General features: G+C 42.5%; 6 protein-coding genes and 1 long non-coding RNA gene across 10 annotated transcripts in view; 4 read left to right on the forward strand and 3 right to left on the reverse strand.

Annotated features, from left to right (window-relative positions):
* Positions 1–3084, forward strand: part of nkain4 (sodium/potassium transporting ATPase interacting 4) — an 80144-nt gene extending 77060 nt beyond the window's left edge. The window contains exon 7 of the mRNA XM_076275909.1: positions 2805–3084. Within this exon, the coding sequence (XP_076132024.1) occupies positions 2805–2814 (10 nt within the window). The 3' untranslated portion in view covers positions 2815–3084. The remainder of the gene's footprint in view (positions 1–2804) is intronic.
* Positions 3085–5299: 2215 nt separating this feature from the next.
* birc7 (baculoviral IAP repeat containing 7) lies at positions 5300–10577 on the reverse strand. Of its 3 annotated transcripts, none has more exons than XM_076275929.1 (6): positions 9977–10577; positions 9146–9245; positions 8959–9040; positions 8613–8658; positions 7600–7809; positions 5300–6253 (listed from the first exon to the last, which is right to left on the reverse strand). In XM_076275929.1, exons 1-6 carry the CDS (start codon positions 10521–10523, stop codon positions 6051–6053), a joined length of 1188 nt encoding a protein of 395 aa, XP_076132044.1. In that variant the 5' UTR covers positions 10524–10577; the 3' UTR covers positions 5300–6050. The 3 variants fall into 3 exon arrangements, with proteins under 3 accessions (XP_076132044.1, XP_076132046.1, XP_076132045.1); XM_076275930.1 differs by lacking the exon at positions 5300–6253 and adding an exon at positions 6669–7239; XM_076275931.1 differs by lacking the exon at positions 7600–7809.
* Positions 10578–32873: 22296 nt separating this feature from the next.
* On the reverse strand, positions 32874–36897 carry LOC143114937 (G-protein coupled receptor family C group 6 member A-like). Its single transcript, XM_076276778.1, has 3 exons — positions 36713–36897; positions 33275–33560; positions 32874–33203 (listed from the first exon to the last, which is right to left on the reverse strand). The coding sequence occupies exons 1-3, from the start codon at positions 36895–36897 to the stop codon at positions 32874–32876; spliced, it is 801 nt and encodes a 266-aa protein (XP_076132893.1).
* Positions 36898–37245: 348 nt separating this feature from the next.
* Positions 37246–37996, forward strand: LOC143114983 (uncharacterized). Its single transcript, XR_012985020.1, has 2 exons — positions 37246–37426; positions 37911–37996. It is a non-coding gene; the product is annotated as an uncharacterized LOC143114983 (long non-coding RNA).
* Positions 37997–42341: 4345 nt separating this feature from the next.
* ddx23 (DEAD (Asp-Glu-Ala-Asp) box polypeptide 23) lies at positions 42342–52324 on the forward strand. The gene is made up of 17 exons (XM_076277208.1): positions 42342–42415; positions 42831–43012; positions 43229–43357; positions 43510–43603; positions 43751–43816; positions 44964–45102; positions 45404–45537; positions 45711–45823; positions 46137–46280; positions 46920–47145; positions 48242–48387; positions 49040–49217; positions 49510–49752; positions 49903–50054; positions 50373–50481; positions 50583–50757; positions 51444–52324. Exons 2-17 carry the CDS (start codon positions 42831–42833, stop codon positions 51665–51667), a joined length of 2454 nt encoding a protein of 817 aa, XP_076133323.1. The 5' UTR covers positions 42342–42415; the 3' UTR covers positions 51668–52324.
* A 4803-nt stretch (positions 52325–57127) lies between these two features.
* Positions 57128–95186, reverse strand: cacnb3a (calcium channel, voltage-dependent, beta 3a). Its single transcript, XM_076277209.1, has 14 exons — positions 94939–95186; positions 93974–94066; positions 70629–70748; positions 70044–70166; positions 67343–67461; positions 66775–66857; positions 66466–66485; positions 65958–66038; positions 65608–65666; positions 65305–65405; positions 64558–64709; positions 63832–63927; positions 62305–62475; positions 57128–59516 (listed from the first exon to the last, which is right to left on the reverse strand). Exons 1-14 carry the CDS (start codon positions 95017–95019, stop codon positions 59106–59108), a joined length of 1710 nt encoding a protein of 569 aa, XP_076133324.1. The 5' UTR covers positions 95020–95186; the 3' UTR covers positions 57128–59105.
* A 9315-nt stretch (positions 95187–104501) lies between these two features.
* The window catches only part of adcy6a (adenylate cyclase 6a), a 56194-nt gene continuing 50695 nt past the window's right edge, over positions 104502–110000 (forward strand). For both annotated transcript variants that reach the window (XM_076275490.1, XM_076275491.1), the window contains exons 1-2: positions 104502–104679; positions 109759–109981. The gene's annotated coding sequence lies outside the window, so the exon portion shown is untranslated. The remainder of the gene's footprint in view (positions 104680–109758; positions 109982–110000) is intronic.

The raw sequence follows: 110000 nt of genomic DNA on the forward strand, positions 1-110000 counted from the left end.
AAGGCAGACTCCCCGTGAGCTGATGCGGTGACCTCCCAGGATTGTGTGGAATGGAGGATGAGAGGTTGTTGCCCCCCGAGGCTGAGTGTTTTGGCTGCGAGTGTGGAATTTTCACGAGCGCCACAGGGAGCCTTTATCTCAGATCATCATAATCAAGTGCGGTTTGGGCTCTGCCACTCCTTTCCGTTGTCACATATTTCACATACAGCCTCCCACCCCCACTCCCTAACACACACACACACACACACACACACACACACACATACATATGTTTAAGGTAATGACTACTAGCAGTCAGTATACACAAGTATGCAGTGTTGCCTCTCTCCCACTACACAAACACACACACACACACACACACACACACACACACACACACACACACACACACACAGGTCCAGGATAATGACTGCTAGTTCACAGTTAGTATACTACTGTATACCTCTCAAACATTCTCTGTCCCCACCCAACCCCCTGTCCACACACACAAACACACACACACACACACACACACACACACAGGTCCAGGATAATGAGTACTAGTTGGGCTTTGTCGCGCTGCTCCTCTCTAACATGCTGTGTCCTGCGAGTCCCTGTGGTGGAGGGCTTTTTCTCTCTCTGGCCGTCTGTGGAACACAGCGGTGAATGGATCCCTCCCTGAGAGTGTGACTTCGGACTTCGTTTGAGTTAGGCCCCTAAATTATGCAGGAATGGTAATAAGAAGGAGCAGAAGTGGGCTTTTAATTTCTGCGTTCCTCTGTGTGTGTGTGTGTGTGTGTGTGTCTGCGAGTGAATATATTAGATGGGGACGCCCCGGGACATTCGACTTGACAGTTTAATCAGGCGGGCCCCAAATGAGATGTCCCTGTCTGTCTCTCACTCCCGTCTAGCCTCTCGTCTCGTAGTGCAGCAACGCCATGATGGAGGAGGGATTATAATAAATTACCCAGCAGGCGTTGCACACTGTTTGTGTGTGTGTGTAGGGGTCACTAATTCACAGTGATGCCAGTAACGCGTTACTTGGTCTATTTTGACCACTTTTTTGGTAACGAGTAATCTAACGCGCTACTATTTACAAACCAGTAATCAGATTAAAGTTACTTATCTAAGTCACTGCGTTACTATTTTTGTCATTTTCCTTAGTAAAAAGATATATTCTTTGCTTTCTTCTTGTCTCGGGGATTAACGTCATGTAGGCTATGCTCACGTTTTCAGCATGAGCACAACTCAGGTGTAAAACCATGCGGCGACACAAACGTAAACAACAATGGAGGGAGGAGAGAGATGCACATTTTATCTATAGTCATTATTCTGAGTTTGTGTCAGCTAAACATGACATTGTACATTCTGTGCTGGCGACAAAGTGCTGTCTAGCTAGACATCCCAAGTCTCCCGAAGTTTTGGGAGTCTCCCACATATTGATAGCGGCTTCCTGACGCCCGCAAATTACATAAAATCTCCCGGAACCTAGAGCGAACAAGAGCACGCAAGCCAGACCGGACCGGACGCCTGTGCATCTGAGTTTAACGCACACACAACGGAGAGGGAGAGAGAGAGGAGTGGTGCGTGTGTGCCTGAAGCGCATCAAAGACAGAGAGCATCCTGGTCTGTTTTGCTAAATCAACCAATCAGTTTTCCGTGTAGGTGGGCTTATATCTCTTTTCTCACGAACTTAATTAATCAGTTCAGTCAGTGTATCTAGGAACAGGAGCGTCATGGCAGAGTCAGTGCCCCTCAAAAAGGAACATTTAAGACCCATTTCACATCAGACTACACAAAAGTGTACCCAATTGTCTCATAAGAGTAAAACATAATGATAGTCTTGCACACTGCACTGTTTGTAACAGTGACTTTAGCATTGCTCACGGCGGGTTAAATGATTGCAAAAGACTTGTTGAGGTGAGTTTAACAAGTGTAATTTCATTTGCATATTACTCAGGCCTATACTAAATGGCTAGTTGCCAAGGCTACATGAAAAGGCCAAACTACCAAAATCTACATATTTTACTATCACAATTTCTATCAATAGGCCTTCCTTATTTGGTGTACTGACTAGACATTATTGAACAAACATCTGAATTTCAGTATAAGTAGGTTAGGTTGGGATGTCTGCTATACATTGTTGACATTACTGTTAAAATGCACTTCCAGTATAGTGAGTATTGGCAAAACCGGTTATCATTTTTATGTTGAGGCGTGAGGGTGTTGTCGGCAGCTGCCGAAAGTAACTAATAAAGTAACTTGTAATCTAACTTTTAAAATCAAGTAATCAGTAAAGTAACTAAGTTACTTTTTAAAGGAGTAATCAGTAATCAGTAATTTGATTACTTTTTCAAGGTAACTGTGGCAACACTGCTAATTCACCCCTACAGGGTTGGGATAATGACAGTATCCTGTTAGCTGCTGACTCTGGGACAGCATCCAGTTCTATTGGTTCTATTGGTTCTGTATACAGGTTCTACCTCAGGTCAGGTTCTGTCAGGACACCAGGTAGTAGTACCACAGGTAGCCCTGTTTAGTGTGCAAGACCAGGTGAACAAGGAGAGAGGCAGAGAGATAAGCAGGCCTATGGCTTTTCAGGGAACTACTAACACTTCAAAGGAAGCCGATACACCTCATCCAGTGTTTAACTTCAAAAAAGAAAAGCTAACAAGACCCTCCCTATGTGTGTGTGTGTGTGTGTGTGTGTGTGTGTGTGTGCATTTGTGTGTGTATCTAATATATACATGCACATGTTATCTGTCATTTACTGGTAGTCTACTTCATAACCCACTCTTGCATTGTCCTCTGTCTCTGTGTTGCAGGTCTACGTAAGTGAAGGTGTGCGCTGGGATGGACGGGTGGGCGATGGAGGCTCTGGAGTCCAGACTCTCCTCTCTCCCTCCCTGGGCCTCCGCCGCCCCGCATGCCAGGCCACCGACTCCGCCGCTTCCTCCCTCTGATCTTATCGGACCTGATCTGATGGGGTCGGATCTGATCGTCTCTCTGCTTCTTGCTATCTCAAACGCGCCGCTCTGCGGTGCGCTGTCCAGTAATGACCACGCTTCTCATGCTCTGCTGTCAGGGGGATTGGGGAATGATGAACACGGGTGGGGTGGGGTGGGGGGGTGGGGTTCTGTCAGGGCGAAACTATTTAACTAGGGACCAAACTCATTCCGTGGATCACACACAAAAGCAGCTGGAAAACTCCCCTCTCAATTGTTTGACACAATAGTGTTTTTGTACGTATGTGTGGTGTTTTTTTTTGTTTTTTTTTCTAACATGGTATTGAAATTGTAGCAGCCAATCTGCCGTAGTCGTCGTCTAAAGTGTTAGCGACTGATAGCTTGACCTGTGCAATGTATACACACATACATACGTACAATCATATCTACACTCACAAATTCTCTCTCACACGTACACGCACCCAAATACCAGTGCACAAACATAACCACACACACACACACACACACACACACAGTGAGGGTCTTATTTGCTTTTCTTTTCTGAAGTTAAACACTGGATGAGTTGTGTTGCGTTCCATTGAAGTGTGTTTACCTACGCACAGGATCTGCGCACGACACGCACACAAGCACACACACACACACACACACACACACACACACACACACACACACACACACACATAAGCCCAGCAGGAAAGGGGGGTGGAGGGTGGGGGCTCCAAAACAAAGCAAGCAACCCTCCCGTGGCTTCCCTCTAAGAATAGAACAAAATAAGGGAAAATTGGGATGGGGGGGGGGAGGGAGTGAGAGTTCCTCTTGGATTTTAAAAGAAAGACTTTTTTTAAAAGAAAGAAGAAGAAAAAAAACTGCAGCTGTTGACAAAAAAAGTATTTAAATGCTGTTCTATGCTGTAAATCACTAAGACCGTTCGTTTGTCCGATTTCAGTCTTAATTTTAATTTTTGTCAGTGTTGTATACTGTGAATATATCCATGAAGTTATCAGTATTTAATTTTTTACCCTCTCAATGAAACAGAGGATGCAATACATTTTTTAAAAATGATACATTGTAATGTTATCTTTAATCAATACATTTTAAAAAAGAGAGAGAGAAAGAGCCTCATCTTTAGCCTTTGTGCACTGTGGTAATTTGTAAAATCTCTAGTCTTTGTTTTGATTTTACCTTTTCATGTTATGCAGAGACAAACTGACAACATGTCACCAGTATCTCTCTATGAACAATGATCTCAAAAGTGTTCTGGAAAGATGTATCCTGTTTATGCATTCATGTTTATAGCAAGAAGGTTCACATTGAGAAGACTTGGGAAAAGTTGATACAGTGGCAAAGAATGAGTGACATGTTACAGTGGGTCGACATTAAGGAGTGTCTAGATGGTTTCCTTATGGAGCTTTTGTTTTTCTGTGTAACTCCAGTTGGCATAGCAATAGACTTCTGACACTATATCTAAGTGCAAGTGTTTTACTTGTTTTCAGTTCAGACTGGAAGAAGTTGATCAGGTGACTTGATCAGTATTCTGTATTTGCTCATGATGGCAGCCCTCTGCTGTTCAAATGTATCACTACTGCCCTCTAATGCTCAGTTAGCTTCAGTGCAGTCCAGACCGTCTTCTGTTGCTACAAATGCCACACACATTGCAAGCCTGTTTTTCATCCATTGCTTTTGTTTTGTTTTTAACCTTAGCCATGAATTACTGTGTACTGTGTGCTTTGACCTGCTGTAACTCCTTGTGCATCTTCAGTTAGCCTTTGCATGTATACGATAAGTCATACACACCAATACACTGTTTTATAAATCCGTGATGGATCAACCACTCATATACTTGTATGAAAGAAAAGCTCAAAAACAAATAGATTCATCCTGCCCCTCCACCTCATGTCTCCAATAACATGTCTTCCATTGTCCCTCTTGGCAGTGTGCCGGTGCTCGACGGCCGGTAACGTGATCGCCGTCTGTCAGTGGATGTGTTAGGTGTTCAGAGTGTAAATAGACGTTTGTTAATAAAAAGTGTACTTTCCATCAGCCGTCTCCGTTCGCCTGTATTTGTGCAAGGGATTAGGCTCTGTGTGTGTGTGTGTGTATGTGTGTGTGTATGTGTGTGCGCACTGTTTACCTTGTCTGAATTTACCCAGGAGGAGAAAAGCAAGCCAACCTGAGCTCCGGAGGAGGCTTTGCTGAATAGATTTTTTTTTTTTCAGTCAGAGAGGAGGCCTGGTAGCCCTGTGGCTGTTGATGTAGTAGCAGGTTTCACATGCAATCAGCTTTGCTGTACGACCTATGGACATGATCTCAGTGAAAGGCCTGCGACAAAAGAACGAGCCAGAGTTTTTTCTTGCAAATGCTCTCTTTATTATGACTTTAAATCCCATGAGTACAACAAAATAGTAAAGGATTGTCATTTCTACCATCATATAAGACACATCTGTTTGAGTGTGTGTGGGGAAGAAGGTCTTGGGCTTGTTTTGGTAAAAAAAAAAAATCCAGCTTTACAATATAAAACATCTTAAGAGATTTCTTACCAGGAAACTGAACCCATTAAATCCATCTTCAAGTGTGAAGATAAAGAACTTCCCTGTTATTCACCCAAGACCACCCCAGTACAGTCCCTGCAAGGCAATGTGGGACATGTATGCAGGCTTACATGTCTTCACTGTTTAATATTCTGCCCTCGGCGAGACCTGCTATTCAGATCACACACAGTGTTCTAGTAGCTCAGTATGGGTGTGGATGTGGCCAACATCAGACACATGTTTGTGTTATATGCACCAAATGAAATAAAACTAATACTGATTATCACCTCATCAAGGACGTGTGGAAGCTCTCTGTCGCCTCCTAACGCTTTTATTTTTAGCTTGTTATGCTGCAAACTCTGGGTTCGTTGGAACGTGTCGGCTCACACAAGCACACACACGTACGTGTGAGTGTGCTGCTATCAAAGCTTGCTGTCTCTCAAACACATACACACACACACACACACACACACACTGCTCTGTATGTACTGTATATGCATGTGTATGACCTGTGTATGTGTGTGAGAGAGAGACTGGTGTTGGTGTGTGTGTGTGTTTTTTTTTCTTTTCTGATCACTCATGACATGAAGGCGCGCACACTGCCACGGATGACCGCTCGGCAGATGGGGCAGTGTCTCAGGCTGGCGGCACAGTCTGTGCAGACCACCAGGTGACCGCACGGGATGAACACGATGGACACCGCTTTGTCCATGCACACCTTACAGGTGCGCTCCTCCTGGAGCTGACGCAGCTGCTCCTCCGCGCTCAGGTCTCCTAGAGCTGCAACACACACACACACACACACACACACACACACACACACACACACACACACAGGTGCAGAAGTAGAGAAACACAGGTGTGAATATATGCAGAAGATAATGCCAAGGAACACACATGTTTGCAGTCACACAGTACACACACCACACAGGAAGACACTCAGAGATGCATGACACGCACACACACACACACACACATCACAGAATCAAGACACAGAGGAACTCATATGAGCTCAGAAAGCATTGTGACTACTTAGAAAGCACACAAACCTACACGACAAGCAGAGTGAGAATGCAAACAGTTAAATCAAGCACACACAAACACTAATGCAAATCAAGCACACACAAACACTAATGCAAATCAAGCACACACAAACACTAATGCAAATCAAGCACACACAAACACTAATGCAAATCAAGCACACACAAACACTAATGCAAATCCATGGCCAGAGGGAAGAATTTCTGAAACTCTCACAAGTTCACAGGTACAAGCACAAGCACAGGAAGTCACACAGTCTTCTAACCATTACCTGACCCATTCTCCAAAACACCTACAGAATGACGTGTGTAGACTTGCCACATGTACATTTGTGTTATCTTAAACCCAAAAACACAGTTCACACAAAGTTCACACTCTTTTTGAGTATTTAGTTTACGAATACACAATCTTCACAAGCATGCACATACTCTGGACACATATTTTACACATGCATAGTTTATGAACACACACTACACACATGAAAACATGTCACACACACACACACTACTACACACATGAAAACATGTCACACACACACACACAAACACACATTTAACACACAGACAGGCCTCAATGGCAAAGTTGCATACCAAACCACACCACGGCCACTTGCGGGCCCAAAGCAGAAGCAGAAGCAGCATTAGCATGAGGTATGTGACCTTTGGCCCTGGCTGTGACCTGCGCTCTCCTCCCACCGCCACTGTTGCCCTGTCTCTCCACCGGCTCTACAAGGAACAAACCAGCAGCCCAGTTACCCACGGGGGGGTTGTTAGTTCAACGACGCACGCACCTCCGATACCCCTCTCTGGGGTAAGTACTGTATGTATGTATGTATGTAGGTAGGTAACTCAGTGTTAACTAATCAAAGGGTAAATCTACACCTTGCTGAGGTGCTGGCTTACTCATTGAAGACTTCAAATAAACAAAAAAGTGTTGTTGCACACTCAATCTCCTTCATCAGACCAACGTGTCTGCCTTGGCGCACAGAGAACCAAAAAGGAAATTATCGCATCGGTAGTTTGAGTGCGCAACTACACTTTTTCCTTGTAACTATGGTAACACAACCCCTCTCCCCCACCCCCCACCTGTGGTCTGCTCGCCCCGTAGCCGGTCTTCTTCCTCGGCCTGCAGGATGTCGGCGACCAGGTCAGACACGGAGGTGTAGTGGCGGCCGGTCAGCAGGTAGCGCGTCTGCACCAGGCTCTCCACCAACGACGCCTGGAAGCCCATTCCCAACACCGTCTGCACTACGGGGGACAGCAGGGCTGGAGACGACCCCTGACCCCCCACCACATCTGCCGCCAGGCCACAGGTGACACACAGAGAGGGACGGGGGTCAGGGAGGGAGCCATGTCCAGCATGGTGCTTCAATATGGCGCTAGGCCTGCCCCAGGGGCTGATTTCTTGAGAAGTGCATTTGCTATCTCTGTGATGTAAGTGGCTTGGAGCAAATGTGTACATGGTAAGACTGCTCAAGGAAGTGACCAGGTGTACATTTCACTGCTAGTTGTATGCTACTATAAGTGTATGGGACAAATAAATCTCTCTTGAATCTTGAATCTTGAAAGTGTCTACTCAGTGTAACATGGTAACTGTGTAATATCAGTGATCTCTGCTGTTTTCAAAGAGGCATTGCGCTTTTAGATGCGAGGCAAGATGTTTTCAGATATAAAGAATAATTGTATGCTATTTGATGTGCTAACTTCATAAAACAGGTAGGTAAGCTGCTGTTGCGACACAGAGGGACGCCACACAAAAGTTGCGTGAATTCTAACTCAACTGCCCAGGAGAGAGAGGCACTTGGGTGGGAGGCAAATACCTACTTTGCAATGCTAGTATTGTTCATAAACTCTCCCTAACTGCTGATCTGATGTGCGGCACAGGAGACAATAGTCTGCAAGGGGTTTCACTAACGAATATCAAAAACTTGACAATATATTTACAGAACAAATGTGACTAAATGTATATGCAGTTTTGTCAACACATGCATAGCAGCTTACAGTAGCAACCATGCTTTCTAGTTCTGTTTTTTTGCACCATCACCAACAACAGATTATTATTTTGACCCTCTGGTATATTAATTAGTCTGTTCACTTACCAGTCCCAGGGGTTATGTCCCTGCTAGTAGGAGGCTGGGAACCACCCTGGAAGAAAGGTTTGGATAGGACGCGTTGTTAAAGTCACATACACATACCGGTGCATAACACTGTGTGCCATTTTTGTGTACATGGATTATGTCTAGCCCAAAACTAGAAGCTGTTTTCAGAAATCCCCATTAAAAATATATTTTAGTCTACTGGCCCTAAAATTAGAATCATAAACCCTTCATTATTTGAAAATAACCATCAGGTGTCCATGAACTCAGGGATTATTAAGAGATTTGTGGCTGAAAACAGTATAGACAATTTAAGCATTAACAGACTCAGCCAGACCATAATGCTCACCACTGTTTCGCCCATGTGGAAATAGGACTCCTGGATGTTGCTGACATATTCACGCCCTCTTGTTTGAACCAGAAACTCACACCTGGAGTAATTTGTGGATAAAATTCAGAGCATTAGACAGAGCTCTGTATTAATTAAGGTATTATTTAAATACATCACTGTTTATATAGGCATTCACATTTCTTACCGTGGAAACCATTTGGCATGCTCTTGCCATGGGTCATCTCCAGGCTCCCAGTTTCTGAGGCCACCATCACAAAAGAAGCACTTGACATTGTCACCATGGCCTGAAACACAAGGAATACATTTCTTGTTTACCACTTTTTCATCCTCTCCCTCTCTTTCTCGTCCACAGTGTGAATTTCACACAAATAGGAACATGCAGAGGAGTAAAGTCAACTGAGTAGGGTCAAATAAGACAAAACTAATCATGTTGCTGACCCAACACTGACACTAAACAGAGGGCAAGAGTGCAGGGTGTCCACTGTTCTTACCGCATGATCAGATATACATCTTCTCACGCAGTCTCTCTTTCTGACATGTCTGACAAACAAACTGGTCAGTCCAAAGAGAAGTAAATCTCTGATGTTCATTCTTTGAAAATAACATTCCGCCTTAATGGAAAACAGCTAGTTCAGAGAGAGAGCTTCAATAGCACCGCAACGGTCTCGCCCTGTCTAGTTTTTTCTCTGCGCGCATCTGTGTCAGCGTGACTATAGTCGCGTGATCCTTCACACAAAGAGGAACATCCTTTAGCGATCCGTTCCATTGCGTGTTTTTGTGAAAAGGACATTTTCACTCAAATGTTTATTGACAGGGATACTTATAACAGTTTGGTTGTGTCAATTATTTAAATCGTTTACTTTTTTGTGACCATATCACAGGTAGCATATATCACCGCGGGGCGGATTCAGTTGCAAAACGTTGGTAGCCTAAATAGGCTATGATTAAACAATTAAAGAGAGATCTTTCATTTCAAACAAAATGGAAGGACAAAAAACAATTATTGATAACGTACCGGTATAGAAAAAACCTGCCCTGGCAAGAGCATCAGGTTGGACAGATGCTCCCGTGGGCCAGTTGTGATACGTGGTCAGTCGAGAATCCTCCGACTCCATCTCCGGGTAAACTGACTGTCCACCAACTCCTTGATCATCCACCGTCATCCTCTGAAGTTGACTCAAGAGTTGTCCATCCACGTCGTCAGGAGACCCCGGTACGGGATATCGCCGTATATTGCCAACATTTCTGCCTAGCACGAAATCACAAGTCGGAAAGTGCCTCTTATGTTCTTCCAACGCACTGTCTCCGTGAACCCAGTATCTCAGTATTCCCTCACAACAAAAACATTGCACCTGGTCCCCGACCCCAAGAAAGTAAAAGCCGGCTCTTGCCAGGTCAGCCGGGTTTACCGGTGCATTGCTTGGCCAGTTTTGGAAAGTTCGAAAACGCTCCTCCTCGCTGCGCATCCCGGGTTCCACCCCAGGGTCCGCGGTGTCCGTGCTTTGGTCATCCGTCATGTTGGGGCTCGCGTAAAGGCTTCCATCCGATCTTGTTACCGTCATTCCATTTACGTTCCATAGTGGACCGTCCAGATGTGGAACAGAGTGGCCAGTAGCCATATAGACTATTATGGACGGACACTTGCGCAGTAGGCTTTACCATAAAGCGTTCCAGAATGCACCCATTGGTCAAATGGCTCATGTGGTCTTGTCATGAAAGCATAAACACAACAATAACAACAACTCGGAATGTAGGTCGGGGACCATAAGATGATATTTATTTTTGTTTATTTTTCTTTATTTGATTTTGGTCTAATCCTGGGCAATCCAGGAGTTAGGCCTTTTGAAGGCTATGTACACCCCCATTTCACAAAAAAGTTGGGATGCAAAATGTAATTAAAACAGACTGCTATGATTAGCAGGTCATGTAAAGCCATATTTAATTGAGAGTAGTGCAAAGACAACGCATCAATTGTTGAAACAGACATTATAGGCTATATATATATATGTGTGTGTGTGTGTGTGTGTGTGTGTGTGTGTGTGTGTGTGTGTGTGTTCATTTTTAATTTAACCCTTTTTAACCCTTGTGTTCGGGTCTGTGGGACCCGTTTTCAATGCTTGCTTAAAGAAAAAATATGATATTTATTATTTCCTAACTCAAACTCATTGGCCTTGGCTCATTTCCTGTGAAGAACACAAAAATAAACTTATTTTCAATTACTGCACATGTGTGTGTGTGCACACACACATAACTATTACATAGGAGGAGTTTGGGTCTGGACCTGAGTGTAATAATTGTGCTTTGTACTGTACCTTAACTGTGTCTTCCTGTATGTGGGTGTCTGTGTCAGTGTGTGTGTCTGTGCGTCTGTAGCCTATGTCTGTCTGAGTGTAGGTGTCTGTGTGCGGGAATGTTGTCTTTCTGCACATGCTATTCCCACACAAAGTTACAACGTTATACATTTCAAGCACTTACACCTGTTCTGATTAAGTTCTTAGAAATAAGCATCAATAATCATAAAAAAATCTTGTTTCTATTTTTTTACCTTTTTTATAATGGAATTAGCTCATTTTCTCACAAAAAACAATAACGATCATCATAAATCTGATCTTACACGGGTAAATGGCCAATATGAACCATAAAATCATGTCTATATCATTGGGAATTGAGCTAAGTAAACATCTGTTTAAGTATGTTTACAGAAATAAGTATTTTTACAGAAATTGTTATGGCTGTATTGATTTACAGTTTTTTACAACTGTTTACACACATTTTCAAAATTCTATGTCTATCTTCACACACAAAACCCACAATTGCTGCAAAATGTCTCAAATCTCCAGCAAAATGACACACAACATTCAAAATGTCATAAACACATATTTAAAGCAAACATTCGCCTCACATTATAAACACTTTTGTCATAATATGACATTTTAGATACATCATGTACACTGTTGCTCAAAACCTAAACCTCTTCTGTCTTTCATGGGCTTTATATGTGTATTTCCATACAAGAGTGAAAGTTATCTACAGAGAGAAGTTGAACACAGTAAAAATGCAAGCAATATTGAAACCAAAAATAGTGATTTTTCCCAAATTTGATGTTGCGAATACAGTATTTTACAGCCAACAAGAAAAAAACAAAGCAAAATACAATGACCACCAGATGTACTGTACATGGAGTTTTGAAAATGCTGATTTTGCCTTAGACGGCAATGACTGACTACTATCAAATTACTTTGCTTTTTCCAAAGAAAAGTGTGTGTGTGTGTGTGTGTGTGTGTGTGTGTGTGGGGGGGGTGGTCGTGTATGTATTCATAGGCCTATAGACCCTTTCAACTGCAAAGCGTTCCTAAGGCATTTCTGGAGGCACAGAAACATTTATTGAGCTAATGGTAACTTGGGGACAAACAAAAATAGAGTAAAAAAGACAAGTTTTACATAAAGTCAACTTATTGTAGAACATTAAGCTAAAGTCCGATTACAGTAATTTTCCTTTCAAAGTATCTGCATTGGTTCTGAACATTTCAACTGGAAACCCTTTAGGAACAGATTGAAAGGGTCTATACCTATATCTATTCATAGACCTATTAAGGCAATGATTGGATGGTGTTCAGTAAAGTAATGAGTGTGAAGAGAGAGTGTGAAGCACTTCTGATTTAGGGTGGCATTTTGATGGGTTGTGTTTGAAAAACGAAATCAAGTTACTTCCTGTTAGATTTTTGTGTGTTAGGTAGAAAATTGTGTGTAGTGTTTAGCGTGAGTTTTTCTGGTGAGTCAAACACTGAGAATTAGTGTATGGTTTTGCGGATTTGGTGCGGGGTTATGGTGACATGACACAAAGTGTGTGACAAGCAAAGATTTAATGTTTAAGCAGTTGAAAAAAACTGTAAAAGAAGTGAAGCAACAATAATAAACATACCCCAAGGTTTTTAGAGACCTGTTGCTGGCATTAACCCTTGTAAGGTGTTCATATTTTTGTTACACAGCCAATGTTCCCAGGTCTGGTGGACCCATCACATTATTATACTTTTACGTAATCAGATTTTCGGTTGAAATGTTCAGAACCAATGCAGATACTTGAATGAATCTGACTTTAGCGTAATGTTCTAGACCTGACCTGACGTCATAATACTCAATTCTAGTCAGAATTTGAGTCTGATACTGCTCCATTTGGACGTGATTATGGGGTGTGTTTCAACCTATACAGGAGGGAAAATGCCACTGCCCTCAATTGGATAGACCTAACCAATCAGAGCAACAAAATGCTTACCGTGAACCATCCTTCTTCTCCATCAATGCCTTAAAATTGTTTTCTGGTTGCTATTTTAAAGTTATTGTGCTGTCAAAATCTTGTACAACAGGGAACTTTTTTGGAAATTGGGTTTTAAACCTGTCAGCTTAGTCTAAAGTACTGATACACTTGAACAAATTGTCTTTTGTGATATTGTATCAATTGTCAAGTATAAATAGTTTACATGTAAAGACTTGTGACAGACAGGGAATCAGTTTGTCTTGTGTTGAGTGGTATGATGCTGGATGTACAGTAAGTAAAATCCCATTGCATAAAATAGGGCCTAGTAATATTCTTAGTGAGATTTTATATATGGTGGTGAACCTCAAAAGTAGACAAAAAAACATACTGCCTTGCTTAGTTACTGCAATCTATTGCACCATAACCCCTCATGATGTGTGTGTGTGTGTGTGTATATATGTGTATATATATATATATATATATATATATATATATATATATATATATATATATATATATATATATATATATATATATATATATATATATAGCCTACAGTATGCATATAATATTGCTAAGTGGTGTGCGCATTTCACTTAAAGGCAAAGCATGATTAGAAAAATGACACAAGTACAGATATACGTACATAAGGTGCAGATAGCTGTGAGCAATTTCGGGGTCCAAGTGAAGACCTTGTTAATTAGATGATTTGAAACGAGAGTTTGTCCTAGAGGCAACAGCAGGTCTCAGCCTCAGACATTTACTTCAATTACACACCCTGGTCAAAAGGGGGTTTGAGCCAGGGGGTCATTATTTGGAGGGTTAGCTTCAGTCTGTTAGCATCCAAGTCCAGTCTTTGAAAATGTTGTCCAATTGGTGCTCTCTTCCGGCCACATTTTCGCATGTTGTTAATGTGGATTGGTGGATGTTCTCATGAGCTGACAGTTTCCAAGCTGAGAGGATTAGTCAATCCACATGGACGACATCATTTGTGGCCATTTGTAATGTGCCCCCATCATTGACTTGTTCTGTGAAATACCTTGGCTTTATTAACGAATGAGCTGTGTATTTTTTGTGCAAAAAATGCATACCAAAATACAAGATAACGGCCTCAGACTAAGAGGTTTAGTTACTTTTTTTCAAGAAAGTGGGGAAATTGTATATTTTTAGAGCAGAGGACCAATGAGCCAAATATCTAAAGAGATTAACATGGTGAAATACAGTAATTTTGAGGCTGCTCCTTAACATTATGAGATATGAGCCAAAACAAATATTTTATTACACTCCCACTTATGGGCGTGTGGGGGTAATGGGGAAGTTTTATGTTTCTGGGCTTTGCAGTTTTTGCTGCACTAAGACTGTTCGGGGAGAAAACAAAAACAATAGGGTTCCTGCAGCTTTTCCACTTGAAAAAGACACGCCTCCATGTGTGTGCTCACCAGGACTGTCTTCTCTGTCTTTGTCTTAGTGCCATGCCAAGTCTTTCTACAGCAGTGAGTCCCTCAGGAACAGAAACAAAGTTAGTGTGGCTAGTGCAGTTCAGGTTGAGAGAAGGATCTTCTGTTGATGGTCTGGATGACTGGGAAGAACATCTGGGGTGTCAAAGATCACCCAGAAGAAACAGATGAGGCCTTGAGCAGATATCGCCAGGGCCATAATCAGGAGCTTGTAGAGCCCATTCAGTTGATTGGGACTCAGAGTATTATGGTCCATGCATATCAGGAGAACATGGAAGGCTTTGATTAAGATGCAGGAGACACAGAGGGTGAAGCCTAAGGCATAAGTGGTTTGCTGGGCTCTGCAAAAGTTAATGCTTGGTTTATCCAGGAATAAAACAACACTTCCGAAACTTAATGCCAAACCAAGCATCATGAAACAAGACAGGAGAAAATCAAAAGACTGGATAATTAAATTGTACCAATGGATAGTGAAACAGAAAAAGGCTATTAGGAGAAGAAGGAGTCCGATTCCTACTCCCACCAGACTACTCCCAAAAAATTTGTCATCTACTTCCTGAATTTTTGGTCAACGATTCCCGGAACACCGAAACACTAGGGGAGATGAGACTTGGTGGGCATGATGCCTCACTAGACTTTTACGGAAAATGTTTGTTTGGTCCCCCGGGGCCACTACCCCCCTGCGCTGGGCCCCCCGAAACCCAAAAAATGCATTTTTTTTTAATAACTACCTGAACAGTGTCACCGAGGATGACAACATTTTTATGGTATGTTGTTCTCAAGGGCCCGAATCAACCTAGCCCATGACCACTCAGTTGTGATTTGCCACCCCACTCCCCCGTTAAAAAATGAAAATGCAATATTATACTGCATTAATCACCCCTATCTTCAGTTGAGATGTTCTGAACTGCACCAAATGTCATGTGTATGATTAACCTGACATCCACTGGGGGTATGCCAAATTTCGTGGAATTTCATCGATGGGGGGGCATAAAAAAACTTCTCGACTGCAGGCCCTGGAAGGCTTGTAAAGGTACAAGTAAAATTAATTCAGCAAAATATAATCCTGGAGGACAATCTGATTCAGTCTGCAAGAGAACTATGACTTGGAAGATTTACTTTCCAGCAAGACAATGAAAACTACACAGAAATGGTTTAAAGACAACAGGGTGAATGTTCTGGAGAGGCCGAGTCAAAGTCCGGACCTCAATCCTATAGAAAATCTGTGTTGAGCAGTGTTTAACAATAGCAAATTGTAGTATCAAGATGTTCAAGCCTGAGACCTATCCACGCCAGTGTTGTATAAAGTACTAGAGAGCAATACTTGAGTAAAAGTACAAGTATCGTACTAGAAAAAGTATTTGAAGTAAAAGTGGTTTTATTTTGAACTTTTATTGTGAATGTTATTTTGGCTTTCTGATAGTAAAGCATAAAGCATATTCAGGGTTCCCATATCTTCTTAATCTCACTCATCAAATCAAAATCACATTCTTTTCTAGGACTTTTCAGGCACAATTCTCTTAAGTTCAAAGAACAAACAGCATATTTTTATTTAGAGCTGACATCAAAGAAAAAAACTGAAACAGAAATTTCACTTTTGTATGAACTTCAGGTAAAAATGAAAAATAAATAACTTATTTCTTTCAACAAAAAGAACGTAAGTTATGTCCATAACTATGGATCTATGAGACCGACCGATGACAGTCACCACGGTCTACACCTTAAATGATGCCATCCTTCTACCTTTTCTCGAGACCATTATATCAACAATGTCATGTGACTGACCTGGAGGCTGTCCCGCCGTAATATAATGCATTCAGGGACATGCCTCTTCCTCTTGCCTGGAACGCCTCAGCTCGTTCCGAGCGACAAGAGATGGTGACGGTCATCGGTCGGTCTCATAGATCCATAGTTATGGACATAACTTACAATCTATTTCGACCTCCCTCAGACCGTCACCACGGTCTACACCTTGGATGACTAGTCCCAACAGTGTCGCGAGGACAGAAGACTACTCATCACCAGTCAGGTCGGCCACCAACATAACAGTGGAGCCGATAGTGGCGGATGTCACATTGACTCGTTAAAGTCTGGCAGGGATCCATGGAGTAGTCCAGGATGCCGCTGCACATGCCACCAAGAGCAACCCCTTTCAATGGTACCCATGAGACGGCCGTACTCCGTGTGGAATGAGCCGCCAGGCTTTAAGAGATTAGAAAACACTGCCCAGAGAAGGCCTGAAAAATTGTCCCCATCAATTGGTGGGTCAAACGGTGTGTAGACACTGGGTGAACCAGCAACTTACACCCATAGCACCGAAAGCTGTGTGTGCGCCTGTCAACGCAGCCACGTGTGATCAACACAAGCTCCCAATGCCTTGACTGGGCATAGAGCATTAAGAGCCCCCTCAGCTTGGCAAGCTGGCTCAGGGCAAAATAGCTCCAGTTCAATGACATGGTTAACTGACTGAGCCATCCCCTTAAGGGAAGAATAATGGTTTCCACCTCAAGCATGTAGTACTCATGGAGGGTGCACATAGCTCACTTGCCATCTTGGCAGAGCATGTGGCCAAAGATGCAGTTTTATTTTTGCAGGTGGCCAAACATGCAGTTTTATGCAACACAAACTTGATGCCCCAGGGGTCCACCTGGGGTTGCACTCAAAGGCCTCACCACCCAGGGGAGGTTGCAGGATTGAGCTCTCAAAAATCTGCCTGGATGCAGGTAGTCAGCTTTTTCGGGAACTGCGACCCCATAGGGTCTTCTCCAACAGACAAACCTTCTACAGTGCCATGGGACCCCAAGGCATAGACTTACAGGATACTGGATCAGCTGCCCTTCCCACATCCCAAAGGGAGTGAAGAAAGTGTAGCACCAAGCATTGGATGTCACTGGATCTAACTCCAGGTCCTGCCACCATGAGGAGAACAATTCCCATCTCTGCTGGAAATGCTTGGCAATACTCATGGGCTCAGTTACAGTCAGTTTTAACCCTGAGAAGGGCTGAGGATAGCGGGACCAGATGACAGCTTGACAGGAATTCGAGATTCCGAGCTTCTGGCACTGCTTTGAGTGAGGCCAGGCATGGAAATGTCCACAGCCGAGGTTTCTGAGTAACTTAGCAGCCACGCTGAGCCCTTAAGCCCGCTTTGTGGTTGATATGGTACATAGCAGCAGAGCTGTCTGTCCGCACAAAGACATGCTTGCCCTGTATACAAGAGAAGAGAGCCCTCAGGGTGAAATGCACTGCCCCCAGCTCCAGAAGACTGATGTGCCCCATGTTCCATGGGGGCTAGCAGAGACGACTCACGGTTCTGCCCTCCCAAACTGCTCCCCAGCCTGTCTGGGAGGTATCTATTGACACAAATGTACTAGACTGCCCAAGTTCTTGTACACACATCCTGCTGCCCAGTCATGGGGGCAGAGCTTGCAGACATGACCATCCCATGTGGAATCTTAACATGCCTGTTTTTCCCATGAACGCCGGTTTGAGGCAGTCAGCCAGTGCTGCAGAGATCTGGCTCTGAAGAGACTGTGTGGGAACACCATCACTGCTGCAGAGATCATCCCCTGGATTCTCTAAAAGCCAATCGAATCTAATGTTTGCTGAGGCAAATGTCATGTAGGACTGCCAGAACTCTTGCTATCCTTTAAGGGGTAAGAGTGGCCCTCATTGTGAGTGGGTTCAGGTGGAGCCCTAAAAGACTGCCTCCTGAATTGGTTGAAGGTTTCTTTCCTTCAGTTGAGTTTTAGCTGAGGGACTGAACATGGTACAGCACAGTGTCTGTGTACTACATGACCTGTACCCAACAAAGTGTATCGCAAGTTGGTAGTGGTGAACCACTTCCTTAGTATTTTGACGGTTAAGATTTGATGTACATGTTGAAGCGCCGGAGGACTAAGAAGGGTCTGAGCCCGCCCCTCCCGTTTTGGAAACAAGGAAATATGCTGAGTAAAAGGCAGCCTGCTGTTCGCTTAGACTTTACTGTGACAATGGCGCTCCCTCTGAAATGGCGTTGCTATTTCCTCTGCCAAAGCATTTGCCTGGACTGAGGCCCCTTACTGTCCGAAATTGGAAACTCCAATGGGTGGGGGAGTGGCAACGTAGTGGCCAAAGAGCTGGGCCAGCCAGCAGCAGCCCCCAGCCCGACAAGCCTCCTAGCCAATATGAGGACATGGCCCTTCCAATATCACGGGTGAGTTAGGAATGGGTAGACAGCAGCCTCCAACAAGTTCTTGGTGTCTGGACCACTAGCGCTACCAGACTTTCTGATAGCTGCTAACAAAACAGCCAAAGCAGTCTCATCCCAGGCTTCACTATACACTAGGGATGTAACGGTATGAAAATTTAACCTCACGGTTATAGTGACCAAAATTATCACGGTTTTCGGTATTATCACGGTATTTTTAAAAGTGTGTTCAATATGTTCAGAAAGCACTGATAGGCCTACACAAGCTAGTAGTTTCATAAAGTGTCCCGTTCAGTTTTTCATGTTTAATTGGCTATGTGCTTATATCTTAACTTACCCTAACATTACTTGGAGGTTGCTATTACTGTTATTTGGATCCAATGAGTGAGACCAGGCTTGGAATTTCACCATTCTGGGGGCAAGGCCACTTGGCCTTCAGTTGGGCATATTTGGTGGAGGGCACAAAGGCCACATGTTAGGGCACCAAGGCCAAAGTTAACTATACAGTATTAGGCTATAAAAATGATCAAAGCCTATTCACTGCAGTAGACCTGCATCACTGTATGAAACATTACAAAAACATGAAACATGACATATTACATAGAACTGCAAATCATCTGATCATCTAATATTTACAGATATCTAGGCTATATTTAACATTTATTTTATATTTGGCCTGTTATGAAATCATGTATTCAATTTAAGCACAGTTCAGCTTTAAGAAACTCAAATAGCCTAGATGCATGCTTAGCATTTTGTGATCTACTTTCACAAACTCTTAGTCAGCTGTCCTCTGATTTACCGATATCTAGGCGATATTTGTAACATTTATTTTGTATTTGGCCCGTTATGAAATCATGTGGAACTATTTAAACACATTGTAAAACTTAAAGCCCAAATTTGGAGACAGCCATGCATGTCGAAATTTACTGCAAATTCAAAACTGGATTACTCTGGAACGGCTAACTGTACAGGGGACTGCTTTACACCTTTGTGTTCGGTAAGGTCTGCTGTTTATTCTGATATATGGTTTGTCATGTGTTAAACGAATGGTTCGTGAAGTATTGCACCGAGAGGAATGGGTAGGGAGATGGACGCAAAACCTTCAGTAGAATTTATGATTAAATTGAATTATATTATTTACTTTTCTCGCGAACCGTTCACCACAGCAATTCGCGGCTAACATCGTTTAAAAGCTGAGAAAAAGCTCTTTCATGTGATAGTTGTGATGTCTGTGTGATGAGTAGGCTACTTCGCGAGTAGTTCAACTGAGAAATATGGGTGAATTTAGACGCACTTTCTTTCTTGCGCTGTCACTTTCTCCACTGCGTAAAAGACTAAATTAATTTGCGCTGTAAATATTTTGACAGGCCATAGGCTAAATAAAAATCGCATTAGTAGGACGCAAATCAGAATATTGAAAGAAGGGCACCAAGGCCACCGTGGCCTGTAAACCTCTGATTTTCAAAGGGCCAACGCAAGGGGCAACAACGTGGCCGCCGTGAAATTCCTACCCTGAGTGAGACCAAATTAAGTGTTCGAAATAAAACTTTAGGCTACTGTGTTCTTCTGATAACGTGAGTGGAATGGATATAATGTGGACGCGAACATAAAAAGACGCAGAGTGGCTAAATGATACAGTGCAAGTTTTGCGGTGAAAATGTTCCGCCTTTTAAAATCAGTTGTAGCCTAATCCAAATAGCAGTTAAAACCATCAATTAGACAACAGAATCAGTAGGGTACCAATTTTGCTTCATTGTACCAGGCCTACTGTATGTCAAAAGCAGGCTCGGATGAAGCTGGGAAGGATTAAACACACGGTTTCAACACCGTGGTAATCAACCGTGATAATTATGATATTTCAAAAGAAAACGGTAATTTTTATCGTCAACATTTTTATCACGGTTTATCATTATACCGGTAATCGTTACATCCCTACTATACACATTGTCACTAGCAGACCCAGAGCTCTGAAGCTGGAAGGAACCAAAGTTAAGTACATCCGGCCTCTCTTCTCAATAGGAGAGCCAGTGTACAGAGGAATATGGACTCTGTATCAGCCATATGTGGTTCCTGGAAAGGTGGCAGGTGGACAGGGAAAGTTCCTGCTGCCTAACCTGCCATGGATGGAGCTGGCCCTTGGGAGTGAGCGTCCCCTGGCCACTCAGTCAATCAGGCCCCAATTAGAGGCCGGAATCTTTAACTGCATGTCCTCTTCCCCTACTAATTGCCTAGAGGGGGGGAATTAAGCTACGGCCCTCTATGGCTCTTTTCCTCCTATACCTATAGGAGTGCACACAATGCTGTCTGCGTGAGTGACTATCATGGATACTGTCCGGCTCTCCATCACAGGTGGGAGGAGGAACAGTCACTGCATGGGGATGTTCAACCAGGCCAGACCACACTCCTCAAATGGTCGATACCAGCCGGACATGGGCATTCCACATCTTCTGTGAGATGCACTTTGCCCAAACATGGTTAACACTTCCTGTCTGTCCATGATTGTGCCGCAAATGGGGCAAGTATTTGGTGCCATAGTATTGTCAGATGGTAACAGAACCCTTTTACCACTGCACCATTGCTGTGAATGGTTTCAAACATAACCTAGCCCAGCTGCACACAGTAATTTGACACTGAGTCACTGGCCCACAAGAACAGAGGTTACGGGAGATGTTAGAGACGGGAGATGTTAGAGTATTAATGTTAGAATATTAAGTGTAACATTAAAATATTGTAAACTTAATCCCACATGGATTACATCCCAGCAGCCACGTGACTGTCATTGTGTGACTTCTTTCCGGCGGTCATGTGACTTTATGTCATCGTGCGACTTCTTTTCAGCGGTCATGTGACTTTATGTCATTGTGCGACTTCTTTTCAGCGGTCATGTGACTGCCATTGTGTTTTGTCACGCAGTCATGCGACTTCATGTCATCATGAGACCACACATCTCGTGTGTTTAAATTAGTTATTTCCTGTTGCATTGATTACAGCTAACAATGGCGTTTGGATGAACACCAGAACTTCTTGCACCTCGTCATCCCGGCTAATCCCATGTTAAAATTAACTATTTTAAAAGATTGTAAACTCAAAGTTAAATAAACTCACCACTCATGTATGTGTACATACACGGGAGAAATACAACCTCCACTCACAAAAACGTATGAGGGGAACATAGCAACCAATTTAACAGCTGCGCACAGTGTAAAGGGGGTATAGACCCTGACGGAAAAATATGAACAGTTACAATTACAATTACATCACACACACCTTCACTCTTGTATGTGACCATACAAAGGGGCAATAGACGTCCACTCCTGCACACGGATGTGCGAGGGGAATATAGCAACAATCTCACCAGTTGCGCACAACAGTTAAGGGAGATAGTAATTTAACCAAACAAAAGGGCTTTGCACCTCCGGTGCTTGGGCCCAAACGCTGGAAAACGAAGTAAAGTGAATCTTCTCCCACCACATGTGAACACACCGTCTAGGATGGGAGAACAGAAAGACTCTCAGTACGCGGACGTACTGCTAGACAGGAGAACAAAGACTTCCCACTACATGTGAACATTTGGCCTGCACGCCATTTAGGCTGAGAAAACAGAAACTCACCATGCGTGAACACACTGCCTAGGCAGACAAACATCCCCACTGCGTCTAAACGCCCTGTTTAGGCTAATAAACAGAGAGACTTACTATGCGAGAACACACAGCTCTAGCTACTCCTGCTGCATTTGAAAAGGCTGTTTAGGCCGCAGGACCAAAAAGGCTTACCGTGCGCGAACGCACTGCTTACACTGGGAAATGTTAAGGTTAGCAGACTAGAACCGAAGACAAGCTGCAACCCAACGCGCGCTACCACGTCGTATAGGCCGGTAAGCTGAGAGACTTACTGTGCGCGAACACACTGCTCAGACAGTGATACATACTGCCCAGTAAACAAAAAAGACTTACTGTGCGCGAACACACTGCTTTCTTGACTCCTGCTGTATTTGAGCCGACGGTTCAGGCCGCCGGACCAAAAAGGCTTACCGTGCGCGAACGCACTGCTTAAACTGGGAAATGTTAAGGTTAGCAGACTAGAAACGAAAGACAAGCGCCGTATAGGCCAGTAAACTGAGAGACTTACTGTGCGCGAACACACTGCTTCCTTTTTATTACTGCTGTATGTCATGTATCCTGAGTTATTTTAGGCTGCAGGACCGAAAAGGGTTACTGTGCGCGAACGCACTGCTTAGGCAGGGGGACAGCTCTCCTCCTACTGCCTGTGAACACCGCCGTTTAGGCTGGATGAGCAGAAAGCCTCACTGTGCACAATGCACCGCTTTTTTTTTTTAATTTAAGGCCATTTCAGCAACTAAGGCTATTTAATGGCCAGATCATTGTGTGTTATAGAAGCTTAAATATTTTTAAAACTATGCTAGTCAGAAATTCTTAAACCTTCAAAGGTGGGACAATGCACCGCTTAGATTGGATAAACTTTTCTCCCACTGCATCCTTACTATGCGCGAACACATTACTCAGACAGAAAAACAAGCTGTATACCCACTGCCCACAAATGCGCGGTTTAGGCCAGCAAACCGAAAGACTCACTGTGCACGAATGCACTGCTTAGACAAAACAACTTTTCTCATACTGCATGTGAACACGCCGTTTAGGCTGGAGGAACAGAAAGACTAACTGTGCGCGAACGCACTGCTTAGACAGGAGAACATCTTTTCCCATATACTGTTGATTTAGGTCGGAAGACCAGAAGTGCATGCACGACCATAGATTGTGCGCGAACGCACCGCTTGGAGAACAAGCCTTTTCTCCTAACCTACTGCATGAACACACGGTAAGCTAGTAAATTAAAAGACTCACTGTGCGCGAACACACTGCTTTAGCTATACAACTCCAAAAGCCCTTACGTTTCGTAATGAATTTAGGCTGATTACCATCCCTGCACACCTGCGTGTAAATCCTTAACAGGGCGAAAGTTAGTCTTGACCACCCTGCCAATTATCAGCCTTTGTTTTCTAAACAAAGCATCATTCACGCGGCTTGTAAGATCAAAAAGCGCGGAGAGAAACACAACAGGTGTCAACAATTAAACCGGCTACACTAGCTTGCATTCAACAAGCCGCCGGTAACGTTCTACCGTGAAGGCGAAAGTAAACGCCTCGCTAGAACGAATATCAAAGGGAAAACCAGTTTGAATCCTCAGGGACCAAAGGCACCTGCACGATAACGTGGCGGATTACTGGCTTCTAATGAAATCATACTCACCGGTCTCAGAATTGAGGCGAGAAAGGCAAAGAGGAAGAGGCATGTCCCTGAATGCATTATATTACGGCGCGACAGCCTCCAGGTCAGTCACATGACATTGTTGATATAATGGTCTCGAGAAAAGGTAGAAGGATGGCATCATTCAAGGTGTAGACCGTGGTGACGGTCTGAGGGAGGTCGAAATAGATCATTTTGGTATGAGCATTTCTAGGGCTTACTCCCCAGGTCACCATCTCACTTTCTCTCACACACACACACACACAGGCCACCTATGTCCAGCAGCTACTAATATGCCAGTCATTAGTTGAAACTGAAAAGGTGTCTGTTCATCTTCAAAAGAAGCTGGTTTTCAAAGTTGCCAGAATTCAGTGCCCGGGAGTTTCAGGCCCAAGACCGGCCCAATGTTTTCCATAGTGGTGGAAATTGGATAAATGAAGCAACATTTCACCTCTTGCTATCCTGTAGTTTTTATTAGTACCATGGTTCAACAAATGTGTAAAGGTTATATAACTAGATGTACCGCGTAGCGGTACAAAATATGACCGCCGCTCAGTCCTGCACATCCATTCCGCGAAAATAAATCATATTAATGAATTTGTCTCCATCTTCTACTCCATTCCTCACTCTTGAAACTTTTGTGTATGCTTGTTTGAAATGTGTGTTTGCACACATTCCGCACACAAAGTAGCCTACTGGCGCTGCAAAGGTGAATAGATTTGTTTCTGGGCCAAAAAATCTGTAACATTGTTATAAAACCTTTAAAATCTCTAAACAATCACAAGTAGGGCAGTTCATCACAGTCCATCCATTGCAACTGGACTGATGAAAGGTACACCTGTAGGCTACATTGTATTTGGGAAAAGCAGAAGGTAGCAGCATAATGTATTTATTTATTTATTATTAAACAAAACAATCCCTGTCAGTTCCATGCAGTTTTCAACAGCTATCAAGAAGAGAGGTCATGTCATGGATTTTTGTGAATGTTTCTTCTTCTACATATGCATAAGTTTAGTCATCTAGTTCAAATGATATTCAGCTTTATTGTCAATGCACAAATGAAATACCAGTAGTCTAAAACAAAATGCCGTTTTTCCCAGTGGTGCAAATAACTGACATGTCCAAAGGGCCTTCATGAAATGCGTTGCGAGACTGTTCATACACATTTTAACGGGCAAAGTTGAAGAGCTACTCTCCGTTATTGTTTGTGCAAATAATATGCTGATTCATGTTCCCTTGCATTTTGCAACCATGAGGTCAATGGTTAAGCTCAATCTTTTGACGCAATCTTTTGATTTTCACCCAGCCTAGTCCATGGTAGGCGCCCGATAGAAATATTGTTTAATTTTGCGATTGAGATATCCACGCACTGGCGCCCCCCCTGCGACGTGTTCGCCCCCCGGTTTTAGAGCTATTCTAAATGCAAAAATGCATAGAGGGAGTTATGACAAAACCGTGACTGTTAACAAACTATAAGCTATATAAGGTAGGCCCTATGCTAGGCCTATTACACAACACAAATTGTCGCTAGGCTATGCTGGCGACCCAAATAAAATCTCCGTTGGAACCAATGGCTTACACCTTACAGTATCAAGCTGCCACCTCTTGGCGAAAAAGTTAATAGTTTTGCATATCAGTAGTAATACATTTCACGTAGCTGTGAATCACGGAAAGGGCGAATGAAGTGGACACTTCTAAACGGAACCCAACCCACTGTACAGTAGCTCAAGGTCTGTGGCTAAAGCAGCCATAATGAAAGCGTTATCATTGTTTGGATACTTCACACACACGTGTTTTTTAATCGCATAGACTACAACTACCAAGCTGGAATCAAAGCACATCGACTCCCCTCTCACACCCTAAACACGCACTTCGAACAAACAAAAAGCGCCTCAGTCTCACGGAATAGCCATAGGCAAAACTGTATCTGACCCTTGTAACGTTGGTACTAAATCATTCATCGCAAAGAATGATTTTTGTAGCACGTGCAACAAATATGTGTAGGTACAGCCCTGCCCTGAATACATCTCAACGTGCGCTCTAAAACATCTGGTTTAAATGGAGATTGTAGATCATCACGGGATCATAGACAGGTTATCTTTCAGGTAGCCTATATATTTTCCATTAAAAAACCATCACGTAGCGAACGTGTTGTGGCTAACTCACTTAGCTCCTGTTAGTAGCCTAGGTTATGGTCATAAGCAAATGAGATGACAGTCGAAAGATACAATTAGTGCTGTTATCGATTTGCTTGGTAGATAATAAACGCATTTATGGTTTTCTACAAATACATCAATAATCAAATTGGCCTCCATCACTCAACCATGCTAACGGTAACATTATTTTACCTACGTTCTGCTATTGATAGGATTAACGTAGCCTACCTGCAGTAAAAAACAAGCATGTCCGATAAACATTCTCAGATTTATTTCGGCTTCAAGAGGAAATGGGAATTACATGTCATGCAGAAATCATCCTACCCTTAGACGTTCTCTGCGGTAAACTACTGTAGCCTACAGTCTTGTCCTTGTAGTCTTAGTGTGTCTTTCCAACCCATTTAAGATTAACTTCCAACAAAATTACGTCTCACTGCAACGATGCGCCATCTAGTGGACAAACGACTACTTATCGCCAATACTGGAAATGCAGCCATGATGATGATGATGAATATTTATTTTGGCTTTCTTTTAATCCTACTGAATTTGTAATTATGTATCGGCCGTTCTAATACCGATAGTATGTGGGTGCCTGTGTGTGTGTGTGCATGTGTATATGTGTGCACCACCATCTACAGGCCAATGAGTGTAGAGTCACTAAATGTACACATAACTTAATTTTTTAGACCCCCCCATGGATGAAATTCTACGAAACTTGGCATACCCCCAGAGAATGTCAGGTTAATCATACACATATTTGTGTATTTTGGTGCAGTTCTGAACGTCTTTACTGAAGAGAGGGGCGATTAAAGCAGAATGATATTGCATTTTCATTTTTTACCGGGGGGGTGCAAATCACAAATGAGTGATTATGGGCTAAGTTGATGTGGGCCCTTGAGACCAACATACCATAAAAATTTCTTCATCCTCGGTGCCACGGTTCAGGTAGTTATTGAGGAAAAACTGCATTTTTTGGGTTTCGGGGGGCCCAGCGCGGAGGGGGAGTGGCCCCCGGGGACCAAACGAAATTTTTCCGTAAAAGTCTAGTGGGGCTACATACCCACCAAATTTCATGTGCCCTGGTGTTTCGGTGCCCCGGGTATCGTTGACCAAAATTTCAGGAAGTAGATGACGGAAAAAAAAAAAAAAAAAAAAAAAAAAAACTTTGACAATCCCTATATGACCGCTTCGCTAGCTTCGCTAGCGGCGGTCATAATAATTCACTTCAACTGAAAAGTTAACAAAAAATATTCCACTATTCCACATGTTAACAAAAACAGAAAGAAAGAAAGCCTTTGAAATGTAGCCTATCCCACGCTTCCACAAAGAGGCATATTGAACTAATGTTTAGGCTACATGTTTTTTTACATGGGTAGGCTATATTGTTGTTTGGTGATTTTTAGCCTACTCTTTTTCTACACCCTCTTCTGAGCAAACAAGGCATATAGGTTTATCATGCAGGGTAATTGCTCTTTCTTACATTAAATAACTTTAATCCTCTCTACTTGTCCCTGTAGTCATGCTCAGTCTCTCCTAGCCTCTTTCTACCATCCATCCTTCCTGACGCTTGTGTCTATTAGGGCCGGATCTGCTATCCGTATCTGAGAAAACTTTTTGGAAAAGACGGGCTATATGGACCCAACCAACTCTTTTTTGGGGAGGGGAGAACTCCCTCACTACAACCCATGCAGAGGCATTGCATTGGTGTCATGCACAGAATGCGGAACCTGTCCTACTTTAACGTATCTTACTCTTCTTGGACTGAAGACAAGTCCTGCGATGCTAAATAGCCTTTCACAGGCCGCTGAGGCAGGTAGCGGAGTGTTCAGCTTCACAGAAGCTGCCAATGTACAGAAACATTTCTTGCAAATACGGCCACGGGTGTATGACCAGTACCCTGTTCACCGAGTTCACCACTATCGTCGGGGTGGTCGTCTATGATAACGGGAGGTCCTCCAGTAGGCTAGATGCTCATGGCGGTTTCACTTGTGCGTTCTCCTCCTTTAGCAACAAACAAGCGCTGAATATTGAAATAGAGCGCGCAGCGTGCGTAATGCAATCTAGGGGCAGTGATTCGCCAAACCTCCCTTATTGCAGTCGCACATTTCTTCTAATTTTATGTTTTAGTAACGAACGACGCTTAGTGGAAATATAACGGAGTAAAAGTATACATTTTATCTAGGAAATGTAGTGAAGTAAAAGTGAAAGACATGAATTTAAATAGCGAAGTAAAGTACTAGATACGTGAAATTTCTACTTAAGTACAGTAACGAAGTACACTGATCCACGCAGACTCCATACTCCATGCTTTAATTGCGGCCAAAGGTATATATATTAAATGCTTGGAGGGGGTGAATATTTATGTAATCGCTTATTTTGCATTATATTTTTTTAATTAAGTAAATCTGCTTTTACTTTGACATTAAAGACGGGTTTTCTGTAAATTATTGTAAAAAAAAAAAAGTCAAATTAAATTGATCAAGATTCCATTTATAAAAGCAGTAGAAGTGAATATCCAAGGGGGGTGAATACTTTTTATTGGCACTGTAGCGTTTAGTTCCAATCCTATAAATTCTTGTTGCAATGTGCTTGTGGAAACACACCATCATGCATAATATCCATTATACAAACAGCTGGAAAGATCTGAGAATGCTTCAGTTTTCAGTCTGAACTTACCGTAAACACTATATTTCATAAACAAATGTTCTGAGCCATAAACCACTAAGGCACAAAAGGGAGGGGTTGAGCCCAAATATCAACAATTTAGTCGAACTGAAACTAAATTTGGTAACATTTTACTTGTAACTATTGACATAAGAGTGACATGACACTGTCATGAACATATGACGCTGTCATGGCACATGAACATGAAACATAACCCTAACCCTAACCCTGATCCTAACCTCTAACCCTACCCCTAACTCTAACCCTAACCCTAACCCTAACCTTAACCTTAACCCTAAACCTAACCCTAATCCCAACCCTAACTTGTTAGAATATGAATGTCATGTCTATTCACAACAGTCATTGAGTGACCTACCATGTTTTTCAGAGAAAGTCCCTTCGTCACAGGGGATACAGCTGTAGCAGCAGGATCTATTAGACGACTTTGATTCACCTGGTTTACATGATGATGAGCACCGAGAAACAGGCATCTGTTGGATTGTAAGTGATTCACACTATAATTGCAGTACATACAAAAAGTCAGACAGTTTGCTTGGTTGAAGTTTGCACTTACTGTGTTGTTGTGGGTCGAAGTCCATATATCTCGATAAGTGATGGTCACCTTTCCTTGTGGTAAGGTGTATCTCCCTACTACTTCAACTTGTCTAATGTCACCATTTGGTACCAATGCGATGACATCATAGCCATCTTCAAAGTCACCATCTTTGTTGAAAAACTTTCTCTGATTATCAAGGGTGAAATCAACTTTACGGAGCTTTTCACCAAGCTGAGAAATATGAGAACAGTTCATTTGAAGAACACATATTCATACACATAGAAGTGATAAAATAAAGATAATAATAAAAATAATATCCTTTAAATTCTTGACACTTGACAGTATACTTAATGTATACTTGAACATAAAGTAATATAAACTGAATATTACCTTATATGGAGGAAAATTTGTGTCTCCTTGGCAGAAGTTGTCATTGCATTCAAGAAGATCTCTCAGAGCATGAGCAATAAACCAAATAGCCACCCTCTCACCATAGACTATAGGGGGGTCTACATTCTTTCCCAAATGGTCAGCGTTTGGTTTACTGCAGTCTTCTGGTGAATCGGAAGTGCAGTCTAACGTCAGCTGCTGGTGCTCTTCAAGTAAATGATTTATCTCCTCTGGTCTGTTTGGTAGGTTCTGCAAGTAGCGCTCAAACCCATCGATATCCCCTGTGATGAAATCTAACACCATGATATCTCCAACCTGTTTTGAAATAATATAGTTATAATATAGTTATAGTATAGTTATACGTTTGCAGAAATTCTTCTAATCGCATAAGGAAGAGGTATTTTCTGTCATTGAAGTGTCCATCAGAACACTGTACACTGCGAACCCACCACCCACCTTGTTGATGTTCTGCATGGTAACCACAATTTCAGACCTGGACCAAGCATTACAGGCGATCCAAACCCGAGAGGTATTGATGCGGATCATCTTCTCAAACAGCATCTTCACCAGCTCTGCTTTCTCACTGCAACCCAAAGATTCTAGAATCTTTGCTGCAAACGAACCGCTCAAGAGTTCGATTGGAAACGATTGATTTGTTTTGTTCTGAAACAGATAGTCCTTTTTCGTTTGGTTCCAGGGGGCCAAGTTTCGTGGAATTTCATCTATGGGGGGGCATAAAATAAATTAATTTATGTACACAGTGACTGTACACCCATTGGCCTGTAGATGGTGGTGTTGAGCGAAGGGTTGCTGGTAGAGGAAGATAAGGAGAGGAGCTACAAGGCAGGACTGTCTCACACACACTCTCTCTCAAACACACACACACACACACATATAAACACACATGTACGCATACACACACATGCATGCTCACACAGACACAGACACACACACACACACACACACACACACACACACTCACACGCACACATACACACAGGCACACACAAGCACGCACATACAAACATACACAAAAGTTGCAAGAGTAGGGGATGGAGTAGTAGATGGTGACAAATTGACAAGCGTGATTTGTTTTCGCGGAGAGGATGTACAGGACTGAGCGGCAGTCATATTTTGTACACTATGCGGTACATCTAGTCCAAATTCACATCACCAGAGGTCTCGCCCATTTCAGAGTCCCCGTCTTGACATAACCTTTTCTGAGCTTCCCATATCACCGGACACATTTGGTACACCTGAGCGGGAGAAAAGCCTTTATGACATGGAGACATCGCCGCCAATCTCGGGGCCATAAAGTTATATTTAAGTGTTCTGATGTCATTTCCGTTTAGTGTTCGATTTGAGACTACGCTATTCTGTTAAATTTCAGGCACTGTGCAAGTAAGCACACAGTGCACAGCACACTGCATTATATTAGAGTGTACTGATGGAAGTATATGGTATATCTGAGACAGACTGTTACTAAATAGCTGCAAGCATTTTGTAAAGGATTTGTGAGGAGATGAATAAATCAGGGATTTTAGAATGGGTCTGGAGCCTCTCAGTTTACTTTATATTTTGTAGAGAAACCTAATTCACTGATTCAGATTCAGAGAAACTGGCAGCCTAATTGGATTTTAATTTTGAAAAAAAAAATTAAAGATTGTGTAAGAGATATATTTGAAAGCCAAGCATTGTGACATGTGTGGGACATTAGTATATTATACATTTTAAAAAAAACATTGTCAGTGACCTCAAGCTCGAACTGTACCTGTGCTTTAGGTGAGTGTTGTATCTTCCTGGCTGCTTCCTGGATTCTTAACTCACTCTCCTCATGGTTTAGGTCAGGAGTCGGGAACCTATGGCTCGCGAGCCACATGTGGCTCTTTTGGGAACTGCATCTGGCTCTCGGACAAACCTGCCATTTGTTTACTCAATAAGTCATGAATAATTTTGGTACTGTATTAAATTAAAAATGGACCTACTGAAATCAAAATGTTAAAATAGTGTTCGAAATATAATATATGTTCACATAGTTTAATCCATCCCATGTCTGTTTTCTACCGCTGAAATTCACGGTTACGTCGATGTAGCCTACTGTACAGATATGAAAAACGCGTTTTTTTATTGGACAATGCTGTGCCGAGATAACATTCCACCCGCTGATGCTTTACTTAAAAATTCAGCTAGCTAACGGTTGTATCCAAAACAAAGAAAATGGCGAAGAGAAAAAAAGATGAACGAGAACACTTTAATTGTTATTGTTGATGTGTGCGCTTGCTGTAGGTTAGATAAGGAAAATGTGAAAAAGGAAACGTCAGTGAGCACAGCTTGCGAGCGCGAACACAAGCGGGCTGAAATGGGAAAGTTTCCATCCGAAGACTGATTCTGAAAACGCGAAATGAACTGCCCGTTATATATGCACACTGCAACGAGTTAGTATTGCTGTGTTAACCCTGTTCGGTTCCACTTATGTGAAATCTTTCTCACATATGAAAAATATAAAGACAAACCTGCGCTCACGTTTAAGGGCAATTCCGCGCAAAACTGTCACATCCATAACGCCAACACAATGCCATGTTGGCGTTATGGATATATGACAGTTTTGCGTGGAGTTGCCCTTAAATGATGACAGCCTCAATTCTTGCATGAAACTTCACCTCACTGAATATGAGCCAGCCAGACTCCAAGGCCATCACCAAATCTAATCTCTGGTACAGTAGGCCTAATGTTCAATTTCGCCAATGACATGTCATGTCATGAAAATTGAGTGTTGTGTTGTTAACTATGAGGTTACTTTGCATACCAAAAGAACACTGGGAAAATAGGGGGTGGTGTTTAGTCTACATGGGAAGCCTAAGGCCTATACTTCTGTCATTCCACTTTACATTTCAAGTTACTTGCACATTACTTTTAAAACTAGTAGAACATGTATTTAAAAATCCTCTGTTGAATGAAAGTAAATGTACATTAAATATCTAAACTTTTTCTTGTAACCGTCTTTTTGGTAAATTGGTAAAAGTGGCTCTCCAGGCAAAAAAGGTTCCCGACCCCTGGTTTAGGTAGTGCGGAATGACCTCCTCAAAGGCCACACACACGCCAGCCTCCTCTGCACTCTTCAGGAAACTTTGGTGGACTCCCCTGCCATATTCATCATCCATAGAGATGAGCCCAACCCAGTTCCAACCGAAAGATCTTATGAGCGCTGCCAAGGCATTTGTCTGGTGCGCATCACTGGGGCTCACTCGGAAAAAGCCAGGGAATTGCAGCTTATCGCTCAAAACAGCTGCAGAGGCCGTGGTGCTTATCTGAAGGAAGTTTATTAAAAAGAAAACAAAACAAATGTTCCATTCATGCACACACATACATATAAAATAACAGGTACAGTATATAGCTGAAGCTTGGCCACAGGGATGGATGTCAGCGAGTATCGCTCCCCTAAGATAACTTTAACTTTTGGACGGAACTCAGAGTAGTCATCCATGACAGGCAAACAGCCCTTTTCTGAAAGCATGTGTTCTCCACAGTGGATAGCTTTGGTAGAGTCTGCACATGGGTCACATAGTACATATCCAATACAAACACCAGGAAGAAATTCTGAGTCATTGACACGTTCAATGGTGTAGATGGCAGCTAGCCTTTTGATGAAGGATGTCAGATCAATACTCCAGGTCAAAGAGGAGAATTGGTAATGTCATTACAATATCGATAATGCTGCCCTACAAGGTAACACATAACATTTTCAATGTCAAAATAAAATGCTTTAGTCACGAAAGCATGCATAGCAAAGTAATGTGTGTGTGTGTGTGTGCATATACCGTATGGGCATAGGCACAGGGCTACCAGCTCTCACGGAATTGACACATTTGGACTTCATTTAAATGATGGACAAAGTCTTACTAAAGCTAATTTAGTAACTGGACACAATTGATTTAACACCATGGGAAGACCTTAAGCAGAAATATTGGTGAGTCCACTCAGTGTTCCCACATAGTTCTATAGTTAGTCCATTCCTGAAGGAGTTTGCACTTTGCCTGCCTTTTGAAATAGGGCCCGTTATCTCACTATCTCACTTTAATCAACTAGGACAGTGTTTCTCAAAGTGTGGTCCGGGGACCACTGGTGGTCCGCAAGCTATCCCAAGTGGTCCGCGAGCAGTTCTGCAACACTGTCTATGTAAGATATGCTAGTTTAAATCATATGAATCCTCTGACACAATAAGCAAAGTGAAAATACAATAAGCAAGGTGGTTCAGTGAGTGTGCTGATATACTGTTGAAGTAGGTCTAATCTATTTTTTTTTTTAGCTAGGTGGTCCATGCATTTTTTATTGGTTAAGTGGTCCTCCATCTGAAAAAGTTTGAGAAACACTGAACAAGGAAGACATGAGCAAGAATCCTGAAGAAAGAGTTATGAGAGGAGAGAGAGAATTCAGGGCCTTCCTACTGTAAATGAAAGATAGCTAAGAGACCAAGACAGAAGGTCCTGATAAAGGGTCTGCCACCAACCATACTTTAACTTTATTATGACCACCGCTAGCGTAGCGGTCATGTAGGTTTAGTCAGAGTTTTTTTTTTCTTCTTTTTATTATTATTTTTTTCCTTCAGTAATATTGTGTCAACAATTTCTAGGAAACTTAAAGAACAGGCTGCACGAAACTTGGGCATGTAGACCCACAAGGATGACACGGAACCATTGATTTTCGTTTTGAACTGTTGCCACTTTTTTTCTATTCTGTTAGTCACTTTCTTTTCTATGTTGGTCTCAAGGTCTCAAGGGGCCATGTCAACCCATCCCATAACCACTAGTTAAAAATGAAAAAGCAAAAATGAGGTGTTATAATCGCAGGTATCTCTAGCTGACATGGTCAAAACTGCACAAAATCTGAGGTGTAGGATCATTATGACACCCTCTGACTGCATGCCAAGTTTCATGGAATTCCTTTATGGGGGACCATAATAAACGAATATATGTGTACATTTAGTGACACTACGCACACACGCACACACACACACACACACACACACACACACACACTCATAAACACACACAAACACACACATAAAGATACATGCACATACATACACATGCTGGTACACACACACACATAAGCACACACATACACACACACAAACACCAAACACACACACACACACACACTGTAACTCCCTCTCAAGCACGGGCAGACACAAGTGGTTTCCTTTTACTGGTTTTAATGAAGTCTTCTCCATAGTCAAACCGTGAAAACTAATAATACACAGTATTAAACACATAAACCCATGTTAGCTTATTAGCACACACAGCAGTAAAATAACACGTATAGAAAATAAAATACAGACAGACAAATTACCTCGTTGGCTGCATGCTACGAAAGGAAATCATCTTGAAGCCTTCCTATCTTCAACATTAAACTGTTCTTCTTAACTTCAGTTAATTTAAAGCATGTACTGTAATACTTTCAACTGCGTGACCTTAAACTCAACAGCAACGCATACGGTGCCTGCATACTTCTCTCTCATTCACTCACGTTATAGCAGCTCAGTAGAGGTTTCAAAATAAAAGTCTCTTCTGTCTTACCAGATAAATCAATGTAAAATTACAAAATAAACCTAAACAAATTATCTTATAAACTCAACATAATGGCAACAGTTACACACACACACACACACACACACACACACACACACACACACACACACACACACACACACACACACACACACACACACACACACACACACACAAGCTCAGACACAAGCTCAGACACACACATGCACACACACACACAGGCACGTAGACAAGCATAGGCACGCAGACACACATAAACATTACATTACATTACATTACATTTACATTACATTACATTACATTTAGCAGACACTTCTTGACCAAAGTGACTTACATATGTTAGCTATATTACAAGGGATCACATTGTCCCTAGAGCAACTTGGGGTTAAGTGCCTTGCTCAAGGGCACAATGGTGGAAGGTGGGAATTGAACCGACAACTTTCAGGCTACTGCACGCTAGCCCAGCTCCTTAACCACTACACTACCACACAAACACATACACGCACGCACGCACAAACACACCCACACCACATACACACACACACATAAACACACGCGCGCACACACACACACACATGCAGGCAAGAGGCACAAACACACACACACATAAACACACACACTCACACCCCATTACCCGAACACACACACTTACAAGCAAACACACACACATAAAACACATACACATGCAGGCAAACAGACACACACACAAACACATACACACACACCCCATACACATTACCCCCACACACACACTCACAAGCGAAAAAGCAAACGCACACATGCACACACTGTTTTACATACACAAAAGTTGCAAGTGTAGGGGATGGAGTAGGAGATAGAGATACATTGACAAGTGTGTTTGACTTATTTTTGCTGAGAGAATGTGCAGGACTGAGCGGCAAGCATATTTTGTACCGCTTTGCAGTACATCTAGTTCCCTTTATGTTATCTATCCTCTCTGCTAGTCTACTTCATTAGTTATACCCCACATCTCTCTCCTTCTCTCTCTCTCTCTCTCACTCTCTCACTCACACACACACACACACACACACACACACACACACACACACACACACATGGATGGATGCTCCAATATGTATGCAAAATAATGCAAATAATACAAAATTAGGAAGATCATTTTAGTGCACACAATTTGATCAATTTGGCCTTTTGCTCTTAATTTCGCATTGCATCTCATTCCCTGGGTTAAAATGCTCAAACAGGCAATTCTCCTCCATGACTCTACTCACTTGCTGCAGATGAACTCCCCTGGTCTATCACGGCCCTGGAGATTATCAACTGTGGAATGAACAGAGTTGAGGATCCCTATGATCACTTCCTTATCCGTATCCTTGCACTGTGAGCCCTTCCCTTCCGTCTGGGAGATCTGGACAAGCGCTGCACATAGCACCAAACCGAGGAGATGGAGCCACATGGTGTGCTGCGTGGCATGAGCTGAGGCACTGAGATAGTGATTATCCTATGAGAGACCCAGACAGTGATAATCCAATGACAGGCAGAAAAACAGGCGAAAACTAAATCAAAATGAAATCCATATGTATAGATGAACAACAAGGTCCAGTTACTCCTAAAAGCCCACTTACAGTGAGGTGATGAAAGCTCAAGAGAATCACAGGCTGGGAGGGAGTCTTTTCATACAGAATATGCACACTCTAAACCCAGATTTAGTTGTAATAAATATGTTAGGTGGTCACTACTAATGTTTGTGTGTTTTGTGAAAAATCTATGTCATAACTAAAAGAAATGAGTTGATTTTACTATTTAAGTGAAATATACAGTGCACTGATCATGTTAAGCAGAGACAACGATAAATGTTATGTTTTTGCAAGGCAGAGGAGGGGTCTAAAAAAATTCTGCCCATCAACCATTCCTCCTGCTTCTCAGTCCAGATGAATGACTCCATGCCTCGTGCTGCTGTGACAAATAGGCTACTACATCAAATGGTGGGTGAACTTTCTGATGAACTTGTTGAAAAATTTAAATTATGATGAAATAACCGAAAACTATGTTCAGTTTGACCAATAGTTAGCTAAATGTTTGTTTACTATTTTTACATTAACCTGAGAAAAGTAAGGTAACATTAGCTCCGTTGTTAGCATGCTAGTAGTCTTTCGGACAGTTAGCTCATGGTAGCTACCTTCCAATGGGTGTGTATGCCAGATTATAACAATATCACATATGTTTTCGTGTAAATATACTTGTCTTGGTGCTACTAAGTTTAATTCAGACTTTATCATTGAAATAGGTGTTTCTGTCTGTAGACAGTTTTAGCTAACCATAGCAGCACATGTTGGTTAGCTTTTGGCTAATGTTAGCCGATGTCCATTCACTTATTTGTTGCATTCATAGGTGATATAACAAACTTTTATTTCAACTGTGTAAATGAACATGGACTAAAAAATTGTTTTCTTATGTTCTTTTTTATAGGTTCTTCATCTACAGTGGATGTGGAATATTTATGAGTTTAAATGTTGTTTGTTCATGTTTTATCAATAATAAAAGGCATTCCTATACATTGTGATGAATTTCTTTTCAATTTTTAATAAAACAATTAAATTAATACAGTACCCTAATCTTAAAATAAAAAAAACAATAGGCCTATCTACAGAACTTAGTTCATATTTTAATGAATTTGTTAACATGCATTTTAACCTAGTTATTTTATACAACTGCAAGGCAATCGGTTTCCACGCAATTTTCTAGTAATGACAACTAGTTCGGGTTTAGAGTGCAGGTATTAAGGAAGCGTTCCAGTAACAGTATCTTGATACAGAATTGGGAAATTTCCAACATTAAAAGCGACAGTAAACAAGGTCATATCAACATAGCTAAAGACATAGGGGCAAAATACATTGAGGCAGTTGACGCAAGACACAGCAGTTTCCACGGTACATTGGTATTGCTGTACTACTTCAAGCTCTGTTAGATTTGGGAGGCTCTCATGGAATAACCTTCATGCATACATGGCATTTAGTCATCGAATATCATTGATCTGGGTTGTATCATTTATTATGCCCCATACTGAAACAATAGGAACTTGTGAAAAATGGGACTGCAGTCATTTTTAGTGTGATGTTTTGTTTATAAAAATACTCCTAGGAGTGTGATATGACAGTTAGACAACTCCTAAACCTAAACAATGTTCACCCACTCCCACACACACACACACACACACACACACACACATTCAGTTCTTGTTGTCAGTTCATATTGTCATGTAGCCACTTGTGCGTGTGAACCACCAATGTTCGCACGCACATACAGAAACACACCCACCCACACACACACAAACAGACACACACCCATGTACACCCACTCACACACACAAACACACACACACACACACACACACACACACACACACAGTTCATGTTGTCAGTTCATGTTGTCATGTTGGCACTTGTGCATGTGAACCACCAATGTTCGCACACACAGAACCCCCCCCCCCCCCCCCCCCCACACACACACACATTTTAATGCTTTTATTTGGACCCAACACAGGGGAAGATCACAGATCCAAACATTGAAGGAAGTATGTTACACACTTAGACAGGTCTGATCAAACACAGAATGCATTGTGCTATTTTTATTTTGAACTGCATGATTATGGGTATATCGTCGCTTCCAGATGGATAAACTACCTATTATTGCAGAAATGGAGCAGTACTCCAAAGTTTTTTTGCAGTTGGCTTGCTTAGTCCACACAGTTGCAGTCCGCGTAAGACAAGTTTGTGCACATGCCCAAGACTCCCAAAAACAAGAATGATAATTTTGCATTACCATATTTGTGATGTTGTCGGCAAGTGGCTGATATTTCAGCAGCTTGGAGTTAAAACAAGTGTCCATGTACAAATCAAAAGAACATCCTATTTCAAACAACAGTCTCATTCTTAGTATTGTCATCTATAATGGTGATATCTGGGGTATTTGGAATATTACAGAAAGTGATATTGTTGGTGTTTTCGTCATTGAACCAGTCCATTTGTACAGTGTGGTGCTTGTATATTTTTATCGTTCCCTCCTGTACTTTTTTGATGCTTTGTGATACTAAGTCCACCAGTCTTTCATGCCTTGCTATGTAAAGTCATCAGGACATGTGCAGTGGTCTCATTAGCATAGTTAGTGGAGTGAAGAATGCAGTCTGGTTTGTAGTTGGATGGGTACCACGTAGCCAGGTTTGATCTTGTTGGGAGGACTTGAAGGCGTGATTTGATGTGCTCAATTGTGTTTTATGCCCCCAACGTCATCTTCCAGGCAGCGCTGCCACCGCTGACTTAAAGGCACCTAATCCTAAACCTAACCCCAACCCTAACCCTAACCTTAACCCATGGCTAACCTTACCCTAGTGCCTTCCAGGCAGTGCTGCCTTGAAGACAACATTGGGGGCATAAAACACCAAGAAACATTTGATGGCAAACGTGAGAATATCCTCGCCAAGAGTGGGGTTTGAAAATATGGTGTGGGACAGGGAGTGATTTGCAAATGGTAGAAGCGTCAGTTTTCCCTGTAGCCTGAGGCTTGTCCAGGGGGGTAGCAACGAACAGTGTTTAAAGGTTAAACAAGCAGGCAATTCTCCTCCATGACTACTCACTTGTTGCAGTTAAACTTCCCAGGTCTACCGTTGAGATTCCCTGTGATCACAACTTCCTTACATGTAAGCCCTTCCCTTCCGTCTGGGAGATCTGGACAAGTGCTGCCCATGGCACCAAACAGAGGAGATGGAGCCACATTGAGTGCTACATGTGCTGAGGCACTGAGATAGTGATGGTGCTTTGACATAATGAGAAAGTGATTATCCTGGAAGAGCAAAAACATGGTGAAAACCATAATAAAAATATGATTCCTATGTATGAATGAATGAGGTCCAGTTACGCTACCGTCCACTTACCGTGTGAGACGATGAAAGCCCAAAAGAATACAGGCTGGGCCTCATGATGTACATATACAGGTATTTTGGAGGCCTCCCAGGAACAGTATCAGTATCTTGACAGAGAAGTGTAAGGATATTTGGGAAAGAGTTTCCGCAAAATAAACAGTAAAAATGGCAAATGCATTTATATTCCTCCAAGTACTCAAAGCAATTTACAGAGTAATACCTCACATTCACCCATTCACAAACACACTCATACACCGATGGTGGAGGCCGCCATGCCCACCAGGAGCAGTTAAAGGTTCAGTGTCTTGCTCAAGGACACTGTTACTGAACTGCTCCTCTACCTCCTTAGCCACCGCTGCCCAGTCAACAGTAAACAAGGTCATCAAACCATACGGGCAAAGTACCGTGAGGCAGCTGATACAGGACAGAAGTGGTCACAGTACATTAGCATTGTTGTAGGCTACTTTAAGCTTTAGGAGGTTTTCATACAATGACCCCCATATATTTTATAACAAATCCAACAGTAAAGAATCAACACACTCAAATGCAGTATTAATCTATATTAGACATCTACATACATAGTATGGTTATTATAGCAGACACGTTGCACATAGCAACCTGCAACATTACAATATCAATACAATAAGACACTCAGAATTTACCAAGTGAGCTACTGTCAGCTGAGAGGAATGAGACAACAGGAAATGCTGTGGATTTTTGAGACAAAGCATAACTATACACAAAAAAAGAATGACAGTTCAGTGTTATTTTATTCATTATTTTAGTGTTATTTTGAGTGTGAGTTTTGTTTTGGTAAAAGACAGACATAGAGTGCTGAAAACTGTACAGGGGGTCCTAACCTAAATCCAAGAATGAGACCAGACACAATCTGGTAGAGGCAAGTGTCGAATCCTGGATCTCTGGATTGAGATGGAGATGGATGACATACATAAGCTTGCATAGCCTTGTAAAAAATGTTCCATGTGTCCAAAACATTTTGTAGTGAGTATACCTATGAAGTTTTGTTTGGAGCACTACATCATGTGATATTGGTCGCAAAGTCATAATGGTTAACTTTTTTGATGTGTAATTTAAAAATGATTTGACGTCAAAGATCAAACATATTTTTGTCAGCATAGATAGGCAACAATGTACATTATGAACTAGTTGGATGCGGTTCATGGCCAACCACATCACATCCGACTAGTTCATACTGCAGATTTCACATTTTTGAACATGTGGATATGGGAAAAGTGAAGGCTACATGTTTAGAGTAGAAGACCAGTCGAGCAAAGATAGATTAAAATGATAGAATGATTTTGACGATGGGCCAAACTGTTCTCTAAACAGGCTATGAGTTGAAAACATTATTATTGGGGGTGCTACAGCGCCCATACCACGTTTGGGTCTATGTGCCAATGGGGACAATGGGGGTTCAAGTCTGACCTGGGTCATGTCCCAATCCCACACCATCTCTCTCTTGTCACTCACTTCACTGTCCTGTCAAATTAAAGGCCTAAAAGCCCCCATTAAAAAAAAACCTTCATTATTACAGCACCACCTTGAGGTCAGTGTGTGTCAATTTATGCAAATATGTATGGACCTTTTTTCTTTATTTTTCTGTCCATTCTATCAGAATTATTAATAAATATACTATATTATATTATCTATATTAATAATAATCTTGACAAAGGTGAGAGTACCTACAGTTTCTCTCCTTGGACTCGTAAGTGCATACTGTGCAATATGGGTAAATAAAAGTAGCCTAACTCCATTATATTTCTCAACCACAGTTATGTTGTTTGTAAACTGATGAGTTAAGGTCACACTACAGAGAGACCTGACGAGAGTGAACAGGTCCTGCTGGGGAAACCTATATATGTTGTGGGAGAAGTAGTTTTAATACTAGGTATCTGTATGGGATTGATAGCAGATTCATTCAGGTGAAGGACTACAACTCCCACTAGGCACTTTCCATTGAGGTCACGTGTTTTCCAAGATGGCGGCTGTGTAAGACGGTGGTGAATCGTATGCGTCTTGTTTTCAATCAGCAAAGGTGAGTTTTGTGCCAGAATATACTTATCATTAAAGACCGAATGATAACTGTGTGCATCTACTCGCTCATAACGTATACTTCTAAACAAGGATTCCGAAATACTTGAATGCATATTGTTGTATTTAGCACAGTGTGACATCTTGCTAGCTCGCTAATCAATCAGCTAACTTCAGTGCGTGACCAATTCTTATGCAGACCATCTGAAAGAAATAGTCTATCAAAAAAAAACCTACTTTTCCTAAAGCAAATTCACTGTAGGATTAGTGTTTGTGTTTGTTTGTTCAAAACAGCATCTACACGCAATTAACTTCCATTTGAACAGTTCCTCTGTAGCTTAAGTTAAATCTGTAGGCTATAGGATGTTTTACTCTTTTTGTTTACGTCGGTCTGAGTAAACTCCGAACTGTTCGCACAGATGGGTGTAGAGCCTACAGACAAAAAGGAGGGGGAAGCTTCCACTTCCACGACCAAAGACAGAGAGCGCAAAAAGAGCCGATCCAGAGAGAGGGATCGGAAAGGATCCCCAAGCAAGGAACGCAAGCGTCAACGTTCCCGCGAGCGGAAACGCTCTCGAACCCGCTCCAAATCTCCAGACAGGTAAATCAGACATACACTATTAGGTTTGTGTTTTCCAATAACAAGGTCCCTTGATAATGCACATGCTTCTAGCTTGCCTAATTTTGTAGAATCACGCAAATATGTTTCCAGGCTTGGCATGTAAATGATAAACATAAATTAAGTTACATTTCTATTCTTAGTAATAACATTAGACACTAATGACTTATTTTCTGTTACCCTGACATGTCTCCATAGAGACCGGCGATTGAAAGATAAAGACAGAGACAAGGAACGTGACAGAGACAAAGACAGAGACCGTAGCCGGAAGGATCGGGAAAGAGACAAGGATGGCCACCGTAGAGACAGAGACCGCAAGAGATCCAGGTGAGTAGGGGTGTGAAGACTGTTGTTTGATCCTTGCTGTTGGGGATTAGAATAATAAATGTTTGTCATGTCCGCTAGATCTTAAATACTGTCTGTTTCTCTTTCTCTCTCTCTCTTTCTCTCTCTCTGTATTTTTTAATGTATGTTGAAAGGAGCCTCTCACCAAAGTCAAGGGCCCGGATGAAAAGAGAGAGAGACCTGAAAAAGGAGGAGGATGAAGATGATGACAAGAAGAAGAAAGATAAGGTATGTAACTCCTTATGGTGTGTAACAGTGAAATTTAAGGTTAGTATACCATGATGTTATAATTTTGTTCTTTTTCCATACCCTCTCTCACCCTCCCTCAATTTCTCTGTGTCCTTTTCCTCCTCTTCCCTTTATTTCCATTCCCAGGTGCAACCCCTCTCTCTGGAGGAGCTCCTGGCTAAGAAGAAGGCAGAGGAGGAGGCTGAGGCCAAGGTGGGAGTCCTCACTTTTTTGCTCTGCTTTTTGCTCTCCTCAGTTATTTTATCGTCATTTCTGTACACTTGCCTTAGGGCTACTCGATTATGGCAAAAATCATAATCACAATTATTTTGGTCAAAATTGTAATCTCGATTAATGATTATTCATGAGGGAGGCAGGAGCCCACACACATGCAACCCAGCTTGAGTGGCCTGTGCACAGAGGAGAGGGGCGTGTGGAGTGCGGGGCATAAAGAAGCAGCATGAATCAGTGTGCTGTAGGAGTTGAAATTGTATCTATTTCCAAAAACCCTATTTCTTAACTCATTGAATGCCAAGCTGTTTTCGGAAGCTTTGTCCTAGAGTGCCAGCAATCTAGACCATTGTTGATGATTTTTGTACAGCCACAGCATATTCTGTGTTATAGCTATGAACACATACAATGGCTCGTTTAAAAGGTGAGACTTTAAGCTCTCAGTGGGTGCAAACCGTGTATTTCTACACACCTCTGTTCCTGAGAAATCCCAAGCTAAACAGTGGCTAGTTTTCATCAAAATCGCTGTTTTTTTCTAGAAATCGAGATATAACGTCTTTCATGAAATATTAAGTGTTGCCTGTAAACTTTCCGGGAAGTGATCAGCGAGACCTGGCGAGACTGCCACCTAGTGATAGACCCACGAAATTGGCCTGGTTTTGAGATGACGTGCATGCGTCACTGATTCGACCCAAAGCGGCAACCGAGTTATGATAAAATGTCCAGATAAAATGTCCAGATTGTGTGTTTTCATGAGTTTTCGATCGTCATATATTTCATTTCCATTCATCACAGAGTTCCCAAAATCACATATAAGGTGTGTTAGAGTGTCTAGTTTCGTAATTTAAAAAAAAGAGCTAAAAACGTAATATTACGTTTTTGGCACTCAACGCATGGGAAGGAAAAACTTAATATTACATTTTTGGCACTCAATGAGTTAATGGAATGTGGCAAAATAATTGTTTTTTTGTCAATTATACTATTTTTGTGACTGTTTGGAACCAAAATTGAGATTGAAATTCAATTAATTGCACAGCCCTAACTTGCCTGTGATTTACTTACAATACGAGCTGTCATAATTTGTTCTGCTGTATCTCTCTATCTCTGTTACTCCCCCCCCCCCCCGCAGCCCAAGTTTTTGTCTAAAGCGGAGCGCGAGGCTGAGGCTCTCAAACGCAGAGAACAGGAGACGGAGGAGCGACGCCGGATGGTGGACGAGGAGAGGAAGAAGAGGAGAGTGTTCCAGGACATCGGGAGGAAGATGCTTGGTAAACTAAACTGATCATTACTGATTTATAGATTATTTTTTTCCCCAAAAAGCCCTTTGTCTCTTCCGTATACGTGATGTGCATTTTTTAGTTTTGAATACATAATGCTGTATTTAATTATTATGTTTTGCTGTATCAATTTCAATTGTGTAAACAATATTGTGGCGAATAATTTATGCGGCTTTTTCAGTTTTGACAGCATTGTCAACACTAATTCACGGATTAGCTCAGAACATTGTTATAATAAAACTGCAGGTGTCCCAGTTTCTCAACTTGCCATCCCTGCTTTGCCCTCATGTAGAGGACCCCATGGAGAGGGAGCGGAGAGAGAGGAGGGAGCGCATGGAGAGGGAGAGCAACGGAAACGATGAGGATGATGGCCGACAGAAGATCAGAGAGGAGAAGGACAAGGGCAAAGAGCTCCAGGCCATCAAGGCTAGTGAAAGACACACACACACACACACACACACACACACACACACACACACACACACACACACACAGCACAGCACAAACATGCACCTTAACTCAAAGCTATGTATTCCAAATGGTAAATGCTATATGAAGAATGCTATATTAAGAAGTTTCTCTTGCTTTGCCTCTCTCAGGAGCGCTACTTGGGTGGCATTAAGAAGCGCCGTCGCACGCGGCACCTGAACGACAGGAAGTTTGTGTTTGAGTGGGACGCCTCAGAAGACACCTCAGTCGACTACAACCCCATGTGTGTATACGTATAAGGACACAAATGAACCATCATTACTATAACCTTAAAATTATGATTTTACTATCCCACTGCAGCATTGTTTTCCATTGCACTTTTGCTTACTTAAGGAGTTGGCCCTTTAACAGCCTTTGCTTTATATGTACAGAGCTAACCACAAGTCCATTTGAAAGCTTATCTTAATTATCTTAAGCTTACATTCTGCCCAATTACAAACTACTCTACCCATTCTCATCAGGTACATTGATGATGCTGATAAACATTACTGACCTGAGAGTTTCTAAGTGTCTTTCCCCCCTATTCTGTTTCACAGATATAAAGACAAGCACCATGTCCAGCTGTATGGACGCGGCTTCATCGCTGGAATTGACCTCAAACAGCAGAAGAGGGATCAGTCCCATTTCTATGGAGACCTGATGGAGAAGAGGCGAACGCTGGAGGAGAAGGAGCAGGAAGAGTAAGTGCACACACGCACACACATATATACACACACACACACACATATACACGTACACATACACTTACATGGGTATATGATCACTTCTAAAACTGATAGTTCCGGTCCTTGATTGTGATTGGAGTCGCGTTCGATGCCGTTTTAAAATGCAGCATAAACATGACCGCATTTTGTTCTATATTACTGTGCTACCATAACTTGATACAAAAGTTAAAGTAGCTGTGTCTCGATGTTGCTTGGCAACCATTCAGATAGAGGAAATATATTTCTTGGCGGAAGAATGATTATGAATAAATCGTTACATTTCTAGTTGCTTTGCCTTTACTTTATGAAACTTTGCAAAGGTATTTATAGCAACAGTTTTAGAAAAGCAATAAGCCCGGAGAGGCCGTAGGTTACGCTGATTCTACAACAGCTAAGGGGTGGTGTTAGGCACGACGAGCTATGTAAGCATGTACAAACACACACAGTCATGTATACATAAAAATATACACACTGTAGACAAAGATACTGGTTCGGATTACTATACAAAATTGGAATATGTTCCAGCGTTTTTTTAAATTCACATGCGCATAATATGTGTTCCAGCATTCTGTAAGTTCACGTGCGCCTAATATCCATCACCCGTGTCTCTCGCAGGCGCTTTTTGAAGAAGATGCGCAAGAAGGAGGCCAAGCAGCGCTGGGACGACCGGCACTGGTCGCAGAAGAAGCTGGAAGAGATGACGGACAGGGACTGGCGAATCTTCCGCGAGGACTACAGCATCACCACCAAGGGAGGCAAGATCCCCAACCCTATCCGCAACTGGAAGGAGTACACGCTGCCACCCCACATCCTGGAGGTCATCGACAAGTGTGGCTACAAGGTGGGTATTTGTTTTTCGTCATTAGTAGTTACACCAATTTCATTTCAATTAAATTTCAATGTATTGTTATTTAGAGTGCTGCATCGCCAACAACGCAATTAAAAAAATAATAATCAGTTAATAAATAAATAATAAGATGAAAAGTGGAAAGTTAAGGTACTAACAATTAAGCAATAAACAATAAAACAATAGGCTAAAACAGGGATTCCCAAACTGTGGTACGCATACCCCCGGTGGTACGCGAGCTGAAAAGGGCTATGGCGGAATTTTTTAATTTTTGTCCATTTTAAATCTTTTGTAATTAATTCATGAATAAATACATAATTTCGAATCAGGTCATAATGATGGAAACATGAAATTAAAGGATATAATTTATAAACTCTGTATGTGTTTATCAAAAAAAGGGCAGCTTATTACACATGACACCTGGAATAGCTAATAGAATGCGTTACTTTTGAATGCGTTGGATGGTCCGTGGGGGGAAAGTTTCGCGGATATAACAGGTTTTTGAAAACAACAAAAACAGATAGGAGGGAAGGAGCAAAGCTAGGAGTTATTTCAGATGGGCAAGAAAGGTAACATTAAGCTAGGCTTTACATTTAACAAACTAAAGGTAGCCTAAGTTTAGCCTTTCTAGGCTGTATAGCCTAATGTCCAAACGAATACATCCTTGTCATGCGTTGTTTTAGGCCTATTATAAGATATTGTATGTGGATGTAGTTAGGCTACTATGCAGGCTAATTTTCATAACTTTTTAACTGACCAAATGCACGCACTTAAAACCGGGAAACGGAAAAATATTGTCAACGCTCGGGGGGTTATAGAATGGGGGGGTTATAGAATGGGGGGGTTATAGAATGCGTTACGTTTTTATGTGTTGGATGGTGGGGGTACGCGAGCCGAGTCGGAATGTAGGCGGTGGTACGCGGGGGGAAAAGTTTGGGAACCGCTGGGCTAAAACAACAACCATCAATCAGGATCCAGATTTACTTTTTTGTATTTCAGTCAGTCAGTTGTCAGTCAGGGTGTGTTGATGGAGTGGTGCTGTTGCAGCTGCAAATTGATACTTTAATGTCCGTTTCTCCTTTCAACTCAGGATCCTACGCCCATCCAGAGACAGGCCATTCCTATTGGCTTACAGAACAGAGACATCATCGGTGTGGCTGAGACTGGTAGCGGTAAAACGGCTGCCTTCCTCATCCCGCTATTGGTCTGGATTACCACACTGCCCAAGATTGACAGGTGAGGGTCTGGTAAAAAAAAAAATCTTAACCACAAGGCACCACAGGAGGGTGAAGAGGTGCCATCTTTAATCACAATCAGAGATGAAAATCACCACTGGGGACATGTTACCATCAACAAAGTTGCAGCAGCAATTCCAAAGTTCTCTGGGGCGAGGCCCAGCCTTATACAGGTTAAATTACATTGTTTCCAGACAAAAGCATTACATACAGACATATGACAAAACCCATGACTGTCATGCTGTAGCTTCGGCAGAGACAATGGACAACTCAAGCAAAATACCACATATACACCTTTCCTGCTGTTAGAGGCCACATCACATGATTTCTCTGCAGAAGCATAGGCGATGCATATCACATAGTCACTTGTCTGCCTCAGGGGATTCCTGCACTATTCTAGTGGCTGTCGCATGATCTTTATTAGAGAGCTATTCATGGAGAGAGCAAGTTAACCTCCGGTTACAAGTCCGAAGCGCTAACCAGTAGGCCACAGCTGCCCCAATCTTGGATGATTCCTTGGTTGCTCCCAGATTAAGGCAGCAGTGAGAATAATGAAACCTAATGGTGTAGCCAGACCTGGTCACAGTTTTCAGAGGAGGAGGAGTCCAGCTGTTGGTCAGATCTTAAACTCGTACTGCTTGTGTTCTCTGTAGAATTGAGGATTCTGACCAGGGCCCGTACGCTGTGATTCTGGCTCCGACTCGTGAGTTGGCCCAGCAGATTGAAGAAGAGACCCTTAAGTTTGGCAAGCCCCTCGGCATCCGCACGGTGGCCGTGATTGGTGGTATCTCCCGAGAGGACCAGGGCTTCCGCCTCAGGATGGGTTGCGAGGTCAGACATCAGGACTCACACACACACACACACACACAAACAAACAGACCCCAAGATCTTCAACCCATATCAATGAATTCTATTTGAAAATAATTAAGAATTATTGACTGGGAGGTTTAAACTTGATTTGGGTAATGTGACACAAGAATTAAATTTTACTGTAATTAATTATTGCAGTAGCTTCTATATTATATTATTTCGTACACATTCATTAACAATCGTTAAATGACAACTTCATAATCACAATCTCATTGTCCTGTCTTCTCATCTGATCCTCCTAATCCGTTCATAGATTGTGATCGCCACTCCCGGTCGTCTGATCGACGTGCTGGAGAACCGCTACCTTGTGCTCGGACGCTGCACGTACGTCGTCCTGGATGAGGCCGACAGGATGATTGACATGGGTTTCGAGCCCGACGTGCAGAAGATTCTGGAATACATCCCAGTGACCAATCAAAAGCCAGATACAGACGAGGCAGAGGACCCCGAGAAAATGATGATGAACTTCGAGTCTGGCAAACACAAATACAGACAGGTGGGACAGACACTCTGAAACAAAACTTAAGGTTGCGCTAAACAAGATTTTTGATCGATTTTTGATCTATTTTATTTATTTTTATAAATAACCTTTTGTGTTTATGTTTGTAAATAACCCTCCCTACCCCTCCCTGCTCGGTGTTCCCAGACGGTCATGTTCACAGCCACTATGCCCGCGGCTGTGGAGCGCTTGGCCAGGAGCTACCTGCGGCGCCCCGCGGTGGTCTACATCGGTTCTGCAGGCAAACCGCACGAGAGAGTGGAGCAGAAGGTCCTGCTCATGTCCGAGCCCGAAAAGAGGTCAGGGAGTCACACACACACACACACACACACACACACACACACACACCAGTGAGTAACTTAATGGAACAGATGAAGCCTTAGGGGCCGTTTTCCAGAAACATTTCTTGTAGCTGGTATGGATCTTGGTGCACAACAGTGCCACAGAAGCTCTTTTGTGCTTTGCTCCTGATTTAGCTTGACCTGCTCCTATAAACTGTTACAGTATTTGGTGAACTGTGCCTACTGACTACAGCGCCCGCTCTCTCAAACACATCAAAATGACACAGGAGTCTGTGACTAACTCCCTTTCAACTCTTCCTTCCTCTCGGTTTATAGGAAGAAGCTTCTGGAAGTTCTTTCTCGCGGTTTCGAGCCTCCCATCATCATCTTCGTCAACCAGAAGAAGGGTTGCGACGTGCTGGCCAAGTCTCTGGAGAAGATGGGGGTAGGATGCGACCCAAAGCACTTCAGACACATCGGTCATTTTCTCCTTGACAGACAGGGGGCAGTAGCTGACCAGTGTTTCTCTCTCCTCTCTCCCCGCAGTACAATGCTTGCACGCTCCATGGTGGCAAGGGCCAGGAACAGAGAGAGTTTGCCCTCTCCAACCTCAAAGCCGGCGCCAAGGACATCCTGGTGGCCACAGACGTGGCCGGCAGAGGTATCGACATCCAGGACGTCTCCATGGTGCTCAACTACGACATGGCCAAGAACATCGAGGGTAAGAGCCGACTCGGACACGCCTCTGACTTCACTTCCGTTTCCATAGCGTCTCTGGGGCCCGGGGCCCCATCGCTTCCTGTTTTTCCCTCGATCACGCCTCTAATGGCGAGGTATAGATTCAATAGAACAATGGGACCATTAGCACTATCTAAACACGGCATCCTATATGGTAAAGTATTTAGCAAATGCAAAAGGATGTTGTGCCCAGCACGCTACAGGGCCTCTATAGACTTTTATTGTGGGAATATTACTGGCTTGTATTGTGTATTGGGTGGCCAGGAGATGTGTTGATTGTGAAATATTGTTGGAAATCATCTGGATATGTGCGTTAGTGGCTGTATTCAATCTCAGCTTGTGTTATTATTATAAGACATGCAGTCCTTCATTATTACCTATATTATTTTTTTGTCATATTCAGCTAATTTCTCCTCACCTATAGCCGTTTGGATACACTCCTGGTTCAGTAAATTAAATCAAAGAAAATAGCTTTGAGAGTAATGCACTATTCTAGCCAGGAGGCCTTGAAGGGTTGTACTTAAATAGCTGAGTCCACATATAAATATTTTGCCAGGATTGAAGACTGACCATTGACTTAAAGTAACTAAAATTTACAGAATTGGACACATGAATTGGACCTCTCTCTTCACACACACACTTACGTATGCTTTGATCTCCCCATCACAGACTACATCCATCGTATTGGCCGAACGGGTCGTGCCGGCAAGAGCGGAGTAGCCATGACCTTCCTGACCAAGGAGGACGCGTCGGTGTTCTACGACCTGAAGCAGGCCATCCTGGAGAGCCCAGTGTCCACCTGCCCTCCAGAGCTGACCAACCACCCGGAGGCGCAGCACAAGCCTGGCACCATCCTCACCAAGAAGAGGCGCGAGGAGACCATCTTTGCCTGAGGGGGGCGGACTCGCCAGCCACACCCCCCGCTGGGGAGGGTCTGCGACAGAGGGAGGCCATGGGTGTCGGCCATTTTGTTCTGGGATTTACTCTGTGTCACTTTGTATTGCGTTATCGGTCATTTCTTACCTGGTCCATCTCTCGTCTGTCATTTCTTGTACGTCACTCTCTCTGTCTCTCTATATCCCTATTTCTGGTTGTTATCATCCATTCACGGCTGTTTTCTCTATCTGACTGTAAACCCCAGATCCCTCCCTGTGTTGGTGAAGCTGGCCACCTGCCCTTTGCTGGGTCAACAGTAAAGGGACCATGAAGTTGTATAGCCATGTGTGTGTGTGTGTGTAAGAGAGAAACTGCACAACCTGCGGTGCTTGGATTAGTGACACGTACATTTTGAGCTCGAAGGTGACTCAAGGGTCAGCCCTCCTTCACCAGATCATTTTTGTTTTTGTTTTTTAGTGTTTTTTTTCTGACTGATATCAGTTTACCAATCTCCCAGTTTTAAATTGTTAAGAGACCAATTCAGTGAGTAGACTGTAATCTACCAGCAAGATCCCAATTCAACTGTGCTTTTTTTCAGACAAGTGAGTATTTCTGCTATAGGTTGCAACATTACATTGTATTTGTGACTTTTAATAAACCCAAATTTGGCTGAACTGTGATGTTTGACTTGGTTTTTTACAGTGTTGCTGTGAAAATCATCTCCCATATCCATGCAATGTTTATTAACCTGTGAATGTCGGCTGAGATAGTAGTAGTATCTATCACTGAGCTCAGACCTGCTTCGCCTGGACAGGAAATGATGCGTGCTTGTGAACACGACCTCTGGAACTCCACCAGACTGTATGTACTGTTAAATTGTTACTGGTACACCCATAAACACGAGCCCAACCAAGATGTCTTTTACTGGAGTCAAAACATTGAAGATCTGAGAAACTGGCCACCAAACCTGAAATGGATGTCGTGTCCTATTATCCAAGTAATGAGACTGCATGGTAAACACAGCTTCTGTATGTGATTTAAAGGTGCAGTAGGAAAGCCTTATAAAACTAACTTTCTGCCATATTTGCTGAAACTGACCCTATGTTCAAGTCTAAGTGCATATAGACAGCAAAAGAAAGCTCATGAGAGTTCAGGTGCACACGTTCTACCATGCACAGCTCTCTCGGGGGAGACCGTTTTGTGAAGAGGGACTGAGAAGTTGTCGATGTTCAATTTTTTTTTGAACATCGGCTAAGTCCTGGATCTTCGCAGTCCTGCCTACGGCACCTTTAAGAGGTTCTTGCTTACTCCACTGTCTTTCCAATGTGCTATAGAACATCATTAACAGGCAATACTGTCCTGGCTTTACAAGTTTTACAGATTTAGAAGTGGAAATGTTTAGCTGTTGACAACAGAACCCAGCAGAGTAGCAAAAGTGACTTGTTTTGTTCTACTTTAGTTATTTATTGCCACAAAATACCCAGACACCCAGATAAAACAACAGCACAGGATGGTTAAAAGTACATAAAATGTTATGTTTATTATAACTGATAGCATTTTCTTCCTTTTTTTATTGAAATAGAAAGCATTCTATACAGCATCAGGCAGGAAATCTTTTTATGACATTTCAAAGTTTTTTATGTTTATTGATTTTTTTTTCTTTACATTTTTTCTTTAAACTCTTCTCAGAAAGTCAGGGCAGGGCGTGAGGCATCACGCATATAGAGACCATGGGAGTCCTGTGAAGTCGGGGGCTATAATCAGTGCACTTATTGCATTGAAAGCAGACATTAAAAAAAAAAATAGTGCAATATCTTTTCTTTTCTACCTACACAATGGAGGAAGTCTTGATGTTCTAAGGCGTTATATTTCAATGTTCGTATTGCATACAGAATAGAAGACAAAAGGAAGTCACTAAATCATAAAGGTTGTAAAAATTGTGCTTCTCATACCCAAAATAACCCTTGATGTTTTGTTGTAGTTAATTTATATTTTAAATTATTATATTGGTCCGCTTGAAAAAACATTCTGCCGAAACATGGGAAGAACTAGCTTATAATGTACGAGGACATGCAAATTGCCTTCTGAGTTCACAGAAGAAAGAAAACAAAATAAAACAAACATAAAAATTAAATCTTCCAAAACATCAATGTTCTATGCGAGGAGAGACCCACCGTTGGTTTTCAGGTTGATAGGGAAAGGGCACTCGGTGTCCTCACACAATGCCTGAGGTTGGCCTCACAATCAAATTCTGACATGAGGGTTTCCCAACTGCCCCCCCTGGACACATTCCCCCTTTTCAGATGAGATAACCTGTCCCCTCTGGCTACATTGGGCTTTGTTTTTTTGACATTTTTTTTTTATCTCCCTTGCTATCTCTATTTTGCTATCTCTCTCTCTTTTTACAAACTCGGTGTATTGTCAAATCAAGCAGCCCTACACAATTCAGTGCACTCCTTTAATCCCCTAATGGTCAGTACTGTATAAAACTAGATTGATGAGTGAAATGTCCTATATAATATAATACTACTTAAATAACAAGAAGAGGAGGAAGAAGAAGAATCGATGCATTACTTAAGTACTGCAGAACTAGAAATAAACAATCAGATCTCATGCAACACTTGCATAGATTTTTTTTCTCTATTTTTTTTTCAGTCATGCTGCGCTTTTTTTTCTCCAAAAAAAATGACAGAACAATAGATAACGAGATCAGTGAGACAGTGGGATAGACCATACAGCCTCAGTACACACATAACAGAGATCTTAACTGAGTTGAGGATTGTTGTGGAAGATAGTGCTCGAAGAACTGGTAAAGGTGCAGGTTACTGGTCCAGTTTAGAGAGAGATCCATTCAGTTAGTTAAAGTGTGTTTAAAGGCTGTTAGGTGTTGGCCAAATCCTGATGCTGAGTTTGCAATTGTAAGATTAGTGCACTGGCTAATGTTGTAAACATGCAAGCAGCTGATCTCGAACAGATCAGTGTTTCGTTTTTTTCCCCCACAGGTGGAAGCTGGGACTTCAGCAGATTGGCTCACTGAGAAGATTTGTCTCATGAGTGGAACATTCTGTGGGTCACTGCTTCTCTAAATACAACTTCATTAATCCTGTTGAATTGCCTGAGGCAGAGAGAAATGGAAAAAAAGGACTTGTAATTCAAAACACCACATGGATGGATGAGGGTGTAGAACCAAAAATGGCCACTAGAGGTCTGTCTGTTCATTTACATGCTTCTGAGTGTGTCTGTGCATGTGAGAATACAGACCAGATTTGTTGATTCAATCTGCCTCTGAATAACATGGTCAAGGAATACAGATCAACTACATTAGTGGTCATCTTCTTCCAGTCTGCTTTTCAGTTATCTCAATTTGAAGTCCTACTACCCTGAGAAAAGCAATGGTTTTAGAGGGATTGCTACACATTACTGTAAAGACCAGTAGATGAACAGACAGGAGAGTGAAGAGAAGAGTAAAATAACTAAGCAAGCTTTGAAAACAAAAACAACTCGTTATATGTTAAATTAACAAAGGCATGAAATGAAAGAAACAGACTCCCCTTGGTTGTCTGTGGTGCATGTTGGGAATGTGTAGTGTGCATGTTTTAGGTAGATGTGTGTGTTTCACAGTCAACAGCATTATACACAAACTTCAAACATGGTCAAGGAGGACAATCATTTGAAATACACCCAAACATATGGAAAACAAAAGGGAATGGAGACTGGAGGTGTTAAACGTTGTATCAGCGATTTCAGGCCCAAAAAAGGCCCAAACATAAATGATCACATTCATCTAATCTTTCCTAATGAACCACTATCTGTCTGCCCCATAAGCAGGCCGTCAAAAAAACGCGTCTCTGCCTAGGCTCGGCCTAGGCTTGGCCTAGGCTCCGAGATCTGTACACAAAAACAATTGCTACCAACAAGGATTGGCAACCCACTTAAAGCCAAAATAAAGTGTTTCAACCAATAACCGACGAGATGCGCGTTTAGGAGAGTTTTAGGAGAGTTGTACGGGAGGGAGGGGAGGGAGTAGCGAGCTAGCTAGCTCTGTTTTGTTTGAACATCAACAGAAGTGACGTATCCCCGCTATCGCTGATACAACCTTTAAGGCATGCAAGAGTACAATTCTGTACTGAGCATGTAGATATGTATGGAGTAAGAAGCATACGTTAAGTGATAATGTGTGTGTGTGTGTGTGTGTGTGTGTGTCTTTGTGTGTTTGGGGGGGCTTGATTAATGATCAATGAGCAGAAGCAGATGGTGTTTGCATGCGTGCATGTGTGTATGGAGGCAAACCTAGTCATCTAGGTGTCTGTTTGGAGAGGAGATGTGACCAAGACGGGGGAGGGGCTTTGACCTTTCACCTTTCACCTCATATGTGGGTCATGCTAAGCCTGATCTGAGAGGCCTGACCGGAGTGGACCCTGTCTCTGCCTATTCACCACAATGACTGTAGATAACCTGGACAGCATGGCGTCATGCATTCACGTCCTGAAGAAAAGAGGCCAGAATTGGTTGGCCTTATTGGTCAAACTGGAGCGTGTCTACGTGGCCAGTGCTTTTTTGACCCAGAGCATGCGTAGTAAACCGTAAATCGGCCAGGTCCGCCCAGAATTCACCATATTTTTTTAGTTCCTTCTGAATGGCTTCATTTTTGACTGTCCATTGTTTTGTATGGTCATTGGTTTACCCTAACCCAGGTCCACTGGATAGATGAAGTGGCAAGTACATAGTGATACTTGTGGTAGTGTACTGGGGCTTTATGTGTCTACCCATAGAACATTCAACATCCCAACATCCCAGTGTCCTCTGATCTGAGGGCTTGTTTTAGTGTACTGGGGCTTTATGTGTCTACCCATAGAACATTCAACATCCCAGCTTCCTCTGATCTGAGGGCTTTTGTTAGATCCTCGTAAAAGTATGACCTCAGGTACTGTATAAACAATCCTGGCTGTGTAAACATAGCAATATTTTCCTCAAAAAACAAAACAAAACAAAAAAACAAGGTACAATTGCATACGGACAAAAAAGTGAAACAAAGGACTAAATAGTTATATTTATCATTATCAGGTGACCATTCAATATTTACACAATATTTTGGATGCATCTCTACTGTCCCTTGGTAGGTAAAAAGTAGCCAGTTCTACCCTAATTTTTTTTTTTCTTTTAAGTTCCTGTTCCCATCTTATTGTGCAAATATATTTCTAAATAATCAAATATGTTACACATGCAATGGAAAGATACAGAAAAATATCTTGGGAGGGGGTTTTAAGGCCAAGTAAACGATTTGCCCTACACTGGATCGCCCTAAGCCTGAGGAAGCTATAGGCATTTGCTTGTGTGAACAGTATGCTGTGATACTAGATCATCTGCTTACCTTTTTAAAGGAGAACCTGTTTGTTTAAATGCATGGTACAGTCACAAAACAAGCAGCCCTATCAACGTGTGTGAATTTGGATATCGGGCAGCCATGAATCTTAGCTACTGTAATAGAAAAAAAATGCTTTTTACTGAACTTTGACCCCTGATCCGCAGGGACCTCATCCTCATGATGAGCAGTCCCACAATGCAGCATCTCCATGAGAGAATGAGGGGAGGAGTCCAGGAAGGAAGCTCACTGTCAATGGCGACTACAAGTGTTGCTATTCTACCTCGACGATCTGCTCATTTTCACTGTAAATCCTCAAAAGATGTAAGCATTCTCCATATCAGCCACTAACTAATCTCACAAGTCAACTATGGTCTGGTCTCTAATGCCTGTGCACCCAACTCTTGCTTGTCATACAGGAACCCCATCAAGAACAACCTCAGGAAGACACACTTCCTGCTAAGATGGGAACCAAGTCATTGGGGGCAAAGGGAGTAGACTCCACCGGCTACTTCAGAGAGCGCTGACCTGAACGACATAGACACACTCACAACCAAGCCCTGTGTGCAGCTGTGGTGACTGAACGGGCTCCATTTTGTTTTGCATGCGCATCCTTGTCAAGTGATAGAGCGCGTTCTGAGCCTGAGACAACAGTGACCTACATAAGACTCTATGTGGTGTCATTCATCATAGATAAGCAATGCAAATGAGCGTGACACGCAACCCCACACGGGAGGAGAGAGAGAAGACGAGACAGTGACGGATGCAAAAAACGAAAGACAGGACAGGCCTCAGCCTTTCTGTAACAATCCTGGAGGAAAAAGGACAAAGTGCAAACATCCATGCGTCCATCCCTCCCGCCAGCGGACGGCACTGCAACAACTACAAATCAACCTGTTAGCCCCGTGACGTTCAGCTACATTAAACTCCCCCAGCCACCCTGCACTAAAAACCCTTTTCCCCTGACAAACAAAGGGAAATATTACTTGCCAACGTGCCTCAAGTCCTTACCAGGACACCAAGAATATCATGCTACATTTTGGGAACGACTGGAGGGTGCTCTGTGTTTAGACAATCGGCTGGTCCACAATACTCTCTGTGTCGGCTGTATAGGAGCAGGCTGTACATTGTGTACACACACCCAAAATAGGACTCCTCCGAGGTTTTAGACTGGTGTTCTAACAACAGAATCAATTTTTGTCCAGTAACACATTTTATTTTACTGACCTAAACTCCTTTAGTCCAGAACTGAGACAAAGATATATAGTGCTACACATCTACCTGTGCTCCCCCCATGCATCTGGGAAAAAAGTGCTTCTTTTCTCTTCGCTTACACACTCACACACTGATTTGGCTCATTCAGCTACCAGTTACTGTAAAGCCTCATTTATGCTCAACGTTAAGTACAGATATGGATACAGAAGCCTTCAGTCCACACGCAACGTTCATTTAATCTGTTTTTGCACATTTTCCAAAAGCTTGAAAATGATACGGATGAAATGGAGCAAGCGTTTGAAACAGATTCATCTATTTTTTTTCACACGGAAAGGGAGCATAAATCAGGCCTAAGTCAACATATTTCCAATGTAACCGAGTGAGGATTGCAAACGTGCTGTGATGGAAGTGTTGGATCTGGGCTATAGTGGAAGTAGTAGTGCATGTTATCGACCTGTTGCCCACTTTTGTACTGATTCAAAAGCCACAAATAACAAGCAACAAATGCGGGCTCCTCCTTCTCTCACAGGCAGTGTCGGTGCTGCACCTGAGTGCCAGCACAGCCGAGAGACTCACAGAGACAGAGAGAGAGAGAGACAGAGAGAGTGGCCGCCTGTTCCAGGCAGGCCAAAGGTGACCGGAGCTTGCAGGCTGCAGATGGTGTGCATGCTGGGAAGCTCTCCCTCTCTCTCTCATTTTCTCTAGCATACACACACTCACACACCTACACACACACCTACACACACACACACACACACACACACACACACACACACACACACAAGCACATTCACACAAACACATTCACACACAAACACACCGGTCTGTCGCACCCATCTCCCCCCCTCGTCCCCTTCTCCTCTCCTTGGTCTGCTGTCTCAGTAGTTGTCCCTGGGCCAGGGCCGTGCCCGCTGGCGGTGGTGGCGCTGGTTGGCTCCCTCCTGGCTCTCTCCTCTCTGCAGCAGTCTGTCCTGCGACTCGTGCCCGTTGGCGCTGTGCACGGCCCCGGGGTGACTGCGTTGCGGCGGATACATGTCCCGGTACGTGTGGGAGTGGCGGGGGGGCTCATACTCCTCTTCCTCCTCTTCCTCCTCCTCCTCTTCCTCCTCCTCCTCCTCTTCTTCCTCCTCACATTCCTGGGGGTGCAGGCAGCGGGAGCCCCTTTCTCTCCGACCGCGGGACAAGGAGTCACTGGCCTCGTCGGAGGGCATGAGGCTGTCCTGCTCCCCCTGGTCCTCCTCGTCCGCCCCCCCGGCACCCCCCGCCGGCAGCAGCTGCTGGTTCTGGTTCTGGAAGGGGGGGGGGGGGGGGGGTTGAGCAGAAGAAAGGAGGAAAGATGAGATAAGAAGAAAAGAGGACAGGGTATGAGAAAAGATGAGAAGATATTAAAGGAGGAGGGGAGAGAGGAGAGTGCAGAGAAGAGATGGAGAGAGGAGAAAAGAGGAGGAGCAAAGAGAAAAGAGAGAGAGAGACACAGATGGAAAGGAGAGAGGAGGAAAGCACAGGAGGAGAGAAGAGGTGAAAGGAGAAGAAAAGAGGAGACGGTGGAGGGAGAGATGAAGAGCCAAGAGGATGGGAGTAGAAAGAGGGGGACAAAGATGGAGAGAGAAGCAAGAGGAAGAAGGAAGAGGGGAAGAGGAGGAAGAAGAGGATAGTGAGGAGGACAGAAAAGGGCAAGGAGGACAAGACACAAAAGAGGAAGAGAAGAGAGGAGGAGAGAAAAGGGGCAACCAAAATAAGAACTCTTCAGAATCCAGGGCAACTCGCTCAACTGGTGCTTTTTCACTCCAAAGAAAAATGTCTGTGCCACTGCAAGTCAGGACTCTAGGTGTCAGAAGACAAATCCAGAGACAAATGACACAAAAAATGTCACAAATGACAGTAGAACATTTAACATGGTGGTTAGTTTGACGTTAGAGGGCAGAGGGTCCACATGATCTGTTAGCAGGTCATGGACTACCTACTATGTACATTTGTTGAATATAAATGTGTATAAAGAAAAGAAAAGAAAGGGCTCATTTTCCTCTGGAGCAAAAGACGATAAATCACCATACTCCATGCGTTCTCTTTTTATCAGCTTTGTGCTTTCCAGAGACCTCAATGAGGGTGTTGCATTCAAGGGGAAATTAGAAAGGTATCACATTCACAAAGCACAAAAATCTCCTGTTCCACACGTTAACTACTACTTGCTGCTAACCAATTTTTAAACAATGTATACTAAGACTTCTTTGAAAATAGACTATATACAATCTCTGCTATATATACATATATCACACATATGTATATATATGTACATATATGATGTCTGCTTTGTGAATTTTCTCTCATGCTGGCTCCGAAGACCTGGTGCTGGTACAGGGCACCACCTGGGCGTAGACGTGATGCAGTCAGCCCAGGTCAGGTCAGGCCAGGTGGCATGAGGGGAGGGGGCGGGGGTGGGGTGGGGGGTGGGGGTGCACTTTAGTGCTGGTTCCATAGTTGGAGGCAGAGAGGATTCTGGGAATGCGTGATGTGCCAGTGCCAGAGCCCATTATAGGTGGGGTTTCATCACTTGATGGAGTTAGAAGGAATTAAGCTGCAAGGCAATTGATCTTATTCCATCTTGTTCCATCTAGTTTTACGTATGAGTGTTTGTGTATGTGTGTGTGTGTGTGTGTGTGTGTGTGTGTGTGTGTGTGTGTGTGTGTGTGTGTGTGTGAGGAGGTTAAGGTTAGGAAGCGCTGAAGGTGGGGGTGAAGGGGGGGGGGGATGCAAACTGCACAGTCCCTCTTACTCACCCCGTTTTGGTAAGCGATCATTCAATTAATTCCTGTGTTTCAGAGAACTGCAAAGACGCAACGCAAGCAATGAGTGAGACAAAGCTGAGCGAGAGAGAGACACAGTTACAAGACGCCAACACTAGATGGTGCTATAAACACGGAACAAGTCAGAGAGCGGATGTACTGGGGGCGAGGAGAGGAGGGAGGGAGGGAGGGAGGGAGAGGATAAAAGAGAGGGAAAAGGGGTGGTAAAGGGGACACAAGATACACACATACATACACACAAGCACACAGCACAGTACCATCTTCACAAATGAAACAGCAGGGAAAGTTGGGTTTTAGATACAGTACATGACAAAACAAGGGACACAAAATACTTCTCCTAAAAGACAAGCAGGTGTGGTAAAAATGGCTAATTAGAGATGAGAGGAAGCTCATTTCAGCTCTTTTTCTGTGTGTATCTACCTGCTCCAAGCATATACTTGATTTTTTCTATAAATATTGGCATTTCAAATACAATAATAACTACTTCTTCTCTTTCAATTTTCATACGAGAGATAAAAGGAGGTAATTATGTTAAGACCAACATCTTGGTCAAATATCTATGAGCTAGTTGTTTGTACATTTCTTTATTTCCATGCAGTGTCATGGAAAGATCTCCAGCCTTAAATAATGGGGGGGGGGGCATTATGTTGCTGTCTGTATGTAGAGAGTCTACTGTCTGTATTGCTCTTCTGCTTGTACCTTCCAGAGACCTCAGTGGCCCTAAATCTTAGGAGCCTCGGGAGACGATATTTATTTTTAGGGGAACACAAGCCTCTCTCCCGGGTCTCTTGTTTTTCTCCTTGACTCAGGCTCACTTGATCAATGGGGACACTGGTGCACCTGTTCCTAACTAGGCCACTCCTGCAACTAGCTCTACTAAACTAGAATAGACTCAGTCATTACTGTAAATCAGAAACAGCAGAAAGGACGTCCTATTACCAACAACGACACGTTCCTTGTCAGACCCAGAATAAGAATTTAATTCACTGATCATGGTGCTGAGGATGGATGGATGGATGGATGGATGGATAGATAGATAGATAGATAGATAGATAGATAGATAGATAGATAGATAGATAGATAGATAGATAGATAGATAGAAAATAAAGAGTCCATGGCAATAAATGTCACTGCAGTCCCCTAACAAAGTAGGGAGCTGTGGCAATATAAAAATGTTGCTTACAACAGTTCAACACTGTCTAATTCTATGGGCTCAGTGGTGCCTTCCTCAATAACATCTCCTCATGCTTTCAGCTATTCCATAATATCTCACCTGAAGGCTAGAGATAGCCGAGGGCGGGGTCATCAGGTTTTGATCCAATAGCGGGTTGAGGGAGGCGGTCCCGGGCAGATGAGTGGCGCGCCAGTAGACCTCTAGGTACTCAGCCAGGTGCTCGCAGGCGTCCTCCAGCTGGTTCTCGTCCAGGATGACGTCGAAGCTCTCCTACCGGGAGGAGGAGGAGGGGAGGGGGGGAGGAGAGGGGAGGGGGAGAGAGGGTGGAGGAGGTGGCGTGAAGGGGATGGAGTTAGAAGATATTCTCTGAAATATCTTGAGGATGGGGATCGGGGGGAGAGAGGAGATGGGGGCAGGGGCGGCTGGTTGGAGGATGGCTACATGGAGAAGCATGCGACATGGCGGACATCAGAACGGGACTTCCACGGGAAGCCGTCTCCAGCACTAGATTCATAACTTCCACATGTTGCTATTACCAAAAACACACAGACACACACACACACACACACACATATTGATTTGTCTGCAGTTAGTGAAGCAGTAAAATGTTAATTAATTTCTTCTTTGCTGGCTACTGCAGCTTATCCTTGAGCTTTTAGATCAGCCTGGGTTTCCTGCGTTCTTATACCACATAAACATGCAGTCTAAACCTGATGATTTTTTTTCACACACACACACACACACACACACATACAGGCACACACACGCACACACACACAAAACAAAACAATAACATACTCCTCATTGTTGATGTTGCTCGCTCACAAATACTCTCACAAAGCAATGCATTTTTGTGTATAAAAACAACCTTTTGTCTGATTTTGTCTGTTTTATATATTTTTTGTCTTTGTCATAGATAATCCATATTTTTTCAGACATCTTCTTTTTCCCAAATGTGATCAAACTGTTATGCTTTCTTACCATCTCTCTAAACTAATCTCTGTGATGATTTCATGCACAGTTTCACAGGCACAGAAGCCAGACTCCACACATGCACCCTCCCTCAGCCCTGGGCTCTGCGTGTTGGTTGTTTTTAAAAGGCCAGTTCACACTGCCCCAACAAACACCAAAACACTTGGATCAGTGTGCCCAGCACATCCATGTGAAGAAAATAGCCGTTGGGGCCTGTCTATTCCAGTAACGATAACTATAAAGACAACTGTAACTATAACGATATGAGCATCCACACATTGTCTATAGTATGTGGTGTGGATGTTGTGATTCATATTAGCTATATAGTGATACTTAAAACTGTTGTTTTTGCCATTAAAGTTATCGTTGCTGCTGTGAACGGTCCTTCATTTCCTCTAAACATTCTAAATCAAAAGAATTTCTAGGAATTCTGATAATGTTTTCAGAATTCTGATAATGTTTTATTGGAGTTTATCACCCAGAGAGAAGAACATACTCTTTTCTGATTGGCTGGTAGGGTGGCTATTAATTCTGAATAACGGTACACCTATGAAGTAGTTCTGGTAAAAAAAAAAAAGTTTGCTGGGGTTTACTGGAGTTTGTAAGGGTCAGTGTTGAGAAGGAGAAGAGAGATAGGCTGGCTGCTAAACTCACAGGAGGACATTGGGCCAACTTATCACCAGCCATCATCTGGACATTCAGGTGTTTGCTCTGGGACTTCCCACGGGACTTAATCAGCCTCTGAAGGACCTACAGGGGGCATGGAGGAGAGAGAGAGGGAGAGAGAGAGAGAGAGAGAGAGAGAGAGAGAGAAAGAGGTGAGGTGGAAAGATAACAAGGGAGGGAGTGTGATAAGAACAGAGAGAGAGAGAAAAATAATGAGATGAGAAAGGAGGGCAGAGGAAGAAAAGCAGAAAAGGAGGGAAGAAAGGATATAAAAAAGAGAAAAGAAGAGAGGAGAAAAGAAGAAAAAAGAGAAGAGAAGAGAAGAGTAGACAAGAGAAGAGAAGAGAAGAGAAGAGAAGAGAAGAAAAGAGAAGAGAAGAAAAGAGAAGAGAAGAAAAGAGAAGAAAAGAGAAGAGAAAAGAAGAAAAGAAAAGAAGAGAAGAGAAGAGAAGAGAAGAGAAGAGAAGAGAAGAGAAGAAAAGAGAAGAGAAGAAAAGAGAAGAGAAGAAAAGAGAAGAAAAGAGAAGAGAAGAGTAGACAAGAGAAGAGAAGAGAAGAGAAGAGAAGAGAAGAGAAGAGAAGAGAAGAGAAGAGAAGAGAAGAGAAGAGAATGTTGTGGGGGAGCAGTCATGCTCTTGTTTTGGACTGCTGACACATCTCAACGATGGCACAGCACCAGCAGTGGGCAAACGGGTGCGGGGATTTGTAGCCTACCTTTGGAGAGGAGACTTTGACATACACAATGATTGGCGCCAGGGAGGTTTTGGCAAGTTGGGCCGGATGGTTGATGGTGTCCGCGTCCAGAACGACCAGCTGGAGGGTTTTGGCCAGCTCAAATATCCGCTCAATCTCACTCTGTACCTCAGCTTCAGGCACAAACCGAATAGAGTGAGCAGAGAGATAGATGTCCCCCATTAATAAATATTTAAGATGCACAAACTGAAAGTACAGCTCACTGGACTGCACCAAGCTGTAACTAAACACTGAGTAGATTGGTATGATTTGAAACTCATTTTTTATACTGTGCATACTGTATTTAGACTATACACAGAAATTGAGGTGCTCAAACTATAGCCAATGTACTGTATAGGTGGCTACACCGTGTAAATAATGTTCCTAGACCATTGTGCTACTATGAGTGCTGGGAGTATATGATTCCAGTGAACTACATTCATGTAGCACTATTCATATAGCATTCATATAGCATGAGCATCGTATAGCACACATCTTGACTGAATGACTGTTTGAGTGACAGGTTTCAGAAGTGATGTGACATGCACAATATCTTGTGTGAAAGCTGCTAAAAAACTGTAAAAGTGAAGATAACTAGGCCAGAGGTCAGATTTGTTTAGCTCTGTGTGTGTGTGTGTGTGTGTGTGTGTGTGTGTGTGCCCGCACGATTATATTTTTAGATCTGACTGTGTGTTTTGTCTGTGTATGTGTGTTAATGAGCACACTCACCCAAGCTGGAGCGTGTGTTTGAGCGCTCCATGATGGGCCTCTTGTTTAGCACAGATCTCTTGGCCAGAGAAAGATCCGCTGTGACTCGCGTGATGGAGATTCTGGAGAACACACACACACACACACACACACACAGGCCAGAAAACACTTAGCAGTTCTATTGCAGGAACACTGAGCAATATCACTTCACTGCTCCAAAGCACAGCCAGAGCTACAAATGATAAATCAAAGGGACAACATAAACAGAGCAGATTCATCTCAAAGCAGTTGAACAGAAGCCCTCAAAGGCCCATCTCATCTCACCTTCCATCAAACCGATGTTTCAGGAAGTCAAACAGAGCTTTCTGCATCATGTCTGTAACCTATGAGAAACAGAGACCACATACTTGGACATGGAATTAAAGCCTGCTTAAACTTAAAAAATGAGATCTATACATCTAGAAGCATATCTATAGTCTTGCAATGTGTGAGCAGTATGCCTTATAAGGTGTTGGGAACCAGACCTTTACATTTTTCTTTGTCAGAGTATTTAGGTTAATGGCCCTGGCTTGCAGACTCTCTCTCTCTCTCTCTCTCTCTCTCTCTCTCTCTCTCGTGTGTATGTGTGTGTGTGTGTGTGTGTGTGTGTTTATGAGAGAGAAAGAGTCACTGACCTCATAGCCCTTCAGTGAGGGCCCCACCAGAACCACAGGCCTCATGGAGGGAACCACATCATATGGAGGAATGTGCTCAGCCTATCCATTGGATAGATAGAGAGAGATAGATAGATAGATAAATAGATAGATAGATAGATAGATAGATAGATAGATAGATAGAGTGAAGAAAGGATAGATAGATAAATAGATAGATAGATAGATAGATAGATCGAGTGAAGAAGGATAGATAGGTGATAGATACATATATAGATGATAGAGACAAAAAAGGATCAAAACAGATATATAGATGATACAGAAAAAAAGATATAGATAGACAGATGGATACAAAGAAAAAGAAAAATAAGAAAAAATAACACATCGAGATGGGCAGAGTAAAAAAAGATAGGATATGAGGAAGAGCAGAGGAGTTCTGTTTTATCGCTTTGAGGTAACGTAAAGGCTAATAAAACACAGACCACTCCATTCCTGCATGCAGAAAGGCATTGCTACATGGAAAAAAACTTACTTGCTTTTGCTTCTGTTTGGCTTTTTGAAAACAAGAGAACACAAATTAGTATCAACTCTCTCAGATGGTTGACCATTAAGGAATTTGATCGATGAATAGCTCTTGCAGCTGCCAAACTATTCTAGAATCTTTGGTGACTAATAATGCTTTCTGTTGAATATGCATGCCTCAGAATGAGAAAATAAAGGAAAAAGTTGAGAGAGGAACGTGTACACCATGCACCAAAAGCTCTCAAAGGCTTCCAGGACGGGGACGGAGGCTGCAGCCGTGAATCGGATGTGTGGCTTTTTCTCTCCCTGTCATACTCACTCTCACCTGCAGACGGCGGCGTGGATCTCCAGCCACCAGTCACCATGTCACCCAGACTGGAGGAGGAGTTCCCCCCACCTTTCCTGCAGGATGACAAAATGACACCAATGAGTGAGGTGGCCAGTGGGGTCACTCTTACTACCACTACTGTTATATCGGTTTCTGCTGCTCTTCTAGGAGACATGCGCTACTGAGGAAAAGTAGCAGTACCTTAAGTTGCTATGGATGAGTGCACCAATATATAAATGTCTTGACAAGATGTCTGGAGACATTTTAGGTTGCATATTGAATCAAGTTATGATGCAATGATGATGCAACCTGTGTTTTTTTCTTCTTCAACTCGCTATGGCTTAGCAAAGCATCACTCACCTTTTTGTGCTCTTTCTGTCTAAGGAGAATGTCTTCAAGCTTGTATATGTTTGTATATTCTGTGAGCATGAGTTTTTGTGTGTCATAGAGGGCTTGTATATCTTTATATGCAGGATGTGTATATTCTGTTAACACAAGTGTCTCTGTGTGTGTGTGTGTGTGTGTGTGTGTGTCTGTCTGTGTGTTTCCAGACTCTCACCTCTGCTGTTTCTGCTCTTGCTTGAGCCTCATGGCTTCCAGTCGGAGAGGGCTGGGGATGAAGCTGATATCTGCCCCCTCCTTCACGAGACGCCCGATCCACCAGTCATTGTTGTACTTCTGCAGCACACCACACAACAGACACTGTCACACTCACTCCACAACTCTGCACTCACAACACAGTTCAAAACAGCATGGACACCCACTTATACACTACTATGCTGCTGACTGATCTCTGTGATCTTTGGTGATACATGATTTCATAGTATTCATACATACATATATTATAATTAACAAGGCCTATCTTATTTGTTTGCACCAATTAATCTAAAAATAATATGATTTGGTGCAAAAAAAATGCTGTCATAGCCGTCATGGGGATTGTTTGATTCCGGATTTTCAAAATACGCAGACAGACAGACAGATATATCGGTACATAGATAGATAGATAGATAGATATATAGATCAATAGATAGATAGTAGAGATGCACCGATATGGAATTTTAGGGCCGATAGCGATAACCGATATTTATTGGTTTGTTGTGGCCGATACCGAAAAAATTTGTGAAAAGTGATTTGGGGAAAGCATTTAATAAGCATAATTTTATTGCAGTAATTTTACCTACCACCAAATGACGGATAGAACTCATAATAGTCCTCAATAGTACAGCAGTCAACAACATAACAGTAGCCTAGCCCTACACAGTGTTGCCAACTTAGCGACTTTGTCGCCATATTTAGCGAGATTTCAGACCCCCCAAGTGACTTTTTTTGTAAAAAGCGACTAGCGACAAATCTAGCTACTTTTTCTGGCGTTCTTGGAGACTTTTGGAGACTCTGATGTGATGGCATGTAACGTCCCTTTTTACTCTTCTGTGTGAGCAGTGAGTTCGTGCTGTGTGAAAGTCTCATGCCTGTTTCATTTGTGAATTACATCGAGTTCGCCCGAAGCGTTGTTATGATTATAAAAGTAGGCCTAATGACTGGCCTGTAGTATCAGCCCATGTTATTACACGGAAGTAAATATTCTTTTGATCTAACAGCTCAGACAACGTTATTGGAAGGTGCCGCAACTCTATGGCCGCAACCTCGGGTGAGATTACCAGTCAGTATATATATCTATGTGAGATTACAACCAGAATCAACGAGACGAGAGCAATGACATGATGACAGGCAAACAAGGACACGCTGCCAGCATCGTTCAACAACCACTGAACAAAAGAAAGTAGCCTAGGCTACAACTTAATTCACAAGCAGTTCAAAATTGAACATACAGGTTAGGAAAATATAGCATTCGTTTAGGCTGTAGCCTCAATGTTGTCAATGCAGGACAGACTGTCGGCTGAGGGGAAAAAAATCTGTTGGTCTGTCCTAGTGACATTAAGCCTAAATATATCCAAAATATAGCCAGTAAGGTTAAATTGTGTGTAGCCTATGGTGAAGTTATAATCAGACTTCAAGCAGTGCAAAGCAGATGGAGCAGTTGGGAATAGGTTGGACTGCTTTTCAGCCACTTGATGCTCATTCTGGTGTAGGCTATGACGAGATAGTGTACAGAAGTGTAAAGTGTCTCAATTAATATAAGTATAGTAAATGAAATATATTTAAAGTTGATTATTTGAGTAGGACAAAAGCAAACAGGTGTAAAAGGGAGTTAAAGGGCCATCGCCGTTTTTTTTTTTTTATTTTTTTTTTGGGGGGGGGGGGGGTCCACGACGTGGTGACGTAATTGATATGCAAATTAGTATGTGACATCATCTAGCGACATTTAGCGACTTTTGGAGCTGGCTTTAGCTACTTTCCATTTTAAATAGTTGGCAACACTGGCCCTACAGTATGTGTCTCCTTTAAGTGAACCTGACGTCAGTGAATTGCGAGTGAGTGGCTAGATAGTTTGAATAGTTTTCATTTAGGACTAAACGCTGATAAACGGCTCAGCTTGGAATAAGCTACAGTATAGCGACCAAATCAGAGTTTGTGAGGGAAACTTAGGTTTAGTTTCAAATGCGGGTAACTGAATAAAGCTGCAACTCCTCAGACTTTATCTTATGTCCGTCTACTCTGTTGCGCACAACCTGCTGCAGCAGAAATGAAAGGCGTTAGCCCCGAAGGTTTTAATAACTTATTATGATGACCTGTCTGGAACTGAAGCACGAATGGTTAGCATATTTCTAGGTAATAATACAAAACCCAAGCTTAAGTAATGCAAATATAATACTTAAACACAACTTAGAACTAGGCCTAGCTGCTACTTATGTACTCGTCCCACTAACGAGTTTGTTTATTTGTTTCCCCGACCAGCGCGGTAAAGTGCAAACACACCAGCAAAAGACGGCTCTAGATAGGGCTGAGCTCCGCTCTGTTAAGGTTAAATGGCGGATCATTCACGAGAGGATTTTGAGATGCACAGATTCCCAAATGAACGCATATCCACAGATTTTGTTAGAGTGGTGAAATACATTCACCGCTGACATTATATTGAGGAAAAAGTATAGCCAACCAAGCTCAAGTAGGCTAGCTCAGTGTAGCCAGACGGACCTTACGTAGGCCTAAATTAGGACTTTAAAAAATATAGGCGCAAATTCTCAGCCAGAATTCTGTTATCGGACTGATAATAATATTTAAATTTTTTCACTTATCGGCTAATAATATATCGGCCGCCGATATATCGTGCATCCCTAATAGATAGACAGTTAGATCACCTCCTTGATGTGAAGAAAGTCTTTGGCTTCAAAGTTGATTGCGGCACCCTGAACAGGACAGTCTTCATCCAGAGCCCCACAGTAGCTCACGTTTGTTTTTACGGCAAACGCTACAGGTTTGGTCTGAAGCACAAGTCAGAGAATACATGTCACTTAATAATTAAACAGTTTGGGTAATGCCAGTTTGGGTGATGTTCAAGCTGTTGACAAATGTTTTTAATCAGTGCGCATCTACCCTTATCAGTTAGTAGCCTATGATGATGTAGTAATGATCCTACTGGCATTCACATTGATTATTAATTCAGCATCATGTGCTACAACATAGTATTAGGCTATGGCAATACCAAAGTTTCTTACTAGCATCAAGCCCTACCATGCTATACCAGATGACATCATAACCATGCTATACCAGTTAACATCATGTTTGACCAGCTAGCATGACACCACTTGGCATCACACTCAATCCAAACCAAGGGTATCATGCTATAGGGACAATTTAGCTGCTATATCAGTTCAACATGACATATCTGTGTTAGAGTGACATTAAGATCCCATCCTGGTTGTCATGGCGAAGAGCCTGCTGACCTTTGCCCTTTCGAGCTGCAGCTGGGCCTGGCGCTCGGCTTCACGCCGATACGCCTCGCGATCCTCCTCCGCTGACAGGTCGGAATCAGAAGGTCTGCTCGTGTACGAATCGGCTGAACCCTGGTGAGAGAGGACGGGAGACGCCATGATAATGAGGAGCGGTGAGAAGAAAAGAAAAGAAACAACAGAGAAAGAGAGAGAGAGAGAGAGAGAGAGAGAGAGAGAGAGAGAGAGAGAGAGAGAGAGAGAGAGCAGCACAGCTAAGGCAAACAGGACATCAAGAGAAGAAAAAGAAAAATGAGGTTCATCTCAAGCCACTAAATAACAGCCTTTTCCCGCAGGCTGATGGTTTTATGTGTGTTAAAAGACAACACGCTGCACTAAAAGAGATACTGTGAGCCTCAACACTATCGTTTTTAGAAATCTATCACTTGGCCTTGCTCTGCTCAGTAAAGCATCATGCACTTTTAACTTCAGGCTAAAAAACACACACACACACACACACACACACACACACACACCATGGAGCTGTAAGGACTATTTTTTCCTGACGCTGTGAATTTAAGCTGATCCTGGTGGCAAATGTAGCTGAGGCAGCTGAAGTGAACCTTGCCCAAGTATTGTACACGGGCCATAAAACACAGGTGCCTAGTAAAGGTGTAACGTTACTCCTCCAGGCTGGAGAAAGATTGCTGATATTTCAACTCGACAATCAAATACATCGCTCCCCTGTGCTGCTATAGCAAAGCTGAAGCACAAGCTTCCCTTGTTATTGATTGGCTGGACCAGGGTATTGCTGGGTCCAAACCACTTCATGTTTGTTTCCCTGTTATAAACCCAGGACAGTGTACAAACATTAAAATGTATTTTTGGAGTAGACAGAGTGGACAGATAGCTAGATAAATGTGAGGATAGGATTTAACTAAATGTATAGGATTATAATCAAGAACTAAATGGATTATAATCAAGAACTAAATGTATAGGATTATAATCAAGAACTAAATGTATAAGATTAAAATCAAGAACTTCACCAAACCAATACACTTGTATCATCACACTGTATACAGTAGCATGACCAGCTGGATCATTTTCAGTAACTGAACTATTTTTTTTATGTAAGTAGCTCAAGTAGGTTATTTCACTTTTCATAAAAAGCGTATTAAAAAACAGGTCATCAATTCATGACACATCTGTTGCCATGTTTAGATCTCAGCTCACTCCAGCTCTGAGAGGCACACTTCAGGCAGCCTCATGTTTAAGTCAAATCCATGCGGTGCTCACTGCACTCGCTGCCAGACAACGCTAGCTCCTTACGCTATGCGGGAGAGCAAGAGTAAAGTAAAAACAAGAGCAGTCGGGTGAGTGCAGACCCTCGCCCGTCACGCAATACTAACCAAAGGGACAGTACATTTCAGCATCTGCATTCTGATTCGGATCCAGATGGTCGTGCAGGAGGAATGAAATGTATAAAAATTGAGGTTCATAGGACCGGCACTTTTTACGTAAGCGGACACACACATACAGACGGATGGACAGACAGAACTGATTACAAAATCTTTTCCCCCCTTGAGCAGGGTTGAGAATAAAAAGAACAGGAGAGAGACATTTTGGGAAAACAAAAATCCAAATACTTTTGTGGTCAACAACATCAACAAAATAGATTTTGACTGTAGACAGATAATGACTGTTATGGCTCTATGGGCAGCTAGACTCTCATTCACAGATTCAAAGATGATTGAGCACCATCCACCCAGCTCAACACACACACACACACACACTCCTTCCTCCCCTGATTTGATGAAGTCCGAGCTCCTGCTCTTGTCTGACGGCCCCGTGCTGAGTGGAGTGGAGTGGAGCAGAGTGGTCCAGCGGAGGTGCCGCACTCATGTGACTCACTGCTGTTACACCCCTCTGCCAGCCGATACAATAACCACGACACTACACTATCTATCTATCTATCTATAAGGCTCTGGAACTATCCAAAACAATAACCATAGCAATAACCATGGAACCAGCCTAAACAATAACCATGACTACAGCCGCAACAATAACCAAACCTAAACAATAACCATGACTACAGCCTAAATAGTAACCATAGCAATAACCATGACACCTAGAGACATAACACTCACAAGGGAAAACGTACCAGGAGCCACACAGTGCCGTTAGACTGATGAATCGTGCCACAGACGTGCTTTCATTCATGCACTCTAGTATATCTCCCATGCCCAGTCAGCTGTACTGTTTTACCCTCTCTTTCTAAATATAAATCCCACACACATACTAGCACAGACACACTCACTCACAAACACAGACAACACACACACACACACACACACACACACACACACAGAGAGACAAACATACTGTGCACACGTCTCCACTGCGCCCTACCTTCCCTCTGAGGTGTTAGTCCAGCACTCCCCGGTCCTCTGTCTCCCCCTCTCCCTCCAGCCTCCACTCTCAGAGGGAGCGAGATGGAGGGATAGGGAGCGCTCACATGAGCGAGATGCAATCAGGGGACAGAAATGGCAGTCGCCGATCCGCCTTGCACACAACTGCTCTGCCCTCTTCAAGCCCCAGAGCTGCCCTGGTTTGGTGAAGGTGTTTGTGGTGAGGCGGTGTTCACGGCAACGGCAATGGCGGTGGTGTGCGTCGGTCTGAGAGAAGTGAGCAGCCAAAGCCCCATACCTGCCCAAGCCCTCCCCCTCCCCTCCCCTCCGCTCCCGTCCTCTCAGTAGCAGCACGGAGCAACGCTGAGAACATTACAAGACTACCATCAGCGCACTCCTCACAATGCAACGCAGAACAGAGAGCAGAGAGAGAGGGGGAGGGAGAGAGAGAGAGGGAGAGGGAGAAAGAGAGAAAGAGAGAGAGAGAGGGAGAGAGAGAGAGAGAGGGAGAGGGAGAGAGGGAGAGAGAGAGAGAGAGAGAAAAGAAAGGGGTGGGGAGGACAGGGTCTGTGTGTGTGTGTGTGTGTGTGTGTGTGTGTGTGTTGATATTGATACTGTTAGAGCAAGCACAGAAAAAAATGGGAGAGAAACAAGGTGTTCATGCATCTGATGCGCATGAGATAGCAGGATAGAAACAACAAAAAAGATCAATGTAAAGAATGAAAAAAGAAGGAAGGAAAGAGAACCTTTGAGTTCAGAAAGAGAGAGACACAGAGACAGAGATCAAAGTGGAGAGAAACAAGGCTCGACCAACAAGACAACGCTCCTACATGAGCTGGTTTGAGAGAGGAGCTCGCCCTGTTTCTCCCCACTGGCTTGTGTGGGGCTCACTCTGTCTCTATCCCCAGGCTCTGACGCTAAACACCTCTCCGTCCTCCTACCGCATCCACCCACAGCCCTGCAGCCTCCACTCACACCACCAGCTCTAAGAATAACCCAAAGCTACCTTCAGACCGCTCACACACACACACACACACACACACACACACAGATACATACACACACACATACACACACATACACACACACAAACGCGCACACACACACACACACACACACACACACACACACACACACACACACACACACACACAGACAAATCGAGACAAACAAAGAGAGAGCGAGAGAAAGAGAGACAGAGAGAGAGAGACTTTTTGACTTTTAAAACCCGTTTTATTGAACCATTGTACAAACAAACAAACAAAGACAGAGAGAAAGATACACACAAACACAGACGCACATACACACAAATAGCAAGAGACAGAGAGAGAGGGCTAAAGAGTACTAAATACACACACACACATATTGAAACATACTCATACCCATACTATGTAAACTGATGATTTGCATTTAAGGTATGTATACCACATGCATGCATGCGCGCGCACACACACACACACACACACACACACGCACACACACATACACACACACACACACACACACACACACACACTCACAATTGTGAACCAAGACCATGCAACATGATGTAAGTAGTAGTCACATGCTATCCACTTTAACCTCTTGTTATCTGTGAGAACATCATCAAATCTATTTCTGTGAGAACATCGCAAAATCCATTTCTGTGAGAACATCACCAAATCTATCACCTATCCTGAAGTCATAAGGCCACCTACAACTAAATCCAAACAGATAACTATATAATACCTCACTTGCACTATCCTGATTTGGTTCCTCTGTTCATTTCTCTTTCTCTGTCTCTCTCGCGCAAATACAATACAGAGGTGTTGCCTGTTGCCACAGAGATGAGAGAGGGCTAATGTATACACACACACACACACACACACACACACACACACACACACACACACATACACACACACAAGTACACACACTTAATCTATTATTAACAGCAGCAGAAGACAGAAGAAAGGCTGTGGTGAGAAAGTGCCGATATTAGCATATTTAACTCTCTCTGGCTCTGAACGTGTTCCCATTTTTCCCTGACTCAGCATTTTCATCCCGCCCAGCTCTGCATCATCACAGGCCACACACCCCTCCTCACACACACACACACACACCCCTCCTCACACTCACACACACACACACGCACACACCCCTCCTCACACACACACATACACATCCTCACACACAAACATACACACACACATGCAAACACACACACACACACACACACACACACACACACACACACACTCGTACACACACACTTTGATATCTGCGTCAAAAAGCATTCTCTGCGTCATCGATGCTGCCTTCCATATAATAGGCCCATCGTTTATCTTCAGGCTCTGGCTGCGCCTGTTGTTGTTGTTGACGGTTGACAGTTGTTTTTTTGTGTTTGTTTATGGTTTAAAAATACCTCAGAGATGTCTGTTGTACGCGCTGTTCATTTAGTTCAGATAGATGTGGATATGCTGGTGCTGTTGGCACAAACTCTGCAGCCATTCTAAAACGTTCAGGATGCTGCAACATCATGATAGCAAATTATGATGGTAGGGATAGAGGGCTCTAAATCATATGTAATGCTAACTTTTCAGTTGTTTCTCACAAACAACCAAAACGGTATCCCTTCTCGACTCTCTGTCTCTCTCCGTCTCTATTACACGGACAAGCTGCATATGCATGCTCACACACACACACACACACACACACACACACACACACATATATATTGCTCTGTAATCTTCCATCACTCTAATGCTTTAATCTGGTTACATGGAGAGGGAAAAGCTAGCAGGCTTTAGCCTCAATGCTATTCTCCTCTAAAATCATCTTTTTTCCCTGTTACTCCACCTGCCATCTAGACTGAAGACATGACACTCAATCAGCCTGACGCACCCCCATTTTCCCCAGGGTCTGCACTGTTGTGAATATTCTCATCACCACCGCAAACACGTATACATACCTCTTCTCTTTTACAGATGTTTGTAGATGTATAAATGTGTAACCCGCCACACACCATTCACACACACACACACACACACACACACACACACACACACACACACACACACACACAAATAGACATACCTCTATTTTCTTCTATTCCTATGTGCATATGTGTGACACACACACACACACGCATATACACAACCCGCCCTAGTGGCAGACCGTGCCCCCACTCACACTCACTATATGTACTCTTCATGATTCCAAAAATAGCACCAAAGTAACCCCCCCCTCTACACACACACACACACATCATCCCCACCCCCATGCGTACATACATCATGCAGTGGGGCTTGTGTCTAATCTCTGTAGGGCTTCTCAGAGGGGAGAAAAGACACAGCGAAGATCATTTATCATCGCACACTTTAATATTTCAGCAGTGCGGAGACACGCCCGGGGTTATCAAAGACTACAGACTATAATGCCATTGTGAAGAAGTGCTGGGGGGGGGGGGTTAGGCTGCAAAGGAGAGAAAGAGTGAAAAGGAGAGAGAAAGAGAGTGAGAGAGATGGAGAAAGATGGAGAGAGAGAATAACGGAGATAGTGAAAAAGGGGGGGGGGGGGCTGGGCAATTGAGCCGAGATCAAAGATAACCTCGACGGCTGGATTTATTAGTTGAAAGTGCTCAGCTCAGTGCTCTGCCTGTTCCTCCACTACCGGGTTACTGCTGGAGCTGAGATCAACAGGCAAGACGATGATCAGTGCCCAGTGGGAGAAAGGAGGGAAGAAAGAGGAAAAGGGAGAAGATGTGAGTGGGCTGGTGGGGGGGGGGGGGGGCGTGGGAGGTGAGAATGGGGCTGAGAAGAGGAGAAAGGAGGAAGAGAGAGAGAGAGGAGAGAGAAAAAAGACAAAAGAGGAAAAGAAAAGATAGAGATTAAAGACAGAGGAGAGAGGAGAGATGTAAAAGAAGGGTAGTGTGTGGAGATAACCCTTCAGCATGGGGAGTTCTGAACATTCTAACAGAGGATTGATTCTGTTCCGCAACAATGTAAGGTTCTAAAATTCCATGTTGAATTCAATGAACCCAAATATTCTTTAGAACATTCAATTTCCAACATTCCTGTCACACCAGTGTGATGGTACCGGCTGAAGGGATAAATTAAATGGAAGACAAAACACAAAAGGTACGAAGGACAGGTGGAGAAGGTGGATGGGAAAGAGATGAGTGAGAACCTTAACAAGATGGAGGGAGAGATAGAGGATAGACAGACACAGGAGGAGGGAGAGAGGAGAGAAATGCCTTTCTCCACTGGTAGGTGCAGCAAGCCTCGCTCTCCACCTATATTTGGCTCAAGGGATGAGCCTCAGCCCTGATTCTGTCAGCTCCATACAATACCGCAAATACAGCAGCCCACAAAGCTGGCTCCATGTAGGGGGGTGGAGAGCAACAAAGACATATGGAGAGAACCTGCCAACCCGTAAGAGAACCTTGGAGAGAATCGGAGCTCATGCACCCTCGTTAGTATCTGTTGTGGTAAACACAGTCAACCCTTTCTCCATCACGCTGCGCTGTGTTTATGTGTGTGTGTGTGTGTGTGTGTGTGTGTGTGTGTGTGTGTGTAGCTGCTACACATCTGGGTTGTGTGTGTGTGTGTGTGTGTGTGTGTGTGTGTGTGTGTGTGTGTAGCTGCTACACATCTGGGTTAACACCTCTCCAAAAACCCATGAACACTAGCACCAATGTCTCCAGGAATCTTCACATTTTTGTTTTGTCTCCATATCCTTCCCTCACACTCTTTCTAGGGCTCCTATGCAGATCATGTAATGTCATACACACACGCACACACACACACACACACACACACACACACACACACACAGCCGCAGCTCATAAATGATGAATGCACCCCAAAACAGTGATACTTGCCCAGGGAGAAAGAGAGGGAAAGAGTGATATTGATGGCAGAGAGAGAAAAAAAGATGATGAACAGACAGAGAGAATAAAACAATGATGACGAGGAAAGGAAGAGGAAAAGAGGGGATCGGAGGAAGGGTACAGGGAGAGAGAGGAAGGGTAGAAGGGGGGAGAGGAAGAGGGAAAAATGTGTCAAATTTGACTGCAAACAATGGAGCAGCAAACAAGAAGAATTCCCACTGCAGCGATGTAAAGCATGGTGCTCACAGACGACGCTTGGCGAAGTGAAACACACACACACAAACACACACACACACACACACACACATACACACACACACAAGACAGAGGAGGAGTGGGAGATAAACAGACACACTCACACACATACAGTACAAAAGCAAAACAGACTGGACACACACACACACAAACAGATGGAGAGAGAGAGATGAAATAGAGACAGAGAGAGGGAGAAGAATATAAAGAGAAAGAAGGAGATAGATTCAAAATGAGAGAGAAAGAAAGAGAGAGAGACAGAGAAATGAGGAAAGAGAGCGAGCACTAAGCTCTCACATGTCGGCAGTAGCAGCAGTAACAGCACCAGCAGCAGCTCTCCACTGGCTCATCAGTGTGTTAAATAACAAGCGCACAAACTGAGTCCACTGTCACCAGAGCCCCGCTCAACCAGCCACCACTGCACCACAACCAGCATCTTCGGCTTATGCGTGCGTGAGAGTGAGAGTGAGTGTGTGTGTGTGTGTGTGTGTGTGTGTGTGTGTGTGTGAGAGAGAGAGAGAGCGAGAGAGAGAAAACCGTGCACACTTGCTCGTTGGTTAAATATTGAGCTGCAGAGCTCCAAGTATGGAGGAGGGCGGATTTATGTAATGAGACAAGATAAGGGCAGCCAAAAAAAAAAACAGATGCGACACTTACATCTTACAGTGAGACTAGTGCATGAAGGGGTGATGGCTGGCTCAGCTGGTGGAGACGGTGAGCAAGAGAGCATCAAGCACACACACATACACACACACACACACGAACACGTCATTTAGCTGCACCACACACACTCACAAACACACACACCCAGAGTCAGAAACACAGAGGCGGTGCTTACCTGACTAATAAGGAACGTAGCGCTCGAGTCGGACACAGGCATGAGGCTCAACCACTGCACCGTGCATCTGCTATGCACTCTATATTCACATGCACATGCACGCACACACACAGACACGCATACACACACACACACACTCATACACACTCACACACACACTCAAACACAAACCACTCCCCGTGTTTATAGGGAGCCGCGTAACGGAAACTGAAACAGAAGCGCTAAAGCTAAGTGCTGCTTAATGATATTATGGTCGTTTGGAAAGCGCTGAAGCTGCCTCTTCACATTCATTATTAATGATTTCAGCACTGCCCCGGCTCCCAGCACGTACAGAGTCCCCCCTCTCTACCCCAACACCACCCCCCTCTTCCTTCTCTCTCTCTCCCTCTCTCTACTGGGCAGCAATCAAAATAGTCTACGCTCTTTCCTTGCATCACCAGACACAATCAAAAATAATGATCAATTAAACGCTATGACAAGGTCTACAATTTATTGCACAATATACAATACTGTATGTTTTGCATGGAGTCTAAAGGACTGTGTGTGTGTGTGTGTGTGTGTGTGTGTGTGTGTGTGTGTCCTGACTCTCTTTTTACAGTATGTTTATAACATTTTAAGAGTGTTTCTTTGTCTGGTTCTATACGTGTACAATGTAATGTAATGGTTGTATATGTAGCACACTAAGGAATTTGTCTGTTGGGCAAGAGGTTGTTAAAGTGATGGCTTTCTGGAAGTGTCACAGTCTAAATTTAGCGTCGGTTTGGTTCACCCCTGCCACCCCCTGCCCACCCCCCCACCCCCCGAACCCACCCCCCGAACCCACCCCCCGGCCTCCACCAGCACCGCCCCTCACGCCTCACCAGCTATTACTCCTCTCTACACCAGAACACTCAAACAAGGGGATGGATGGACACAAGGAGGTTGTGTGGGGGGGGGGGGGATCACTCAGAGTGTACTCAGATCCCACTGGAGATAAAGAGATCTGCCCCCCCCCCCCAATACACACACAAACACACACTCAGAGATGACATTAGAAATGGTCTGAGCCCTTTATTTTTATCGCTAGAAACTATCAAAAACAATGATCCATTAAACGATACTACTAGCTAGATCAACAATTTATACAACAGCATTAACTGAGAAAACACTGCATGTGGAAAGGAAAGATCTCACAGGGACAGAGAGAGTCAGAGACAGAGAGAGAGAGAGAGGGAGAAAGGGGAAGACAGAGAGAGCAAATGAGAAAGAAGGAGAGGGAGAGAAAGAAAACAAAACGAAGTCTTAGTGTACTTACTCAAATGCAGGCTGCCCCTCAGCACACCCTCATGTCTAGGTAATCATGTGTATATACACCCCAAAGTGCATGGTATTACTGAAACAACAACAAGACTTCCCAGTGGCCTCTCTCTCACTTTCTCTCTCTCTCACTTTCTCTCTCTCTCGCTCTCTCTGGTGCCCACCCTTCTCCCTCTCTGCACTCCTTCTCAGAAAGACACACATGCACCATACGCGCATAATCTCTTATGGTCTCTGTGAAGAAGACCAACACAGCTATGCTGCAACCAATCACCCCCACCACACACACACACACGCACACACACACACACACACACACACACAATTGGGTCTCTACCCCCAACCCCACCCCCAGTTCTCTTTCTCTCTCTTTCTCTTGCTCTCTCTCTTTCTCTCTCCTCAGCTTATGTCACATCATCATCAAGCTGATCCCCTTACAACAGGCAGTGAAGAGAGGAGGAGAGAGGAGGGACTGTTGAGGTCTTACAGCAGCCTGGGACTGACCCAATCTAGATTTTAAAACGCCAAACCACACTGCAGTCCTGAACACACACATGTGCACACACACACACACACACAGAAAGAGAGAGACACACACACACAGAGACACACACACACAAAGGTAAGCACCACAGCACCAGTACTTGTGAGTTTGTTACATAACACACAGGCATAGTTCAGTGTCTCTGGATTGTGATCATCCATGACAAAGCAGCAGGCTACTTTAGTCCAGCACGCTTCCTTCTCCAGGCCTGTGCTAAAGAGCTCCATGGTCCAGCTGACCCCAGACAAACCAGCCACTGGCTCAAACTGGGACAGTCTCTTGCGTAATCATCTGGGCAAATCTCTCCTGTTGGACAACATTTACTAAAATCGCAGGACCCTGGACCCTAGACTATGGCTTGAAGCTCAGGGTGCAATTCAAGTCACATCACCACTGCATGGATGGGCCAAAAGAGAGATCAGAGGAGAAAATAGATGACAAAAATAGAAGGTTCATCACATTCTTAACAGAGTTAAGACTATTTGAAGCAAGTGGCACCATCAGATATCTCTGAGATTTGTGTCCTGACATTTGTAGAATTCTGGGGTATTCTTACTCTGATGTGTTCATATGTTACTTCTGTGTGTAGTAACGGGGAGGGGTCCATACCATTGTGCATAACTGTGCCTTAGGCCTGTGTACCAGCAGGAAGGTCATACAGCCCGATGTTTAGGAAAATCCGAGGAACATCACTGATAACATGGGCCGAGGGAGACAGCATGTCGGCCTATTCGGGCTAGTATCTCCATCTGGACAGAACCGGTTTTTGTACACTGGTTGGAACCTGCCACATTGCCATGATTGACGTTTGTATGTTTTAGTATAACAGGCTTTGTCTTAGGTTTTGACTCTGAGACGGATCGAGGAAGCGACCCGAGGAGCATCTTCTGTCGGAAGGCTCAGCAGCCGCTTCTAATAACAACCACAACTGTTAGACTCGAGACTTAGCCTGTGTTCTGTTATTCATTATTGTACCATCTACAATAAATCATCCTCTAATCACCGATCCTGATCCCGCCGTCAAGCTTTATTGACCATTTTCAATACAGACATTAGAACTAAAACACAACACAACAACCAGAGAATCCTACACATAACTAAAACAGTGATAGTTTGATTTAACCAAGCTAAGCTTCCCCAGAAGATCCCTCCCATGATAATCAGCATTTTTCTTTTAATATTTATATACTTATATTACTTTTTCTGCTGTAAGTGCATGTTGTGTGTGATGTCTGTATGTTACTGAGACCTTGAACTTACCCTTGGGGATCAAGTATCTATCTATCTATCTATCTATCTATCTATCTAGCATGGGCCTAAATAATAGTGATGGCACATACCCTTACGCCTTGAGGTTACTGTAATAGGGTCTAAACATATAAGCTTCCTTCCTGTCTTCCTTCCGCTGAACTGGTAGAGGGAGAGACTGGTGGAGCAAGATGCTTACAGGACTGAGATCATTGGTTCAATTCCCATGCACCACACATACTCCCACTACTTATGAAAATGTACAGTGCATATGAGCTTTGAATAAAAGTGTCTGCTAAATGAATTAATGCAATGTGTATACCTGCCGTGGTTAGAACCATACCCAAGTGGATAACTTCTTGTTCTTGCTGCAGGCAAGATCTGAGAGTGTCAATTCCCAACAAGTCCCAAAGAATCAACCTCTCTTCCCACTGTTTCAACACTCTCATCAGTTTCACACACTCAGTGCAAGCATTTGGCACACAATACACACATACACACACACACACACACACACCCACACATACACACACAAACACATACACACCACACGCGCACACGCGCACACACACACACAAAGACTCTCCACTGCACACTCAGCCCATTTTGCTTCTGTTGTTTTACAAGCTGGCACAGACTGAGGATCATCAGTAAAGCGTGGCTTGTGTCTGTGTGCCAACAGCCGAGAGAGAGAGAGAGGGAGAGAGAGGGAGAGAGAGAGGGAGAGAGGGAGAGAGAGATGTCTCTATAGTACAGGAGGTAGATGCCACTGCTGTTTCTGCAGTGGTGAGTCATGATCCAACAGCTGAACCGCACCCATGGCAGCAGGAAGACGCTGGATGTGGAAATCAGCGGCGAACAAGAAAACAAGAAAACAAGAAAATATGGAGCACGGAACCTTGGAGTGGAAAAATACTCCTCGTTCAAACTGCAGTACCAGTACAAATCAAAAGATACATCAGCACCGCTGGCGTGAGAGAGAGAGAGAGAGAGAGAGAGAGAGAGAGAGAACTTCATGCCAGAGACCTCACAAGGGTTTGAAAATCCTAAAAGATTCTTAGTTTACATGACTAGTGATAATGACCTACAGCAGTGTTCATTCTCTGCAGGCTAGTACCAGGAGAAAAAGTGGGGATGCACCCTTCATACAGTACATCAATGTACAGATACAACACTGCAATATCACAACAGAAAGCAAGCAGACCCTAGGTGTATCAGCAGTTAGACCTCTCCCTGGGGTTATGCCGAGGACACCTAGTAGAAAAGGATGCTAACACGGAAGGCCAACTTTGCATAGCATTGCATTAAGGACATACTGTAGGCCTACATGGGCTCTTGGAAATAAGAACAATTCACATAGCAAACTACTTAAGTCTACTTTGATTTGTGTATAGCACACAGTGAGCCAAGCGGGATTAGTCATCACAGGTATTTTCAAGCACCCAAAGGTCGAAATGTCTTCTATTCATTCGGACACAACAGTTCTAGGAACACAGGTTTTTTTTTCTGTTTGCATTCGCACACACTAGGAACTCTGAAATGACTTGACACATTAGTAGCCCATGAAACAGACAGCATTGCTATTAAGAAACATTTACAAACTAAACGCTCATTGTATCAGAAAGCATTTAAAAAAGAATCAGCAGTGTTAATGAAAGTTCTTCTCATCTGTCCAGAAGGCTTTTGTTGCATTTTTAAAAATGGTGCTTCTGCCTTGGCATGCAAATCAGCCATGGTTCCTATGTAGATGGAAAAGATCCTACCCCAAAGTAGGAGCTTAAATAGTTATAGGAACTGCGGTCAGGAGAACTTTATCATTCCCAGTTCCACGCTGTCCGAATCCACGAAATTAGGGGTTCTAGAAACTGTATGTTCTAGGAACTGCAAAAAGTTCCTCCGGTGTTGTTCTCCATAGGTGGGAGCAGTAGTCTTCAGTTCTGCTCCCACCAACTTGAATGCCCTCATACAGCTTATATGCTACCTCCCGACTGTTGTGCTCCTCAGACGAACGACGGCTCTGCCACCGGTATGCTCAGGCCAATCCAAACTTTTCTCATTTGTTGTTCCTCGTTGGTGGAACGTGCTACCAGTTCCTACTAGAGCAGGGACATCCCTCTCCATCTTCAAAAAACTCCTGAAGACCCAGCTCTTCAGAGAATATCTCCTCTCATAGCACTACTTACAACTAGCCTTGCTAATTCTAGCACTCATCACCTAGCTAGAACTGACACTTGACTGTAAATTGATTTCATCCAATTTAAATAGTACAACATGGAAAATCATTGTGTGGTGGTCAGTGTTGATATTGTGGTGGGCCGCCACAAATAAGTCAATGTATGGGAAACACTGGTTCTGCATTTGCCACAGTGGTGCTTTCACATGTATTTAGCAGACATTCCAATTATTCTGGATCAAAGGCCATGAATGGAATCTACTCCATTCCATCAATCTACTCCAACATATCTCTCACTCTCCATTACAGTTTTTTTCAGTCGCTAACAAGCATTTGTCTAACCAGTTGTCACATTTTCAAAACTCTAAACACAATTAGCACAGCATCGGTCTTTTGTGGCCATACCATTCACAAATTTCATGTCGTTTTCACACAATATGCAGTCAGTGAAAACATTTCCACAATGCTTACATTTTCTTAACAAACAGGCTATACCTCCCAACAAAATGATGGATTGTTTTTGCAGTATTTACAAATGTTAAAGGTCCAGTATGTAGGAAATAATGGAAAATAAACTGTAACCATTCCAAAAATGATCACCATATGTTGTCAGAGAGTAAGGAAACACGATGAATTGAAGTAATGGCTTATTTGACAACATTACTCTAACCCATAAAACCCCGTAAAACCCATGAAAAAAAATGAGTTACGGGGCGGAATCTCTTGGAATTTTCGTTTATGTTTTGAACGATTAATTCTAGAATAGCGTATTAATAATGGGCTAACGCGTCCTCCTATTTGTGTTGCCAAATTAGCAAAGGCCAACTGTCAACAGCTGTCAGTTGTAGCTAGTCATGAAAGCCTAGGAGAGGCAGGCAAATTTCCAAAATGAAAACAAGAAACAAATTAAGTGGACATTGGAGGAGCTTCCTGAGATGGTGACGTCTTCGTCAAACGAAGAATATCAAGTCTGACGCAGAGCTGGCCATATTTCTCCACAACAGGTAGCCTAGGCTAAACTTCATCTGCATCGCTAACTTCAGCTAAATATGTTACTTTGGTTAGAGAGGTATTTTTTGTTTTCACTGTTTCCGTAATGTGTAGCTGGGTCATGGTTGGAGAAACGTTAAAGCAGCTGCAGGTCAACTAACGTTAGCTAAGTCTTCATTAGCCTACATCTGGCAACCCAGAAGAGGCTCGCGTCTGGTAGTCTTGAGAACGTTCACCAGTGTTTTGATTTTGGCCTGCAGAAGGTTCGGTAACAATCCTACAAATCGCACCTTTAATTAATCTAAATTAATCGCATATATAATTTTTGCTGTGAAAGTATTTTAAATATTTAAATTCAAATGAATCATTGAATAATCAGCATTAGTGACATTAAAGTTCAAAAACTCTTTTATTATTATTTTCACTGTTCAAATAATGGCCATAATAATCTATGATATGACCTAATATGCTGAGGAAATAAATTCAACAGTGCTTCGGGAAGTTCAAGTTTTTTCACATACAAGGCATTTCAGGCCACAGATATAACCTAGGGGACACAATGAAAACTAGATGTACCGCATAGCGGTACAAAATATGACCGCCGCTCAGTCCTGTCCATTCCGCGAAAATAAATCATATTAATGAATTTGTCTCCATCTTCTACTCCATCCCCCACTCTTGAAACTTTTGTGTATGCTTGTTTGGAATGTGTGTTTGCACACATTCCGCACACAAAGTAGCCTACTGGCGCTGCAAAGGTGAATAGATTTGTTTCTGGGCCAAAAAATGTGTAGCATTGTTATAAAACCTTTAAAATCTCTAAACAATCACAAGTAGGGCTGTTCATCACAGTCCATCCATTGCAACTGGACTGATGAAAGGTACACCTGTAGGCTACATTGTATTTGGGAAAAGCAGAAGGTAGCAGCATAATGTATTTATTTATTTATTATTAAACAAAACAATCCCTGTCAGTTCCATGCAGTTTTCAACAGCTATCAAGAAGAGAGGTCATGTCATGGATTTTTGTGAATGTTTCTTCTTCTACATATGCATAAATTTAGTCATCTAGTTCAAATTATATTCAGCTTTATTGTCAATGCACAAATTAAATACCAGTAGTCTAAAACAAAATGCCGTTTTACCCAGTGGTGCAAATAACTGACATGTCCAAAAGGGCCTTCATGAAATGCGTTGCGAGACTGTTCATACACATTTTAACGGGCAAAGTTGAAGAGTATGAAGGTATATTGGGTGCAAAAGTGGCGAGCACATTTAACTGCAGATTTTGCATGTGCACACTAAAGTCGTAAATGTGTAACAGTAAAGTTGAAGTTGTACATATTTTTTTATATCTTGTTAACACAAAATAGGGGCTACGGGTTCACAAATCCTTTTTACAGGTACACAAATCCTATCCTGTGAGTCACAACTTTCAAGAGTCATGCACTCGACACTTTTGCTCCAAACGTTGCAGCGCAGTTGGTGCGAATCACATTTGCACATCCGTGTTTCATAATCTGAGAACATGCACAACATTCGTGCATTTGTAAACCCAAATGTGAACTAATGCATCCGAAGTTGTGCATCTGTGAAATAATTTCTCATTAATAAAATTCTACAGATCGCTTTGATTTTCTTGCACGACTACAAGTCAATTGATACAAGTGCTCGAATCTGCTTCTACGAGTGACGAGTGACTTTTGCTCCTGGCTAGGTGATATAATAGGAGCAAAAAGATCTGTATGTGTGCACGTCGAGCGAATCGATCGAGAAAACAAGGCGGCCGGATCTGGATCCAGGATCGCTCTCAGACTACCATTGCCTGCTCATAAGGTAAGTAACATGATAATAATATGAAGAAAGTTATCTTGTTTGTTGGTTTACATTATCATGACAGCTATGTTTAGCTTAGCTTACCTGCTTGCTAAATCCTCCAGTGCCAGATCAAGCTAGCTAGCTATCGCTAGATAAATAACTAGTTTAGAAGTACAGAAATATAACACTGCCCGTCCAAAATCGTTAGGACACATAATCTGACTCCTTGCTTGCTCCTGGCTAGGCTAGGTGATATAATAGGAGCAAAAAGATTTGTATGTGTGCACGTCGAGCAATTGATCGAGAAAACAAGGCGGCCGGATCTGGATCCTGGATCGCGCGCAGACTACCATTGCCTGCTCATAAAGTAAGTAACCTCAGCATGTTTCCTTATCAATGAAGGACACACGATTTATAGTTTTTCTTTGCACAAAGCGAGGAAAAAATATTTGTTGCGGTGTGTTCGAAAATTGAACGATTGTGTCAGATTATGTGTCCTAACGATTTTGGACGGGCAGTGTTATATTTCTGTACTTCTAAAACTAGTTATTTATCTAGCGATAGCTAGCTAGCTTGATCTGGCACTGGAGGATTTAGCAAGCAGGTAAGCTAAGCTAAACATAGCTGTCATGATAATGTAAACCAACAAACAAGATAACTTTCTTCATATTATTATCATGTTACTTACCTTATGAGCAGGCAATGGTAGTCTGAGCGCGATCCTGGATCCAGATCCGGCCGCCTTGTTTTCTCGATCGATTCGCTCGACGTGCACACATACAAATCTTTTTGCTCCTATTATATCACCTAGCCAGGAGCAAAAGTCACTCGTCACTCGTAGAAGCAGATTCGAGCACTTGTATCAATTGACTTGTAGTCGTGCAAGAAAATCAAAGCGATCTGTAGAATTTTATTAATGAGAAATTATTTCACAGATGCACAACTTCGGATGCATTAGTTCACATTTGGGTTTACAAATGCACGAATGTTGTGCATGTTCTCAGATTATGAAACACGGATGTGCAAATGTGTTTCGCACCAACTGCGCTGGAACGTTTGGAGCAAAAGTGTCGAGTGCATGACTCTTGAAAGTTGTGACTCACAGGATAGGATTTGTGTACCTGTAAAAAGGATTTGTGAACCCGTAGCCCCTATTTTGTGTTAACAAGATATAAAAAAATATGTACAACTTCAACTTTACTGTTACACATTTACGACTTTAGTGTGCACATGCAAAATCTGCAGCTAAATGTGCTCGCCACTTTTGCACCCAATATACCTTCATAGAAGAGCTGTCCGTTATTGTTTGTGCAAATAATATGCTGATTCATGTTCCCTTGCATTTTGCAACTATGAGGTGCATGGTTAAGCTCAATCTTTTGACTTTCACCCAGCCTAGTCCATGGTATGCGCCCGATAGAAATATTGTTTAATTTTGCGATTGAGATATCCACGCACTGGCGCCCCCCCTGCGACGTGTTCGCCCCCCGGTTTCAGAGCTAAATGCAAAAATGCATAGAGGGAGTTATGACAAAACCGTGACTGTTAACTATAAGCTATATAAGGTAGGCCCTATGCTAGGCCTATTATACAACACTTGTCACTAGGCTATTCTAGCGACCCAAATAAAATCTCCTTTGGAACCAATGGCTTACACCTTACAGTATCAAGCTGCCACCTCTTGGCGAATCACGGAAAGGGCGAATGAAGTGGACACTTCTAAATGGAACCCAACCCACTGTACAGTAGCTCAAGGTCTGTGGCTAAAGCAGCCATAATGAAAGCGTTATCATTGTTTGGATACTTCACACACACGTGTTTTTTAATCGCATAGACTAACTACCAAGCTGGAATCACATCGACTCCCCTCTCACACCCTAAACACGCACTTCGAACAAACAAAAAGCGCCTCAGTCTCACGGAATAGCCATAGGCAAAACTGTATCTGACCGGTGTAACATTGGTACTAAATCATCCATCGCAAAGAATGATTTTTGTAGCACGTGCAACAAATATGTGTAGGTACAGCCCTGCCCTGAATACATCTCAACGTGCGCTCTAAAACATCTGGTTTAAATGGAGATGTAGATAATCACGGGTGCGTTAATAAATCTACATTGCGGCGAGTTGACACAAATTATTCACTTTGACGAATTTATGTAGTTTCAGTTACTTTACTTTGAGCCATGCTCTTCCTTACTTGAATCACCTTTGAAAATAGAGGATTGAAGTAGCCTAGTGTAGAAGTAGTGTTTGGGAATGAACGTTGACTCAGATGCTTTTTGAGAACTTGAGCAGAAATGTCCCAGCGGTGTTTAGGATGCATCATAGACAGGTTATCTTTCAGGTAGCCTATATATTTTCCATTAAAAAACCATCACGTAGCGAACGTGTTGTGGCTAACTCACTTAGCTCCTGTTAGTAGCCTAGGTTATGGTCATAAGCAAATGAGATGACAGTTCAAAGATACAATTAGTGCTGTTATCGATTTGCTTGGTAGCCTATAAACGCATTTATGGTTTTCTACAAATACATCAATAATCAAATTGGCCTCCATCACTCAACCATGCTAACGGTAACATTATTTTACCTACGTTCTGCTATTGATGCTATTGATAGGATTAACGTAGCCTATACCTGCAGTAAAAAACAAGCATGTCCGATAAACATTCTCAGATTTATTTCGGCTTCAAGAGGAAATGGGAATTACATGTCATGCAGAAATCATCCTACCCTTAGACGTTCTCTGCGGTAAACTACTGTAGCCTACAGTCTTGTCCTTGTAGGAAGCATAGTGTCTTTCCAACCCACTTTAGATTAACTTCCAACAAAATTACGTCTCACTGCAACGATGCGCCATCTAGTGGACAAACGACTACATGACGCCAATACTGGAAATGCAGCCAAATTATTATTATGATGAATATTTGGTTTTCCTTTAATCCTACTGAATTTGTAATTATGTATCGGCCGTTCTCATTGCCGATACTGATGGTATACGTGCCTGTGTGTGTGCGTGTGTATATGTGTGCACCACCATCTACAGGCCAATGAGTGTACAGTCACTAAATATACACATAACTTAATTTTTTAGACCCCCCCCCCATGGATGAAATTCTACGAAACTTGGCATACCCCCAGAGAATGTCAGGTTAATCATACACATACAATTTGGGGCAGTTCTGAACGTCTTTACTGAAGAGAGGGGCGATTAAAGCAGAATGATATTGCATTTTCATTTTTTACCGGGGGGGTGCAAATCATAAATGAGTGATTATGGGCTAGGTTGATGTGGGTCCTTGAGACCAACATACCATAACATTTTCGTCATCCTCGGTGCCACGGTTCAGGTAGTTATTTTTTGGGTTTCGGGGGGCCCAGCGCGGAGGGGGAGTGGCCCCCGGGGACCAAACGAAATTTTTCCGTAAAAGTCTAGTGGGGCTACATACCCACCAAATTTCATGTGCCCCGGTGTTTCGGTGCCCCGGGTATCGTTGACCAAAATTTCAGGAAGTAGATGACGGAAGAAAAAAAAAAAAAAAAAAAACTTTGACAATCCCTATATGACCGCTTCGCTAGCGGCGGTCATAATAAATTAACACTCCCCTCAATGTCAACACTTATTTCTTTGCATTGATGTGCGACTATAGAGTTGATGAACTCCGGTGATATGCAAATTCCTTGCTGCAGACATTGCAGAGGATTTATTTTCAACACTTTATTTTTATCAACACCATCAGGCCATTTTTTAAAAGTAAATGTTCCATTCAATGATCCAGGCAGCACATTTTCTTCTCTCTCCTTCATTTTACAGTCTAATTTTTTACTGAATAGAATGGCTCGGGGTCAAAGGTCATACGGAATCTATTAATCTGCACAAATTTTTTTAATCAGTTATTTTTTCTCAAATTAATTAATCGAAATTAATCAGTTATTTTGACAGCCCTTCTCACAGGCCCATGTGTGTCTACTGTACATGTTGCCGATTAAACAAAACAGAACCAAAATAGACTACAGAAAGGAGAGATAAAATGACCAAAAGTGGACATCCATTCTTTTGATATATTACAGTTTTTTTCAATCGCTAACAAGCGCTTACCCATACTTTTTCTAAACTCTTAACACAGACTCGCACCTACAAAACACAATTGGCCAAATGGATAATTTTCTTCTCAAAAACACATTTTGTTAAATATATACTAACACATCTTTCTCTGCACACACTAACTTTACCAAAACACTGGAAATCTGACTCAAAATGAAATTATTCTGTCAAAGAATAACACTTGTTTTCACTTCACAAGGTACATGCAGTCAATCAAAGTACACCAGGTTTCCAAATACTGGCTAATTGTTGATATTACAAAAACGGCATAGACTTTTATGTTTCAGTTTAAAGGGTATTTGCATGCAAAACATGCAATCCACCGTTTTTTACACTAAATTTCTTGGTTGGGAGCTGTATGTCCACATGTAATATTCACATTCAAAAGCATTCCAGTGAAAAGCAAATCAGTTTTTTTCCCTTTACTGTTTACTACAGGAGGTACAGAAATACTGTTTACAGTATGATAGAACAGAAAAAGTTGTACAGTATTGCTTACAGTGAACAAAATATCCATGAAAATTACTGTATCTAATCTCTGCGATCTTCAGGGTTAGGCTACATGTTTTCATCAACATCGCATCTGATATTACAGTATCCAAGGCGAGGCTAAAACCACTTGGCAGCAGAAGCAGAGGTTTTTATACTGTATCTAAGGTTTGGAATATTTTGCTATTGTGGGATGTTGTATGTAATTAATTAGATAATTTTTTTTAATCGATTGACAGCCCTAATATATATATATATATATATATATATATATATATATATATATATATATATATATATATATATATATATATATATATATATATATATATTATATATAGCTGTGCTGTGTATATATATATATATAGTATATAAAGCTGTAACTGTCTACTGTGGTATGTGTACCACCGGTGGTACGCGAGCTTCCACTAGGGGTGGAAGGGCAATGTTGGAAAGCGAGCTTCCACTAGGGGTGGAAGGGCAATGTTGGAAAGGTGTTACAAATGTTTTTTTGTTTAATCTTAAGCCTATGTTCTCTTTGTTCTTTGTGTTTCATAATGTTGTTTTCCACACTGTTTTTTAGTGTGAGTGTGAGAGCTCATAGACCAGTTGCACATTTTGATTTTGTTATTTGTTACCATGTAGGGCAGCTAATTAAACATGACGCCTTGAATGCGTCAGTAGAATGTGTTACGTTTTTATGTGTCGGATGGTGGGGGTACGTGAGCCGAGTCAGGATGTAGGTGGTGGTACACGGGGGAAAAAGTTTGGGAACCGCTGGTCTAAGATATCCACTGCTACTGGTCCAGATCTGACCCTGTTTTGGAGAAAATCTGGTTCATCAACACCAGAAAACATGTTTGTAAACATTCAGAGATTTGCCTTTTGCCTTTCCCTTTGAAATTTTGAACTGGTATATCCAAGATCTAATCCAAATTTGGATCAGCCTAAACACATAGCATCTGGTGGTTGTTCCACCATGACCCACACAATCAGAAACAATGTGTGAGGCAAGCAGGAGAGAGAAAAAAACAGAGAGAGAGAGAAAGGTTGTTTGAAGGAGTTAACTGCATAGGCAGGAGAGGAAGGCCTAATAGCTCTAATGAATATTTCAGCATCTGCAATATTCTGGGGGAAAATTGAAACTGCCATCGACCAACTGAGCACCACAATTAATATCCCTCCCGTTCGACATCAAAAATTCTGTTCTTTGTTCTCGCTTTGCACTGATTCTAATAACACATTTTTCCATTCCTGCATGCTGGATGGCCATGGTGATGGTAAGAGTAACAACATGGAAGACACTCCCTCTGACTACACACACGTGTGCAGTTTCGAGGATGCCTGGACACTTCTGCCCTGTCCTGAAAACTGGTTGAGGACATAAAATGACTGACAATGACTGAATGCTTAGTGAATATTGTATATGATCTAAAAATAGAAATTTGACATACTCATGGATAAGGTTGGAGAGAACAGTCTTTGTTTTCCTGGCATGTATCATATAGTTGCTACTACCGCATCATGAGACCGTCATTGGCAGAACCTTCAAGGGCTTGAGACTGAATTAATGGAGAAGGGAAATAATGTACAGTTTTAAACTGAATAATGAGTATTAAACTGAGTATTACCCCTTTCGTTCCAACAAGAAATTGTGAATGTCATATGGATGATGCGTGTGTGACAGTTGAGGTGCATAAGAAACCTCCAGACCACCTCAATTTATCTTAACCTCATTTTTTTCTCCCCTTATCCTTCCTCCAGTTTTCAAGATTTTTTTAAATAACACAAAATATCTCTCCCTGCTGCTAGCCTGGCTGACCTGAAAACATTAATTAAAAAACTGGGCTGAAACATATTTTTGTGCGGGCATGGCGCTGCAAACAACAACACTGCCCTCTGTTGGCCTTCTGGCGCAAATAAAACACAACCTCGTAGATGATGGAAGAGCACATCCAGGCCTGACTAAAATCAGTTTCCCAGAAATGGCTATAAATAACTTCATAATTATTCAGTTACTGTATAATAACATGTATTTCATAATATCTAAGGAGCCTGACCATACTTCAAATGTCCCAGTAAAATAAATAAGATGGCTAGGTTTTTATTGACCTGACATGTCAAGTCCATGCCACATCATACAGGTAGGCCTTGCAAAAACACGCATGACTAATACCCCCCCCCCCCCCCCCTTTCATGTTATCACCTTGATCACAGCTCTGTGCATTTTGCCATGGCCCTTCTGTCAGCTACAAAAGGGTAAATCTGCGCGTCATCACGCCAGTAAAAATTACATGTCATCCGGGTAATGAAGAGAAAAGAGCCTTACCTGTCGTTTGATGAAGCTAGACGTGGTGTCAGAGGAGGTGCTGCCATCCGAGCGTTTAAAACGACTCTTGCGCTTTGGCAACTTTCTGGGCAACTGAGGGGATTGAGAACCAACTGATTCAGAATTCAACATCCTGACTATAGCACACTTGGTTATGAAAAGAAGTACGGTTATGCTTAGTGGCTCATAAAATTATACATGTTAGGGAACATATGGTTCCAGTCGCAGTGTGTTGATTTCTGAGCTAATAAAGTGACAAGGTTTTTTCTGTCACTATTTTAAAAGTAGCCTAAATATAGGCCTACCGCATACGACTTAATCTACCTGAATTTACACCTCCTTCCAGCAGATTGACCTACTCGTAATAATTATCTCTCTTTGATGTTCTACGATCGGTTAATCCTGTATGGTGTTGCAATGGTAGGCCATTCAGGCGCAGGCTACAGGTGAGTTCTCGAACAAGTAGCCGTTTTAATAACGTGGCAGTTAATTCCGGGTGCAAGCTCTTTGAGCAAAAACACAGTCGCAGCTTTGTCTGACACTGAATTGCTTGTGGTCAAACCAAAACAGACCATATTGCTTAGTGTTATATTTAATAGACCCGGATAGTAAATTGAGGAAATTGCACAATGCAAGAGAAAAGGCCTTGGTTGCAATGTGAAATCATGGGTCGCAAAAAGATAGGCTACATATCTACCCTGAAATAGCTTACTATCAGCTGTATGTTTTCTATTTCCGTAATTCTAAATCTAATATTTCTTGGTAGATTTTAACACTGCGATGGCAAAACGTTACTTATCACATGTTGGTTTACCGCTGAGTTTGCATCGTTGCTGCAATCACTATAACGTATACAGGCGTAGGTTGGGAAACTATACGGCTTCGTTACAACAAGTAGGCTAGCGCGACATTAACCATTTTTGGTCGTAAAGTAGCAACATACTCGAGAAAAAGAATGTCCTTACCTGAAAATAGTGTGACTGGGAGCCGGTCTCTACACCAGACAGAGGGTCTGCGGAAGATTTGGACATTTTTACTTGCACCATCTATTTGGGAGCGCAGGGAGGCGGGTACATGGATTATTGGAAGAAATGGTGATACGAAATACATTGATATGCAGAATAAGACGGATGTAACGTAGTGGAGCTGTTTGTTTAGGTAAAGAGAGGGGCTTTGTGTCTACATCAACACAGCAAAATTACAGCGGTAGAAACGGCTGATACGGATGTAACCGCTTTGTTTTCGGGTTAAACTGTAGGCTACAATGTATCTGTTGCAGCGAATAGCCCACAGGGCTAGTCCGCGCAGCCGTGTGAATATGCGTCGCATCTCTCTCTCTCTCTCTCTCTCTCTCTCTCTCTCTCACACACACACTCATACACACACACACACGCACACACACACAACCATTCACACATACAGAGAGAGATAGCCTACCCTTTATTCCCAAAAAATCAACACTATATCGTAATGGAAGGGAACCCCACCTGTTTTCCTAGCTTTTTTACATTATGGCTCGGACAAAATAAATGAATGTGCTACATGTTCCTAAGGTTTGAGGAAACCTGAGGAAAGAAAAACAAAAAAAACGTTAAAAAAGAAAAATTCTAGGCCTAAATAATAGCCTAATTGTGGAAGTAGGATGCCAACTGGAGTGCCCTCAACTGGTAAATATATTGATAACATCTGACATATCTGTTGGATTCATCTCCTTTCTTTTTTTCTTTGTTGGCCGGGATATCAGTAGGAGTATAGGAGATAGTGGTGTATAGATAATGCAACTGTAGTTGAGATGCAATGTTAATTTAACTCCAAATATTGTTTAGACTATATGGCATACAGTAGGTCTGCTTTGTTTATGGCTAGACTTTATAAAAAATATACATGCTGTGTGATTTTTTAAATGGTCCACAAGGTAATTTCTGTGCCAACTTGTTTTCCATATGAAGATGTGAAAGATATGTATGCTACCTCTTCTCACTAAGCATCAACTCCAAGGTTGCCAATACCAGTTTAAAAAGATTGCTTGCTAACATTGACATCATTTTTGTTACTTTAAATAACTTTCTTTACCTCGGTAAAGAATTTTGTATTGCTCTTGGGTGCTCCTTGTTGGTGCCCCCCACCCAATCCCAATCCTCCCCCACCTTTTTTATGCAGCCCTTGCCACTTAATCTACTAAACCCCTCTTCTACTGCACTTTTTACCCCCCCCCCCATTAATGCACAAATAGGCTGACACCAGACATAATTTCACTGCATTTCTTACTTCCAGTAACTATATGCATGTGACAATAAACTTCCTTGCATCCTTGTATCCTTGTAAATCATCAGGACAAATGATCCAAATAGAATTTGTTGATGAGCCATATGTGCACTACACACACACATTGGTTTGGCAACAGCACTCTATGGCACTGTCACAAAGCTTGATATTGCATAGCGGTGTAATATGACTGGTGCTAAGTTACTCTTCTTACAGCAAGTCTTACATGCTTTCCCCTTGGTTGCTCAGTAATGGTTAAAACTCAAATGCTTGCTTATGTAAGTTACATAAAATGTTCATGTTGCATGTGTTCTAAAGCCACACTCATTGTCATTCACTACAAGGTCATAAACGTTTGTGCACTACCTCACTAAGACAAGTCTGCAACAAAAGACAAAGTATTCTTTGGTGACACCTAAATGTATGCCTGTATTTACATTGCACAAGTATTCTTCTGTCATTATGATATTACACGATGCTTTGTGGTAGGTTTTTTCCAAAAAAAAACTTGTGCTTGTGTGTGTATGCCCGTGTGTATGTGTGTGTGTGTGTGTGTGTGTGTGTGTGTGTACAGATTTGTGTGCAGTGCTTCACTAAAACAAGTCTGCAACAACAGACAAAATACTTGGACAACTCCCAAATATTTGTCTGTATACACATTGCACAAGTATGTGGGTGTGTCGGTGTGTCTGTATGGGTGTGGGTATGTATGCGTGCATGCATGCGTGTCTGTGTGAACAAACTATATGCTGCTTACAAACTGATTTAACGCACAGACACACATGCCTACATGTGGTGATCACCTGATGCATTGGTGAGGTTCAAGCAGCTATTGAAATTAGGCATGGAACTTGGCTTGCATCCAGAGGTTGCCATCTAGTGACCCTACATGACACATTTTGTGCAGTTCACACCTCTTCACAAGAAATTGCTGATTGAAGAGCCCGACTTTTCCATCTTTTCCATCTTGGCTTTTGGGTGGGCCAGTGCAGAGGTGGGTTGGCCCCCAAGGGTCAGAAGCCTCTATTCCTTATCAGCTAGGACTACATGCCCACCAAGTTTAATGCAACCCGGTGCGTCAGTGTGGGAACCATCTGTGAAAAAACACACAAAACAAAAACAGGAAAAAAAGTAAAATAAAAAACTTTTGACAAAACCTATATAAACACGCTGTGCTAGTAGCAGTCATAATGATTACAGACATGTTTTCTTTTAAAAGCTCTGCTTGCACATGACTTCCTCAAATCTGTGTGAAACTTTAGTCGATCCACCTCTTTATGTATGTAGCCCACTCCGGTTGTGAAGCATTCCAGTTTTATGCACACTGAGGTATAGGCTGCCCTCCTTCTTTGGTACCCCACCCTTGTGCTGCCTGTTGCTTTGATCTGTCATCTTTATAGGGCGCAGCCCCCTCTTTTCCTGTCTCTCCAGCTACAGATGTGGCAGAAGGCGAGGTAGTCTCTCATTTCTGGCCACAGTGGTGGTCCTTCTTGCATTTGGAAGGGGGTGAAGCCCTCTGTTAATGTTTTTGGGTGTAGCTATATGGAGGGGAGTAACTCCATAGTTAAAATATCTGCAAAAGTGCTGTGAAAACTACAACTCAACTGTTTTGAACTGCCCTTGTTGATCCTTTAGGGATATCACTTCAACCAATGGTAGTTCTCAATGCACATATTACTGTGTGTGTGTGTGTGTGCTTCTTGATCTGATGATATAGCTCTTTACACTCTTTACACAAAGGTGCCAAAGAATATGCAGGCCTACGACGCAAAACTGTCACGTCCGTAACGCCAACTAAATATGGATGTGACAGTTTTGCGCGGAATTGCCCTGGACCTCTTCTACATATTCTGAGAGGCGATTTTTAAAAGCGTCAATTTGAAGCACCTCTACTAGACAAAGCATGTATTTTAACCTAGCAAGGCTAGGCCCATTCAAAAGTGAACTGAGACCACAGAATATTTTACTATTTAAGAAGGCAATATGATTGATCCACCACAATCTAGTTAACCCTGCATTCACTGCCCAACAACGTGATGTTCCTGGGTTTCCAGGATTTCGGGTCAACATAAAAAAAACTAAAAAAAATCAAATTAAACTTGCTGATTAATGAGTTCAAGGAACCAGCTGTAGAATATCCATCCTTGTTTCAGCTCAAATTTTATTTTAAGTTCACGTTAAGATCTTAAAAATAGCCAAGGCTACTCAGTTTTTCTCCCCAATATAGCCTACTCTTATTATGACCGCCGCTAGCGAAGCGGTTATATAATGATTGTCAAAGTTTTTTTTTTTTCGTCATCTACTTACTGAATTTTTGGTCAACGATAGCCGGGACACCGAAACACCGGTGCACATGTAATTTGGTGGGTATGTAGCCCCACTAGACTTTTACGGAAAATTTTCGTTTCGTCCCCAGGGGCCACTCCCCCCGTGCTGGGCCCCCCGAACTGCAAGAAAAGCAGTTTTTCCTAAATAACTACCTGAACCGTGGCACTGAGGATGAAGAATATTGTATGGTATGTTGGTCTCAAGGGCCCACATCAACCTGGCCCATAATCACTCATTTGTGATTTGCACCCCCCCCCCAGTAAAAAATGAAAATGCAATATCATTCTGCTTTAATCGCCCCTATCTTCAGTTAAGATGTTAAGAACTGCACCAAATGTTATGTGTATGATTGACCTGGCATTCTCTGGGGGTATGCCAAGTTTCGTAGAATTTCATCCATGGGGGGGTCTAAAAAAATAGGTTATGTGTACATTTATTGACTCATTGGCCTGTAGATGGCGGTGCACACATATACACATGCACACACACACAGGCACGCACATACTATAGGTATTAGAACTGCCGATACATAATTACAAATTCAGTAGGATTAAAAGAAAGCCAAATATTCATTATCATCATCATCATGGCTGCATTTCCAGTATTGGCAATACGTAGTCGTTTGTCCACTAGATGGCGCATCATTGCAGTGAGACGTAATTTTGTTTCGTAAGTTAAAAGTGGGTTGGAAAAACAATGGACACTTCCTACAAGGACTGTAGTTTACCGCAGAGAACGTCTAATAAGGATAGGACGATGTTCACATGAAATGTAATTCCCATTTCTTCTTGAAGCCGAAATAAATCTGAGAATGTTTCTCGGACATGCTTGGTTTTTACTGCAGGTACGTTAATCTTATAATATCAATAAGGACCTTGGTACAATAATGTTACCGTTAGCGTTGGTTGAGTGATGAAGGCCAATTTGATTGCATTTGTAGAAAACTATAAATGCGGTTATACCAAGCAAATTGATAGCAGCACTGTAATTGTATCTTTCGACTGTCATTTGTTGCACGTGGTACAAAAATAATTCTGTGCAATGGAAGATTTACCAACGTTACGCCGGTCTGATACAGTTTTGCCTATACATGCGTGAGACTGACACCTGTTTATTTGTTTTAAGTGCGTGCAGGGTGTGAGAGGGGAATCGATGTGCTTTGATTCCAGCTTGGTAGTTGTAGTCTGTGAGATTAAAAAGCATGTGTGTGTGAAGTATCCAAACAATGACACCTTCATTTCATTATGGCTGCTTTAGCAACACACCTTAAGCTACTGTGTAGTGGGTCCCATTTAGAAGTGGCTACTTCATTCGCGCTTTCCTTGACTCATGGAGCTGCGTGAATTTTATTACAACTTTTCGCCACGATATGGCAGTTTAAGTCCGCTTGATACTGTAAGGCGTAAGCCATTGGTTTCCAAAGGAGATTTTATTTGTGTCGCCAGCCAGCATATGTTGTAAATAGGCCTACCTGTAGCTTAGGGAAGCTAACAGCTTTCTATTAGGATCTAGTTTGTTAGCTACAGTTTTGTCATAACTCCCTGATGCATTTTTGCATTTAGAATAGCCAGAGCGTGGATATCTCAATCGGAAAATTAGACAATATGGGGCGCCTATGGACTAGGCTGGGTGAACCCAGCCTGATCTGCCTGCTATTTATTTTTTGATTTCATAAAAGATTGAGCTTGGTCTGGTGAAAGCCAGACAAGTCATGGACCTCAGTTACACAATGCAAGGGAACATGAATCAGCCTATATTTGCACGAACAATAACGGACAACAGCTCTTCAACTTTGGCCTGTTAAAATGTGTATGAACAGTCTAGCGACGCATTTCATCAAGGCCCATTTGGACAGCATTTCGTTTGAACAGCATTTCGTTTCAGACTACTGTTACTTAATTTGTGCATTGACAATAAAGTATCACATGAACTAAAGATGACTAAAATCTTATGTAGAAGAAGAAACATGCACAAAAAATCCATCCATCCAAAAATGACCTTTGTTTTTGATAGCTGTTGAAAACGGCATGGAACTGACAGAGATGTTTTTGTTTATTAATTAATAAATAAATAAAAATATAACATTATGCTGATACCTTTTGCTTTTCCCAAATACAATGTAGCCTACAGGTCTAAGTGACCTTTCATCAATCCAGTTGCAATGGATGAACTGTGATGATATATATACACACACATACATACACAGCCTAAGCACGCATGTTAAACATTATGATGCTCTGGACCTTTGCTTGAGGAAATTTTCCGTAACTGGACCTCGCTGAAGATTAATTGAATACCCCTGCTTTAGGGTGACCATTGGTCAGGATTTCTAGACCTCTGTGTACTCCTTTTTGGGGCGTTTGTCCTCCTTTTCAGAATGTGGTGGTCACCCTATTTCAATGTATTTCTGCACAGAACCACTTGCAACAAGCGGAAAAAAATTGTCTTTTCTATTCTCTAGCGGAGTTGCGGTTGCAACATGATTTGAGCTACGCCTGAGGCACAGATATGATGGAGGCAATGTCGCTGCTCTAACCTGTTAACATAGGCGCTGAATGACCCCCCCCCCCCCTCCCTAATTGGAATAGGCCTATGGCCAGAAATTGAGGGGTGTCCTCATTTTGGCTAATTTGTCCTCACTTTTAGACACAACCTGCCCTGCTGGTTGGTGGTCACCCTATTTCTACTACATTATAGTACATATGTAGCCTCTACTTCCCCTTTTAAACACAAATTATGACTATCAACTGGTCTTTTCAATGTAATTCTGCACAGAACCACTCGTGTCAAGCGGAAAAAATAGGCGTCCCTTCTGTTCTCTAGCTGGGTTGTGGTTGCACTGTGGTTCAAGCCTAAGAGACCTGAAAGACCTAACATGATTTATTGTATAAGAGCCATTCATTAGGATGCCAGATAATTAGGCCTATTTACACAGTATACCACCTTGATCAGAACTTTTCAATATGCTAAATATTAAAACACATTTTACATTGTGTTTGTTAAAAAAGGATATCGGCCAATTTATCGTTTATCGTTTTTTTAAATCCACAAATATGGAAGTCGGTATCGGCCTTTAAAATCCTATATCAGTCGGGCTCTGCATATGAATTTAAAAGCAAAATTCGTCTTAAAGGTATGGTCTGTGATTATGGCAAAAGGTTGATAACATTTGAGCTCTTCCTCTTTCTCCCTTTCATGAGCTCCTGATGCAATGTGTGGAATGGTTGATATTGCACATGGAGTCTGCCTGAGGTTTTTTGAGCACAGCCGCACACAGAAAAACAGCAAGAGGACTGTGAGGAGCAATTTGGTGAAATTGACAAAAGATCTACAGGATTAGAATCATGTACTTTTAATTATATTAGGTCTATTTTATATTCACCTGTTTTCATATATTTTCACTTTTAGTTATTTTTCTTATTTAAAATTGTATTCATGTCATAATCGGTTTAATGCGTCAGACCTGAGAGTGACTCTGTGAATCAACTTTATGAAGCAAGATGTATCTTGAAACAAGACACAACAAGCAGCACTTAAAGCACCCCATGATGTGTGAATGGCCATTGGCACTTCCTGTCAATAAGGGCAGTCATATTGTGATGGGCTGCCTGTCAATCACCCTGGTGGGAGTGGAGCTGGCAGTTGTTAATCGTTAGACACTGAAGTCATCTGATCACAAGACATAATGGATCTGACAGTGGGAATAGTGAAGGGCTCTGTCAGTTAAGTGTGTGTGTGTGTGTGTGTCTGTATCTGTATCGTGTTGCAGAGAACAAAGAAAGTGAGGTGATGACAAAACCCAATAAGGTCAAAAACAAGTAGTCATCAGTGCTTCCTTTTAAACTTTAACCACAGTTAATACATTTTATTCCTTTTCTGTGTTAGGACAATGAATAACTTACCCACTTTGAGACATCCCTTTTTGTTGCTGTGTCTGTGTGAGTCTGAGACCATTGTTTCACTTGGTGTGGGAAATGCACTGATCACACAGTATCTCGGAGGACAGGCTCCTACCTTAGGACAACACTGTATGTGTTAAAACGGAAAAAAAAACCTGTTGCTCATGGAACAGATCCATTTGTCAGCGGAGTATTAGACAAATAGGGACATATTTACTTTAAGCTTTTTAATGTTTTTGCTTTGCTGGCGTGGCGATTCACCAACTGCCATCTTTGATCACACTTAGGCCTACGGCAGCCATACTGGTGCTCTCGCTGCTCTAGTCTAGTCTATCTAGTCTATCAGTGTGTCCAAACAAATCATACATCGCACCATGTTGAGTCTTCCAAGTAGATTAGTCTAAACATAAATAAACTGAAAAAGACCATTTTGTGTTGATTTTTTTTCTTGTGCTTGGCTTTCTGTCATCTGTTATTTAAGAAGTGGGTGTGTTCCACAATCTGGAATATTTGGACATGATTTGCTCTATTTAGGGGATTGTTTTCGGGAAGATCACTCCACATGCGAGCGCCCATGTGCCTCCCATCTGTGACTGTGGGAAAGTCGGTCCAGCAATTATACGATAGTTGACAGTTTTGTTTTCTCTCAAGCGGCCATTCCCACCCATCACTTCGCTCATAAAAACACAGTCAATCTATGCACTCTCTGCACTTGTGGCTTTAGAATAGAAGTCAGGTTTTGTTGACTGAGAAACACAAATTCTAACCAGGCTAGTCATTCAAATAGCAGATGACATGCTAGCTATTCACACTTGTGAAACAAATATTTGATTTGAATGACCTAAAAGCCAGACCCTTGTACTCTACGTAACTCTATCTGTTGAAGTGGCTTTGCTACTCGTCAGATTTACAATGGCAACAGCTGACACCTTTATGAGTGCTATATGATTGGATCGATAAAACTATCTAAGCTTGTATTCGGTTGCTATAACACTCTCCCCCTATTAAAAGACGTGTTTCTTAGGGCAGTTTATGTTACTAAGGTGCAAAACAATATGTCCTTGTTTGATTTAGATAACCTGTAACCTATAACCTGTATTATCAATAGTGCTGAGTGGTTTGATACAGAAGGCAGGCCGAAAGTTATAATACCCCAAGATACACTCCGTCTAGTCCTTGTGAAGTGCTGTGCTACAAATCAGTGTCAGGTCAAGAAGCACTGGGAAGCGGAAGATGAAAGTAAGAAGTGAAAGAATTAAGGCTGACCAAAGGTTATTGAAAAACAAATGCTCTCAATATTTGCTCTTTAAGGTTTGTGTGAATAGAGTCAAGACCAGTTTGGACCAATTTATTTGAAGTGTAGCCTATGTTTGATCATAGGCCCATATCCATAAATCCAATTAGACATACTTACTTAGGCCTACTATAGCCTACTTTTTTGCTCTAAATCATGAGAACAGTCACATAAGCTAGGCCATATCTACACAGGAATCTCTTTATTGGCATATTATTATTATATGCAAGCACGTAACTCACACACATAAAGCGTATACATAACACTCTCACACACACACACACACACACACACACAAGTTCATAGACCTATTGTCCTGGGCTAACTGTCTGCCTCTGGTTCAGCACCTGCCCTTTTCATACTGATAGACCAATGGAAGCCTCTCTTGGTACCCCCTTTCACTAAAAAACACTGACATTTTGTATTGTGTGCCTCTACACCCCCCCCAAACACACACACACACACAATAATGTTGCAATACTGCTGGTCCATTTAGTCACAAAACTTAATTCTCACTATTAATACTAATATAGTAAATAGGCCTATCAAATATTTATTTGTGTGTTCCAATCCTCCTACACAACAAACTACAGTAGGCTAAGGAACATCAGATCGATAAAAAAATAATTTACAGTAGTGTGATCACCACCTCTAGGGGGAGTCCTAAATTCTCAAAAGAGTGATAGCCTGCTGTCTATGTGTGTGTGCGCGGTGCTTCTGTGGGGGGGAGAGGCAGGGAGAAAACGACGGGAGAGCGGTATCTTACATTTGTGGCCCTCCGTCTCCTTCCCCTCGTCCTCAGTGCACGAACAACCTCATCGCCGCTAAACTACAGCGAGGACACCGAGTGAACCAATTTTTCACTTGGTTGTCTTCTGTCGACAGCGATTTTATTCTGAAAGAGGAGAGAGATGCAAATGGTGAGTCAGTTTTCTTCCCAGGGTGAAGCGTCCTTATGTGTGTTCATGTTTTATGTAGGCTTGTAGTCATGCAGTTGCGGATAGTCAAATCGCGTCAAAATGTTTGTTTATTGCATTCCTTTGGGTAGCCTACTGTACGGAGAAGGCGGTCTTCAATCATTCCATTGTAGCATACGTTTTGGATAATCAGATGTCATGTCATGGCACATTAGAAGTCTGTGCCTGTTGAGGGTCCATAGTGTTGCGTTCAACCTTATTTTGGTGTAATGCAGCGTTAGCTCAGAGGCAGTTAGTTTTAGCAGACAATTTCAGTGGGATATCCACGTTAACATTAATGCAGGCAGGAAATCGACATAATGTATTGTTGGGTGTACATCAATGTCAGTGCCTATGTTGGTTGCAGTGTGGTCAATTTTTCTGGGTTTCATGTTAAGGCAGTCAAATGACTGTTAGCACGGTCATTGCTGCTGCTGCTGTTGTTGCTTCTTTAGCTGTATCGCAAAGGTCGAACAGTCTTGGGTTAAGTCTGGCTAAAATAAACAGATAGCCTACTCTGGGTCACAATCGATTTCAGAGTAAATGTAATTTGGGAAAATATCCTGGAATAATACTAGCCCGCCGCTGGTTTGCTGAGTAGTAGGTAGCCTACGCTATAGCATGTTTAATAAAGTGTTGGAACCTAAAGAGACATGATGCGTAGGAATGTATGCAATTGGTAGCCTAGAGATTATGCTTCAATGAAATTCTCGAAATATTCTCAGTATAGAAAACTACTCCATTTTATGTAGGCCTAGAGTAGGCTATGCTTAAATTTAATCTTTAATTTGCCTGAGTGAAGGACGGGACATTTGGCAGTCGGGTGTGACATGCTGCGTTACAAGTAACCGCACACAGTTACTGTAACAGCATCGAAATGGTCACTGCTGTGAACCATAATATGGTAGTCACACACACATACTGAACAGACACTGTTATGTAACCCAAGTGTGTAAGTGCGGGCGATGCAATAGCCTCTCACGGCCTTTGCACGAAATGGTAGATTTCATCGCAGATTAGGATCCAATGTATTGATAAAGTGATGGAATTATATAACGGCAGATGTATTTAAATTCGAAATGATTGCAGCGCCTTAAATGTGACTGATCATATGCCGTTTATATGAAAGAATATGGCATTCGTTTAATTAGACAGGCGCTCATAACAAACCACAGGCATTATGATTAATAACGGCGACGTGCGGATGCTCCAAAACAAGTATTATTTGCATTATATAACACCAACGTGCTGCTGTCCGATCGAAATGTCGTGCAAATGTCCCAGAGGAACACAGCATGCTAGAACCACTAGCTAGCGAGAATACCAAAGTCACGTAGCAACGATGGTTGTATGGAACACGTGAAGGTTATTATTGCATTCGGTATCATTCTGCAACACTGTCCCTTTTCATGGAGACGTTTATAAATGGAGATTACCGATAGTATTGACCTTGCAATTCATTTAAGGCAGCGTCTGTATTTTCTCTGCTGCGCTCAGTCAGTGTCTTCTCCATAATTTGGCTCCATACCCTGCCAGAACATACAGAACCAGCAGCACGAGCGGATACGTTCTGGGAACTGGCGTGAGATAGCCATCACAGGGAAATTCTATTTTTGTTCACCATACGCTTTCCTAGTTCAACAGCTGTCCCCGGTCTGAATAGATGTAAGGAGAATATGGAGAGCTATCTTTTTGTTACAGAGCCCTTTTTGATGATGAGCTGCTGTTAGTCTCAAGTTCAAGTCAGCTATCATTAATTCAGGTGCTGAGACATTCTATAGTCAACTTAGGTTTTTTTTAGAAGCACCACAAATTATAGGCTATAGGCTCGAAGCCTAGAATAGGATCTGGTTATTATTTTGACAAACTAGCGAAATTGATGCAGTTATCGAGACTATTTGCATCTGCATTGCATGTCAATTAGCACAACAGTCCAGCACATAATTTTTTTTCATTCTGCCATGGAATAGCCTATTGGATTGTGTTTTTTACTCTTTATAACTTAGAAGTAGGCCTACAGTGAACAAGCTGTCTATTGGAGTTTTTTGTTCCCCCTACATTTAGGCTAGCGGTTTCCTCTCTAGATGTTGTTAAGGAACATTTGTTGGGTAAATAGTGATATGATGCCTTCAATTGAAAGGCAGGGTGTGCAGCAGGAACAGCTAAAGTGTTATCAAGAAGTTCTCCCCCATTTGACTGAATAGTTTAGAATCTGTTTTTTATAGTCAGTTGTGCCTTTTTCACCAAATAGGATTTTAGCAGTGAGTAGAAACAGTGTGTTTCTTCAGTCTTTGGGATTGTCAAATTAACCTGGCCCATAAGCGTGAAGACATAGATGGGCTTTGTCAGCACTGAAAAGCTTGGTGCAAAAGTGCCTGTTTTTCCATTGCAGTTGTGGTGATCTTTCCAGTGTGTAGTGTGCCATCAGAGACCTTGAACAGGAGCCATATCAGACACTGGGTAAAAAAGTCAGATTCCAGGACTATCTAGAAGTCCTTTACCTCCACTCTAGACTTATGCTCAGTGAAATGACCTTTTAATGAAGCTCCACCCTTAGTAGATGTTAGCGAAACACTTGGTCTTAATGCAGAGCAGATACGCCAGATCTAAGACAGGCGAGGGCTACATTTGGCCCAGATCAGTTGTAGAGGCAGCTGCTGATGGAAAGGAGGAAAACACACGGAATCACCCTAATGGAACCACCTGGCTGTTATCCATGAAGACAGAAGCTCAGTTTAGGGCAGGGTGCTAACCATACAAATGTTATGGGTTCAGCTCCTATTCTGGTGGACAGCCAACTATCATGTGACAGTTGCAGTGTTTCGTCATTGCATATTTTTCTTGTTATGTTCTATTTGTTCCGTATGTGTATATTTTATAGAAAATAAAATATAGGTCAAAAGAAATATAACTTAGCTAAATAAAAACAAAAGAGAAACAATGGTCCTACTTGTTCTAAAGGGGCATGTGGTAGCCCTCTATACTGCCCCAAAATTCCCTAGGAATGGATAAAGTATATTTTATCTATCTTACTATTGCTTGCACATACACAATGTGTGTTGGGTGTCATTTTCGAGTTACTTGGTGTTTTAAGCCCCCAACGGCGTCTTCCAGGCAGCGCTGCAAGGCAAGGGTTAGGGTTAAGGTTAGGGTTAGGTGCCTTGAAGTCGACGGTCGCAGGGCTGCCTTGAAATCGACGGTAGGGGCTTAAAACACCATTGAGCCATTTTGGACAAAAGCAATGGAATGAGTATATGTCAATGTCACATGGCTGAGTATGACTTCAACACTTAGACTTCATACTAGGGCTGCACAATTATCACAGAAGCAATTTGAATGCATTTATCTAATCACAAAGGCTACAAATAATCGTGCATACTTAATCTTGTCATATTTATAGTTTTATATATTAATGTCATCCTCCTTGTGTACAGACAGTATAGCTCACTAATCAGAAGTGGCACAACTTGAAGAGACATTTGGAATATTGAACTGAATTTTGACATTGACATTCAAAAATCATATCGCAAATCGCAATTGCAATATCTGTCAGAAAAATTGCCCTACTTCATACCTTGTTTAAGCAAGAACATAGATGACCCCCAACATGGAGCTCAAAAGCATCACCAGTTATGGTGGCTGTTTGCTGCATTGAACTGGAATTGGATTGGTTTATAATATAATCTTATCTAAAGTTCTTGATGCAGGTGCAAAAAGCTGTTTTTTTTGTGGGATCACATAAATCCTCCATCAAACTGATATAAAAAATGTGCACACTGAATTAATAATTCCTAATGCTGCTTTATTGAAAGACTCGTTTTTGACCAGTGTCTTTGTCAAAGTCCAAATGCATCAGTCTTATAAAGCAGTATCAAGAAATACTCCTTGGATGGCCATTTGTTTTTCATAATTTTGAGTTTAGAATGTGTCAGAAAAAAATCTGCTCGTTCCCACCCTTAATTCCTTATTTCATGAATGGAGATACAATCATCTAATTTCTGTTATAGTCTCAAAAAAGTTCCTTTTCTCAAATTCCGTTCACTAAATCATATTTTTAACCTACATCATAGTACGTGGAAGCCATAGTTTGCTGCCTGTACTTTAAACTGGCTGTTTAACGCCACTAACTCAGTAAATTCTTCATTGAGATACCGTATTTTCCGGACTATAAGTCGCACTTTTTTTCATAGTTTGGCCTGTCCTGCGACTCAGGTGCAACACATATATTTATATATATATGGTTTTTTCCTCTTCAGGACACATTTTTTGACTGGTGCGACTTATACTCCGGTGCGACTTATAGTCCTGAAAATACGATAGTTCCATGAAGAAAAAATAATTTCCAGTGTATAAACTTGGGTCTATGTGACCCAGTCTGTTGTGCTGCTGTGCCTGTTCCCTGTGTGTCCTGTCTGTGTGTCGGGCACCAGGCCTCAGTGGGAGAATTCAGGTTGTTAAGCAGTAAGAGGCAGCAGGTTGTAAAAAATGACTCAACCCTGCCAGTAATCAAACAAAGAGGATCCTGTTGCCTGTCAAACCTGAATGATCTCATCTAGGTACCTGGTGTCTCGTTTCTATCTCTGAAGGAAGGAGGGGGAAAACTACAGAAAGAACGCTAGAATACGTCACTGGCTAGATATATTAACTATTGTGGAGAAGTTTAGTGCTGAAAGGAGAACCCCTTTGCTTTGATGTCCCTTTATTCTTTTCGCTGTTCTTTGATGATGAGACTAATCACTTATCATCATTAGGTCCATTAGGCACATTAAAGCAATAGAATGTCATCTTTTTGTTGGTTATAGGCTCAAAAACAGACAGTATTGTAGACACAAATCAACAAAGACGTCTGTAAACTAAATTTGTTGAATAGAGATATTAAGGATTATCAGTTTAACCAAGAAGAGGCTAAAAACAAGGGATTAACTCCAGGACTTCTGTCCAGGATGTCAATCAAATTTGTGGGTGCAGTTTAACATACATATTTCATATTTGTTAATATTTTAAAGGATTTTGGATTTAGGATTTTGATGTTTGTGCACACAGGTCCATCTAGACTGCTGATAAATCTACTTTCATCCCACACTATTGGTCTTGGCCCAAACCATAACCACTGCTGTCTCCAGTCGTCTCCAGGATCACGCACACCTCCTTGGACACATCTGCTCCCTCTCTCTGCCTTGCGTTTCTGCTTTCTCTCGCCCATTCAGATAAATGAGTGGTCCAGCTGCAGACAGCAGGGCTGGGACAAGTGCCAGAACCCACACAGGTATAATACCAAACTCACA

This window comes from Alosa pseudoharengus, unplaced genomic scaffold (assembly GCF_046254945.1).
Source record: "Alosa pseudoharengus isolate Yale_2024_CS ecotype anadromous, Long Island Sound unplaced genomic scaffold, YU_APseudo_1.1 YU_APseudo_1.1_scf_9, whole genome shotgun sequence".
Lineage (NCBI taxonomy): Eukaryota > Metazoa > Chordata > Actinopteri > Clupeiformes > Clupeidae > Alosa > Alosa pseudoharengus.

Excerpts from the sequence above, each read along its gene's own strand:
- birc7 (XM_076275929.1), bottom strand. The coding sequence starts at position 10,523 with ATGACGGTAACAAGATCGGATGGAAGCCTTTACGCGAGCCCCAACATG. Across the intron at positions 8,659-8,958 it reads TCCACATGGGCGAAACAGTG|GGTGGTTCCCAGCCTCCTAC; the intron begins GTGAGCATTATG and ends CCTTTCTTCCAG. Across the intron at positions 7,810-8,612 it reads GGACATAACCCCTGGGACTG|ATGTGGTGGGGGGTCAGGGG; the intron begins GTAAGTGAACAG and ends GCCTGGCGGCAG.
- LOC143114937 (XM_076276778.1), bottom strand. The coding sequence starts at position 36,897 with ATGTGGCTCCATCTCCTCGGTTTGGTGCTATGTGCAGCGCTTGTCCAG. Across the intron at positions 33,561-36,712 it reads GGGGAGTTCATCTGCAGCAA|TATTGATCTGACATCCTTCA; the intron begins GTGAGTAGAGTC and ends TTTGACCTGGAG. Across the intron at positions 33,204-33,274 it reads TTCAGCTATATACTGTACCT|ATAAGCACCACGGCCTCTGC; the intron begins GTTATTTTATAT and ends AACTTCCTTCAG.
- ddx23 (XM_076277208.1), top strand. The coding sequence starts at position 42,831 with ATGGGTGTAGAGCCTACAGACAAAAAGGAGGGGGAAGCTTCCACTTCC. Across the intron at positions 49,218-49,509 it reads GCCTCAGGATGGGTTGCGAG|ATTGTGATCGCCACTCCCGG; the intron begins GTCAGACATCAG and ends ATCCGTTCATAG. Across the intron at positions 50,482-50,582 it reads AGTCTCTGGAGAAGATGGGG|TACAATGCTTGCACGCTCCA; the intron begins GTAGGATGCGAC and ends CTCTCCCCGCAG.
- cacnb3a (XM_076277209.1), bottom strand. The coding sequence starts at position 95,019 with ATGGTGCAAGTAAAAATGTCCAAATCTTCCGCAGACCCTCTGTCTGGT. Across the intron at positions 67,462-70,043 it reads ACTTTCTTCACATCAAGGAG|AAGTACAACAATGACTGGTG; the intron begins GTGATCTAACTG and ends GGTGTGCTGCAG. Across the intron at positions 64,710-65,304 it reads AAACACACGCTCCAGCTTGG|CTGAGGTACAGAGTGAGATT; the intron begins GTGAGTGTGCTC and ends TTGTGCCTGAAG.